At 44.5% G+C, this 144,179-nt stretch overlaps 1 protein-coding gene across 3 annotated transcripts; it reads right to left on the reverse strand.

Moving 5' to 3' along the window:
• Positions 1-42,365: 42,365 nt before the first annotated feature.
• Positions 42,366-100,225, reverse strand: LOC141110786 (uncharacterized). 3 transcript variants are annotated; one of them, XM_073602398.1, is made up of 10 exons: positions 100,078-100,225; positions 95,691-95,800; positions 92,276-92,415; positions 90,793-91,015; positions 83,512-83,634; positions 78,278-78,497; positions 77,426-77,573; positions 50,863-51,045; positions 49,445-49,587; positions 42,366-44,029 (listed from the first exon to the last, which is right to left on the reverse strand). In XM_073602398.1, the coding sequence occupies exons 3-10, from the start codon at positions 92,351-92,353 to the stop codon at positions 43,945-43,947; spliced, it is 1,203 nt and encodes a 400-aa protein (XP_073458499.1). In that variant the 5' UTR covers positions 92,354-92,415; positions 95,691-95,800; positions 100,078-100,225; the 3' UTR covers positions 42,366-43,944. The 3 variants fall into 3 exon arrangements, with proteins under 3 accessions (XP_073458499.1, XP_073458498.1, XP_073458497.1); XM_073602397.1 differs by lacking the exon at positions 100,078-100,225 and adding an exon at positions 99,577-99,719; XM_073602396.1 differs by lacking the exon at positions 100,078-100,225 and adding an exon at positions 99,573-99,799 and having other exon boundaries at positions 42,372-44,029.
• Positions 100,226-144,179: the final 43,954 nt, after the last annotated feature.

The raw sequence follows: 144,179 nt of genomic DNA on the forward strand, positions 1-144,179 counted from the left end.
TCTTCCCATCATTCTGGTACAAGTTGATCTTGGTCTCATCTGTCCATAGGATGTTGTTAAAGAAATGTGAAGGCTTTTTTAGATGTTGTTTGGCAAACTCTAATCTGGCCTTCCTGTTTTTGAGGCTCACCAATGGTTTACATCTTGTGGTGAACCCTCTGTATTCACTCTGGTGAAGTCTTCTCTTGATTGTGGACTTTGACACGCATACACCTACCTCCTGGAGAGTGTTCTTGATCTGGCCAGCTGTTGTGAAGGGTGTTTTCTTCACCAGGGAAAGAATTCTTCTGTCATCCACCACAGTTGTTTTCCGTGGTCTTCGGGGTCTTTTGGTGTTGCTGAGCTCACCGGTGCGTTCTTTCCTTTTAAGGATATTCCAAACAGTTGATTTGACCAAACCTAATGTTTTTGCTATCTCTCTGATGGGTTTGTTTTGGTTTTTTTCAGCCTAATGATGGTTTTATTCACTGATAGCGACAGCTTTTTGGATCTCCTATTGAGAGTTGACAGCAACTGATTCCAAATGCAAATAGCACACTTGAAATAAGCTCTGGACCTTTTATCTGCTCCTTGTAAATGGGATAATGAGGGAATAACACACACCTGGCCATGGAACAGCTGAGCAGCCAATTGTCCCATTACTTTTGGTCCCTTAAAAAGTGGGAGGCACATATACAAACTGTTGTAATTCCTACACCGTTCACCTGATTTGGATGTAAATACCCTCAAGGCTGAAAGTCTGCAGTTAAAGCACATCTTGTTTGTTTCATTTCAAATCCATTGTGGTGGTGTATAGAGCCAAAAAGATTAGAATTGTGTCGATGTCCCAATATTTATGGACCTGACTGTGTATGCTTATTGGGGACATAGAGTTCTGCAAATCGTTGGGAAAAGAAATTGAGTGGGCGAATTTTATATAATTTATTGTAATTTGGATGATTGCGGGGAGGGCACTGGGTGTTGTCACTGAAATGAAGAAAGAGCATTATCTCGTATCGGGACCTGGACATTATGGAAGAATAAATAGGCATGGGGTGGGTGGACCAATAGGCATGTCCTTCATTTTTTTTTGTCAGGCCCATAAACACTTTGAGCTCCTCCAGAGTCAAATCCTTCCACTCAAATGGACGGGCGTATGATGATTGGGGGTTGTTGGCAAAATGCTGTTGGGCATATAAATTGGTATGGTCCACGATGAGTTGCAGCAAAGTGTTGGGCAAAAATAAATGAAAACAATCAATTTCCGAAAAATTTTGGGTATTGGCCTGCTCACCTGGCTGTACGGTGAAAGGGGGAATTCTTGCTGATCCTAAGTCAGAAGGCAGCCATGTTGGATTGGCAAGACCATCTGGGAGATATGTAGCGGCCCTGGCTCTTGGGGGACGTGGCACTCCAGTGCTGGTAGTTGGGGGATTTGAAGTTCCTGTGTTGACATTTGGGTATGATGCTGCGGCAGTGCTGGTACTGGGCCTGGGCATTTCTTGTGGGCTTTCGCTGGCGGCAGCTCTGGTACCGGGCCTTTGGTTTTGGGGTCTATCGCTGGCAGCAGCGCTGGTACTGGGCCTGGGAATTTGATCCTGGGGTATATTAGGAGGGAACCATTCTTCCTCTGATTCATTTGCCGATCCACTACTATCGATTGGTGCAAATGCTGAATTTGATTGTAATTGGCATTTGAATCTGATGAGAACTCCCCGCTGCTCTCATCAGTCATGGAGAGGATCTGGAACGCCTCCTCACTTGTATAGAATCTTTTAGACATTTTTTCTGATGGGCTGTGCGACGGGTGACAAATGACGGTCACTGATGGGCGACAGGTGATGGGTGACAGGTGATGGTCACTGGGCGACAGGTGACGTGTGACGGTCACTGGTGGATTACAGGTGACGGGTGACAGTCACTGATGGCAGTCTCTGATGGTGACTGGTGCACTTTATGGGACTGATAGGTGACAGATGAGGGTCACTGATGGGTGACAGGTGCACCGCTGATGGCAGTCTCTGACGTTGACAGGTGCACTTTGTGGGCACTGATGGGTGACAGGTGCACTTTGTGGGCACTGATGAGTGACAGGTGCACTTTTATAAGCACTGATGTGGTGACTGATGTGACTGTTGGGTGACAGCTGTAATGGGGGGGGTTGTGACAGGTTCTCTTTTTTGTGTTGGTGCAGTAAACTACAGTACACACATAGATCGGTAATTCACTGCTCCTGGCTCTTCTCTCTTTACACTGGAAACGATGTGTGAGGAGAGAAGAGGCGGTAACAGCTAGTAACTGGTCTTTGTTTACATTTAGTGATCGGCTGTGAATGGATCACGGCCGATCACGTGGTAAACAGCTTCCAGCTATTGGCTGTTTACCGTTGTCGGGGATGAGCAGTGTTCCTGGGAACACGCCGCCACCGACATGACCGCGCTGCAAGCTCCCAATCGCTCGGATGTGCGGTCTAAAGCGGGGAATACCCATTTGTGATCAGCCGTGAGGTAATCGCGGACAATCACATGGTGAACAGCCATGCCCAATGGCTGTTCACCCCTGTCGGTGACGCGCTGTGTCCTGGGGATGCGCCTCCACCGACAGTGCAGGGCTGCGCAGCCCGCGATCGCGCGCATGTCCTGTGTGAATCAACCGCCGTTATATGACGTGGCCCAGAACAAGAACCGCACCGCTCCGCCGTCACATGATGGTGGGCGGGCGGCAACAGGTTAAGGTAACCAGGATTTAGAGGCTTTCTTAGATATTTGTGAAGCCAACATTAAAGCAGTTGTAAAACGTTAGGTGCTTCCCCCCCCCAGACCTGCAAGGTAAAGCCATAATATGCTAGCACATTATGTGAAACATACCTGTAAATGAAGGCCGCTTTCATCTTCACCCGTCTTCCTTCTGGGTTCACGGACTCACGACTGTGTGACTGGCCGGAGCAGCGATGACCTCACTCCCACACATGTGCATGGGAGCTGCCATTTACAGCACAGGATTCTGAAGGAACAGCCCGGGTGGCCGTTCCTTCAGAGCACATGCGCCAATGATGTCATTGGCTGCATATATAGTAAATAGCTCCTAAACTGTGCACGTTTTAGGGAGATGTTTACAGTACCTATAGGTAAGCCTTATTATAGGCTTTACCTATAGGTACAAGATTGAGGTTTACAACCACTTTAATAAGGAAATATGCAATTTCCCATCAGTGGATTATAGGCTGCTAACTTCAGATGATAGAACACTGTCAAAAGCTTTGCTGGGACCGCCCCCATGTAGCCATTTAACCAATTCCCACTCCAGGAGGCTCCAGTTTTTTGCTCGTGTCTGTTAGTTGACAGTCTTTTGAACCGCTCTTATTTATTTTTCTTCACTACTTCAACTGACACATCTGGCAGTATTCAACTATTTGTTGCCTCAGTGCTCACTAGCAGTTTCTGGAATGGCCGGCAAGTAATGTTTGCTTCAGGCACTGGTCCCTGTGTTCGCTCACATTGGCACATGGTGGAACAAGTACAGTGGTGCTCATAAGTTTATATACCCTGGCAGAATTTTTGATTTCTTGGCCATTTTTCAGAGAATATAAATGATAACACAAAATTTTCTTTCACTCACGGTTAGTGTTTGGCTGAAGCCATTTATTATCAATCAACTGTATTTACTCCTTTTAAATCATAATCACAACAGAAACTATCCAAATGACCCTGATCAAAAGTTTACATACCCCAGTTCTTAATACTGTATTTTCTCCCCTCTAACATCAATGACAGCTTGAAGTATTGGTGGATGAGGTTCTTTATCCTCTAAGATGGTAAAGCTGCCCATTCATCCTTGGCAAAAAGCCTCCAGTTCCTGTAAATTCATGGGCTGTCTTGCATGAACTGCCCATTTGAGATCTCCCCAGAGTGGCTCAATGATATTGAGGTCAGGAGACTGAGATGGCCACTCCAGAACTTTCACTTTATTCTGCTGTAGCCAATGACAGGTCGCCTTAGCCTTGTGTTTTGGATCATTGTCATGTTGGAATGTCCAAGTACGTCCCATGCGCAGCTTCCTGGCTGATGAATGCAAATGTTGCTCCAGTATTTTTTGATAACATACTGCATTAATCTTGCCAAAAATTTTGATCAAATTTCCTGTGCCTTTTGTAGCTCATACATCCCCAAAACATCAGCAATCCACCTCTCTGTACCTTTCATCAAAGGCCTTGTTGACTCCTCTCCAAATGTAGTGTTTATGGTTGTGGCCAAAAAGCTCAATATCTTTATCATACATCATGGGACACAGAGCCATAGTAGTAACTATATGATTATATAGGCACCTTTAGGTGATGGACATTGGCACACCCTAGACAGGAAGTTTAGCTCCCTATATAACCCCTCCCCCTACTGGGAGTACCTCCAGTTTTTTTCACCAGTGTCTTAGGTGTTGGTCACGAGTAAAGATGTGCTGTGCTGAGCTCCGCTGGAGGAATCTTTGCTGGGGCAAGCTATGCAACCGAATCCATTCAAAGTGTCTTTTCCAGGCCGAATTGAATGGTACCCGGGCCTCGTGTCAGAAGAAATGAGGTTCTGCCTGTAACGCTTCTCTTTTTAGAGAGCTGGACCCCTGGATCCAGTGTTTGGTTTTTTCAGTCATGTTTCCTGGCAGGTTGCTTTACAGGCCCAGGAGTATGGATCCCCCGATTAAAAAGGGGCCCTGTTTCCTGAAGGTTTTTTTAACGGAGCCCACCATGAGTGGTGAAGATTGGGTCTGTTTGGTTTACCACAGAACCCTGCAGCCGGATAAGGTAAGGTAGATTCCTAAGGAATTTTTCTAATTCTTGTGGGTTTTCTACTTTAAGTAAAGGTCATGCCTAAAGTTGCCACTGGGGGCTGTCAAGAGCACATACCTGATTCCATGCTTGTCAGTCTCGCTCTGTGTCACAAGTAGGGATGAGCTGAACACCCCCCTGTTCGGTTCGCACCAGAACATGCGAACAGGCAAAAAATTTGTTCGAACACGCGAACACCGTTAAAGTCTATGGGACACGAACATGAATAAACAAAAGTGCTAATTTTAAAGGCTTATATGCAAGTTATTGTCATAAAAAGTGTTTGGGGACCTGGGTCCTGCCCCAGGGGACATGGATCAATGCAAAAAAAAGTTTTAAAAACAGCCGTTTTTTCGGGAACAGTGATTTTAATAATGCTTAAAGTGAAACAATAAAAGTGTAATATCCCTTTAAATTTCGTACCTGGGGGGTGTCTATAGTATGCCTGTAAAGGGGCGCATGTTTCCCATGTTTAGAACAGTCTGACAGCAAAATGACATTTCAAAGGAAAAAAAGTCATTTAAAACTACTCGCGGCTGATAATGCATTGCCGGTCCAACAATACACATAGAAGTTCATTGATAAAAACGTCATGGGAATTCCCCACAGGGGAACCCCGAACCAAAATAAAAAAAAAAAAAAATGACATGGGGGTCCCCCTAAATTCCATACCAGGCCCTTCAGGTTTGGTATGGATTTTAAGGGGAACCCCGCGCCAAAAAAAAAAAAAAAAACGGCGTGGGGTCCCCCCAAAAATCCATACCAGACCCTTATCCGAGCACGCAACCTGGCAGGCCGCAGGAAAAGAGGTGGGGACGAAAGAGTGCCCCCCCTCCTGAACCGTACCAGGCCACATGCCCTCAAAATTGGGAGGGTGCTTTGGGGTACTATTGTACCCCCTTACTATTTCGCACAGGGGGGAGGGCCGGGATCTGGCGGTCCCCTTGTTAAAGGAGGCTTCCAGATTCCGATAAGCCCCCCGCCCGCAGACCCTCACAACCACTGGCCAGGGTTGTGGGGATGAGGCCCTTGTCCTCATCAACATGGGGACAAGGTGTTTTGGGGGGCTACCCCAAAGCACCCTCCCAATGTTGAGGGCATGTGGCCTGGTACGGTTCAGGAGTGGGGGCACTCTTTCGTCCCCCCCCTCTTTTCCTGCGGCCTGCCAGGTTGCGTGCTCAGATAAGGGTCTGGTATGGATTTTTGGGGGGACCCAACGCCGTTTTTTTTTACATTTTTGGAAGAGTCTGGGAGAGTGAAGATCAATCCCCCTCAGGGGACTGGGAAGAGACTGATGACTCCTCTTCTGAGGAATCAAGTGGGGAAGGACCCTCTTCAGCTTCACAGGCTGAGAAATTGCTGGTGCATTCTCTTACTGAAATGGTCCTCTCCACATTTAAGTTACCTGTAACTGAGTCAGTTGAAAAGCCCACTTCTTGTTTGGGTTAACTGAAGCCTCTTCAAGCTGTGCATGCTTTTCCTGTCCATTAATTGCTGGAAAAGCTTATATATTCTGAGTGGGATCACCCAGATAAGCATTTTTTCCCTCCCAAAAAGTTTTCAACACTTTATCCTATGGAGGAAAAATTTTACAAAGATGTGGGGTATACCAGCAATTGATGCTGCTATATCCTCTGTAAATAAAAGTTTGACTTGTCCTGTTGACAACGCTCAAATCCTTAGGGATCCAACCGATAAAAAGTTGTAATTCCTCTTAAAAAAACATTTTTTCTTTGGCAGGTTCAGTAGCTCAGCCTGCAGTGGCAGCAATTGGAGTGTGTCAGTCCTTGAGAGACCACTTGAAACAGGTGCTCAAGGTTTTCCCTGAACAGCAGGCCCAGGATTTAGCCGAGCTGCCAGCGGCTTTGTGTTTTGCCATTGACTATTGTGAATTCATGAAGGAATACATTTTATATTTACTGGCAAAAATATGAAAGTTTCTTAGGCCTCAAAAAGTAGATGAACCATGGTTATTGCAGTTATTGAACTGTTGCCCTTTTGGAGACCTTTAGGACAAAATAGACGTTCTCATGTTTTCCCAAGTTTTTCTACTACATCAAATATTGAAGACTTTTACAAGCATGTATTGTGAGGAAAACTCGGTGGAACAATGGCTGTTCTCGTCACAAAACAAGGAGATATTTACATGGTATTAGTGAATAAACGAAAACTACCCTTACAGCCATAGGAAAACAAGGTTATACAGACTATTCTCACATAGAAATAACCTCACCTGGCCTAAACCTATTGTGTTCAAGTGAGGGACTGTTTAAATAGCTAACACCTTGGCTAACAAAACCCATTGTGTGAATTTTAGGAACTGTTTAGACAAACAAGTCATCTCTAAACATCCAGTGGGAAAGATTTGAAGTTGGTGCAAGTCAAAAATATTTTAAAAGTATCTATAAGGTTATTATAAGTCATTTCAAACTATCTATGACATTGTAGGTCACAGAGACATATTATAATTTTGACATCTGCGGACCCAACAACTTTGGTATGAAGAAAATATATATGAAAGTGTGATTTTATAAGTAGAAATGTTTTAACCACTTGCCGACCGCCTCACGTCTATATACGTGAGCAGAATGGCACGGGCAGGCAAAATCACGTACCTGATACGTGATGCCTTCCCGCGGGCGGGGGGTCTGATCAGACCCCCCCCCGGTGCCATAGGCGGTCGGCTCTTGTTCGCGGGCGATGAGAGGTCAGGGGGAGGCCATCCATTGATGGCCACCCCCTCCCGATCGCTCCCAGCGAATCAAATGCTTCCTCTCCCTCTGTAATGTAAACAGAGGGAGAGGAAGTGATGTCATCTCTCCTCGAGCCGGTCTTTTTGATCCGGCGCCGAGGAGAGAAGACATCCAAGTAAGTTGCACCAACACTACACTTCCAGTAGAACACGCAGGCACACTTTTCACCCCCCGATCACCCCCCTGTACCCCCTGTCACACTGACACCAATAGCAGTTTTTTTTTTTTTTGCATTGGTGTCAGTTTGTGACAGTTATAAGTGTTAGGGCAGTTAGGGTTAGCCTCCTTTAGGTCTGGGGTACCCCCCTTTAGGTCCAGGGTACCCCCCTAACCCCCCCTAATAAAGGTTAACCCCGTGATCACCCCCCGTCACCAGTGTCACTAAGCGATCGTTTTTCTGATCGCTGTATTAGTGACACAGGTGACGCTAGTTAGGGAGGTAAGTATATAGGTTCGCTGTCAGTGTTTTAGAGCGACAGGGACCCCCATATACTACCTGCTAAAGGTTTTAACCCCCTTATTGCCCCCTAGTTAACCCTTTCACCAGCGATCACCGTATAACTGTTACGGGTGACGCTGGTTAGTTAGTTTATTTTTTTATAGTTTATTATAGTTTTAGGGCACCCGCCGTTTATTACTTAATAAAGGTTTAACCCCCTAATTGCCCGGCGGTGATATAAGTTACGTTTTTAGGGTCAGATAAGGTCTGCGTCGCCCCAGGCAGCGTCAGGTTAGCGCCAGTACCGCTAAAACCCACACACGCAGCATACACCTCCCTTAGTGCTATAGTATCTGAGCGGATCGATATCTGATCCGATCAGATCTATACTCCCCAGCAGTTTAGGGTTCCCTGAAACGCAGTGTTAGCGGGATCAGCCCAGATACCTGCTAGCACCTGCGTTTTGCTCCTCGGCCCAGCCCAGCCCACCCAAGTGCAGTATCGATCGATAACTGTCACTTACAAAACACTAAGCACACATAACTGCAGCGTTCGCAGAGTCAGGCCTGATCCCTGCGATCGCTAACAGTTTTTTGGTAGCGTTTTGAATCAGTCGCTAACAGTCAGGAGCTTTTTTGCCTGTGAGTCTCACTAGTGTACCCCTAAATTTAGAGCCCAAAATGGCAAATCGAAGGTACACTAGTGAAGAGGCCTACACGTTTCTGAGCATGACAGATAATGAAGAGGAAGTCACTCATCTGTCAGATTCAGGCTCAGAATACGATCCTGTAGAGGACAGCGGCTCCATGACAGATAGCTCTGATGACGGAGTTGTGGTCCCTGCTAAGGTCAGGCGTACCAGACCCCGAACTTCTTCTGTCCTTGAAGTGCAAGAACCGCAGGGCTCTCGTATGGAGAAGAGAAGTACTAGTGCCAATATTCCTTCTGGTGAACTGGCAAGCACCAGCGGCCTAGTACACCTTGGTCGTACATCCAGCACTGCAGTAACACTTGGTGACGTGGCGAGTCCCATAAGTGCAGTTCAAGCTGGTGAGGTGGCAAGCACAAGTAGTGTCCCGCTGCCACCAAGAAGACGAACACAGGCCGTTGTGCCCATAGTGCCCTTCCTGCTGCATTCGCCAATCCGAATTGGGTACCCACCACTTCTGCAGCACCCGTACTCCCCCCTTTCACTGGCCAACCCGGAATTCAGGTGGAAACAGTTGACTTTATGCCACTGGATTTTTATTCGCTGTTTTTCACCGAAGATCTCTATAGATCTATTGTGGACCAAAGCAATTTATACGCTGGTCAACACATCGCCACTAATCCCCAGTCCTCCCTTGCCAGAGATTGGAAACCAATTACGGTTTCCGAATTTAAGATCTTTCTGGGCCTTTCTCTCCTCATGGGCTTGAATAAAAAGAGTGAGTTGCGGTCATATTGGTCCACTGACCCAATTTACCATTCGCCCTTGTTCTCTGCTTCCATGGCCAGGGCACGATACGAGCAGATTTTGCGGTTCATGCACTTCAACGACAATGAACTCTGTCGTCCTCGTGGAGACCCTGGATACGATCGGCTCTACAAAATTCGGCCCCTCGTAAACCACTTCAACCAACGTTTTGCAGACTTGTTTACTCCCCATCAAGTTGTCTGCGTTGATGAGTCCCTGGTTAAGTTTTCTGGCCCTTGTCATTCAAACAGTACCTTCCCAGCAAGCGTGCCAGATACGGGGTCAAGATGTATAAGCTCTGTGACAGGGCCACAGGCTATACATGTAGTTTTATGGTTTACGAGGGCAAAGATAGTCACGTAGAGCCGACAAACTGCCCTGACTACATAGGAAGCGCTGGCAAGATAGTGTGGGACTTGGTGTCACCCTTATTCGGAAAGGGGTACCACTTGTACGTGGACAATTATTACACGAGCGTGCCACTTTTTAGTCACCTTTTTGATCATCAGATTGGAGCATGTGGCACCGTGCGACCTAATCGCCGGGGCTTTCCCCAGCGGCTTGTAGATTTCCGTCTTAGGCTGGGGGAGAGAGCCTGCTTGCAGTGTAATAACTTGCTCGCTATGAAGCGGAGGGACAATAAGAATGTTTTCGTTCTTACCTCCCTTCATGCAGACACGACGGTCCAAGTTCCTACGGCGACTGGTGTTGTGGAGAAACCCCTCTGTGTCCACGAATATAACCTTAATATGGGAGGGGTGGACCTCAATGACCAGTTGTTGGCGCCGTACCTAATTGCCCGTAAGGCCAGACGCTGGTACAAAAAAGTGTCTGTTTATTTCAATTGGCTCTGCTGAACGCTCATGTGCTATACAGAGCTTCAGGACAGACTGGATCCTTCCTTAAATTCCAGGAAGAGATCGTCAGAGCCCTTCTGTTTCCAGACGGTGCTCCACCTCACCTTCCCCAACCAAATGCAGTAAGCCGGCTGCATGAGAGGCATTTTCTTTATGCCCTCCCGAGTACCCCTACCCAACGAACCCCCCAAAAAAGATGTCGTGTCTGCAGCAAGCGCGGATTTAGGCGTGACACCCGGTATTATTGTCCCCTCTGTCCTGGCAATCCTGGTCTTTGCATTGGTGAATGTTTTGAACGCTACCATACATTAGTGGAGTATTAGCGTAGGGTACAGCACTGCACAGACTAGGACACACTTTCACAGGGTCTCCCAAGATGCTGTCGCATTTTGAGAGACCCAAACCTGGTACCAGTTAAAAAAGTTAAAGTTACAAAAAAAAGTGTAAAAAAAACAAAAAAAAGTAAAAAAAAAGAAAAAAACACAAAAAAAATATAAAATAAAAAAAACAAAAATAGTTGTTGTTTTATTGTTCTCTCTCTATTCTCTCTCTATTGTTCTGCATTCTATACTGCAATGTTTTATTGTTATGTTTTTATCATGTTTGCTTTATAGGTATGCAATTTTTTTATACTTTGTTTTTTTATTGTTAACCACTTTTTTGTTTTCAGGTACGCCATTCAGCTGCAGAGCGGATTTATTTATCTTGACAGCAACAGCGTTTGCTCCCACGATACATAAAGCCGTGACTCCAGCGCTGTCGGAGGTAATTTCACCACCACAGTTACATACTTCAGCATATATGCTGAAGCGTGGGGGCAGCAGTGGGTGGAGGAGCGATTTGCTCCTGCCTTTTGCGGGAGGATGCCCCCATGCTTCGGCATATATATATTTTAGGTAGGCACAGGTTGCGTTAAATGTTTTATTTTTTACTATGTTTTTTTTTGTATTTTGCTTTGCAGGTATGGTAAGTATTACTGTTATACTGTAATGTTACTTTGTTTTTTTGTTAACCATCATTTGCTTAGCAGGTATGCCATTCAGTTGCAGCACGGATTTATTTATCTTGACAGCAACAGCGTTTGCTCCCACGATACATAAAGCCATGACTCCAGCGCTGTCGGAGGTGATTTCACCACCACAGTTACATACTTCAGCATATATGCCGAAGCGTGGGGGCAGCAGTGGGTGGAGGAGCGATTTGCTCCTGCCTTTTGCGGGAGGATGCCCCCATGCTTCGGCATATATATACGGTGCATGTATGCCCATCATTAGAAGTGGGTGGATGAAGGGAGGTATTCTAATGGTGGGCATACCCACCGATCAATATCTTTTTTTCGTTCAGCCCACAGGCTGCATGAAAAAAAAGTTTACAATGTATGCCCAACAAGGACCAGCAACGTACTGGTATGTTGCTGGACTTTGAGTGGTTATACCAGAATGATGCCTGCAGGTTTAGGTATCATCTTGGTATCATTCTTTTCAGCCAGCGGTCGGCTTTTATGTAAAAGCAATCCTAGCGGCTAATTAGCCTCTAGACTGCTTTTACAAGCAGTGGGAGGGAATGCCTCCCCCCCACAGTCTTCCATGTTTTTCTCTGGCTCTCCTGTCCCAACAGGGAACCTGAGAATGCAGCCGGTGATTCAGCCAGCTGACCATAGAGCTGATCAGAAACCAGAATGGCTCCAAACATCTCTATGGCCTAAGAAACTGGAAGCTACGAGCATTTCATGACTTAGATTTCGCCGGATGTAAACAGCGCCATTGGGAAATTGGGAAAGCATTTTATCACACCGATCTTGGTGTGGTCAGATGCTTTGAGGGCATAGGGGATATTTACATTCCCTGAGATAACAATAAAAATGATTAAAAAAAAATAAAAACGAAAGGAACAGTTTAAAAATAAGATAAAAAAGCAAAAAAATAATAAAGAAAAAAAAAAAAATCACCACTGTCCCCCCCTGCTCTCGCACAAAGGCGAACGCAAGCGTCGGTCTGGCGTCAAATGTAAACAGCAATTGCACCATGCATGTGAGGTATCACCGCGAAGGTCAGATCGAGGGCAGTAATTTTAGCAGTAGACCTCCTCTGTAAATCTAAAGTGGTAACCTGTAAAGGCTTTTAAAGGCTTTTAAAAATGTATTTAGTTTGTCGCCACTGCACGTTTGTGCGCAATTTTAAAGCATGTCATGTTTGGTGTCCATGTACTCGGCCTAAGATCATCTTTCTTATTTCATCAAACATTTGGGCAATATAGTGTGTTTTAGTGTATTAAAATTTAAAAAAGTGTTTTTTTTCCCCAAAAAATGCGTTTGAAAAATCACTGCGCAAATACTGTGTGAAAAAAAAAAAATGAAACACCCACCATTTTAATCTGTAGGGCATTTGCTTTAAAAAAATATATAATGTTTGGGGGTTCAAAGTAATTTTTTTGCAAAAAAAAAAATTTTTTCATGTGCACAAAAAGTGTCAGAAAGGGCTTTGTCTTCAAGTGGTTAGAAGAGTGGGTGATGTGTGACATAAGCTTCTAAATGTTGTGCATAAAATGCCAGGACAGTTCAAAACCCCCCCAAATGACCCCATTTTGGAAAGTAGACACCCCAAGCTATTTGCTGAGAGGCATGTCGAGTCCATGGAATATTTTATATTGTGACACAAGTTGCAGGAAAAAGACACTTTTTTTTTTTTTTTGCACAAAGTTGTCACTAAATGATATATTGCTCAAACATGCCATGGGAATATGTGAAATTACACCCCAAAATACATTCTGTTGCTTCTCCTGAGTACGGGGATACCACATGTGTGAGACTTTTTGGGAGCCTAGCCGCGTACAGGACCCCGAAAACCAAGCACCGCCTTCAGGCTTTCTAAGGGCGTAAATTTTTGATTTCACTCTTCACTGCCTATCACAGTTTCGGAGGCCATGGAATGCCCAGATGGCACAACCCCCCCCCCCCCCAAATGACCCCATTTTGGAAAATAGACACCCAAAGCTATTTGCTGAGAGGTATTGTGAGTATTTTGCAGACCTCACTTTTTGTCACAAACTTTTGAAAATTGAAAAAAGAAAAAAAAAAAAAATACGTTTTTCTTGTCTTTCTTCATTTTCAAAAACAAATGGGAGCTGCAAAATACTCACCATGCCTCTCAGCAAATAGCTTGGGGTGTCTACTTTCCAAAATGGGGTCATTTTGGGGGGTTTTGTGCTATCTTGGCATTTTATGGCCTTCGAAACTGTGATGGGTAGTGAGGAGTGAAATCAAAAATTTACGCCCTTAGAAATCCTGAAGGCGGTGATTGGATTTCGGGGCCCGTATGAAGCTAGGCTCCCAAAAAGTGCCACTCATGTGGTATCCCCGTACTCAGGAGAAGCAGCAGAATGTATTTTGGGGTGTAATTCCACATATGCCCATGGCATGTTTGAGCAATATATCATTTAGTGACAACTTTGTGCAAAAAAAAATAAAAAAAATAAAAAAATTGTCACTTTCCCGCAACTTGTATCAAAATATAAAATATTCCATGGACTCAACATGCCTCTCAGCAAATAGCTTGGGGTATCTACTTTCCAAAATGGGGTCATTTGGGGGGGGGGTTGTGCCATCTGGGCATTTTATGGCCTTCAAAAATGTGATAGGTAGTGAGGAGTGAAATCACAACTTTACGCCCTTAGAAATCCTGAAGGCGGTGCTGGGTTTTCGGGGCCCCGTACGCGGCTAGGCTCCCAAAAAGTCCCAAACATGTGGTATCCCCGTACTCAGGAGAATCAGCAGAATGTATTTTGGGGTGCAATTCCACATATGCCCATGGCCTGTGTGAGCAATATATCATTTAGTGACAACTTTGTGCAAAAAAAAAAAAAATTGTCACTTTCCCGCAACTTGTGTCAAAAAATAAAATATTCCATGGACTCAACATGCCTCTCAGCAAATAGCTTGGGGTGTCTACTTTCCAAAATGGGGTCATTTGGGGGGGGTTTGTGCCATCTTGGCATTTTATGGCCTTCAAAACTGTGATAGGTAGTGAGGAGTGAAATCAAAAATGTATGCCCTTAGAAATCCTGAAGGCGGTGCTTGGTTTTCGGGGCCCCGTACGCGGCTAGGCTCCCAAAAAGTTCCACACATGTGGTATCCCCATACTCAGGAGAAGCAGCTGAATGTATTTTGGGGTGCAATTCCACATATGCCCATGGCCTGTGTGAGCAATATATCATTTAGTGACAACTTTTTGTAAATTTTTTTATTTTTTTTATTTTTTTAATTTTTTTGTCATTATTCAATCACTTGGGACAAAAAAAATAAATATTCAATGGGTTCAACATGCCTCTCAGCGATTTCCTTGGGATGTCTACTTTCCAAAATGGGGTCATTTGGGGGGGTTTTGTACTGCCCTGCCATTTTAGCACCTCAAGAAATGACATAGGCAGTCATAAACTAAAAGCTGTGTAAATTCCAGAAAATTTACCTTAGTTTGTAGACGCTATAACTTTTGCGCAAACCAATAAATATACGCTTATTGACATTTTTTTTACCAAAGACATGTGGCCGAATACATTTTGTCCTAAATGTATGACTAAAATTGAGTTTATTGGATTTTTTTTATAACAAAAAGTAGAAAATATCATTTTTTTTCAAAATTTTTGGTCTTTTTCCGTTTATAGGATCAAATACCAAATATCAAAAGAAAGCTCTATTTGTGGGAAGAAAAGGACGCTAATTTTGTTTGGGTACAGCATTGCATGACCGCGCAATTAGCAGTTAAAGCGACGCAGTGCCAAATTGTAAAAAGTGCTCTGGTCAGGAAGGGGGTAAATCCTTCCGGGGCTGAAGTGGTTAAGAAACTAATTAGATTATGAAAAACATATAATTATGATTATAACTATATAAGACTAGCCTATGCTTAGATAAACAAATATTCATTGGAGATACCAGAAGTTATACAGGTATCCATATAGATAATCATTTTTATGTAGTATTGATGAATATATATAACAACATGTGTCTTTCATAGATAGACCAGTTTTTATAGACATACATTTATAGAGACACAGATATGTAACCAGTTTATGTAATAGTGATTAATCAAGATTATACGGAGTGTATTTTACATTAGACCGATTACCAGAATATTTAAAGGTATATACTCTTATCACCATTATACACATTATGAAAATAGAACGTATTAACTTAAAAAGATAAACTCAGAACACATGTGAGACACCTGGTGGTTGAAGGTGGTATTATTTGAACTCACTAAATTTACGAGAAAAGTAAATGATTACGTTTATAACCAATAGGAAAGAAGGCCACGTCCTTTTGGGCAGAGCCATTATAATTTTTATGGTCTTATTATCTGAAATGGTATTTAGAGGCAAGTAAGATGCCAGGAAATGGGGAGAGAAGGAAGAAAGAGAGGGAGAAAAAGATGGAGAGGAAGTGAGCTCAGGGGGAGAGCTCAGAAGGAAGCTCAGGGATCCATCCTGAGGGGGGACTGGGAGATACACACACTCCCAGACTGACACTCATGCACCATGCATGAATACATATCTTTACATTCATGAAGATTCCTCAACACCTAATACTTAGAACTCGGAGGTCACAAGAAGTAAATCCTCTTTAAGAGTATCCATTTTGAAACTACGGCAGCCATCTTAACTCTGGTAACCAGCCAATAGGAACAGTAGCCATCCTGGAATGGGTAATTATGTCATGTTGATTTTATCTTATATGTTCTCTCAAATATTGATATGTTCTCTCAAATATTGGTGTATTGAATATTATACAATTGATAATCATTCTCCCGAATCAATAACCGCCATGTAGATTTTTCTCTAAAGATTCAAATTTTTCATTATATTTTTCATTTTGAATAGTTGCCACATTTATTGACAAAACAAACGTCTAATTTATTTCACATTTTTGACCACTTACTTACCTGCAGTATAGTAACGGTTGTACGTGTGAAATACAGACGTTCTGTTTCATTGTCAAGTTCACAATGTTATTGATTCTACCGAGAAGTTATCATGGTGGTATTATGTCAAAGGGATGGTACGCCCATTTTTGCAAGTGTTTTTATTGATTTTCAAGACGTTCATGTAACGCAATCGGTATCTTAATTTCATGTGATTATTTGTTTTTGTCTACCAATAAATGACTGTTTCGTATGCTCACACGTCTCCGTGAATAAGTTTCACATGCATAGACTGTGTCATATAGATTGATTTTGTATCTTAAAAATATCCTCGTTAAAAATTACTCAATAATAATTATTGTGCGGATAACCTGTCCTTAAAAAGGCACATACTTATTATTACTTATTATTCACTACATGACGCAATCAGAGATTCTATCCTTCAGACCTCTCGCCTTACGCTTGGGTTGGTACATATGCGTAGAATCTTATGGTTGAAAAATTGGTCAGCCGAAGCGCCATGCAAAAAGCTCCTGGCTGGTTTTCCTTTCCGCGGTGAAAGGCTGTTTGGGGATGATTTGGACAATTATATCCAAAAGATATCAAGTGGGAAAAGTACCCTTTTGCCAGTTAAGAAAAGGAGTAAACGTCCCTCAATTAAACTAAATTTCTCCAGTGCCAGGGGCATCAGCCTCCAGGCAGTCGCGATGGCCTCTACCGTCAGGTTCAAGAGGTAAAACTCAGAGTCAACCTCAGGGACAAAAGAAGTCCTGGGGAGGAAACCTATAAGACAGACCGCTAAAGCCTCTTTATGAAGCGGTGCCCCCACTCGTTCGAGTGGACGGAAGACTGCTACAGTTCTCCAGGGTCTGGCAGGAGGATTTTCAGGACAGATGGGTGATCTCCACAATAACGCTAGGTTACAAACTAGGGTTCCGAGAATTACCGTCTCCTCATTTCCTCAGATCAAATGTTCCCAAAGATCCAGAGAAAAGGTCGTCTCTCTTTCAAGCATTAGACCGACTTATGTCGCTAAAAGTGAACATGGTGGTTCCCATGGAAGAGCAGGGGTTGGGGTTTTAGTCAAATCTTTTCATGGTGCCAAAACCAAATGGAGATGTCAGACCCATTCTAGATCTCAAAGATCTAAACTGGTTCCTGAAAATTCGATCTTTTTGCATGGAATCAATCCGATCGGTAGTCTCCATCCTACAAGGAGGAGAACTTCTGGCATCAATTGACATCAAGAATGCATACCTGCATGTACCTATTTTCCCCGCTCATCAGAGCGGGGAAAATGTGTTTCGAAGTGGAAAAACTTCATTTTCAGTTTGTAGCTCTACCTTTCGGTCTAGCTACTGTACCTCGGGTGTTTACAAAGGTCCTGGCCCCTCCTCTGGCCAGATTGAGGGCCCAGGGTATAACGATTATAGCCTACCTAGATGACCTGCTCTTTATAGACCGGTCGAAAGCCTGCTTAGACCAAAGCTTGGTCACCACAGTCAACTACCTGGAATACCTGGGTTGGGTCCTCAACCTAGAGAAGTCCTCTTTAAAGCCAGTAAGAAGACTAGAGTACTTGGATCTGGTTATAGATACAACCCAGAAGAGAATGTTTTTACCCCAGGCAAAGATCAGCGCCATAAAGGAGCTGGTTCAGGTGGTCAGGGCAAAGAAGGGTCCTTCTATTCGCCTTTGCATGAGGTTGTTGGGAAAGATGGTGGCTTCATTTGAAGCAGTTCCCTATGCTCAGTTTCATTCGAGACTGCTGCAAAACAGTATCCTGTCTGCCTGGAACAAGAAAGTCCAGGCGCTAGATTTTCCGATGCATTTGTTGCCAATAGTGCGTCAGAGCCTCAGGTGGTGGTTGAGACCCGAGAATCTGCGGAAAGGGAAATCCTTCTTACCAGTTACCTGGAAGGTGGTAACAACAAATGCCAGCCTTTCGGGTTGGGGAGCAGTCCTGGAAGAGACGACTGTCCAAGGGAAATGGTCCAGAACCGAAAGGACCTTACCCATCAACATTCGAGAGATTCGGGCAGTGTACCTAGCCCTAAAGGCCTGGACATTCAGGTTGCGGGGTTGTCCTATCAGGATCCAATCAGACAATGGCACAGCAGTGGCTTATATCAATCACCAAGGGGGCACCAGAAGTCATGCAGCCCAGGGAGAGGTAAAACAGATCCTAACCTGAGCAGAAAAGCATGGGCCGGGCATATCAGTAATCTTCATTCCAGGGGTAGAGAACTGGCAGGCGAACTACTTAAGTCGCCAGCAGTTGTTCCCGGGGTAATGGTCCCTTCACCCCAACATCTTCCTGGCTATATACCAAAGATAGGGGATCCCGGACGTAGATCTGTTTGCGTCCAGGTTCAACAGCAAGGTCGACAACTTTGTGTCAAGAACAAGGGATCCACTCGCATGCAGAACAAATGCGTTGGTGATCCTGTGGGATCAGTTCTCACTGATTTATGCATTCCCTCCTATTCTGATGCTACCACGATTTCTTCGCAGGATCAAGCAGGAAAAGAAGTTGATGGTTCTCGTGGCCACAGCGTGGCCCAGAAGATCTTGGTATGCAGAAATAGTAAAGATGGCGGTAGGGGCCCCATGGACCCTACCACCACGTCCAGACCTGCTATCGCAGGGACCAGTGTTCCATCCTACCTTACAAAAGCTAAATTTAAGGGTTTGGCTATTGAAACCCACATTCTGAAGAATCGCAGGCTTTCAGGCTCAGTGATATCTACCTTGATTAATGCAAGGAAGCCAGCTTCCAGAGTCATTTATTATGGAGTCTGGAAGGCATAAGTTTCCTGGTGTGAATCCAGGGGTTGGCATCCCAGAAAGTATGTCATAGGTAGAATCCTTGCCTTTCTGCAAATGGGTTAGAGATGAAGCTGGCCTTGAGTAATATGAGGGGCCAGGTCTCGGCCTTATCGGTATTGTTTCAACGTCCGCTTGCTTCGCATTCTTTGGTCCAAAGCTTTATACAGGGGGTAACGCGGCTTAATCCACCGGTTAGAGCACCCCTGAACCCCTTGGGACTAGAATTTAATTCTGTCGGCATTACAGAAACAGCCTTTTGAGCCGATACGACATATTCCCTTGGTCCTTTTGACAAGGAAACTAGTTTTTCTGGTAGCCATTTCTTCTGCCAGAAGGGTATCAGAATTGGCGGCTCTTTCTTGTAAAGAGCCATATTTAATCATTCACAAGGATAGAGTAGTATTGTGTCCTCATCCTAGCTTTCTACCGAAGGTGGTTTCGGGTTTTCATCTAAACCAGGATATTGTTCTGCCTTCATTTTTTCCAGTACCCTGTTCTACAGAAGAAAAGTCACTGCATTCTCTGGATGTAGTGAGAGCGGTCAAAATCTATTTGGAGGTGATTGCTCAGATTCAGAAAACTGATGTTTTGTTTGTGTTGCCTGAAGATCCTAGAAAGGGACAGGCAGACAGGTCCCAAATTCTTCCCATTGACATTTTTCCTCCCCCCGAAACAATCCTATCCCTACCATTATCAAGAGTGTCTAAGATCAAATATCTAGGGGTGGAGGTCACCAGGTCACTAGCAGACTACACACCCCTGAATATAACACCAATATTTGAACTGATTAAGTCTAAAACTCAGACATGGTCCAGGCTGCCTCTAGAGGTGATGGGACGCATAAATATAATAAAAATGATTTTGCTACCTAAAAATGCATTACATAGTATGACATGCCCCCCTATACATCCCCTTAAAAATATTTAAGCAAATGGAAGCCATTCTAAACTCATTCATCTGGGGGAATGGCAGACACAAAATGGCATGGCACATTCTAAAGAACCCTACAGACATCTCCCTTCCTGACTTGCAAGATTATTACTTAGCAGCTAAGCTCTCCCATATGTACCATTTCAATTCATCTGAAATGCAGCGTTATAGGTCCTTAGTCTGCAACAAACCTCCACACCCGGCATACACCCCCCTCCAAGCTATCCTGCGAGGGAAGCAAACTATTAAAAACACATCGCGATACAACATGGGAATGCTACTACATCGTCAGAGCGTGTGGGAAATCGCTCTGAAAAAACAGAACACAAGGAAAATACACTCTCACACTGCGTTATGGATTAATAGCCAATTGCACAAAATAGAATTAATTCCAGACCCGACAGTGTGGGCCATGCACAGAATACTATATTTCCATCAAGTACTCTCTAACTCCAGACTTAATCATTTCAAACACTTAAAGAGGAATTCACGCTTCCAAACCACCTAGTGTTTAAATACCTACAGCTTCGCCATACCATCTTGAGATGGTGATGGACTACCCCCCAGTACTGAGTATAGTTATGGGTGAGCACCCCTCCAAACTTATATCAAACCTGTATTATGCTCTTAGACACCAGAAAACGATAGCAATTACACAGAAGATGAAAACAGCATGGGAGCAAGATACAGGACCAATTGCAGATGAGGACTGGGATGAAATATTGGAAGGAACCAAGGCAGTATTCCCCAAAATATCAGATAGACTGACACAACAATATATATCCTACATAAAGCATACATAACACCGCTGAAAATGGCAAAATTTCAACACACATATAACCCAATATGCCTTCTATGTCGGGCTGCTCCTGGTACGTTCTACCATTTAATCTGGAGTTGTCCGAACATACAGACATTCTGGACTTACATGACAATATGGGATCCACCCGTAGTACTGGACCACAAATTATGTCTGTTGGGACTGTTGCCTGACGTAGAAATAGACAAATATCAAACTACATTTATACACGAGACTCTGTTTACAGCGCGCAAAGTAATAGCCAAGGTTTGAATGCAGACCCAGCTCCCCACGAAACAGCAATGGAAAAAAGATGTCAATGATACATTACCATTAAAAAAGCTGATATACACTCACAGGGGATGTGCTCACAAATATTCTAAAGTATGGAACAGATGGCTGGAAGACGGTGAAACTTGTGTATGAAAAACCCCAAACGATACAGACTACCTACATCAAACCCTTAAATGGGACAACTACCACCCCAATAATTAAGAAGTATAGAACCCTGTACAATAATCCAATAGCATCAAGATCTTAAAAGCATTAATGTAAATGACAACTGCACCGATTGTTAAATGGTGTCATGGAATATATGTATAATGAAAAAAAGACAGTAAACAACGTGGATAAATATCTTTATTAACTAATGTAACTGAATGCATTGTAAACTGTGCGTTATCTAAATAAAGTCGTTTTTTTTCCAAGTAAAAAAGAAAGGGACAGGCAGCGTCTAAATCTACTATTGCTAAGTGGATTCTGCAAGTAATTATTCAAGCTTATGGTTTGAAGAGGAAAGTTCCACCTTTTCAAATCAAAGCGCACTCCACCAGGGCTATTAGTACTTCATGGGCAGTGCATCACCAAGCCTCCATGGCTCAAATTTACAAGGCTGCAACTTGGTCTTCAGTCCATACATTCACCAGATTCTATCAGGTGGATGTAAGAAGGCATGAGGATATTGCCTTTGGGCACAGTGTGCTGCAGGCAGCAGTATAGGTCCTCAGGTCTGATGACACCCTACTTTTGTTTGTGTCCCCCTCCCCTCAGATAGCATTGCTCTGGGACATCCCATATAGTTACTACTATGGCTCTGTGTCCCGTGATGTACAATAAAGAAAATAGGATTTTTATAACAGCTTACCTGTAAAATCCTTTTCTTGGAGTACATCACGGAACACAGAGGTCCCTCCCCTCTTCTAATACACGTATATTGCTTTTCTACAAAACTGAGGTACTCCCAGTAAGGGGAGGGGTTATATACGGAGCTAAACTTCCTGTCTAGGGTGTGCCAGTGTCCATCACCTAAAGGTGCCTATATAACCCATATAGTTACTACTATGGCTCTGTGTTCCGTGATGTACTCCAAGAAAAGGATTTTACAGGTAAGCTGTTATAAAAATCCTATTTTTGGTCTCATCACTCCAAATGACTTTGTGCCAGAAGGTTTGGGGTTTGTCTCTGTGCTGTTTGGTGTATTGTGAGCGGGATATCTTGTATCATTTGTGTAGTAATGGCTTTCTTCTGGCCATTCGACCATGCAGCCCATCTTTCTTCAAGTGCCTCCTTATTGTGCATCTTGAAACAGCCACACTACATGTTTTCAGAGTCCTGTATTTCACCTGAAGTTATTTGTGGGTTTTTCTTTGCATCCCGAACAATTTTCCTGGCAGTGCTGAAATTTTAGTTGGTCTACTTGACCATGGTTTGGTGTCAACAGAACCCCTCATTTTCCACTTCTTGATTAGAGTTTGAACACTGCTGATTGGTATTCCCAATTCCTTGGATATCTTTTTATATCCCTTTCCTGTTATATACAGTTCAACTACCTTCTCCTGCAGATCCTTTGACATTTCTTTTGCTTTCCCCATGACTCAGAATCCAGAAACATCAGTGCAGCCCTGGATGAAAGATGTAAGGATCTGAGTCCAGAAACTCATTGACCTTTTATACACACACAATAATTACAAGCAAACAGATCACAGGTGAGGATGGTTACCTTTTAATAGCCATTATAACCCCTTTGTGTCAACTTATGTGCATGTTATCATTCCAAAATCACCAGGGGTATGTAAACTTTTGATTAGGGTCATTTGGGTAGTTTCTGTTGTGATTATGATTTAAAAAGAGTAAACACAGTTGATTGATAATACATGATTTCAGCCAGACAATGACCACGAGTGAAAGAAATGTTTTTGTGTTATCATTCATATTCTCTGAAAAATGGCCAAGAAATCATAAATTCTGCCAGAGTATGTAAACTTATGAGCACAACTGTATACTTAGATAAAGCACTGAATGTCATTTGTCAGTGACATCTGCCGGGTTCCTCTGTTATCCTTATGAGTCACTTCTGACAGCTTTTTCCAACAAGAGCTAAAAAGGTGACGGAGGGAGCTTCAGCACTCATGATTCATATTCACAGCTGTGCATGTTTTTTGTACTGTACTTGTGGGGAGATCCCATCCCATCCCATCAGGGTACAGACCTGCCACCTCTCTGAAGACTTCAGATCCCTGCCCCTAGATGAAAGAAGAAATTCTGTTTTTAGAATGATTTACAGAAGAAATGGTTGCAGATACACAGCTACAAAGTATGTAACAGGATTTGTTCAATCTGTGCATCACCTAAAGCTTAGTCACTTCACTGGTTTTATATAATGGTTTTCAACCACCTTAATCAAGCCAGTTGGGGTTCATATGATAATTGGCCTAATGCTGAGAGGTTATTCACTATTTCCGAGATATTTGCTGCCTTGTACTCGATGGAAGAGGATTTTAAAGAAGATGGACTGCTCTCACTGTGGACTAAGCCATTCTTGCACTAAATGATCAATCAACTGTTTCTATTTGGTGTTTTTTCCACTTTTAAGGATTCAGTTGATAGGCAGTTGGAGGCCATTTGAGGTTTTTCCATTGCTCTGGCGGGTCCAGCCTTACAGTTGGTTATTGCCACTCTGTTGCCCAGACTATGGCAAACTGCAATGGAGAGCTCAACAGTGAACTTTTTCCTGATATAGATAATCATATTCCTTCTGCAAGTTTACAGCTCTTGCCCACAGCACTACTATTCTGAGTAGATAACACGAAGAATGTGATACATCAAATTACCAGAATGTCCTTTTTTTATGCACTATTATATGGCTTAGAACTTGATCTACCAGCCCTGCTCGGAAAAGTTGCCTTTTGAAGGTGGGCTCCTCTTTGGAATCCCTCAAGTAATACATAGAGGGGGTTCCTACCCCACCATCACACCTCCCTCTATTTGTTCTCCTCTACCTTACATATATTATCTGTTTGCTACATTCAGATGTGATCTGAGGAGGGGGAGATGGATCTCCTATCACAAGTTGGATTAGCAGCAAGGATCGGAAGTGTTATCATAATGGGGGATTTTAATTATCCAGACATAGACGGGGGAGGAAGAAACCACGCATGTGTCTAAGGCTCGCCAGTTCCTAAATGTCTGGCAGGACAATTTCATGGTTCAGATGGTAGACGCACCAACTATAAATAAAGCATTACTGAATCTACTGATTACCAACAATACAGACCTGATCACGGATGTGGAAATACGGGTCAATTTAGGAAACAGCGATCACAGGTCAATTGGCTTCAGTATAAATCACACAAATAGAGAACAAAAGGGGAATACAAAGACGCTGAATTTCAAAAGAGCCAACTTCCCTAAACTACAAACCTTGCTAGAAAGCATGAATTGGGATAATATCTTAGGAACAAAGAACACGGAGGAGAAATAGGTTTGCTTTAAGAGTATATTAAATAAGGGCATTAGCCAATGCATCCCATTGGGTAATAAATTTAAAAGAGCGAACAAAAGTCCTGGATGGCTTAACTCCAATGTAAAAATGAATATAAAAGCAAAAGATTAAGCCTTTAAAAAATAAAGGTTGAGGGATCATCATCAGCAATCAGACTTTATAAAGAATGCAACAAGAAATGTAAGGGTGCAATTAGGGTCGCTAAGATAGAACACGAAAGACACATAGCGGAGGAGAGCAAAAAAAATCCCAAGAAATTCTTTAAGTATGTAAACAGTAAAAAAGGGAGGACAGACGATATTGGCCCATAAAGAATGAGGAAGGACATCTGGTTACAAAGGATGGGGGGATGGCGAAGGTATTGAATTTATTCTTCTCAGTCTTCAAGTGGGAATCGGGGGGGTGGGGGGGGGGCTTCAGTAACCAAAACTGCAGTGTTTATCCTTATGACACATCACAGGAAGCACCTCCATGGTTAACAGAGGACAGAATTAAAATTAGACTTGGGAAACAACATTAATAAATCACCGGGACCAGATGGCTTACATACGAGGATACTTGGGGAACTCAGTCAAGTAATTGCCAGACCATTGTTCCTAATTTTTATTGACAGTCTACTGACTGGAATGGTACCAGCTGATTGGAGAAAAGCCAATGTAGCACCAATATTTAAAAAGGGCCCAAAATACATCCATGGGATTTAGACCAGTTAGCCTAACATCAATAGTATGCAAGCTCTTGGAGGGAATGATAAGGGACTATATACAAGATTTTAGTAAAAAGAACGGTATCATTAGCAGTAATCAGCATGGATTCATGAAGAATCGTTCTTGCCAAACCAATCTATTAACCTTGCTATCTAGATAAAGGAAATCCCGTAGACGTGGTGTATCTGGATTTTGCAAAAGCATTTGACACAGTTCCCCATAAACGTTTACTGTACAAAATAAGGTCTGTTGGCATGGACCATAGGGTGAGTACATGGATTGAAAGCTGGCTACAAGGGCGAGTTCAGAGGGTGGTGATAAATGGGGAGTACTTGGAATGGTCAGAGGTGGGTAGCGGGGTCCCCCAGGGTTCTGTGCTGGGACCAATCCTATGTATTTTGTTCATAAACGACCTGGAGGATGGGGTAAACAGTTCAATATCTGTATTTGTGGACGATCCTAAGCTAAGAAGGGCAATAACTTCTCCTCAGGATGTGGAAACCTGGCAAAAAGATCTGAACAAATTAATGAGGTGGGCAACTACATGGCAAATGAGATTTAATGTAGAAAAATGTAAAATAATGCATTTGGGTGGCAAAAATATGAAGGCAATCTATATACTGGGGGGAGAACCTCTGAGGGAATCTAGGATTGGTGGACACAAGGCTGCATTGGTGTACACATAGCTGCATGGTGGGCACAAGGCTGCATTGGTGGACACACAACTGCATGGTGGGCACACAACTGCATTAGTGGGCACACAAAGATGCATTGGTGGACACAAGGCTGCATTGGTGGACACACGGCTGCATGGTGGGCACACAGCTGCATTGGTGGACACAAGGCTGCATAGTGGGCACATGGTTGCATTGGTGGGCACAGGGCTGCATTGGTGGACACAGGCTGCATTGATGGGCACAGATAAAGTTGTTGTTAATATTTATAACTTAATTCTGCATAAAACAAGTCATTTCATGAGAATTTATGAGGGCGTGTTTAGGGGTGGAATTAGGGGCGGGCTGGGGCAACAGTTTGCACAGCACTTTACAACATGAGGGGCAGACAGTACAGTTACAATACAATTCAATACAGGAAGAATCAGAGGGCCCTGCATGTTAGAGCTTCCAATCTAGAAGGGAGGGTCAAGTGAAACAAAAGGTAATAACTGTGGGGGGGTGAACTGATGGAGAAAATGAAATTGAAGTTTTTAGGTGGGGGTAGGATAGGCTTCTCTGAAGAGGGGGGGGTTTTCAGGGATCGTCTAAAAGCTAATAGAGTAGAAGAGAAAGGGACAGGTTGGGGTAAGGCGTTCCAGAGGATTGGAGAGGTTCTGCAAAAGGCCTGGAGGCGAGCATGGGTGGAGGTGATGAGGGAGCTAGAGAGCAGGAGGTCTTGAGAGAAACGAAGACAACGATTAGGCTGGTATTTTGAGACTAGGCAAGTGATGTAGCTAAGTCGTGGATGGCTTTGTACATTGTTAGTATTTTGATTTTCATTTGTTGGGTGAGTGGAAGGATTGACAGAGGAGAAGCAGACACAGAGTGATTGGTAAGGTGGATGAGTCTGGCAGCAACATTCCTGATGGATCGAAGAGGGGATAGTCTATGTAGAGGTAAGCCCATCAGAAGGGAGTTGCAGCAGTTGAGCTCCCTGGTCATTCACTCATTGCAGAGATGACCAGTGAATGAATTAAGAGCTTTGTTGTGTCATTGGTTAGAAAGTATTTTGGAGACGTTACAGAGGTTGAGGCAGCAAGATTTGGACAGTGATTGTACGTGGGGCTTAAAGAAGAGTTCACAGTCCAGGACTACACCTAGGACCTTGCCATGTGGGGATGGGCTGATAGTTGTGCCATGGATTTTAACAGAGAGATCAGGGAAAGGGACAAGTGGTGGAGGAAAAATTATAAATTTGCTTTTGGATAGATTGAGTTTGAGAAAGTGATGTGACATCCAGACTGATATATCTGTTAGTAAATTAGTGATACGTGAGGAGACGGAGGGAGTGAGCTGAGGGGTAGAGAAATAGATTTGGGTGTCATCAGCGTAGAGATACAATTGGAAGCCATGGGAGGCTGACCCAGGGAGGAGGTGTAGTTTGAAAATAGGAGAGGTCCAACAACAGAACCTTGGGGGACCCCAACAGAGAAAGGAAGAGAAGAGGAGGAAGTAGAATTGTAAGTAGCGTTAAAGGTGCGGTTGGATAAGTAGGAAGAGAACCAGCGAAGAGTACAGTCACGGAGACCAAAGGCGTGGAGTATTTTGAGGAGGAGGGGGTGGTCAACAGTATCAAAGGCAACAGAAAGGTCCTAGGATTAAGAGTACAGAATAGTGTCCATTGGTCATTAGTAGATCGTTAGTTTTAAGAGAACAGTTTCAGTGGAGTGCTGAGGACGAAATGCAGACTGAAGGGGTCAAGAAGGCTATTCTAGGGAAGATGGTCACTCAGTCGGTGCATATATATGACTGGTAATGTAATACCATCAAAGGACCCTCCAATATGTGTATATAATATAGTGGTACACCAATTTCATTGTGGAAATAGGCATCTGCTACTTTCCATATCTGCAGTATTCACCCCAACGCTAACAGATTCACTTCCCCAATGGTATAATCTTATTTATGCATGTATCATACCACAAGTTGCCATACAGGCTCACACAAATGTACGTTTACGCCAGTGGACATCCATGAAGCATATGAGCGTGTTTGTGTGTGCATATATGCAAGAAACAGACACAGTACACCACTCTCTGGATATACTATAAAGCATTGTTATCATTTCAACCACCTTATGATCATTTGTTTTCCATGCAAAATATTCATGTGTTTTTTCCCATTTACATTTATGACCATATGTATCATATCCTTCTAATTTGCGGTATTCCTTTTATTCTGGCTATGGCTCAGCTGCAGCGAGCATTCTACTGTTACTGGATGATCTGACAGTCCTTATCAGTACCGCCCAGCCCCTGCTCATTTCTCCGCCTCAGCTCACATAAAAACTCCCTCCCCTCTGCATCACACATTTGGTTATGAACAAGGAGCGACTGGGCATTCTCCAAAACGCGTCACCACCCACTTTACCATAATTTCTTTAACCACTTGAGCCCCGGACCATTATGCTGCCTAAGGACCAGAGGTCTTTTTCCAATTTGGCACTGCGTCGCTTTAACTGCTAATTGCGCGGTCATGCAATGCTGTACCCAAACGAAATTTGCGTCCTTTTCTTCCCACAAATAGAGCTTTCTTTTGATGGTATTTGATCACCTCTGCAGTTTTTATTTTTTGTGCTATAAACGGAAAAAGACCGAAAATTTTGAAAAAAAATGATATTTTCTACTTTTTGTTATAAAAAAAATCCAATAAACTAAATTTTAGTCATACATTTAGGCCAAAATGTATTCGGCCACATGTCTTTGGTAAAAAAAATGTCAATAAGCGTATATTTATTGGTTTGCGCAAAAGTTATAGCGTCTACAAACTAGGGTACATTTTCTGGAATTTACACAGCTTTTAGTTTATGACTGCCTATGTCATTTCTTGAGGTGCTAAAATGGCAGGGCAGTACAAAACCCTCCCAAATTACCCCATTTTGGAAAGTAGACACCCCAAGGAAATTGCTAAGAGGCATGTTGAACCCATTGAATATTTATTTTTTTTGTCCCAAGTGATTGAATAATGACAAAAAAAAAAAAAATATTTACAAAAAGTTGTTACTAAATGATATATTGCTCACACAGGCCATGGGCCTATGTGGAATTGCACCCCAAAATACATTCAGCTGCTTCTCCTGAGTATGGGGATACCACATGTGTGGGACTTTTTGGGAGCTTAGCCGCGTACGGGGCCCCGAAAACCAAGCACCGCCTTCAGGATTTCTAAGGGTGTAAATTTTTGATTTCACTCTTCACTGCCTATCACAGTTTCGGAGGCCATGGAATGCCCAGGTGGCACAACCCCCCCCCAAATGACCCCATTTTGGAAAGTAGACACCCCAAGCTATTTGCTGAGAGGCATGGTGAGTATTTTGCAGCTCTCATTTGTTTTTGAAAATGAAGAAAGACAAGAAAAAAATTTTTTTTTTTTCTTTTTTCAATTTTCAAAACTTTGTGACAAAAAGTGAGGTCTGCAAAATACTCACTATACAGCAAATAGCTTTGGGTGTCTACTTTCCAAAATGGGGTCATTTGGGGGGGTTTTGTGCCACCTGGGCTTTCCATGGCCTCCGAAACGGTGATAGGCAGTGAAGAGTGAAATCAAAAATTCACGCCCTTAGAAAGCCTGAAGACGGTGCTTGGTTTTCGGGGTCCCGTACGCGGCTAGGCTCCCAAAAAGTCTCACACATGTGGTATCCCCGTACTCAGGAGAAGCAGCAGAATGTATTTTGGGGTGTAATTTCATATATTCCCATGGCATGTTTGAGCAATATATCATTTAGTGACAACTTTGTGCAAAAAAAAAAAAAAAAAATTTGTCTCTTTCCCGCAACTTGTGTCGCAATATAAAATATTCCATGGACTCGACATGCCTCTCAGCAAATAGCTTGGGGTGTCTACTTTCCAAAATGGGGTCATTTGGGGGGTTTTGAACTGTCCTGGCATTTTATGCACAACATTTAGAAGCTTATGTCACACATCACTCACTCTTCTAACCACTTGAAGACAAAGCCCTAACTGACACTCATTGTTTACATGAAAAAGTTATTTTTTTTTGCAAAAAAATTACTTTGAACCCCCAAACATTATATATTTTTTTAAAGCAAATGCCCTACAAATTAAAATGGTGGGTGTTTCATTTTTTTTTTTCACACAGTATTTGCGCAGCGATTTTTCAAACGCATTTTTTGGGGAAAAAACACACTTTTTTAAATTTTAATGCACTAAAACACACTATATTGCCCAAATGTTTGATGAAATAAAAAAGATGATCTTAGGCCGAGTACATGGATACCATGGATACGTTTGACGACAGACCGCCGCTTGCGTTCGCCTTAGCGCGAGAGCAGGGGGCGACAGGGGTGCTTTTTTTTTTTCTTTATTATTTTTTTGCTTTTTTTCTTATTTTTAAACTGTTCCTTTCATTTTTTTTTTTTTAATCATTTTTATCATTTTTATTGTTATCTCGGGGAATGTAAATATCCCCTATGATAGCAATAGGTAGTGACAGGTACTCTTTTTTTGAAAAAATTGGGGTCTATTAGACCCTAGATCTCTCCTCTGCCCTCAAAGCATCTGACGACACCAAGATCGGTGTGATAAAATGCTTCCCCAATTTCCCAATGGCGCTATTTACATCCGGCGAAATCTAAGTCATAAAATGCTCGTAGCTTCCGGGTTTCTTAGGCCATAGAGATGTTTGGAGCCACTCTGGTCTCTGATCAGCTCTATGGTCAGCTGGCTGAATCACCGGCTGCATTCTCAGGTTTCCTGTTGAGACAGGAGAGCCAGAGAAAAACACGGAAGACGGTGGGGGGGGGGGCATTCCCTCCCACGGCTTGTAACAGCAGTCTAGAGGCTAATTAGCCGCTAGGATTGCTTTTACATGAAAGCCGACCGCTGGCTGAAAAGAATGATACCAAGATGATACCTAAACCTGCAGGCATCATTCTGGTATAACCATTCAAAGTCGTGAATGGCGTACCTGAAGACAAAAAAATGGTTAACAATAAAGCACAGTAAACAGTAAAGTATAAAAAATTGCATACCTGAAAAGCAAACATGATAAAACATAATAACAATAAAACATTGCAGAATAGAATACAGTAAAAAAGAGCAGAACAATAGAGAGAGAGAGAACAATGAAACAACAACTATTTTGTTTTATTTTATATATTTTTTTTTTTTTACACTTTTTTTGTAACTAACTTTTATAACGGTAACCGGTTCCAGGTTCGGGTCTCTCAAAATGCGATGGCATCTTGGGAGACCCTGTGAAAGTGTGCCTAGTCTGTGCAATGCTGTACCCTACGCTAATACTCAACTAGTGAATGGTAGCGTTCAAAACATTCACCAATGCAAAGACCAGGATTGTCAGGACAGGAGGGACAATAATAGCGGGTGTCACACCTATATCCGCGCTTGCTGCAGACACAACATCTTTTTTGGGGGGGTTTGTTGGGTAGGGGTACGCGGGAGGACATAAAGAAAATGCCTCTCATGCAGCCGACTGCATTTGGTTGGGGATGTGAATGGGGGAAGTACGGGCGCTGCAGAAGCGGTGGGTTCCCAATTAGGATTGGCGAATGCAGCAGGAAGGGCATTATGGGCACGACGGGCCTGTGTTTGTCTTCTTGGTGGCAGCGCGACACTACTTGTGCTTGCCACCTCACCAGCTTGAACTGCACTTATGGGACTCGCCACGTCACCAAGTGTTACTGCAGTGCTGGTTTGACTACGACCGGGGTGTACTAGGCCGCTGGCGCTTGCCAGTTCAATAAAAAGCTACCAAAAAAACTGTTAGCGATCGCAGGGATCAGGCCTGACTCTGCGAACGCTGCAGTTATGGGTTAAGTGTTTTGTAAGTGACAGTGATCGATCGATACTGCACTTGGGTGGGCTGGGCCGGGCGGAGGGGCAAAATGCAGGTGCTAGCAGGTATCTGGGCTGATCCCGCTAACCATGCGTTTTTGGGAACCCTAAACTGCTGGGGACGCCAGTATAGATCTGATCGGATCAGATATTGATCCGTTCAGATACTATACCACTAAGGGAGGCGTATGCTGCGTGCGTGGGTGTTAGCGGTACTGGCGCTAATCTGACGCTGCTTGGGGCTGGTGCTTGCCAGTTCACCAAAATACTACCAAAAAACTGTTAGCGATCGCAGGGATCAGGCCTGACTCTGTGAACGCTGCAGTTATGCATTTAGTGTTTTGTAAATGTCAGTGATCGATTGATACTGCACTTGGGTGGGCTGGGCTGGGCCGGGCGGAGGGGCAAAACGCAGGTGCTAGCAGGTATCTGGGCTGATCCCGCTAACACTGCGTTTTTGGGAACCCCAAACTGCTGGGGACGCTAATATAGATCTGATCGGACCAGATATTGATCCGTTCAGATACTATACCACTAAGGGAGGTGTACGGTGCGTGCGTGGGTGTTAGCGCTACTGGCGCTAACCTGACGCTGCCTGGGGCTGGTGCTTGCCAGTTCACCAAAATGCTACCAAAAAAACTGTTAGCGATCGCAGGGATCAGGCCTGACTCTGCGAACGCTGCAGTTATGCGCTTAGTGTTTTGTAAGTGACAGTGATCGATCGATACTGCACTTGGGTGGGCTGGGCGGAGGGGCAAAACGCAGGTGCTAGCAGGTATCTGGGCTGATCCCGCTAACACTGCGTTTTTGGGAACCCTAAACTGCTGGGGACGCTAGTATAGATCTGATCAGATATTGATCCGATCAGATACTATACCACTAAGGGAGGCGTATGCTGCGTGCGTGGGTGTTAGCGGTACTGGCGCTAATCTGACGCTGCCTGGGGCGACGCATATCACCGCCGGGCGATCAGGGGGCTAAACCTTTATTCGGTAATAAACGGCGGGTGCCCTGACACTATAAAAAATAAACAAATTAACCAGCGTCACCCGTAACAGTTATACGGTGATCAGTGGTGAAAGGGTTAACTAGGGGGCCATCAAGGGGTTAAAACATTTATTCAGTAGTATATGGGGGTCCCTGTCGCTATAAAACGCTGACGGCGAACCTAAATATTTAGGTCCCTAACTAGTGTCACCAGCGACACTAATACAGCGATCAGAAAAATTATCGCTTAGCGACACTGGTGACAGGGGGTGATCAAGGGGTTAAAACTTTATTAGGGGGGTATCCTAGACCTACAGGGGGCTAATACTAACTGTCCCAACACTGTAACTGTCACAAACTGACACCAATGCAGTAATCAGAAAAAAAAAAAACTGCTGGTGTCAGTTTGTGACAGGGGGGGGGGTGATTGGGGGGGGGGGTCGGGGGGCGATCGGGGGGGGGGGATCGGGGTGTTTTGTGTGCCTGGCATGTTCTACTGTGTGTGTGTAGTGTTGTGCACTCACATACCTGTCTTCTTTCCTCGGGCGGGAACGGAAATTACCGAGCCGAGGAGAGATGACATCATTTCCTTTGCTGCTGTTTAGCATACAGCAGCAAAGGAATGATTCGATTGGCCGGCGGCGATCGCGAGGGGGGGGCCATGAACGGATGGCCTCCCCCTCACCTCCGATCGCCGTGGGACAAAAGACGACCGCCTCGGGCACCGGGGGGGGTCCAATCGGACCCCCCACCCGCGGAAGGCAAATCACGTACATGTACGTGATTTTGCCTGTCCGTGCCACCTTGCCGACGTACATCGGCGTGAGGCGGTCGTCAAGTAGTTAATCGTACATCACGGGACACAGAGCCATAGCAATTACTATGTGGGTTATAGGCCACCTTCAGGTGATGGACACTGGCACACCCTAAACAGGAAGTTGCCTCCCTATATAACCCCTCCCATACCGGGAGTACCTCAGTTTTTTCGACAGTGTCTAAGGTGTTGGTCACGAGTAAAGATGTGCTGTGCTGAGCTCCACTGGAGCAATCCTTGCTGGGGTTAGCTATGCAGCCGGATCCATTCAAAGTGTCTTTTCAGGCTGAATTGAATGGTACCTGGGCCTCGTGTCTGAAGAAACGAGGTTTTGCCTGTAACGCTTTTCTTTTTAGAGAGCTGGACCCCGGGATCCAGAGATTTGTTTTTTTCAGCCATAAAGTTTTTTCTGGCAGGGTGCTTTATGGGTCCAGGAGTGTGGGTTCCCAGAGGGTCCCCGTTCCTGAAGGTTTGGTAACGGAACCCAACGTGAGGGGTGAAGATTGGGTCTGTTGGTTTTTTCCACAGAAAACCCTGCGGTGGGAAAGGTAAGTGGAGTTTTTCTAAGGAATTTTAAACTTTCTTATGAAATGTCTCCTTTAAGAAAAAAGTAAATGTTGTCATGCCTAAGAGTCACCACTGGGGGCTGTATGGAGCACGTACCTTATCATGCTTTCCTCATCACGCTGTGTCAGCAGAAGCTTTTTCTCCAGCTAGCAGCTCAGACCTCCGGTAGGTTTGGGGGGGGGATTTTCCTCCACAGACACCCTCCACCTGGACTAAAGCTCTCCCTGGAAAGGGGGAAGCTAAAACGATTAGCGATGCCGCTCCATTTGTCTGCCACCTCTGCACGGCGGCTTCTCTCAGGTCTCCTCCTCGCCATCCCTTCCTCACACACATGCCGATCCTGTGGGATCGGAGGCCTGCGCTGGCGCGGGGAAACTTTCTTTTGAAAGAGAACAGAGGGGGGGCGCGATGCGATGGAGGGGGTGGGGCTTAGTGTGGCATTGGCGTCCTCCAACGTCCAGCGCGGGAGTCTCTTTAAAAGCTCTATTTTTGCTGGCTGCAGATGCCGGGAGGACACAAGAGCAAAAAGGGGCATGGAAGAGGTTTGGTGACACAGGCATTCCTATTGACACATTTACTATTAGCATCAGGCTGAGCATTAATAGCAGCGGCAGTGGCTGGACTATTGCTCAAGCAGTGGATGCGATTTCTTCTGGTAGTACCTCTGCAGTTATGCATCAGGCTATGGTCAGAAGAGGAGGTAGAAAAACCCCAAAAAAGGGCTAATAGGGTCTCCCTCAAGCTTTGAAAACCTAAAAACATCTCTGCAATGGCATCCTCCTTTGAGAGGGGGTGGCTGGTTAGAGTGAGCCATCAGGGGCCATGAAATGTTTGCAACTGTTAACAACACTGCAGCCCCTGTCTATATTACTTAAAAAAAAAAAAAAAAAAGGGCTTTTTTCCCCAGGTTAGCGGCTTTAATTGCATCCCAGAATGGGACCCTCAAACTGAGGATCTGAGGGCGGGAGAAGATGTTTACTCTCAGGGGACCATGAAGAGGCTGATGACTCCTCTTTTGAGGGGTCAAATGTGGAAGGATCATCTTTACAATCTGAGATTGTGGGTGCAATTTCTTACTGAATTGGTCCGCTCCACATTTATGCTTCTTGTTTGGGTTCACTAAAGCCTCCTTAAGCTGACTTTCCCATCCATTCATTCCTGGAAAGACTTATGTATTCTGAGTGGGATCACCCAGATAAGCATTTTTTTCCCTCCTAAAAAGTGTTTCACACTTTATCCTATGGAGAAAAAAATTTACTAAAGGTGGGAGATACCAGCAATCGATGCTGCTATATCTTCTGAATAAAAGTTTGACTTGTCCAGCAGACAATGCTCAAATTCTTAGAGATCCAACGGATAAAAAGTTGGAATTCCTATTAAAAAAGAACATATTGTTTTTCTGGCAGGTTGTGCTGACAGTAATTGGTATATGTCAATCCTTGAGAGACCAGTTTTAATAGGTGCTCAAGGTTATCCCTGTTCAGCAGGCCCAGGATCTGGCAAGCTCCTAGTAGCTTTATGTTTGCAATAGACGCTATGAGAGATTCTATCTTCAGACCCTCATGCCTTTCGCTGGGCCGGTACATATGTATAGAATACTATGGTTGAAAAATTGGTCAGCCGAAGCGTCATGCAAAAAACTCCTGGCTAAGCTGCAGTTCTTAAGGGTCTGGCAGAAAGAGTGTCCTGATAGATGGATGGCTTCTTTAATAACTCTAGGGTACAAACTGGAGTTCCAAAAGTTCCCGTCTCCTCGTTTTCTCAGATCAGACGTTCCTAAAGATCCAGAGAAAAGAAGTCTCTCTTTCTAGCATTGGACCATCTTTTGTCAAAAAAAGGGTCATGATGGTCCCCATGAAAGAGCAGGGGTTGGGGTTTTATTCAAACCCTTTTTAACGGCAAAACCGAATGTAGATGTCAAACCCATTCCGGATCTCAAGAATCTAAACTGGTTCCTGAATATCCGCTCTTTTTCGCATGGAGTCAATCCAATCAGTTGTCTCCATCCTACAAGGAGGAGAACTTTTGAAGTCAATCGACATAAAGGGTGCATACCTCCATGGGCCTATTTCCCCGCTCACTAGAAATATTTACTTTTTAAGGTAGAAAATCTTCATTTTCAGTTTGTAGCTCTGCTTTTCGATCTAGCTACCTGGGATACCTAGGTTGGGTTTGCAACCTAGAGAAAGATCAGCGCCATAAAGGAACTGATTCAGTTGGTCAAGCAAAAAAGAATCCTTTGATTCAGCTTTGCATGAGGTTGTTGGGAAAGATGGTGGCTTCAATCGAGGCCGTTCCTTATGCTCAGTTTCATTCGAGGCTGCTGCAAAACAGTATCCTATTGGCTTGGAACAAGAAGGTCCAAGCTTTAGATTTCCCAATGTGTCTGGCTCCAAAGGTGGGCCGGAGCCTCAGTTTGTGGTTGATAACCAAAAATCCACAAAAGGGAAAATCCTTCCTACCAGTTACCTGGAAAGTGGTAACAACATACGCCAACCTTTTTTAGGTTGGGGAGCAGTCTTGGAAGAGGCAACTGTCCAAGAAAAGTGGTAAAGATCAGAAATGACCTTGCTCATTAACATTCTAGAGTTTCGGGCAGAGCGCTTGGCCCTGAGGGCCTGGACGTTTAGCTTACAGAGCTGTCCTGTCAGGATCCAATCCAACAATGCCACAGCAGTGGCCTATATCAATCACCAAGGGGGCACAAGAAGTTGTGCAGCCCAGAGAGAGGTGAATCATATCATATCTTGGGCAGAAAACAATATACCTTGCCTATCGGCAGTTTTTCATTCTAGGAATAGAAAATTGGCAGGCGGTCTATTTGAGTCACCAGCAGTTGTTCCCGGGAGAATGGTTCCTTCACCCCGATATCTTTCTGACAATAGGTTAAAGATGGGGGATCTCAGACGTAGACCTGTTTGCGTCCAGGTTCAACAAAGAGATTGACAACTTTGTGTTAAGAACAAAGGATCCACTAGCATGCGGAACAGGTGCCTTGGTGTTCCTGTGGAATCAGTTTTACTGATTTATGCATTCCCTCCTTTGTGCCTGCATCCGCGACTTCTTTGCAGGATCAGGCAGGAAGGGAAGTCGGTGATTCTTGTGGCCCAGGAGATCTTGGTATGCAGAGATCATAAGGATGGCGGTAGGGGTTCCATGGACCCTACCACCACGTCCAGACCTTCTCTCACAAGGTCCGGTATTCCATCTTACCTTTTAAACGCTAAATTTAATGGTTTGGCTATTTAATGGTTTGGCTACACATTCTGAAGAAGCGTGGGCTGTCAGGTTCAGTGGTATCTACCTTGGTTAATGCAAGGAAGCCGGCCTCTGTAATCCATATATTATGGAGTCTGGAAAGCATATGTTTCCTGGTATGAAACCAGGGGTTGGCACCCCAGGAAGTAGGTCATAAGTAAAATCCTTGACCTCCTACAGATGGGGTTAGAAATAAAGGTGGCCTTGAGTACTTCAAAGGACAGGTCTCGGCCTTATCGGTATTATTTAAATGACCACTTGCTTCACATTCTCTGGTTCATAGCTTTATTCAGGGGGTAACGCGGCTTAGTCCTCCGGTTAGGTCACCCCTGAACTCTTGGGACTTGAATTTAGTTCTAGCGGCATTACAAAAACAGCCTTTTGAGCCAATATGACATATTCCCTTGGTCCTTTTTGACAAGGAAACTGATTTTTCTGGTAACCATATCTTCTGCAAGAAGGGTATCAGAGTTGGCTGCTCTTTCTTGTAAAGAGCCATATTACTATTATTCAAGGATAAAGTAGTTTTGCATCCTCATCCTAACCTTTTACCGAAAGTAGTATCAGGTTTTTTCTAAACCCGGATATTGTTCTACCTTCATCTTTTTACAGGACCCTGTTCTATGGAAGAAAAATCACTACATTCTCTTGATGTGGTGAGAGCAGTCAAGGTCTACTTAAAGGCGACTGCTCAGATTCAGAAAATGGATGTTTTGATTCATGTTGCCTGAAGGTCCTAAAAGAGGACAGGCAGCATAGAAATCTACTATTTCTAAATGGATTCGACAAGGAATCGTTCAAGCTTATGGTTTAAAGGGGTAGGTTCCATCCTCTCAAATCAAAGGGCACTCCTCTAGGGCTGTTAGTGCTTCGTGGGCAGTGCATCACCAAGCCTTCATGGCTCAAATCTGCAAGGCCGCAACTTGGTCTTCAATCCATACATTTACTAGATTCTGTCAGGTGGATGTAAAAAAAAATGAGGATGTCACCTTTGGGCGCAGTGTACTGCAGGCAGCAGTATAAGTCCTCTGATCTCATGGTGCCCTACTTTTGTTGTGTCTCCCTCCCCTCAGTTTGCATTGCTATGGGACATTCCATATAGTAATTACTATAGCTCTGTGTCCCGTGGTGTACGATGAAAGAAAATAGGATTTTTATAACCGCTTACCTGTAAAATCCTTTTCTTTTGAAGTACATCACAGGACACAGAGGTCCCGCCCCTCTTTCTAGTATATACCTGTATTGCTTTGCTACAAAGCTCTACTCCTGGTATAGGAGGGGTTATATAGGGAGGCAACTTCCTGTTTAGGGCGTGCCAGTGTCCAGCACCTGAAGGTGGCCTATAACCCACATAGTAATTACTATGGCTCTGTGTCCCGTGCTCCAGACAAGTATGTAATGTAGTCGGCTAAAATGCGAGATCTACTGAAGTCAAGTGCCAAAATGGCCGCAGTGCAGCCCTGTTCATGCACAGTAAGCCCATGCTATTTATAATGGCAGGACTACCCAGAGCTGTCTGCAGTGGTGCCTGAGCTATATCCTCAGTCCCTTTCTTGGTTTCAAAAGTGAGACATCAGGAGTCTGTTTAGACCCCTGATATTTCACAAGAGCCCCCAAACAGTTTTAAAAAAATAGGCAATTCACATGTGCTTTCCTAATCCGACCAGATGTGCTACCGGCGCAAAACTAAAAATTTACTAGTTTGCTGCAATCACGTAAGCCTACACAAAAATGGTAGAGTATCAATATAATATAAAAGTTGATTGCGCTAACTTCTGTGTATGATACCACTGTTGAAATATGCAAAAATAGGATATCTATCCTATGTAGCGTGCTTTTCTGTGTCAATTAATATTGTGTCAAAAATATACTGTCCACATAGTGTTACAAAATAATATTCCAAAAAACTACCAAAAAACTGTTTAAAGTGCTAAAAAAATAAAATATGACAAAATATTAAAAAATGTGCAATGTGCCAATATTACTTAGTGACCATCACATATCACCATGCATATATACTACATGCTGCAAAAAATGTCCTCAACATATGCATAAACACTACAGCCCACTAGATGTCCTCAGTGGGTGATTACTTCTGTGCAATGATGTTAGGTGCTACCAAAAGCTATTTCAAGTGCTAGTGTTACAAAATATCAAAAAAATATTAATACTAAGAAATGTGCCAATATTACTAACAAAATATCACATATCAACATGCATATGTACTTCATAGTGCAAAAAAATAAATAAATGTCCTTGACATAAGCAAAAACACCACAGTACACTGGATGTCTTCAGTGAGTGATCACTTCTGTGCAATGAAGTTCCTTTTCAGTATATTGTGCTCCTAATTCACCACTTGCCTTTGGTTCATTAAGGATAACCAATCCGTATGTGAGGGGTCCAATAGCAGCCTTTCCAAGCAATGTATTAGTATCTCTTACTCTGTTCAGTGCTCATAAAGACATATGGATATAGCCATCATTGTATAGTATGTAATTTCATTTTATTAAAAAAGTTAAAAATGTGGTTAAACTCACATGTTATGGTGCCCTTGAGCCGGCACCAAGCAAATCCAGCAGTGTATATGGAGAGCGGTGTCTCAGTTTGTTTCCCCTCTGTCACTGTGTCTCCTCACAGCGGCATGCGTTCCAGGCCTCACTCTCGTTCAACCGGAAGTGATGAGAACGTTATCAGCAGCCTCTACGCATTTCGCAATGTAATTTGTGTCATCAGGAAGCTGCTGAGTCTATGCCTCTGAAGAGCAGTCAGTATTTGGATCACTTTCCAGAGAGCATTTGACAGGCGGTGAGGAGGTACATTGCCTCCTCATCGCCTGCTTCAACCCTGCACTAGCATGCCGCAACCATGTGCTTTGAACATGGTTGCAGGGCGATTTCAGAGCAGAGCTATTTACTTGAATGAGTCTTGATCAATGGGGGATATATTTTCTGCTATGGCTGTGAAGCATAATATCGCAGCCGTGGAATGTGTACACCCCTAGCCAATGCCTCTGTTGCCAAAGGGGGGTAGCAGTTCGTGCGTAGTAAAAGCGCATCTAAACCATGTAGTTTTACCTCCCCCAACCTCATATGGGCATAAGCCCTAAGAACTCATTCACACAGTTACTCAGGCCGTGTAAACTGATGGATTGTTCATGTGGCATGAGCTGCCTGTTAGTTTAAGGGGTCATAGTGGCTGTAAGAACACAGGTCCTAATTTGAGTTGTGCAGGGGTGAGTGGCCCAGAATCCACATGGACTGTGTACAGGGCCATACACCTGTGCCCACACGCCTGTCAAATTATGACCTATTAGCCATGTTTGTACAGCTGCTGCACCCCCATAGCGTAACAAATGCTGACTGCACATTGCGCAGATACATCGTGAATAAAAGGTGCCAATGCCTGAGCTTCCATCCTTGGGTGAGTGAGTCTACCATCCACTATTTGTGACTGAAGTCCCCCCCATTTCTCCTGCCACCAAGCAAATGAATACACCAAGGGATGGAGGGCTCAAATGTAAGGAGCGCTTTGGGAACCCTGATTAATGGGGGAATGCTGGGGAAGCGTGCAATAAACGCATTTGCGGTGTGGTTATCTGCAAAAACGGGGTTAAAACAGGTGGTGAGGAGGCGTTTCATCCCCTGAACTCTGCACATAACACACTCCTGGTATTTATTGTCCCTTTAAGATTGTTATGTTAGTGCAATTTGGCTACACCCACTGTTCAATGCAGTTCGGTGGTGGTGGGGGTGTGTGTGTGGTTGAGTCTCTGAGAAAAAAAAGATACATTTATATAATTAACCATCTTAGTACCACACCATAGCCAAAAAACAGCCATCCATGGACCTCTCTCACGTGCCCCCTGGAGCATGCTCTATGACCACTGTGTCCTTCAGACACAGCTGATCACAGATCGAGGAAAAGGGCCAATCACATCTGCCATTTACCATGTGATCAGCTGTGTCCAATCACAGCTGATCACATGTAAACAAATTTGCTGGTTATCGCTGTGACAGACCTAGCCGTGACAGAGACTTTTGGAGAGGACTGAATGCTAGCCTCTTGCCTTGTGATTATGGGCCCTGGCATTTGGGGGAATGGTGCTCTTTGTGAGCTGTATGCCTGGGGACCCCTGAGGTGGTGTTACTTTGGATTCAGGTCCATGTCCCCCAAGACACACAGACTCTGGGAACCTTGTATATGCCATATTAGAAATAGTGGCTGATTCATAATACTGGGACAAATACTGTTAGGAGTTGCTGATGTCAACTCCAGCCACCTGTCTATCTGTTGTCTGCTATAATGTAAATTAGTCTAGTATGGCTTGTCACAGCTTCTAAGAGTCTTTCACCCATCGTTGTTTGTGCTAATTAACCCTGCAATTGTATGAAGGAGTTCCGTGTTGAGATGTATGATAATGTGAATTGTAGTTAGGGAGTCACATCAGCTGCTTTAAGGGATTAGTTAATATGCTCATGTTAATTTATGTTTCTGGTTACAGGTGTATTGTTAGAGTAATATGAGCAGGAGGTAGGAACCTCCTCTCTAACTGTATATAAGACTTGCATTCTTGTTCTAATAAACTGTCTGATGTTTTACCCTACTTTGAGCTACGACTAGTGAATGGGAAAGCTAAGGGGTCTTGGATTGTGTGGTACCGGACAGAGAAGCGATACGGCGGACAGACTAATCTTGAGTACGGGGGGGTCCGTCACAATCGGCATTCCTTTTCTCACGTCACTGTGTGAGGAAAGGAGAGCTGATAACCGGCATCAGTGTCCTCATTATCAGTGCAGTCCCATCAGTGAAGAAGATACATTTTCGGTCTTTTTTTGTTTGTTTATCAAAGAATAAAAAAAAACAGTGATGAATAAATACCATCAAAAGAAAGCTCAATATGTCTTAAATTTTTTATTTTTATTTAATATGGGTACAGCGTTGCATGTACGCAGCAATTGTCATTCAAGTTGCGACAGCTCTAAAAGCTGAAAATTGGCCTGGGCAGGAAGGGGGTGAAAGTACCCGGTATTGAAGTGGTTAAACAAAAAACAATCCACACAGTCAATCACCTATTTAATGTGGGTTGCAAGCAATGCAGAAAACATGATTTCACACCACCTAGGAAATAGTGTAATGAATGAAATAGTGTAGCACTACCCATACAAATAAATCATGTGCTCAAATCAAAATTACTATGACAAAACACATACATGTGACTTTTAGAAATCTTTAATTAGTCAGACTCTCCCCATATGAGGTAGATGTTTGTCTTACAGATACAACCAGCCCTTTAATGGCAACTGTACTGATTTTGAGGTTGACATCTCTGATATGGTGGAAAGTTAATCCGTTTCAAGGCAAAATTCACAGGGCTCTCTTTGCCATTCTGAAGTTTCCCTCCAACCACTTTGCATATTATTTTATATATACTGTGATTCTGTACTTGCCAGATATGCTGCAGAAATCTCCCTCCACTGAGTCTGTCTGCAACCATTTTAACTGTGGGCAGTTGAGGCTGCTGCCTGTTCACTTTCTGGATTTACACAGACACACACACACCTCCAGCTCTGCAGCTCTCATTGGCCCTCTTATGACTCATCCCCCGCCCTTCCTGGCAAACTCTCACAAGAGTGAGAGAGAGCTGTGCATGATGTCATAAGCCTAGGCTTTTTACCAGACAAGAAACAGGAAGTGGGCTGTATAAGGTATTTACTGGCAGAAAAAGAATGTTTTACTATCCAAAATTAAAACAACAAGGGCAGAAGATTTAATAGATGGAAAGATGAAAAAAATGACTGAAGTTCAGCTTGAAGTCATTGTTTATTGGCCTCAATATAATTGGTTTAAATACTGTCATCTTGTGGTCATTTTGATTATTGCATATTTTTCTGTGTTCCCTCCCATTTTATGATCTATTTCCCTTTTCTTTACATTGTCTTTATGGCATAAAAATGTCCGCTTGTTTCATGACCACATGCTAATCTGCTCGCATGGGGGAACACGTTACCATGTTTTGACCTGCAAATACTATATTTTCAATCATCTGCCACATCCTGTTGTCTGCTATAATCTGCTACATTCAAAAAAGATCTTCGTGGATGAGAAAAGGTATTTGGTCAGTTCATCCATCTGATAAAGACTGTCTGCAGTGATTGTATCTGCTTATACAGGTTAGGCATAGAGATATAGGTCTCAGCAAGGGATAAGTCACTAATACAACAGTCGGAGTCGGAATAGTTCTAGATAGCTCTAGTGTTTTTAATGATTCAAATATAAAATGGTTAATTATAAGAAAAACAATATATTTATGAATCATTTTATTCTGGGCAATGGATCCAAAAATCAAATTGCCACAAACATTTATGGTCTTAAACCCTACTATCATTAAATTTAGACTTTAAAAAATATAGAATAGTGGTGTACAGATTATATTTCTACAGAATAAATGAAAATGACTGAAAACAAAAGTGGAAATGTTATGTAGAAGAGCAGAGAACCACTGAGCCATCAGCTGACAATCTTCTTCCATTAATGATTTTCCTTTTGCTGAGGAGAATTCTGTCTCAGCTGTTCCAGGTAAATCTGCATCCGACACTGAGGCAATTCTGGAGACCTAAATAAGACGAGAAGGATAGAAGTTACATACATTCTCAGATTTTCTTTACAAGTTGCTATGATTTTTTTTTTTTTTACAGCACAAGAAGGTGTCAATATATATAACGAAAGTGACACTAAACTCTGGTTTGAAAACTTCTATTTAAGTATGTATTGTTAACTAAAAAAATCCCCTTCTATTGCTCTCAGACAAATCTCTAAACCTCCAAATCTCTAAATTCCTTTTTCTTGCTGTTATTATCTAACTTCCTAATAGAGGGTGGCTACTGTAATGTGCATAGAGCAATGCACATGACTGCAACTAACGTGCGCTGCTCTTTCCAAATTAATGGAAGTGAGGGAGGAAAGGAAAGGCTCGAGAGCTCATAAAGGACGAAGAGGATGTGTATGGGTTATTTTTGGCTCTGTATGCCACCAGAATAGAATTAAAACAAAACAATCCAAATGAATTTGAAGTGCAGACTTTCAGCTTTAATTGAACATTAAATATCAAGTACAACATTTTAGTAAATGCAACCATTTTTATACACAGTCCCCCCATTTTTAGGGGCTCAAATGTAATTGGACAAATTAATATAAATCATAAATAAAATGTTTATTTTTAATATTTTTGTTGAGAATCCTTTACTGGCAATGACTGCCTGAAGTCTGGAACCCATGGACATTACCAAAGACTGGGTTTCCTCCTTTCTGATGCTTTGCCGGGCTCTAACTGTAGCTGTCTTCAGTTGTTCTTTGTTTGTGGGTCTTTTTGCCTTTAGTGTTGCATTCAGAAAGTGAAATGCATGCTCAATTGGGTTGAGATCAGGTGATTGACTCGGCCATAGCAGAATAATCCACTTCTTTAACCTCAAAAGCTCCTGGATTGCTTTTGCAGTGTGTTTTTGATCATTGTCCATCTGTACTGTGAAGCGCCAATCAACTTTGTTGCATTCGGCTGAATCTGGGCTGACAGTATATCTCCAAACACTGCAGAATTCATCCCGCTGCTTCTGTCTTCTGTCACATCATCAATAAACCCCAATGACCCAGTGCCACTAGAAGCCATGCATGCCCATGCCATCACACTGCCTCCACCATGTTTAACAGATGACGTTGTGTGCTTTGGATCATGAGCTGTTCCAAGCCTTCTCCACACGTTTTTCTTCCCGTCATTCTGGTACAGAATAATCTTAGTTTTATCTGTCCAAAGAATGCTTTTCCAGAACTGATGTGGCTTTTTTTTTAGTATTTTTTTGGCTAAGTCTAATCTGGCTTTTCTATACTTCAGGCTTATGAATGGTTTGCACCTTGTGGTGAACCCTCTGTATTTGCTCTTGTGAAGTCTTCTCTTGATTGTAGACTTTGACAATGATACGCCCACCTCCTGGAGAGTGTCCTTCATTTGTCTGGATGTTGTGAATTTTCTTTACCATTTTCTTTGCGATCATCCACCTCTGTTGTCTTCCATGGACGTCCAGGCCTTTTTATGTTGCTGAGCTCACCAGGGCGTTCTTTTCTCAGAATGTACCAAACTGTTGATTTGGCCACTCCTAATGTTGCTGCTCTCTCTCTAATGGATTTCATTTTTGAAGTCTTACAATGGCCTGTTTCACTTGCATGGACAGCATGGACAACTTGAACCCATGATGTAGGTTCACAGCAATAGATTCCAAGTGCAAATACCACACTTGGAATCAACTCTAGAGCTTTTACCTGCTTAATTGTTGAATGAATAACAAAAGAGTAGCCAACACCTGGCCATTAAACAGCTTTTCATTAAATTGTCCAGTTACTTTTGGTCCTTTGAAAAAGAGGGGTAGCTATTCTTAAGAGCTGTAATTCCTAAACCCGTCCTCCGATTTGGATGTACATACCCTCAAATTAAACCCGAGAGTATGCACTTTCAGCCCATATCCATTATATAACTATAGCTGGAATATGTTTTGGTAAATACCTGAAAAAAAATTTAACATTTTGCCTGTGTCCAAATATATATGGACCTAACTGTATATACTGGAATTTGTATTTATTCATTTATTGTTATACTATTTTATGGCAGTGATCAGTGACTTATGCCTAGTACACATGGCCTGAATGTCAGGAGACATTGTCCGGTTCAATAAAACCGACCAACATTCGGCTCGTGTATGTAAGCTGGTCCGACAGAACCCGGCATGCTAGAAAACCAGCACCCGACTGACTCCCGATCAGCGCTCTCAGCCATGGTTGAGAGCGCCGACCAGAGTATTCTAGCAGAGAACGCAACAATTCAGTGGGGGAGATCGCTGTACCAATGTTGTGATAATCAGTCTGACAGGAGCTGTCAGTTTACTTTTAATCAACCCAGTGGGTTGAACTAAAAAAACCTATTAGTGTGTACCAAGCTTTATAGTGGGACTGCGATAGTGCAATCCGACACTAACTGACACTGGGTGACAACTGACTAACATCACCAGTGACACTAACACAGTGATCAGTAATTATACTATACTGTCACTGTATTAATGACACTGGCTGGGAAGTGGTTACCATCTCTGGGTTATTCCTTCTCCCTGCTTTGCATAGTACTTCGCTGTGTCTATAGGAGCCTGAAGAGGTTGAACTAGAATGGTTTAAAGTGATTGTAAACCCTCACCTTGTAAGACAACCCATTCAGTTTAAAATATAAATGAAAGGCAAAACATTTGTGTATAGATATATATATATATCTATATATATATATCTATATATATATAGATATATATATATAGATATATATATATATCTATATATATATATATCTATATATATATATATATAAAAAAAATATATATAAATACCTTTTTATCCCTTTTTTGTAAGTGATCACATTTCCCACGAAGATAGCAATACAAAGAGAACAGAAAACTTTTTCGTACAAGTACATAGTACAGCAGGCATATATAAGGAATATGAAATGTTGGGTTTACATACTCATTAAGAAAAGAAACATGTAAATGCATAAAAATGAGGGTGGGAATGGTCCCTGTGGACCTATGAAAATTCAAATATCATTGTAAGGTGTGGGTATAGGATTTTGTATACAGGATTATATATAAAAAAAAATGTTCTCTTCTATTGGTTGAACTGGATGGTCTTTTTCCAACCAGACTTGACTATGTAACTATGTAAGTTAAAAAAACAAAGTCCTTTTTCTTGCTAAGATTCAATTACGATAGCAAGTCAGCATATGGTGAAGATGGCCAAAAGGAACCAAAGAGTCCTCCTTAAAGTGGTTGTAAATCCATTACAACCACTTTAACCTACAGGTAAGCCTAGATTAAGGCTTACCTGTAGGTGCAAGAAATATCTCCCAAAGCGAAAAAGTTTAGGAGATATTTGGAGGAATAGCAGTACCGATGTCTACTGTGCATGCGCCGTAGACATCGGGCGCAGGCGCACTGATCGTGCCATTTAACGGCGATCATGCCGTTAGTGGCGGCACCAGCAAGCATACACGGGATTGACGTCATTGCGGCTTTGGCCAGCCACAGCGCCGGAGCCGCAATACACGGAAGTTACTCCGGGATAGATGGCGTCGGAGGAGGCGAACGAGGGCTGATGCCGGGGGCTTCAATCTCAGGTAAGTAATTCATAATGAGCTAGTATGCTATGCATACTAGCTCATTATGCCTTTGCCTTGCAGGATGTATTTTTTTTCTTTTTTTTCTAAGAGGCTTTACTTCCTCTTTAAGGCCCCTTTCACACGGGCTTTCCGATCAAGTCCGCCTGTCAGTTTTTGTTCCACGCATCTCTATGAAGTGGTGGATGTCAGCGGTGACATGTCCATTGACATCCACCGCTATCCGATCCTGTCCGTAAAATCCAGATGGATGGAAACACTATTTTCCATCCATCTGGAGAATTGGATCGGATGAAAACGGACAGGTAGTCCGTTTTCATCCGATCTCCATAGAGGACAGCGGGGCTTTGACAGGTCCATCTCTGCATAGTGAGCGGAGACGGACCTGTCATCCACCTGCTCAGCGGGGATCAGCAGAACGATCCCTGCTAAGCAAAGCAGAGTCCGTATACGGACAAGCCCGTGTGAAAGGGGCCTAACTCAGCAATCAGAAAAACTGATGTTCCCTCTGATTGGAGAGCACTGGTTCTGACTCAGCAGAGGGTGGGTCAGACTTCTTCAAAGAGTTCCCTGCTTCCCCATGTAAACAAGGGTCGCACACTGCAGCATGCTGGTGTAGCACCCTCTAGTGTGCACCTAGTGTAGGAAAATGTATTTTGTGACTCATGGTAGTTGTATGAGTCTGTTAATTGGGTCAGGGTTCAGATCGCTGGAAACCTCTAGAAGCTAGTGGGTGGAGGTAAAGAGGCTGGGTCTCAATGTGGATGGGAATTTGGACCAATACCCAGGCAAGAGGCTTGGCAGGGTAGCTGAACCAGCCCATAAATATGGTGGAGCTTAAACAGCAGGGGAGTCAGGTGGAAGATGGAGTCATGAGGTTGCTGTCATGTGGCCTGGGAGGGGAACCCTGGGTCTGGGGGCTCTGTCATCATGCAGGAGCTGAGGAAAGGAAGGAGAGGACTCCTAAGAGAGCAATCTCCAGTACCTTTGGACATCCAGGCTGCCATGGGAAGATCTGATCAGTTGGAGGCCTGAACAGGAGTCTTTCCCAGAGCAGTGGGGAGCAAAGGATAGTGTGAGTACCTCAGCACACCCAGGGGCATAAAAGGGGAAAGACTGCCAGATGTAGCGTACTTTCCAAGGACAGCGTTGTGCTGAGTTCTGATTCCTTATCCTGGGGAGTTCTTCGGAGGGGCTTGGTGGGGTGATGGTCAAGCAGCCAGGCGGGCCGGTGGTCAAGGCAGCTGGGTGGGCTGGTAGTAACTATCTGCAAGCGTCAGAACTCTGTGAAGTTCTACAGAGGAAACAAGATACTTCTGCATACAGTTTGCAACTTTGTGCTATTTCACTAAAGGGGACTGAGAGCTCATGGTTCCTAAAGGATCTTGTCACTGATCCATAGAGATTGTGTTTATATTGTAAGGAGTACAGTCCAGGATCTTCTCTTTTGTACATAGAGAGAACTTCATTTTTGAGGTATACCAGTACCAGAAAATAACACTGTGCCAAAAACATTTAACATTTCCAACATGTCTGCACAGTGTCACCAGAATACCAGCCTGTACTCACTGTCACTTGCCACCTTGCCCACCTAGGTGATTGATAGCTATTTTGGTAGCATGACGGAGCAACTAAAGATCTCCTGTGTAGCTCTAGCCTAGCTGAACACTGGGCATTTCAGGTAGAGTTTGTCATGGTGGAGCATAAGTGATTAGTGCTATGTCAGTGTGTCCTGCTTAGAATAGAACAGTCCATTTTGGTGCTGGTAGTGTCTGGCCTGGAAATGATAGAAGGCAATACCTATGAAACTAATGAATTCTGTTATAATACCTGTAGGTCTCCTTGTGCACAGTGCAGAAGTCTCTGTCTCCAGTCAGCTCCAGGTTATCCTTTGCAGGTTTGCAATTCTTCACCAGCTCACCCTTTTTAGGTATGAATGTAGTGCCAGTTGTAGTTTCACTGTCAAGCTTCACCTGTGAATTTTAGCAGATTAGTATGTTGTCTTACATGGAAATTTCATTTTAAAAGTACATCTGTCAAGAAGGATATTTGTGAGCTGCTGTTACTGAACTCCTTTAAAAATCTGTTGACTTAGGGCTCTTTTACATTTGCCAAGCAATCTGTGGTGGATCATTTTTTAGAGAGCATTTGACAGGCAGTGATGATGCGCAGTGTTGCCTTTTCGCTGACCGTTTTAATACCTAAAAACCTGCCCACCAAACATGATGGGGAAGGGGATAATTTTTTCCCCTCCGCATGGCAAAGCATTGTGGCTGCAGCATGTGTACACCACTGCCCGCTGCCTTTGTACTTTAAGAGGGAGTGGTTGGGGTGGTAAAAATGCAGATCACCCCCCCCAAGTAATATTTCATACATGGTTACATTAGTCCAGCTTAGACCAATGTAACTATGTACAGTTTATCAGTATATACCATACCTGGCCGATGCCCCTGGAAGCTGCAAATCACTGAAGTAGTTCTGTGCTGAGTGGCTGGCCTGATACATTGTGAATACAGGAGGCTGGGTGCAATTTCTGAATGAATGCAAAAAGTGTTCTCTGATTGGACGAGGTAGAGATGCAGGGTAGTATTGTCCACCTCAACCAATTTATTTCCTGTTTTTGGTATAATATAAAAGATGAGGTTGCACCCGCATTGAGTATATAGATACCCAATATGTCAAAATGTGCACACTCCCGTGAAAGGTGACAAGCTTCAGTACCCAAAATTATTCATGGCCAATGCTTTACAATGCTTACAGGTCATTAATTTTGAATTAAGGGTGAATAATGGCCCAATAATTATTCCCCGTTTCGTGCATGTGCGCGATATATATGTGTGCAGTTGTTGTTTTCATACATAGCAGCACCCAATACATGCATTTATGTATGTATAGATGTATGTGTGTATGGGGTGGGGGGTGCTTTCAATTTTTGTTTAATTTTTTTGTATGTCATGATCATTTTGTTAAACTTTTTTTAAATCATTTTATTAATATCAAATACATTAATTTTTTATATTGTTTGTGATCTAGAAGCAACAGGAAATTCGGAGAAAATAATTTCAAAGCATGGAAAATCCTTTCTTAGACAGTTAGAACAGGTGTTCCCCTTCATTTGGTTCCGACGACAAAAAAAATATATATATATAAATAAAAGTAAAAATATACTCTAAATCAGGATATGTTTAGATCTTATGAATTGATTGGCTGTATTCTTATTTTTACATGTAACAGTTTTTTTACTATACCAGAGGTCTTAGTGAAACACCATCCATGGGATCTCCATATCGTTGTCGTGGCTGAACACCCCAATCTTTGAACACACTTCTGCTGTGAGTAGTGCCGTCAAATTTTCCATTAAGAGGCCGAAGTACTGATCGTGGACGTCTCACCGGCTCCCTGGATTGTGGCTCTGGAGGCAGGAAAGCAAGCTTTGAAAATGATAAAAAAAAAATAATCTAAGTGGAATAGATGCAGGAAAGACTAGAGGTATTCATCTTTTTTTTTTATTTACGTGGGGACCGAAGCATGGGCAGTGGTTCTTACATTAAATTAACCTTTTATTTTAGTGTTAATTTTTTCATCTCCATTTGTTTACATATAATTTGGCTCGATTAACAAAAGTTCATCCAGCAGTGATCCCCACAGGTAATCACTGGCTGTATGAACACACACCACAACCTGCCATTGAGGTGTACAGGCTCAGCAGCCGCTCACCGTTGTCACAAACCGGAGCAGGAATCTGCAGATTCCTGTTGCTGCCATTCACACTGTGGCAAAACACCCATGCGAATGTAGCCTAAGTATCTGAATTTGTCTTTATATAGGAAGCCTGTAAGTCTCTGCACAACAAAACTCAGGTAGAGGGAAGACCATCCATGACCAAGAGCCAATCAACCTTCAACATTACACATGTGCTGTGTATATAGAGTAATGATGACTTGTGCTTTTGCTCCTTCATGTGCAATCATCAATAAATACAAAAATGTGCAATTGTGCAATCATCAGGCAGTTGACATGTTCTTTACTAAGCTATGCTGATGCTGTAGTGAAGGTCCTAGCCACTACCACCATTACGACACACGCGGGCACTATGGGGCCCGCAGCCAAGTGGGGACTGGTGAGGACAGGCGGCTCTGCGGGTAAGAGCGTGGGCGGCTCGGAGGGCTGTCAGGTGGCTCAGTTGGTAAGACAGCTGGGCGGTTCATGGGTGAGCGGGCTGGCCAATCAGGGAGCAGGCAGGTGGGGGAGAATAAAGATGACATCATCTCTCACCGCCCGGCGCCCGCCCAACATCCCTGCAGTGCAGTTCCCCCCTCACTGTGCAGGCAGCCGCGGTAAGCAGAGAGATGACATTATCTCTCTGCTGCCTGACTGATAATCTGCTGCCTGACTCTGGGACACAGCAGGAAAGTGACACAGCAAGTGACAATCCGTAACGCGTGGCAGGCAACGTGGCAAGTGACAATCCGTGACGTGGCAAGTGACAATCCGTGACGTGGCAAGTGACAATCCGTAACATGTTGCAGGTGACCTGGCAAGTGACAATCCGGGACGTGGCAAGTGACAATCCGTAATGTGTGGCAAGTGACAATCCGGGATGTAGCAAGTGACAATCCGTAATGTGTGGCAGGTAACGTGGCAAGTGACAATTGTGGCAAATGACAATCCGTAATGTGTGGCAAGTGACAAGCCGTAATGTGTGGCAAGTGACAATCCGGGATGTGGCAAGTGACAATCCGTAATGTGTGGCAAGTGACAATCTGGGACGTGGCAAGAGACAATCCGTAATGTGTGGCAAGTTACAATTTGGGACGTGGTAAGTGACAATCCGTAATGTGTGGCAAGTGACAATCCGGGACGTGGCAAGTGACAATCTGTAATGTGTGGCAAGTGACAATCCGGGACGTGGCAAGTGACAATGCGGGAAGTGGCAAGTGACAATCCGTAATGTGTGCCAGGCGACGTGGCAAGTGACAATCCGTAATGTGTGGCAAGTGACAATTGTGGCAAGTGACAATCTGGGACGTGGCAAGTGACAATCTGTAATGTGTGGCAAGTGACAATCCGGGACGTGGCAAGTGACAATCCGTAATGTGTGGCAAGTGACAATCCGGGACATGGCAAGTGACAATCCGTAATGTGTGGCAAGTGACAATCCGGGACGTGGCAAGTGACAATGCGGGATGTGGCAAGTGACAATCCGTAATGTGTGCCAGGTGACGTGGCAAGTGACAGTCCGTAATGTGTGGCAAGTGACAATCTGGGACGTGGCAAGACAATCCGTAATGTGTGGCAGGTGATGTGGCAAGTGACAATCTGGGACGTGGCAAGTGACAATCCATAATGTGTGGCAGGTGACGTGTCAAGTGACAATCTGGGACGTGGCAAGTGGACAATCGGCAACATGTGGCAGGTGATGTGGCAGGTGACATTCCGCAACGTGTGACAATCTGGATCTGGTGGCAGGCGACATGGCAAGTGGCTGCATACAGTATACTGCATACTTTGTTGCTCAAAATTAATATAAGCTCTTGCCTGGGTACTGTGCCACTTGGGTGTGGTAATCTGTTGTTCATTGGCATTAGTTCATTTTTTTTGGGGGGCCCATACTAAATTTTGCTATGGGGCCCTGTGATTTCTAGTTACGCCCCTGTGCACACACACACACATATAACCAGCTAAAGAAGCTGAGGGTAAAGGTGATGGACTGGCCAAGCATGTCTCCTGTAGGAAAAAAAAAGAAGGGGAAATTGGGACTTTAAATGAACTATATGACAGCAAGTACATCCTGATGTTGGGGTTCTTTATTTCATTATGTTTATGCTTTTGCAGATACTTATTGCCTTCTTATACTCCCATTCTAGGAATATCACGTGCATGCTCCTGACGAATGGCGCACTGCCACGAAACGCGTAGAGCTTTTTGGTGCCATGTCCTTGCCCATGTATATCTTGATCATTAAGTTATCCTTTTACCCACACTTGTACAGCTTCAGTGAAGCCATAGGTCCTGCAGGCAGTACCTTGAATTTTTACATTGATATTATCCAATTGTCTATGGTGAACTACGGAATTTTATTATTTTTTACTCTACCATGAGATAAGAATGATACTATGTTCATTATTATGTTTATCAATTTTATTATTGCTACCAGTGGCTACATCATAAGATATTTTGCCAGCAATAATTGTATTGTCATTATCATGCATGTCAACTATTTTATTCTAGTATGGTTTGCTGTATTCTATCATACTAATAAAGATTTGTTGCTCGCCGAATACTCTTTTGCTGCCATATAGTTCATTTTAAGTCCCAATTTCCCCCCCCCTTTTTTTTGTTTTTCCTTAGATATTAATGGGATGGAAATATATGACCTTACCAGGCCATAATTTCATTTAAAGTCCCTAGTGATGGAAACACACAGCCTTACCAGGCAGTGGATTCCTAAAAGTCCCTACCACATAACTCCTTCCTTAAGTCAACATAATACAGGGATGGAACTATATGGCATTGCTCCACCTTAATATTCCTTTTACAATTCCTGCAACTTATGAACTAATGTCCAGCTTCCCCTGTTTGTATTGTTCTAAACCTTATATTAATACTATCCTTGGTTTACTGCCCCTTACATCCCTTATTAATTTATGGACATAATCCTTACAGTTTTTCTTCCCCAGGTGACTGGAATTGTTCTAGTGTCCTCTGGCTCTGTCTCTCTCCCGGGAGCCGTGACATGCTTTGCGGGCCTCCGCCCACCCCCGCCTCCTTGAGTCCTGGTCTGGGTGGATGCGCTGTAACTGCGCGTCAGCGCCACGCACTCCACGCACTCCACGCCATATGTGCGGCGCCTATGACGCCTTCACGGTTATGGCTCGCTGGGTTCCACACTCGTGGGCGAATGGGAGAGACGCCTGTTCCGACTGACGGCACCAGGTTTCCACCCCCTGCCTCACGGCGTGACGCTGGTGGGCTTTGCAGCGGTTGCTTTATATAGGCGCCTCCAGGGGCGGCTGTGTCACTCGAGGCTCTCTGTACACTAACTGCACATAATGCGGATCACCCTTCCGTATGTTCCGATCCCTCTTCTCCCTGAGGTAATACACACCACCCCTCCTTCTTCTCTGTTAATTTGGTGCACTTACCCTCACCCCCGTGGTATTTTGAGTTTCACTCCTTCCTGCCTCTCATCTGTTGGTCACTATTTTCTACTGGCAATGGGTGGTTGCCAGTTCTTATTCCAGCACTTATCTTCACTCGCCAGCACTCGCTCTCTGTCTCCAGCCTCACTCCTTCCTACCATCGTCACTTGGTTTGTCAATCATTTTTTCACTTTAACCCAGAAATACCTCGTGGTTCCATGCCCACCCTGGCTGGTTGCCTGTGTGTTTCGCCTCCGCTGAGATCCCCACCTCGGCTCCCAGTGAGAGATTGTTCCTGGGGGCCTGCGACACCCCATCACCATATCACATACCTATTGCAACCCCAACCAGTAAGTACATCCTGATGTTGGGGTTCTTTATTTCATTATGTTTATGCTTTTGCAGATACTTATTGCCTTCTTATACTCCCATTGTAGGAATATCACGTGCATGCTCCTGACGAGTGGCGCACTGCCACGAAACGCGTGGAGCTTTTTGGTGCCCTATCCTTGCCCATGTATATCTTGATCATCAAGTTATCCTTTTACCCACACTTGTACAGGTTCAGTGAAGCCATAGGTCCTGCAAGCAGTACCTTGAATTTTTACATCGATATCCAATTGTTTATGGTGAACTACGGAACTTTATTATTTTTTTTACTCTACCATGAGATAAGAATGATACTATGTTCATTATTATGTTTATCAATTTTATTATTGCTAACAGTGGCTACATCATAAGATATTTTCCCAGCTGGAGCGCAGTGCATTGCTGTATGATGATTGGCCAGAGCATGTACCATGACCTGCATGCTTTGGCCAATCACAGCGCCCTCAGCTAAGAGAGCCATAATTGGCCAAAAGCAGAGTGCCTTTTGCCAATCATGGCTCAGGGGGACTAAGTCCATGCCCCACACTATATAAGGCCGCCTGCACGTCGGACCCGTGTAGTGTGTCGTTGGCGTGGACGGAGAGAGAGTGTCATTTAGATTGAGCAGGCAGGCAGGTGATTCAGTTAGCTGCAGTGTATTTAATATATATATATATATATATATATATATATATATATATATATATATATATATATATACACACACATACAGATAGTCTCGTGTATGTATGTGTATATATATATATATATATATATATATATATATATATATATATATATATATATTCACTGCATACAGTTTAGCTATATCTCACTGCAGGCCATTCCTGGCATACTGTTTCTAATATACACTATACAGTGCTGTGCACCTATAGTGCAGTTGCTCATACTTTTCTGGTGGTCAATACCGTACACCCATAGTTGTTATTACACTTCTGTTGGTGTACACAGTACCGTGCACCCCTAATGCAGTTGCTACTACTTTCCTGGTGGTGTACATAATACATACAGTGCACCCATAGTTGTTATTAAACTTCTGTTGGTGTACTTGGTAGCGTGCACCCCTAGTGCAGTTGCTACTACTTTCCTGGTGGTGTACACAATACATACAGTGCACCCATAGTTGTTATTAAACTTCTGTTGGTCTACACAGTACCGTGCACTCCTAGTGCAGTTACTACTACTTTCCTGGTGGTGTACACAATACATACAGTGCACCCATAGTTGTTATTAAACTTCTGTTGGTGTACACAGTACCGTGCACCCGTAGTGCAGTTGCTAGTGCTACTACTTTTCTGGTGGTGTACACAGTACACACAATACATACAGTGCACCCATAGTTGTTATTACACTTCTGTTGGTGTACACAGTACTGTGCACCTCTAGTGCAGTTGCTACTACTTTCCTGGTGGTGTACACAGTACACAATACAGTGTAGTGTTTTTTTGCTAAACAAAATTTACAGCATGTCTGGAAGGCCACCAAGGAGAGGCAGATGCTCACAGGCCACTAAAAGAGGGCAAGCAGGCTCTGTGTCTACAGTCATTAGTGCTGGTCGTGGACACCTCAGCACGTGGCCGTGGGGCATGCTTGTCCTTTTTTCCTGCAGCTAGCCATGTTATTGAGCCACAACATGCAAAATAGTTGGTGGAATGGATAACAAAGCCCTCCTCATCCTCTGTCACCCAGGCTCAGAGTAGTTTGCCTGCCAATGCGGCTGCCAAAGCGGCCTATTCCATTGGCTCCATGTCAACAGTCACTCCTTTCCTAGCCCCACCATCATGCACTGAACTATTCGTCCACAGTGTCAGTACATGCTGCAGGAGGATGAGCAGCGATTTGAAGGCTCCGGTGATGGTACCCAGGTTGAGGAAGGGAGTAACGTCAGCCTAGAGAGAGGGGGTGCCCAAGAAGGTCAAGAAACTGGCAGTCATGTTCCCCCAGCTGCAGCTTACTGCCAAGTTTGCTCCAGTGAGGAGGAGAGAGGGGATGATGAGGTCACTGACTCAACTTGGGTGCCTGATAGAAAAGAGGAGGAGGAGGAGGCACATCTCCAATGAGGTAGGATGGCTGGGGGGCAGCTTAAGGGCAGCCACCCTATTGCATCACACCGCAGAAATAAGCAGGTGCAGGACGCTGCTGACTCCCCACATATTTTGAAAAGTTCTTTGGTGTGGGCCTTTTTTGACACGTGTGCAGCAGATCGCACCCTTGCTGTTTGCAACATATGTCTGAAGCGTATCAAGCGTGGCCAAAACAGCAGCCGCTTGGGCACCACATGCTTGACTGGACATATGACGACCTCCCATGCAGTCCGTTGGCAACAGCACTTAAAAGACCCACATCAAAGAACAAGGCAGACCTCTCCTTGCTCCTCATCAGCTGGGATCTCCAATCCTACTATACCTCTAGTCCTCTCAGAAACCTGCACTGAGAGGAATGAAGGTATAGCAATAGGTGTCCCAAGTACTTGCAGCCAATCTGCTATTAGTACACCTCCATCTGACTTTAGTAGGCAAATTTCCCTACCCCAGTTGCTAAACCGTCAAAAGAAATTCGGTCCCAGCCATCCACGTGCTCAGCATCTGAATGCCAGCTTGTCCAAATTGCTAGCACTGCAACTGCTGCCTTTTCAGCTGGTAGACTCTGCCCCCGTTCGTGAATTTGTGGAATGTGCAGTACCTCAGTGGCAGGTTCCCAAACGCCATTTCTTTTCACGGAAGGTCATTCTGGCTCTCTAACAGCATGTGGAAGGCAATGTCTTGGCCTCCTTGGACAGGGCGGTCAGCAGTAAGGTGCATATTACTGCTGACTCATGGTCCAGCAGGCATGGACAAGGACGTTACCTTTCTTTCACAGTGCACTGGGTAACTCTGCTGGCAGCTGGGAAGGATGCAGGACAGGGTTCAGTATTGTTGGAGCTTGTTCCGCCACCATGCCTCCAAAATGCTAGTGGTGATTCTGCCACAGCTCTCTCCTCCACCCCTCCTCTTCTTCTTCCTCTATGGCCTCTTCCTCTGCAGATTTCTCCTCTGAACCAGGGTGCTCCGTAGGCGTTCAAGAGGCTACGCAAGCACTAAGGCAAAAAGATGCCATGCGGTGCTTGAGTTGGTCTGCTTAGGGGACAGGAGCCACACTGGGGCAGATATTCTGTCAGCTCTGCAGGGGCAGGCTCAGAGGTGGTTGAAGCCACGCCAGCTTCAGCCAGGAATGGTTGTATGCGACAATGGCACCAACCTCCTCTCCGCCCTCTGACAGGGACACTTGACCCATGTTCCCTGTTTGGCTGACATCCTGAATTTGGTGGTGCAGCAATTCTTGAGCAGGTACCCAGGCTTACAGGATCTCCTGAGGCAGGCCAGGAAAGTCTGTTGTCATTTCCGCCGGTCATATAATGCCAGTTCTCGGTTGGCTGACATTCAAAGAGAATGCAACCTGCCCAAGAACCGCCTCATTTGTGACATGCCCACCAGGTGGAACTCAATATTGGCAATCCTGCAGCGGCTGCACACGCAGCAGAGGGCCATCAATGAGTACCTGTCTGTGTATGGCACCAGGACAGGGTCAGGTGAGCTTGGCTTTTTTTCGCCACGCCAGTGGCTACTGATCAAGGATGCATGCACTGTCCTGTCACCATTTGAGGAGGCCATGAGGATGGTGAGCAGTGACAGTGCATGCATCAGTGATACTGTCCCTCTTGTCTTCCTGTTGGAGCACATGCTTCATGGAATAATGGACAGGGCACTTGAGGCAGAACAGCGGGAGGAAGAGGAGGACTTCCTTACCTCTCAAGGCCCCCTTTATACAGATACTAGTATTCCTGCAGGCCCACCGATCACACAGGAAGAAGAAGAAGAGGAGGAGGAGGAGGATTGTGTCAGCATGGAGGTGGAGGATAACACTCAGCATCAGCAGCAGTATTCAAGGGATCGTTTTCAGTCCCCAGAAACCCATGGAGTTGTACGTGGCTGGGAGGAGGTGGTTAAGGATCATGTGATCCTTAGTGACCCGGAGGACTCAGGATCAAATGCCTCTACCAACCTACGCTGCATGGCCTCCCTGATCCTACAAAGCCTGCGAAAGGACCCTAGGATTCGTGGTATCAAGGAGAGGGATCATTACTGGCTGGCAACCCTTCTTGATCCACGTAACAAGGGTAAGGTTGCAGAACTTATCCAGCCTTTGCAGAGGGAGCAGAGGATGAAATGTCTTCGGGAGGCCTTGCGGAAAGGTTTGTGTAATGCTTTTCCAGAGCCTGGGAGGTTACAATTTCCTGGTGCTGGACAAACGTGTTGCTGAGGCTTCGTTCAGTCACAGAAAGAGCAGTGGAGAAGGTGGCCGGCTGACCGATGCCTTCAGGCAATTCTTCAGTCCTCAGCGCCCAGGTCTGATTGGTTCCAGCAACCATCGCCAGCGTCTGAATTACATGGTGCAGGAATATCTAGGGGCAAAATCAGACTTGGAGACCTTTCCACCAGAACATTCACTGGGTTACTGGGTCTTGAGGATGGACCACTGGCCAGAGCTTGCTCAATATGCAATTGAGCTACTGTCCTGTCCTGCATCCAGCGTTCTTTCAGCACATTCAGTGCTGCTGGAGGCTATGTAACCGATCACAGAGTGCGCCTGTCCACAGACTCTGTTGATTGGCTCACATTCATAAAAATCAATCAGTTTTGGATCACCAGCTACCAAGCACCTGATGCTGATGTAACCGAATGATTTTTCTATGGATGTGGGATCCCTTGAAGACTGCATATGCTGAGTGACTATCCTATTCCTCCTCAATTTTCATGATGATAGCTTCTAAGAATATTTTCGGTTCAGGGCACCAACACCACTACCTAAGACCCAATTTTTCTGCCCCTGTTTAACAGGGGCGCGTAATTACAATTTTTGATCAAATATTTAACAGCAGGGCTCGTTCCTGCGCTCAACAAGAGTATCTGTGAGGGGCTGCAGTGTTGTGGCACCACCACCACTGCCTAAGGCCCAGTTTTTTTGCCCCTGTTTAACACGGGTGCGTAATTAAAATTTTTGATCTAATATTTCACAGCAGGGCCTGTTCCTGCGCTCAACAAAAGTATCTGTGATGCTTTACAGTGTTGTGACACCACCACCACCGCCTAAGGCTCAATTTTTCTGCCCCGTTTAACAGGGGCACGTAATTACAATTTTTGATCTAATATTTCACAGCAGGGCCTGTTCCTGCGCTCAACAAAAGTATCTGTGATGCTTTACAGTGTTGTGACACCACCACCACCGCCTAAGGCTCAATTTTTCTGCCCCGTTTAACAGGGGCACGTAATTACAATTTTTGATCTAATATTTCACAGCAGGGCCTGTTCCTGCGCTCAACAAAAGTATCTGTGATGCTTTACAGTGTTGTGACACCACCACCACCGCCTAAGGCTCAATTTTTCTGCCCCGTTTAACAGGGGCACGTAATTACAATTTTTGATCTAATATTTCACAACAGGGCCTGTTCCTGCGCTCAACAAAAGCATCTGTGAGGCTTTACAGTGATGTGCCACCACCACCTAAGGCCCAATTTTCTGCAGAGTGTATAGAGCAGGCCGTATAGTATATAGGCGGTCCCCTATTTTCAAACATCCGACTTACAACAGGAAGTGAGAGGAAATCTACCCCTAGGAAGGGAAATTCTCTCCTGTAAGAGTTAACATGGGAAAAAGGTGTCTCCCCACTAAAGCTTTATCACCAATCCTTGTTTCCTTAATAAACCAAAAATTTCAAAATCCAATTGTCATTGGGACAGAAAGTGAGGTGAAATCTTCTGAACAGGGGCACAGACAACAAAACCAAATGTTACAGGGGTGATGATAACCCTTCCCTATGTTATCCAAAAAGCTTAAAAATAGATTTTTTGACTGGAGCTACACTTACAAAATGTATCTGTTCCAAATTACAAACAGATTCAACCTAAGAACAAACCTACAGTCCCTATCTTGTTTGTAACCTGGGGACCGCCTGTATACTGCTGCTGTTCAGAGTATATAGGGCCTGGGGGCCCCACGCCTTTTTTTTTAACATTGGGTGCGGGGTTCACCTTAATATCCATACCCCCTGCCCATGATAATGGGCAGGGGGGGAGAGGGGCAACATTACATTACAGCCGCAAGCAGTTTTAAATGACTTTTTCCTTTAGAAATGTCATTTTGTGCAGGGACTGTTCTAAACACAGGAAAAATGCGCCACTTTACAGGCATACTATAGACACCCCCCAGGCATGATATTTAAAGGAATATTACACTTTTATTGTTTCACTTTAAGCATTAAAATCACTGCTCCAGAAAAAACGGCCGTTTTAAAAACGTTTTTTTGCATTGATGTCCCCTGGGGCAAGACCCGGGTCCCTAAACACTTTTTATGACAATAAATTGCATATTAGCCTTTAAAATTAGCACTTTTGATTTTTCACATTCAAGTCCCATAGACTTTAACGGTAATCTCACACATTTTTGGTCTGTTCGCAAACCGAACCGGGGGGGTGTTTCGGCTCATCCCTAGTCTCCAGACCTAAACCCTATTGAGCATCTGTGGGGTATCCTCAAACAGAAGGTGGAGGAGTGCAAGGTCTCTGACATCCACCAGCTCCGTGATGTTGTCATGGTGGAGTGGAAGAGGACTCCAGTGGCAACCTGTGAAGCTCTGGTAAACTCCATGCCCAAGAGGGTTAAGGCAGTGCTGGAAAATAATACAATATAATAATAGCTACTGCACCTCAAGTGTTTACAAAGGTTCTGGCTCCCCCTTTAGCCAGATTAAGGCTCATGGTATAACGATTCTGGCTTATTTAGATGATCTACTCTTGAAAGATCAGTCGGTAGCCCGCTTAAACCAGAGTTTGGTCACCACAGTCAGCTAACTGGAATACCTAGGTTTGATTCTCAACCTAGAGAAATCCTCCTTAAAACCGTCAAGGAGATTGCAGGACTTGGGCCTGATCATAGATACAGCTCAGAAGAGGGTGTTCTTGCCCCAGGCAAAGATCAGTTCCATAAGGGAACTGATTCAGGTGGTCAAAGCAAAGAAGAATCCTTCTATTCGACTTTGCATGAGATTGTTGGGAAAGATGGTAGCTTCATTCGAGGCCATTCCTTATGCGCAGTTTCATTCGAGACTGCTGCAAAACAGTATCCTGTCAACTTGGAACGAAAAGGTCCAAGCTCTAGACTTTCCGATGCGTCTACCCCCCAGAGTGCGTCAAAGTCTCAGTTGGTGGTTAATATCCAAGAATCTTCAGAAAGGAAAGTCCTTCCTACCAGTTACCTGGAAGGTGGTGACAACAGATGCCAGCCTTCTGGGCTGGGGAGCAGTCCTGGAAGAAGCATCTGTCCAAGGAAAATGGTCCAAAATGGAAGTGACCTTGCCCATCAATATTCTAGAGATTCGGGCAGCATGTCTGACCCTGAAGGCCTGGATGCTCAGATTACGGGATTGTCCTGTCAGGATCCAATCCGACAATGCCACAACAGTGGCCTATATCATTCACCAAGGGGGCACGAGAAGTTGTGCAGCTCAGAGAGAGGTGAATCATATCCTATCCTGGGCAGAAGACAACATTCCTTGCCTATCAGCAGTCTTCATTCAGGGAATAGAGAATTGGCAGGCGGACTATTGAGTTGCCAAAAGTTGTTCCCGGGAGAATGGTCTCTTCACCCCGACATCTTTCTGTCAATATGTCAAAGATAGGGAATTCCGGACGTAGATTTGGTTGCGTCCAGGTTCAACAGAAAGATCGACAACTTTGTGTCAAGAACAAAGGATTCGCTGGCATGTGGAACAGATGGCTTGGTTTGTACGTGGGATCAGTTTTCACTGATCTATGCATTCCCTCCTGTTCTGCTTCCGTGCCTTCTTCGCAGGATCAAGCAGGAAGGGAAGGAGGTGATTCTTGTGGCCCAGGAGATCATGGTATGCAGAGATCGTAAAGATGGCGGTAGGGGACCCATGGATCCTACCACCGCGGCCAGACCTTCTCTCGCAAGGTCCAGTATTCCATCCTACCTTACAAATGCTAAATATAATGGTTTGGCTATTGAGACCCACATTCTGAAAGACCGTGGGCTGTCAGAATCAGTAGTTTCTACTTTGGTTAATGCTAGGAAGCTGGCCTCCAGAGTCATATATTATAGAGTCTGAAAGGCATATGTCTCCTGGTGTGAATCCAGGGGTTGGCACCCCAGAAAATATGTCATAGGTAGGATCCTTGAATTTCTACAGATGGGATTAGAAATGAAGCTGGCCTTGAGTACTATCAAAAGCCAGGTGTCGGCCTTATCGGTGTTTTTTCAACGACCACTTGCATCACATTCTCTGGCTCGTAGCTTTATTCGGGGGGTAACGCAGATTAATCCTCCGGTTAGGTCACCCCTGAACCCTTGAAACTTGAATTTAGTCCTGTCGGCATTACAGAAACAGCCTTTTGAGCCAATATGAGATATTCCCTTGGCCCTTTTGACAAGGAAATTCGTTTTTTTGGTTGCCATATCTTCTGCAAGAAGAGTATCAGAATCGGTTGCTCTTTCTTGTAAAGAGCCATATTTGATTATTCATAAGTATAAGGTTGTATTGCATCCTCATCCTAATTTCCTACCGAAGGTAGTGTCAGGTTTTCATTTAAACCAGGATATTGTTCAGCCTTCATTTTTTCCAGAACCTCAATCTGCGGAAGAAAGGTCACTACATTCTATTGATGTGGTGAGTGCAGTCAAGGTCTATTTGAAGGTGACCGCTCAGATTCGTAAAACAGATGTTTTGTTTGTGTTGCCAGAAGGTCCTATGAGAGGACAGGCAGCGTTGAAATCTTCTATTACTAAATGGATTGGTCAAGTGATTGTTCAAGCTTATGGTTTAAAGAGGAAAATGTTAAAGCGCACTCAGCCAGGGCTGTTAGTGCTTCCTGGGCAATGCATCACCAAGCCTACATGGCTCAAATCTGCAAGGCAGCAACTTGGTCTTCAGTCCATACATTTACCAGGTTCTATCAAATTGATGTAAAAGGTCATGAGGATCGCCTTTGGGAGCAGTGTACTGCAGGCTGCAGTATAAGTCCTCAAGTCTCTTAGTGCCCTACTTTTGTTGTGTCTCCCTTCCTTCAGTTGGCATTGCTATGGGATATCCCACATAGTGACTACTATGGCTCTGTGTTCACTGATGTACGATAAGAAAATAGGATTTTTAAAACAGCTTACCTGTAAAATCCTTTTCTTTGAAGTACATCGCGGGACACAGAGGTCCCCCTCCCTTCTTTTCGGTATACACGTTTATTGCTTTGCTACAAATCTGAGGTACTCCCAGTACTGGGTGGGGTTATATAGGGAGTGCACTTTTTGTCTTAGGGCGTGCCAGTGTCCATCACCTGAAGGTGGCCTATAACCCACATAGTAACTACTCTGGCTCTGTGTCCCGTGATGTACTTCAAAGATAATGATTCCTATTTTTAGCTGTCTGAACGGGTTGCATTTTAGCCGCCACTATAAGGGGGGCATTCTCCTCAATGACCGCCATTGTAAGGCATATATTTTCCATTGACTCCATATTGATTGTTAAGCAGGGGTTCCCTGAAATCTGAAAATAAATTTAAGGTCCCTCTGGGGTAAAAAGGAGAAAGGCTGGTCTATCGCTTTGTTGACAGATGATCAAGCATGGATTGCCTTAAAGGATAAGTTCACCTTTTAAAAAAAAAATAATAAATGCACATCTTTTTTGCAGGCAAAAAATGTGCATTTATTATTTTTTTTACTTGGAGCCTGGAAAGCTTTGTATATGCAATCTGGGGGATTCCTGCAGACTTCTCAGTGTATCTATCTGCTTGTGCCTCGTAGGACCAGGCAGATACACACTGACAGGAAGAGACAATGAACTACCAAAGCACTCAGCAGTACTATGAGAATTCATTGAAACTACAAGCCGACGGGGGGCACATGCGCGGCACGATGAGAGACAGTTGTTTCCTGTGAGAGCTCCGAAGGACAGCGAGATGAAAACGACTCCAACAGGGCTATTCATCCTATATTTCCCACCCTTTACCTCCTGCACCCCTTTGAAACTACAAGGTGCATGTCGTCCAGCAAAAAAAACGAGCAAAAGAACAAACCACAGGGGTCCCTTACCACCTATCTCCTGTGTGCCTCAGAACAGGCCAAGATGACCAAAGATGGCGCCCAATACCAGCGTGGCTCCACATCACTAGCTCCTTCTCCTACAGCTTCCAGTCAGTGTTCGGAGAACTGTGAGTACCCTACCCAGCTCACCAAGGCTGACTTGGAAGACAGCTTATCAGTGATGTATGATAAACTAGCTGAAAAATTCCAATCGCAGCTACATAAAACCACAAGCATGCTGACACAGGAAATCACAGCACTGGGCACCCGCACAGATCTTTTAGAAACGAAACACGATGAGCTGGCCCTTGCTCATACTGATCTCCGTAAAGATTTTGAATCCCTGGCAGAGAGTTCCCTGGCAGATTGTAATCGCAGGAACAACCTGCGGCTGAGGGGTATCCCTGAGTTGGTTACAGATCTCACATCTCCAACCATCAAGTTGTTTTGTTCCCTTCTCCCTGATACCCCCTCTAAAGCATTTACATGCGACAGGCTGCACAGAGCATTGCGCTCCAAACCTCCAGCAGATAAACCCCCCCCCCCCGCCATGTGATACTCTGCATGAAGGATTTCCTGACAAATGAAGAAATCCTGGAATACCAACCAAATTGAGTTGGGGTTAAAATCCAGATCTACCCTGACCTGTCCCAGTCCACTCTCAACCGTAGACGCAAAATGAAAGAAGTCACAATGGTGCTGCAAGCAGCCCATATAAGATACCGCTGGGGATTCCTGTTCAAACTCACAGTGCCTCATAATGGCACCACATACACAGTCTATACCCTCAAGGAAGGCAAAGATCTCCTGATCAAACATGGACTGCTGTACCCCACAACCCCTCTACTCCTCGGCCTAACCCTCTCTGGGCAACACCTTCCTCCCGCCGAGATCAGAGAAGATGGCGCCAACCTTTCCGGGACCTTCCAGCTGATCAGCTTGTTTTTGCCTCACCACTTTCGTGCCTTACTGATAAACTGTCTCAAGTTTCTCCATAACGATGCAGCCAGCTTTGCTGAATTGTTAAGTCACACAGCGAGACATGGCTTCCCACTGGGCCTTCCGGGGACTTCCTCCCTTTACTGACTACACCATATTATTGTCCTTCACGTGGATAGCCAGTCCGGTAACGACCCTAAAAGGAACCTTTATTGTATAACTAGAATCATTTACCTTTCGGATGACATCATCTTCAAGATATAAGGTCTCATGTGGACACTCACTGTCTGACAAGAGGTCTCCTCGCCTACATACAATGGGGACAGAAAGTATTCAGACCCCCTTACATTTTTCACTCTTTGTTATATTGCAGCCATTTACTATAATCATTTAAGTTCATTTTTTTTCCTCATTAATGTACACACAGCACCCCATATTGACAGAAAAACACAGAATTGTTGACATTTTTTCAGATTTATTAAAAAAGAAAAACTGAAATATCACATGGTCCTAAGTATTCAGACCCTTTGCTGTGACACTCATATATTTAACTCAGGTACTGTCCATTTCTTCTGATCATCCTTGAGATGGTTCTACACCTTAATTTGCATCCAGCTGTGTTTGATTATACTAATTGGATTTGATTAGGAAAGCCACACACCTGTCTATATAAGACCTTACAGCTCACAGTGCATATCAGAGCAAATGAGAATCATGAGGTCAAAAGAACGGCCTGAAGAGCTCAGAGACAGAATTGTGGCAAGGCACAGATCTTGCCAAGGTTACAAAAAAAATTTCTGCTGCACTTAAGATTCCTAAGAGCACAGTGGCCTCCATAATCCTTAAATGGAAGACGTTTGGGACGACCAGAACCTTCCTAGAGCTGGCCGTCCGGCCAAACTGAGCTATCAGGGGAGAAGAGCCTTGGTGAGAGAGGTAAAGAAGAACCCAAAGATCACTGTGGCTGAGCTCCAGAGATGCAGTCGGGAGATGGGAGAAAGTTGTAGAAAGTCAACCATCATTGCAGCCCTCCACCAGTCGGGGCTTTATGGCAGAGTGGCCCGACAGAAGCCTCCCCTCAGTGCAAGACACATGAAAGCTTGCATGGAGTTTGCTAAAAAACACCTTAATGACTCCAAGATGGTGAGAAATAAGATTCTCTGGTCTGATGAGACCAAGATAGAACTTTTTGGCCTTAATTCTAAGCTGTATGTGTGGAGAAAACCAGGCACTGCTCATCACCTGTCCAATATAGTCCCAACAGTGTAGCATGGTGGTGGCAGCACCATGCTGTGGGGGTGTTTTTCAGCTGCGGCCAAGTACAGGGATATCCTGGACGAAAACCTTCTCCAGAGTGCTCAGGACCTCAGACTGAGCCGAAGGTTTACATTCCAACAAGACAATGACCCTAAGCACACAGCTAAAATAACGAAGGAGTAGCTTCACAGCAACTCCGTGACTGTTCTTGAATGGCCCAGCCAGAGCCCTGACTTAAACTCAATTGAGCATCTCTGGAGAGACCTAAAAATGGCTGTCCACCAACGTTTACCATCCAACCTGACAGAACTGGAGAGGCTCTGCAAGGAGGAATGGCAGAGGATCCCCAAATCCAGGTGTGAAAAACTTGTTCCATCTTTCCCAAAAAGACTCATGGCTGTATTAGATCAAAAGGGTGCTTCTACTATATACTGAGCAAAGGGTCTGAATACTTAGGACAATGTGATATTTCAGTTTTTCTTTTTTAATAAATCTGCAAAAATGTCAACAATTCTGTGTTTTTCTGGCAATATGGAGTGCTGTGTGTACATTAATGAGGAAAAAAATGAACTGAAATGATTTTAGCAAATGGCTGCAATATAACAAAGAGTGAAAAATTTAAGGGGGTCTGAATACTTTCCGTCCCCACTGTAGTTATTCCTCCTACTTACTCCTTGATCCGACCCGTGATGGCGTTCAATGAAGCGTGTGATATATGGCTGCGTGGTTCGCCATCATGGATCACCTCGGTTCTGGTGGTAGGTATCGGACACCTTGATCCGAAGCATGTTATGTTTTGGTCAGTTTGGAGGTTCTCCCCTGACACCCCGTTCAATGTTGGTTTCTATTTTTTTTTATTTTATTGGTTTACATCTTATGGTTACTGAAGATTTAATTTCACAATTCAAATGTACTATATGCTCCTTCATACTGTTAGTGCATATAACAATTATTTGACACTGCTTGACAGGTATAAATGCAGGAATCTCGCTGCTTAATTGAGACTTCACACCTCGTGTATGAGAGTTCTCGCACCCACTTCCACCTATCCCTCTCCTTTGATAGCTTACTATGGCACTTAAAATAATATTCCATAATGTTCAAGGTTTTAACATTCCTTTCCTCAGAAGCGCAAAAACGCTTTTCGCCATTATAAAAGTCTGAGAGCTGATGTCCTGCTACTGCAAGAAACCCATTTCTGTGTCTCTAATCATCCCCAATATTTTGACAAGACCTTCAAACAATTTTATTGCACCACTCATACAGCTAAGTTGCGTGGAGTAGCCATATTTATAAGCAACACCCTGCTGTGTGACGTTAGCCACACCAGTCTATAATCCTCCAAGGCACGATACAGGGCCGTGCTACCACTATAGCCTCTGTTTATGCACCAAATGAGGCCCAGACGTCATTTTTCCGACGCTTCTTTGACACCCTAGATCAATATCTCTCCCCACACTTGGTCGTCAAGGGGTGATTTCAATCTTACAGCTCTCCTGGTGTTAGATAGAAGCAGAGTTGCTCCATCCTTGAAAGCCTTTCCTAAATCGCTAGTCGGTTCCCTCAGTGCTTTGCAACTGATTGACACCTGGCGAGCGCACAATGTAGGCGCTAACCCACATGATAGTTACACCCGCCTCGACTATATCTATTGCACCCGGGTTGTCCTCACCAACTCCACTGCTGCTGAGATCCATCTGTGCCCTTGGTCAGATCACCACATGGTGGCGTTCTCAACGGCTCAATAGGCCTCAAACCCTCTACACACAAGGAGACTCAACGTTTCTTTACTTACCGATACTGCAATTATGGACTGACTTACCAATCATTTAGACAACTATTTTGCTTTGAATTTATTACCTGACACATCCCCTACCACATTGTGGACAGCCCATAAGGCGGTCATGTGGGGTCACCTCATTCACCTACCATCTAAAAAGCATAGAACTAAACTGGCGGATCTACGTTCCCTTACAAAGACACTGGATCGTTTGTACAACCACTATAACCAATTGCCCACCCCCAACCTCCTTGAACACATCAAGTCAACAAAAAACGCATTAGACACATTACTTTCAGAAGATATGGAAAGGGCTTTGAGATGGTCCAAGGCTAAATTCTTGCTGTTAAGTAACTCTGCTTCTACGATGAAACTTAACCATATGATTAAACCACCTCATGTATATAAACTGCGTAACTCTTCTGGCTCTTTGGTATCTCACCCCAATGACATTCTTGGTATTTTTGTCAACTACTACTAAAAACTATTTTCAAAACCAGCGATGGCTGCTGACCCGGCCTCTGAAGCTTGGCTTGCCAAATTAACATGACCCACTCTGTCTGCCCAACAACTGGAAACCTTGAACGCTCCGTGCACTAGTTCAGAAATTGCACACATTATTAAGTCCCTTAAATCATCCACAGCCCCTGGCCCACATGGCTATACCACCACTTATTATAAAAAATTCTCCTACACACTGACCCCAAAACTAGTCACTTTCTATAATCACATTTTGGAAGGCCACCACTTTCCATCAGGAGATGCTTTTGGCCAATATGTCCCTTATCTTGAAACCTCACAAGGATCATTCCGCCCCGCAAAACTTTGGACCCATCTCAGTCATCAATAACGACTTAAAAATATTTGGCAGGTTGGTGGCAGACAGACTGGCCTCGGTGATAACCACGCTCATTTCCCCAAACCAAACTGGCTTCATACCAGGTAGACAAATTACCGATAATATTAGGTTGGTTACGAACATTATCAAAGACTCCAACATAAACTCTACGCAGGTACTACTCCTCAGCCTCGACATACACAAAGCATTCAATAGCGTGAGCTAGTCATACCTTGATCACCTACTACCTAGATTTGGTATTACAGGAGCTTTCATAGAAGTGTTTCACGCCCAATATCAAGACCCCCAAACACGTATCAGGTTACCGGGCAATAATTCCCAATTCTTTTTACTTTATAGAGGCACGAGACATGGCTGTCCTCTGTCCCCTCTTCTATTTGCCCTGGCAATATAACCTTTGTCTAGAGCCATCGCAGATAGGGCTATAGTAAGGGACCCGAAGAATTCAAACTTAGCCTTTATGCAGATGATGTTCTCCTGTTCCTGACAAACCCCCTAATTGCACTGCCAAATTTAATGTCTCTTCTAGACTCTTTCCAATCATTTTCGGGGTTTGGGGATGAATCTGTTGAAGTGCACCGCTATGCCCATCAACATATCTAACAATTTAGCAAATTTCCTGCAACAACACTTTGATTTATCCTGGTGCACTCATACATTCCGCTATTTGGGAATCCAACTCACACCCACTTTCCAAGATCTTTTCCGCCTCAATTATAGCACAATAGTTGCCCATATAAAAACTCTTTTAAAAACTTGGTCTACATACCGAATCTCCTTTTTGGGTAGAATAACAGCCATCAAAATGGCTATTTTATCCGGAAAACTATTTTTCTTTAGGACCCTTCCAATCTATGTCTCTAAGTCCTACAGTATCTCAAAAAAGTGAGTACACCCCTCACATTTTTGTAAATATTTTATTATATCTTTTCATGTGACAACACTGAAGAAATGACACTTTGCTACAATGTAAAGTAGTGAGTGTACTGCTTGTATAAAACAGTGTAAATTTGCTGTCCCCTCAAAATAACTCAACACACAGCCATTAATGTCTAAACCGCTGGCAACAAAAGTGAGTACACCCCTAAGTGAAAATTTCCGAATTGGGCCCAAAGTGTCAATATTTTTTTGTGACCACTATTATTTTCCAGCACTGCTTTAACCCTCTTGGGCATGGAGTTCACCAGAGCTTCACAGGTTGCCACTGGAGTCCTCTTCCACTCCTCCATGAGGACATCACGGAGCTGGTGGATGTTAGAGCTCCTCCACCTTTCGTTTTAGCATGCCCCACAGATGCGCAATAGGGTTTAGGTATGGAGACATGCTTGGCCAGTCCATCAACCTTACCCTTAACTTCTTTAGCAAGGCAGTGGTCGTCTTGGAGGTGTTTTTAGGTCATTATCATGTTGGAATACTGCCCTGCGGCCCAGTCTCCGAAGGCAGGGGATCATGCTCTGCTTCAGTATGTCACAATACATGTTGGCATTCATTTTTCCCTCAATGAACTGTAGCTCCCTAGTTCTGGCAGCACTCATGCAGCCCCAGACCATGACACTCCCACCATCATGCTTGACTGTAGACAAGACACACTTGTCTTTGTATTCCTCACCTGGTTGCCACTACACACGCTTGACACTGTCTGAACCAATTACGTTTCTCTTGGTCTCATCAGACCACAGGACATGGTTCCAGTAATCCATGTCCTTACTCTGCTTGTCTTCAGCAAACTGTTTGCAGGCTTTCTTGTGCATCATCTTTAGAAGAGGCTTCCTTCTGGGAATTTGATGTACTGTGTGGCGTATGGTCTGAGCACTGGCAGGCTGACCCCCCACCCCTTCTTTTTTTTTTTAAAGTGTTTTTATTGTGCACATAAGGATTAATCATACAATACATCGGATATGGATTACATCAACATTCATATCACCAGAAACACAGCATTAATATTGCAATTATCTCTGTAACCAGAATGTGGCGTTCTGGTCCCCGAGCATACCCCATGTTTTAATATACATGTGCATTTTTTATGTAGCACTGGTAGATTTACAATCTACCGCAGATTAGGTAAATTTAGTAAATTATGTATTAGGAAGGTTAAAAGTTCACCTCTGTTCCAGCTTGGCTGACGTTGTATGTACTTCCGTGCTGACCGGTGGGTGTCGCTGTTACCATTAGTCAGTGTTGGAAGGCCAACGTGTCAAAGTGTATAGATGCTCCTCTATCTCAGAGACAAGCTCGGTGGAGGTGGTCCTCCGAGTTGCATTCTGGGAAGGGGGTATTTATGGGACAGACGCCATGTTCTAAGGTCGTTTTGCAGCCACCTGCTGGCCCTCCTGGCCGACAGGTATGCGTTAAGGAGCTACCTCGTGGTCCTCCGATTGGGAGGCCCACGATGCTACGGCGCAGGGGTGGGTCCAGAGGCTTGTCTGGGGCCTACCACCACGGCCGAGGAATGGTCCTGAGCTGTCGGTCCTGTGTGAGGAAGCTGGACAACCGAGGAGATCCCAGGGGAGGACCCGTCTTGGAGAGATCACACAGCGTGCTGGTCTATAGAGGGGCCCGGTGACTCGGCTGGAGGACGTATCCAAAAGAAGGAACCATACAGCATAGTGTCGCCGGTTCGGCTTAAAGGTTCAGGCACCGTGACTGACAGTTCACTGCAGAAGATCTGATACATCCTGTGGCAGAGGATCGTGCAAATTTACCCCCCTAAGTAAGTCTGTGGCAGAGACTTTAGATTCGTGCTGCGTACTGGCTGCTAGACCAGTGAGAGAGGCCTATCCAGACGAGCAACCAGACAAAGAATTCAGAACAGGGGTAGAAAGAAGAACCCCCCCCCCCCGGGATGTCAACATTCGGCGTTCTGTCTATTTAGGATACAAGAAGGCCTAGCCTGTCTGTAGCAAAAGGAGCAGACCAAGCAACACCTGTCTGCCATGGGTTGGCAATAGCAATAGGTCTTACTTATCTAATGATCTAGGACTCCTCCTCATCCAATATACTCTCAGAGTCCACCCACCGGAACCAAACCTTCCTAAACTTCTTGGGAGCCCCCCTAGCTTCATAAGTCATTTTATACATCATCACATCTGCATTATTTTAATCCACATCCCCAACGTCAGTTGCTCATCATGTATCCAGCGTCTAGCAATGAGTTTTCGCGCTCCAAAGTATAGGATCCTAAGGAACAGTTTAGTGTGTGCATTCATCACTTCCTGATAGAAAATCCAGAGTAAACAACGTAGGGGAGAACAAATGTTTGGTAAAGTAAACTTATCCTATATAAATCCAGTCACCTGAGACCATAACGGTCTCACCCTCATGCGCTCCCACACCATATGTAAAAAAGTGCCTTCTTCCTTCCCACATTTATGGCAAGTAGCAGAATCCCTCCTATGCATTCGATGCAGTCTAGCTGGTGTATAGTACTGCTGTTGCAGATAGCGATACTGGATCACTTTATCCGTAGAGGAGATAACAGACACCAAGTATGTGTCCAATGCCTCCTGCCACAGTTCTTCTGACAACTCCGGGACAATCATCTCCCATCTCGCCCTGGCCTTTAAAGTTAAGGTCATTACCCCCGGGCCCACCGCCCCATAGCATCTAGAGATCCGCTTGGATGTATTCGGGTCAATCAAAACCTTTTCTAATTCTGTATTCTGTACCCGTATCTCAAGCCCCCCAAACTGGGCATTCGCTGTATGTCGCAGTTGTACATATCGGAAGAACCGAGTCTCGGGCACTCCAAACTGTTCCCTCAACTGGGCAAAAGTGCACAGACGGTCATCCTTACAGATGTGATGTAAATATTTAATGCCATACTTCGCCCAGGTCTTTTGTCCGTCAGAGAGTTTCGTAAACTCCCCCAAGAATCAGTTGCACCATAGAGGACCGTTTGGAGATAGCAACAAGGGTTCGTCCCTCCACCGTTGAGAGCACAAATGAAACACTTTCCCAGGTAATGCCATGACCGAACCCACCTTTCTCCCCGAGTTCCCTTTCCTATAGAGCATGTTCTGGAGGGTTTCTTCTGAGGTGGAAATTGCTGCCTCCGACAAGGTAGTGGCATTAGGTGTCTGTGGAGACATCTGCCAGTGCAGAAAAGATAGCTGTGAGGCCAAAAAATAGGAGCGTAAATCCGGAAGGGCCATCCCTCCCATTGTAACTGGTAATTTCAATATCGCCAAAAACACCCTGGGAGCTTTGGAGCCCCACAAAAAGCCTACAATAATGGAATAAATGTGCCTGAAGACCCATAGTGTCACAAAAACTGGGGAGTTTGAGAGGATATAGAGAAACTTAGGGAGGAAAATCATCTTAAACAGATTTATCCGTCCCATCAAGGTGATCGGTAAGTTCTACCATCTTTGAACCCTCTCTCGAAAATTTCCCACAATCGGTGACAAATTGGTCTCCAGGAACTTAGAAATGGGAAGCGGAATCTGAATCCCAAATACCTGAAGGAGATGGATAACGGAATGGGGCAATCCGGCGGGACTCTCACCGCGTCATCAATGGGGAAAAGGGAGGACTTTTTCCAATTTATACGGAATCCGGAGTAATCTCCAAATTCCTGAATCAATCAGAAAGTTTCCAAGAGCGAGGGCCCTGGATCCTGCAGATATAACAAAATGTCATCTGCATAGAGTGACATCCGCTCTTCGAATTCCCCTATTCTCAAACCAGTCAATTTTTGAGTGGATCTTAGTTGGACTGCTAAGGGCTCTATGGCCAGGGCAAACAGGAGTGGTGAAAATGGTCACCCCTCCCCCCACCCCTTCTACCTCTGCAGTAATGCAGGCAGCACTCATACGTCTATTCCCCAAAGACAACCTCTGGATATGACGCTGAGTACGTGCACTCAACTTCTTTGGTCGACCATGGTGAGGCCTGTTCTGAGTGGAACCTGTCCTGTTAAACCGCTGTATGGTCTTGGCCATTGTGCTGCAGCTCAGTTTCAGGGTCTTGGCAATCTTCTTATAGCCTAGACCATCTTTATGTAGAGCAAAATTTCTTTTTTAGATCTTCAGAGAGTTCCTTGCCATGAGGTGCCATGTTGAACTTCCAGTGACCAGTATGAGAGCGTGAGAGCAATAACACCAAATTTAACACACCTGCTCTCCATTCACACCTGAGACCTTGTAACACTAATGAGTCAAATGACACCGGGAAGGGAAAATGGCTAATTGGGCCCAATTTGGACATTTTCACTTAGGGGTGTACTCACTTTTGTTGCCAGTGGTTTAGACATTAATGGCTGTTTGTTAAGTTTTGAGGGGACAGCAAATTTACATTGTTATACAAGCTGTACACTCACTACTTTACATTGTAGCAGAGTGTCATTTCTTCAGTGTTGTCACATGAAAAGATATAATAAAATATTTACAAAAATGTGAGGGGTGTACTCACTTTTGTGAGATACTGTATATGGATTCCATTCAAAGGGACACCCGAGATTGAATAAATCCTTGCTGTGCAGACCCCAACCTCTTGGAGGTTTGGGCCTCCCAGATTTATGGCATTATTATTTAACGGCCAGACTCACCCAAACCTCCCAATAGCTGATATCCCATGGTTACATTTTGAAACGCACTTGGTGTTCCCATATCACCTTCCTGGTTTGTTGTGGTCTAGATCCATAAGAGCATGTAATATAGCTCCCCTTATAACAATATCATGAGCCAATCCCTTCATCTGTGGTCCCTCTAGCACGGCAAATTCAAATTAGCCTCCCCACTTGCACCCCTTTACTCCTTCATAGGCAATCCTGACTTTCACCCAGCTTTTCAACATAGGGACAGTGTGGCCAGATGGAGCTCTAAAGGCCTAACCAGGTTTGCAGCTTTCAAAGCTGGCACGCACTTTAAATTGTTTGCCCAACTCCAAACTGAACACGAAATACCTTCCTCTGAGCACTATCAATATCTCCAAATACGGCACTTTTTATCTTAGTAGAGGTACACTATCGTCCTGCACTCAGAACACTCAGTTTGAACTTATCTGCAAACATTCTTCCAGAGATGGAGGAGTAATCTCACGCATATACAAGATTCTTAACAAAGCATCTCTGGACCAAAAAACTAGCCCAATGACCAGTTGGGAGATGGAGACTAATCTCACGTTCTCACCCCCAAAGTGGGAAGAGATGTTTGGAAAACATGTATAGAACACAATATCTATGTCTATTCGTGAAACTGCAATTAAATTACATACCAGATGGTATTTGACACCTACTAAGCTTCACACCATGTTCCCAGCTGTATCTCCCCTTTGCTTTCGCAGCTGCCCTGAATCAGGTTCCCTCCTCCAAATTTTTTGGAGCAGCAAACACCTTAAACCAATTTGGCAACAGGCAGCCGCGATGGCATGCACGATAGCTGGTCACTTGCTTACATTGACAGTACAGATATGCATTTTTTTACCACCATCCCAGACGTTCCCGTTCCATGTCAGAGATTGATATACACACTTTTTGTAGCTATTCATTGGGTGACTGCCCTGAATTGGTGTTCCTCCTCTGTATCCTGGTCACAGGTTTTGGCCAGGATGGAGACAATTAAACTCTCTGAACGTATTCATCACACCCTGTATGATACTATTTACCTCTTTGACAGGAAATGGGAGCGCTGGGACGTTCCATTCTGATCCCACTTTGTATTGTGCATCTCACTGAATACAATATTCCCAGAGTTCGGTGTTGAGTTCGGTGTTAAAGACAATATTTCTGTATTGAAACTACATTTGCATCACCTGTGAAGTCTGTATATGTTTTATTTGCTTACCACTACATGTATGTCAATTAATCTTCCAATAAAAACATTTGTAGACAATAAACAACAAGCAGACAGCCGCAAAAACTATCAGGACTTGTAGTTTCCTATTCACAGAGGACTGTGAATGAATTATGTGGAATGACTTGCATTTTGGCCTCCTTGATATATGTGTACAATAATTTGGTGTTTTCTACGATGTATTTTTCTTATAAGTTTCTTATAACTATATTGGTGGCGCTACTGGTGGTAAAGTTACAGCATCAAATTTTATTTGGCCACCAGACTTGTGATGGTTACCAAAAAAGATCCTAATTTGGTAACCACATTGTTTCATTATACTCACAAGTGATTGGCTAGAAATTATACCTTTCTTAAATTGGTCCATTACAAGACTAGCATGCTACGAATTTGCAGAAGAGAACCTGGACATGAATTGGCTAAGGCTAAAATAAAAGAAGCTACTGGATATTGAAGATAAAGAAAAATGTGTGGATAAGTGTGAAACACAAACTCCAAAACCCATGTTGGAGAGATTTATTTTTACCTTTGTGACTGTATTCCCCTCTACTTGTCCTCCTCTCTCCTTATCCATGGCTGTCAATTCCTCTTTCAACTGCGCTGGCTCAGGCCTAGGGTGCAGAACAGGGTTCCAGCCAGGAAAAGCTTCCCTTTGAACCGTCTTAAAGTCAGTGCTGATAATCGTGGACAAAGAAAAAGATAGTTTACAGATACTTGTTGTGCATGCTCATGTTATCCTCCTATATTTACTGTATGCATCTCTCACTTCAGTGCGGAGAATAGTAAGTCAGTCTTTTGGCTCTTTTCAGTAAATGTTTCTTTTAAAACTGAACTCCGGTCAGCCATAAAAACAAATAGTATGTGCCCCCTTGAAGAGCAATGTTGAAATGCTTCCTTAGTCTAGGGGAAGGGCCTTCATTCCTGCACTGTATGTGAAGATACTGAAGGCATGTTCATATTTCAGGAGCAGAAGAGAGCACTGGCTGCTGATAAGTAAACCTCTCCTGTATTAAATATGCATTTAAGCATTGTTATATAGGTAGGAGGAAAAGCGGTGGGTGCTGGTAGGTCACATGCTACTAATATTTTATGGCTTAATGGAGCTCTGAGATAATCAAAGTGCTTTATTCAATAATTATGCACACTTGGTGTACCTGGAAACATAATTTCTATATTATCTGCAGAGAGTATATCACTGCCAAAGATCCAATTAAAAAGCTGCTTTCCGATTATTGCTGAAATTCTTTACAAGCAGCATCATAACACAAATGCCTGTGTGGACTGACACATATTCATGGTCCTATTGAACACAGCTTGGGCCTAAGGTGCATATATGCATCTATACATACTGTATGCCTTCACATCTCTAGTTTCTTACCTATAAAATGGGTTTACTGTCAGGTTATTGGTGGGTGGGGGTGCCAGCTTGCTTGGTTCCACGGGATAGTAGTTGGAGAAGTCACTCTGGTACTTAGTCACAGCCTCTAATGGTGGTCGCTTGATGATGCTTTTTGGCAACGGTTCCTTGGGTTCTTTAATCTTTTCCAATGGCAGAGGATGGTAAGTAGATTGATGTGTTGTCTTCATGTAATGCTCTCCTGGAAGTAAAAACAATTACTGGAACTAATAAAACAATACTAAAAGCTGAAAGTACCCTGTCCATTCAGTAATAATCGCTGTACAAATGAAGAGTTGGTCACCTTTGTTTTTTCTTTTTTTGGGATGTGACCTGCAAAAGCAGATTTTACCAGCAAGCTAACTGAATATGTCCTGCTGCTTACTAGAAGCTGTAGGTTGAGGAAGAACCTTCCATGTTACCTCACAGGGGGGCCCCAAGGGATTTACAATTTTTTTGCAATTATAGATATGAAGAGGAATTTAGATAAATGAATACCAAGACGTAGCACTAGAATGTGATTCCTGCCACTTGCTGGTCATTAAGCTATATTTGTGGAACATGGCAAGGTCTTCATCAATGCTGGTCAAATTTCTATGTGGCTCTATAAACTCTCTTATTAAATCCTAAAAGCCAGAGCAGCTGCTATTGAGAAACTTTTCTTTCATTGGCAATACACTCTTAGTAAATAATGCACTTATTTATTTAAATAGCTGTCCTTCTTATATAGTTAGTCTGGTTGAAAAAAGACACAAGTCCATCTAGTTCAACCAATAACCTTCTTCTTCAGGAAATTGTTAATTCTCTATAAATACAGTACTTTGCAGTAAGATTTTGCATTAAAAAGCATGTTTTATTCAGGAGGGCATGTGAACAAGTGGAGAGCTCATTTAACCACTTGCGGACCACCCGCCGTATAATGTATCATTATACAACGGGTGTTTGATGTCAAATACCGGGGTTATGGCAGCAGATAGCTGCCATAAACCTAGTATCTTTTTAAACAGCGGGCGGTCCGCTTTTTAGATAAAAGTTGTCTCTGCGGCGGATTCCCCACAAGATCCCTTTTATCAGGGGCGGGAGCGGCCCCCCTCCCGCCCTTTCCCGGTGGTCTCTGCCACTTACCAGAGCCGTCAGTAGCGGCAGAGACGATCAGGTCCTTTCCTCTGAGAGACCTGGAGTCGAGTGAGGGAAAGATGATCTCCACTCGGCTCTATACCATTGGATGACGGAAGCTACGCCAAATGTCAGTTCTGCCCAATGGTCTTAAAGGGGGGGGGGGAGTGTAACTGAGATCTGAGGTCTTTTTGACCTCAAAAATCTCACATTAAAAAAGGACCTGTTATGCTTTTTTACTATTACAATTGCGCGGTCGTGCGACGTGGCTCCCAAACAAAATTGACGTCCTTTTTTCCCCACAAATAGAGCTTTCTTTTGGTGGTATTTGGTCATCTCTACGCTTTTTATTTTTTGCGATATAAACAAAAAATTTAGCGTCAATTTTGAAAAAAAACGCATTATTTTTTACTTTTTGCTATGATAAATATCCCCAAAAAATATATAATAAAACATTTTTTTCCTCAGTTTAGGCCGATACGTATTCTTCTACATATTTTTGGGAAAAAGCAATAAGCGTTTGGTTTGCGCAAAAGTTATAGCGTCTACAAAATAGGGGATAGTTTTATGGGATTTTTATTTTAAGTTTTTTTTTTTTTTACTAGTAATGGCGGCGATCTGCGATTTTTTTTCTTTTTATTGGGACTGCGACATTATGGCGGGCACGTCGGACATTTTTGACACATTTTTGGGACCATAGTCATTTATACAGCAATCAGTGCTATACAAATGCATTGATTCCCGTGTAAATGACACTGGCAGTTAAGGGGTTAACCAATAGGGGGCAGTGTAGAGGTTAAGTGTGTCCTAGGGAGTGATTCTAACTGTGGCGGGGGCGTGGCTATATGTAACACGACACTGATCACCACTCCCGATTACAGGTAGCTGTGATCAGTGTCCTGTCACTAGGCAGAACGGGGAAATGCTTGTTTACATTAGCATTTCCCCGTTATTCCTCTCAGTGAGATGATCGCAGGTATCCCCGCGGACATAGAGTCCACGGGACCCGCGATCACACTCGGTCAGCAAGCAGTTAAACCATACATGTGAGGCATTGCCGCTATCGTTAGAGTGAGAGCAATAATTCTAGCAAAAGACCTTCTCTAACTCAAAACTGGTAACCTGTAGAAATTTTTTAAAGTCTCCTATTGAGATTTTTAAGGGTCAATGTTTGTCGCCATTCCACGAGCGGGCGCAATTTTGAAGCATGACATGTTGGGTATCAATTTACTCTGCGTAACATTATCTTTCACAACATTGGGCTAATTTACTGCTGTTTTTATATTTTAATTAAAAAAAGTGTTTTTTTTTTCCAAAAAGATTGCGCTTGTAAGACCGCTGTGCAAATATGGTGTGACACAAAGTATAGCAAAGACCGCCATTTTATTCTCTAGGGTGTCTGAAAAAATATATATAATGTTTGGGGGTTCTAAGTAATTTTCTAGCAAAAAAAAAAATGATTTTAACTTGAAAACAACAGATCTCAAAATCAGGCTCAGTCCTTAGGTTGTTAAAAAATTATTTAGAGTGATATACATTTGAATGACCATGTATTGTAATTAAGTGCAAATATTCTTAACTGTAGTAAAAATGTTATTCCTGCTGAGATCTTCATGGATCATAAATACAGCATGTACATGAGTTATCCTTAAAACCCCCAAAAATCACAATACTAATACTTTGGTATTGTCAGCAGAGAAAGGGAGGTAGTTATGTATAATGGCATTTTCAACATCCCTATTACATGGTTCCTTGTGCAGCAGATCATATGCCTGCTAAATCTAGTGACTAATGGGGACAAGCACAACCAATTCACATTGGAAGGATGCAAGAGAATCCAGGTTTCCTAGATGTTATATGACTAGAAGTAATCAGCACTAACATGCAAAAGTAGATTGGTAGCCACACAGGCCACATTTTTAAATGGTTGTATCAATGTAACTATTTTCACCAAATGGGCACAAAGACAGTGGATGATAATGGTCAACTGGAGAAGTAGAGATGGTAGATTCCTTTAATGGAGACACAGACAGCAATACTAAACTGACAGGTGTTCTAATCCCTCTACTCTAGCCAAAAACTACCATGCAATTTGGTGTGGTGCGGTGCGTTTTTGTTGTGTATGTGCTACTTTTTGTACGGTCTAGTGCAGGGGTCTCAAACTGGCGGCCCTCCAGCCGTTGAGAAACTACAAGTCCCATGAGGTATTGCAAGGCTGACAGTTACAAGCATGACTCCCACAGGCCGCATGATGGGACTTGTAGTTTCACAACAGCTGGAGGGCCACCAGTTTGAGACCCCTGGTCTAGTGCAAATTGCAGACCATTCAAATGAATGGGCTGCCAAATCGCATTGCAGGGGATCACACAGGAATGCGTAACGCGTTCCTGTGTGATTCTGGTGTGAACTACCCCTTAATGATTGTGTATCTGTATGTCTACTTTAATGCCGTTTCTAAAGTAGTATTAAACCCTCAGCATTTACAATCATTTACACAAAAATTAAAAGTCAATAGCTGCATATACTGTAGCTGCTTACTTTAAGGCCCCTTTCACACTAGGGTGGTGGGGGCGTCGGCGGTAAATAGCGCCGCTTTACCGTCATTTTAGCAGCGGTATTCGGCCGCTAGCAGGGCTGTTTTAACACCCATTAGCGGCCGAAAAAAGTTTTAAACCGCCCGCAAAGCGCCGCTACAGCAGCGATATGCTGGCGGTATAGCCGTGCTGCCCCATTGATTTCAATGGGCGGGAGCGGTGAAGAAGCTGTGAATACACCGCTCCTTCACCGCTCCAAAGATGCTGTTTGCAGGAGTTTTTTTCTTCTCCTGCCAGCGCACTGCTCCAGTGTGAAAGCCCTCGGGCTTTCACACTGGAGAAACAGCAGCAGCAGTTTTAGGTCGGTTTGCAGGCAGTATTTTTAGCGCAATAACGCCTGCAAACCGCCCCAGTGTGAAAGGGGCCTAAGAGACACTTACCAGTCCAGGAGTCCAGCGCTGTCATCACCCAGACCAGTTTTTCACCAGCCTTTGTGGAGCCCCAGCAAGGCCATCTTGTTTGTGGGAAGCTAGCTGTGACTTCCTGCTGTTTCACAGCTGGCTCCCCACTTTGCATGCATGAGACCCGCTCCCAGAAAGAAAACAAATTTGCAATGTTGAGAGAGGAGAAATTCTTATCCCAGCAGTTTACAACTTCCAGTGCTGCTGGCTCCTGCTCGCTCAGTGATGCTTTCCTGAATGCCTGGTCTTCATAAGAAAGAATCAGCAGTGGACAGTGCAGCCTTGAGTCAGTCTGTTCACTTAGAGAAGGGAAGGAGGAAAGAGGGAGGAGCCATCCTAGACTATAGGTCTGTGTGTTTCTATAGATGCACACAGACATTAGACATTGTAAGAGAAAGGAGCCACACTAAAACAGGAAACCTGGGGCAGTGGCCATGGTATCAGCTTTATGTGGATGTAAACCCAATGTCATCCTTTCTAAACTACTGCCATAGGGGTTATCTATAAGGATATACATGCCTCCTGCATGTAACTTTACCTGTCAAATGTCTCCCCTCTGTCTGTTATTAGAGCTGAAAAACTGCATATTCTGTGGGTGGGTCTGTTGTCTGGAGCTCGGTGGGTGGAGTCATGTCAGTAGACTACCCGCCCACCTCTACACTCCCCTTGTCAATATGCATTTTCTCTGTGTATTTCTAACTGAACTTCTGCTATGATCTCTAACATCCAGTGAAAAGACAGGAAAGTAACCACATGACTTCAGCATGCCAAATCATGCTGAGGTGTGGAACAGCCAATCCTTGCAGAGCTGCTGAAGAAAGGAGCGGGAGGGAATTAAAAAATAATGCATGTCTTAGGCTAGTGCACGAGATGTAAATCACTCACAGCAAGGGGGAGGATTTTACAAAGTTTTTCTCTGTTTGTCAAGTTTTATCTCACTGAACAATAAAAGAGGATTGCTCAGAGCTGGATTAACTCTTTGTGGCAAGACTGGGCTCAAATGATAGGAAATCTTATACTCTACATTATGACATAAAAAAAAAAAAAATGGCGGGTTAAATATAATTTTAAGGTCGTACTTGAAACTTTTGGTTGTGTCCTTTACCTTCCATGGTCAGGTGATCATGTGAAGCTTTCACTGGCTCTACTCTCTTCGTCTTTTTTTCTACAAAATGCTCTTGGGTTGTAGTTTTCATGTCACACACATCACCAGGGAAGAGAACAGCTCCTGTCAAACATGGAGAAGATGCACAGTAGTATATAGATTTCAGAAATAACATTTTTTAAGTTTCTTCTTGGACCATATTGCTTAGCTTTGGCAAAATAAGGTATAATTAAATATTTAGTGCATTGTCAAGAAATCTTGACGAGCCCTTTGTGATTGCTGCAGGATAATTGGCATGTAGCTTTAGTCTCCCTGGATTCTCCTGTTCATCGATTGCTTGTTTGTGTAGTGTTCCGTAGAATAATTCTGCAGTAATAATATACATGTTCCTGTACATTATATACAATGCAGCCTGCTTCCACAGCAGAACAATCAGGGGTTTTACACCGGCAGATACTGTACAGGGGTCTGCGTAATTAAAGTTTTATTAAATATGTGATTGGATGGCTTGGTGAATGTAAGTGTGGCATATAAAACTGCAATCCTCTCTACAGAATGATTGTTATAATATTGAAGGGTGAAGACAACATAATTATCAAGTTGCTATCTGTTCCCTGTGACATCACCAGTATTTCTCACTCCTTCCTGAAGTGACAGAAATGGTGACAAATTCATGCTTCATTCTACTCTTGTAATGTGACATTGAAATTCGAAGACTTCAAATTTGGATTTTTAGGTGTATATTTCTAGTTAATCAAATGTTAGTAGTGCTTCCCTGAAGATTTTCCAATCTACCTGGAAACTTTAACGATCGTTTCATATACAGCGTAGAGAATGCCAACTAAAATGTATATGTATTCATTACATAATTCTGGAAATAATGTGTCATACAGAATACAAACAATTGCTATTAATTCATAATTGTATAGTTCCCAACATTTAATGTACAGTATATTGCAATGGTTGATGACAAACATCAATTAATGCAGGTATGGCAGGGCCATAAACATAATAAAGTGGCCTCATGGAATTGTGAGCCCTGGCACCGGGGTTGCCACCTCATCCTTTTAAAACCAAACACTTTTTGATTACACAAGTTCTGTGGCTGAGCTGTTTAAAGTGGTAACTAAACTCACTTGGTGCCTTATCTGCATTAAATTAGCCTCAGAACCTTTGCAATTCATATGTATTTGGCTTTGAGGGATGAGGTGGCAACCCTACCTGGCACCCCTTTTTAAATTTAAATAATTGTTTAGCTGTTGATAAGGTTTTTTGGTGCAGGGCAGTTTATGGCTCTCCTTTATCTGTTTCAGGTTCTCCTTCCCTTTATCCAGGCAGATTCTAAGCTAGCAGCTGTCTAACCAAATCTGCTTGTTGCCCACCACTCTAGGATAGGTCAGTGATCTCCGAAGGGAAACTTACCTTTATAATGTCTGCCTCCTGAGATGATTTTCAGCAATTAGATCTTCAATCAAGACCAGCTGTTCCACCCGCCCTGCCCTTAGTTGTGGCTATCCTTTGTTGGGGGTATTGTCGCCCACTACTGTGGGTGGCTAGTGTGATTCAGGACTTTAATGGACTGCTACGTTCTGCTTGAGTCTTGTTGACTGAGGATTGATGTTTTTTATTTGTTTCAAATATTATCGATTTTTATTATGGTTATTTACGAGGTGGTATCAAAACGTTTCAAGACTAGTTTTATAACACGCCAACAGATGGCAGCACAAGGCTGCATGCACAGTCACAGGGAGCACCGACCTTCATAAGTCAGTGTCCCAAAAAACATTGTGCTGTGTACATCAGAAGCTGTGCAACTGGTGCTATTCTTTTTTTTTTTATAATTCCTTTATTTTCATGAAAAGTGCGTTTTCACAATCAACACATATAGCAGAGATACATGACAAGAATCAAACAAGGAGATCAAACGTGGTCATTAGATGAGGAAAACATATAGGTACTCTGGCATTGCACAGTAAGTAAGGCACATGAAAAAGAAAACCACGGTATAGGGATAATATCAATGTGCGAGGACGGGGAGGCATCCTGACAATTATTTGCTTGACCCAAAACTGGTAATAACGTATACAAAGCTATAAAACACAATGACATTTTATAGATTTTTTTTTTTTTTTTTTATTATTATTTGCTTGGGAAGCAAGGCAACCCAAGGGCCAGGTGGGCTCAAACATGGGACACATGAAATATGTAATGCACATCAGGATATTCACAGTATCTGACCAAACAGCCCATGATTGGGTAAGAGTTATGGGGAGGAGTTGAGTGCCAGGGGGGGGGGGTAAAGGGTCAGACAACTTTAAGAATGTGAAAGGGACAAGGACCCGGGAGAGAGGGGGGAAAGGCAAGGGGTAGGAAGGGGAGATGAGAGGGGGGAGCAAGGTGGAGTGCAAGAGTGGAAAGCAGGAAATAGAAGAGAAGTAAAGTAAGGTAGCGCCCCTCAGCTAGGGAGCGGAACAAGCCCAGAGGGTCAGCCAGATTGTACAACCTCTCGGAGTTAGGCGTCCATGTATATAAAATGTTGCCAGGGTCTCCAGGTCTCCCAAAAGGTCTCCTCCCTGTTATGCAAGGTGGCAGTGAGATCCTCCATGTCTCTTAATTCGTTCACTTTAGAAAACCACAGGGACTTCGCCGGCGGGTTCTCCGGTCTCCAACAGAGGGGGATGCATGCCTTGGCAGCATTCAGTAGCTGGATGGTAAGAAAGCTCTTGTATTTCTTGATGGGTCATTCTGAGAGGTGAAGCAGGCAGGCCGCGGGGTTCCCCTCCAGAGAGACATCAGTCAGGTGTTTGATCATGCGGGTCACCCCAAGCCAGAAAGGAGAGAGTCTGGGACAGGCCCAAAAGACGTGCAGCATCGTCCCCTCTGCAGTGCCACAACACCAGCAGAGGCTAGAGACCCGCAGGGAGAAGTGGTGCAGAGTGGTGGGTACTCTATACCATCTTGTCATAATTTTGTAGCAGGTCTCCTGAACTCTGGTGGCTATAGAGGATTTCTGAGCAAAGTGGAGAATCTTCTCCCTCTGGGAGTCACTGAATTGAATGTCGAGTTCTGTTTCCCACTTAGAGAGGAATGGAGGAATGAACCCTACTTCTGGTCGAGTCAAGGAGGAGTAGAGCGAGAGACAATGCCGCACTGGCTCCCCGCGATGACAGATGTGTTCTAGTTCAGTAAGTGGGTGGGAGATGCCCGGGTTCCGCAGGCATCTGCGCAGAAAGTTGCGCAGCTGTAAGCCGCTCCAGAAGTCCAGAGGGGGATCCGTAGCAGACACCCCAGCTTCAGAGGAGAGTTGGCCGTTGGGCCCCAAAAAGTCATGCAAACAGGACCTACCGCCTGCTGCCAGTTGCTTGAGGTGAGGGTTCTGAAGGTCAGGTGTAAATTCCGGGTTACCCAGAACCGGTACCATAGGGCAGGGTAGCAGGGACACCGAGGAATGCCAAAAGGCATCTCTGGCCACTGATAGTGTGCTACCTAGTGTGGGGTGGTCAGCGAGGTCCCTCGGTAGAGGTTTGATGATCCAGGGCCAGGTCTTGGCCGTATCTCCAGAATCCTCCATTTCCATGGCCACCCAGTGCTTTGCCCCTGCGTGGCAATGCCAGTCTACCAGCCTTGTGAGGTGTGCCACCCTATAATAGGCTTTCATGTCCGGGAGGCCAACCCCACCCCTACTTTTCGCAAGGTGGAGTAGTTGAAGCCTAATGCGTGGTTTGCGAAAGGACCAGACGAAATCGCGAAACATAGAATCAATTGTTTGAAGAACACCAGGGGTAGACGGATAGGAAGCACCTGCAGAATGTACAGAACCCTCGGCAATAAGGTCATCTTAAGAGCACTGCAACGACCAAACCACGTCAGCGTGGTGCACTGGGGGGTGCAAGTAAATCAAGGGCGCCCTGGGCGGGTGACAAATTTTAGGCTTAGGACTTAGATAGGTACTCCGCACCGTAACCCAGAGCACCAAGACCGAGGATCTATTTGTATGCCTGTGAAGAAGCTGCATTGAAAACAAAAAATAGCAAAACACAGTACAGTAGGGGAAACAGAGGCAATGTATGCAGCTTAGATATCACCCACTCCTATTATAAGCTATTAAGAACCACCAGGTAAGCCCCAGTCTCTGTTTATTGATCAGAGGGCATCAGCTCGGGCATGCCAGGGGGGTTGGAGGGGGACCAATGGCCTTGGAATTAACATATAAGACAGGGCCCCCTAGGAGCCAAACCAGTGGGGGGGGGTCAGTGTGACCAAGGGCCAGTAATAGCCGGCAGAGGCCAGGAGTGGTGGAGCCTGACGCCTGCCCACGAGTCTTCAAGCAGACACACCCATCTCCCATGTCGCCAACCCAAGGGCAGGTGCGCAGGGGGGAGCGGTGCACCGAACAGGGCAATAAAGCGCCACCTAAGGCCTGATGCCATAGGCAGTGAAATAATATACAAACAATAAACAAATTCCTCTAAGTGCTGTAGAGGGGGCCCCCCAGGGAACAAATGGTCCGTGGGAATTATTGTGCATTAGGGACAATCGGGGACAGGCGGAAGCACCCATCAAGGCAGTCCCAGAGGGTCAAAGTAAATAAGATCCAAATGCTTCAGGAACCAGGGGAGCTGATGAGATAGCCCAGGAAAGGGCCACCAGGACAACAATCGTTCTGTCTTAGCAGTCACCAGGGTAGAGTGAGGGATCAGGCCTCAGAGGACATCGGATGGGGTCTGGCAGACTCACGGCTAGGAGCGCAAGAGCGGGGTCGACTAACCCATTGCGGCCTAAGCAAGGGGAGGCCAAGCGCCTCCTGGGATAGCAGGTATTCAAACCAATTGAGCACACTCACGGCAGGCTTGTCCAGGAAGCTGAACAGGTCCGGGAGTTGGTCCGGTGAGCGGAGGTGGAATTCGGCACCCTGCTTCCGTACAATTAGGTGGAAAGGGTGGCCCCAGCAGTATGTGGCTTCGGCTTCACAGATCACTTCGAAGAGGGGTAGCATGAGCACTCGCATGGCTCTCGTTTGCCTGGAGATGTCAGGGTAGATCCGGATAAGGGCTCCATCAAAGTCAATCGGGCCCTTCTCCCAGGCCAGGCGAAGAATCTCTTCCTTTATAGTGAAGAAATGCACCCTGCAAAGGATATCTCGTGGGAGCAGGACCCTGCGATGATATGGGGGGTGCCCGGGGCCCCGGTAAGCGATGAACCCTGTCAAGCTCTAACTCTGAGGTCGGCGGCTTACCCAGAATCTGGTTCAGGATGGCCGCCACAGGTCCCGTGGTGGCTTCAGGGATGCCACGCAGACGCAGGTTGTTCTGCCTGCTCCTATTCTCCCCGTCTTCAAGCCTTAGTTGGACTTCCACAAGATGGGGGCAGAATGCTCGTTGCTCTGTCTCCAGGGAGGTGATGCGTGCATCGGTGGCGGAGGTGGAGGACTCCAGGACGCAGGACGGTGACCCTCTCCTCCACCGTATCTACCTGCTGGCGCAGATCACGCAGATCCCTTGAAAGAGCATTTACAATGGAGGCCGCCATTTCTTGCAGGTCTTGTTTGGTGGGCAGACCTGCCACAATGTCCCGGAGGGAGCCCTCCGCATGGTCGCCTGTTCCCCTAGCTTGGTCAGAACCAGGCTGTGAGTCTGAGCATGGGATTGCAGGAGACGGTATGGGGGAGAGCAATCTGACAGTTTGTGCAGTCAAGTTGCCGCCTGCAACAGCTCCCGCCTGTGCGCCCTTCTTACTATATGTGGCGGTGCTCGTCGGAGGGACTCGTGGCGGCGCAATTTTGGCTGGAGCAGCGGGGGAAGAAGCGGCGTGTTGCTGCAAGAAATATTGGGTGATTTCGGGACCCCTCTGTGCCCCCGTGTCTGGTGGATGCTTACGGTCCCCTGGCATGAAATATCGGCTTTCTCTGACAGTCCAACGGGTGTTTCTAAGGACTCTCCCGTACAGAGCTCCAGGACGAGCGTCCTCACACTTCTATTGCTAAGCCACGCCCCCAACTGGTGCTATTCTGAACATGTGCAATATCATATCTGCTATTTCATCATGGACAGCAAGTTAGAACAAACAGAAAGCTGCAATGAGTCACAAATTGCTCTATAAAGAATTGCATGCAATTTGAACAGGAATGCGGTGCGATTCCTGTCTATATCGCATGCCATTTCCCCCACCGCTCCTGTGTGTGTGATAGAAAGGGAAGAGTGCCATCTAGTGGGCAGTTTATTACAAATGATAGAACTCACATTAATACATAGTTGGTCAAATACAAAATCTGCATTGGTGTCCCAGTCCCACCGATGATAGAAAATCACGGCTGCTGGAGGAGAATTTCCAGGACCCCGTGGGTATAGGGCGGAAGTGAGGTCAGCTTGGGGGTGGACCACAAATACATCTCCTCCAGCCCTGCGGAGTTCTAACATTTTGAATAAACTGCCCACTAGATGGCGCTTTTTCCTTTCTATATACACACACAAACACACACGAGCGGTGAGGGAAATCGCATATGATTACGGACAGCAATTGCACCACATTCCTGTTCAAATCGTATGTGATTCTTTGCAGTGCTATTTGTGCCCATTCATATTGTATTGACGCAAATCGCACCGCAAAATATCGGTTTTGGTACCGGGAGCATTTTCACGAGTACGTGTACTTGTGAAATGCTTGGTATCAGTGCATCCTTACAATATGATTCTGTTGTCTAGTAGGGCTTTGCAAATCTCAGCAATTAATAGATATACAAATCCTTTGGCAGGTAAAACATATCATATATATATATATATATATATATATATATATATATATATATATATAATTTTTTTTTTTTTTTTTTTTTTTCAACTGTGCATTTAGCTATGTACAGGTGAGGACTTGGATGCTTTGGTCTGGTTGGCAAACACAGCCAAGGGGCCCTTTCATGATAGATTTCTGTGGACTCTAGAAAAAGTATGAACATGTTCCAGCATTAGTTTATTTAAGGTTCTCAGTATGGTCACATAAAATTTCAGAGCAACAAATGAAATCTGTTCCTTAAGATTTCTTTTATCAGGTGCTGTGATTGCAGGTCTGAATTGGAAGCAGATAACAATCAAAGAATCACTGTATGTGGGTCCTACACTGATTGTTGTCTAAATGAGGGAGTATCTCAGGGCCACCAGACCAACATATCTTAACAGTACTGGTCCAGGAGGCAACTGGCCCCAACACCCCAGCCCAGTCATCCCCTGGCTGTGTGCCTGGTGTTCAGCTTTAGATTTTTGTATAGAGGTTTATCTTATGTGGTACCTGCTAGAGTTGGTAGTTCTCCATATTGTGGTTGGCGCTCTGTCTTCCATTGTTTAAATTGATCCCTGTTTGTGGTGGTATGGTGTGAACTTGCAGGAGGTGGAGGGTGCAGGTTGTCTGGTGGACGTGTAGGCATAGTTCTTTCTGCCTCCTTTGGAGGATAGTGTAGTCCATAAACAGTCTGTTTTAACAGGGATTCCTCTGGGCTCTGGTAATACCCCTCCTGTTGATGTAGTATTGAAAGAACTGTAAACTTCATAGAATATATGCATGTCCATAGTAAAGTACCCTTTACCAGTGCCACTTTTTATATTTTTCTGAACAGATCATTGAAATTACCTACCCTTGGAAAACAAATGGTCTTCTCTATTTACCTGTAAACTCAGTATACCTGTATAGTGAAAGCTATATCAAATGTCTCCTCCAAAAGTTTGCAGTTTCATTGTTGTGGATTTGTAGTGGCGAGTCAATGGGGCTAACACAAAAAGCTGCTAATAATTTTAGATTAACAGATTAATAGTGCAGTCTAAAATCAGATTTTTGCTTTTCCTTCCCTTTCTATGTCTAAGAACTGACTTTCTACATTTACTGTATAGTATAGTATTATACAATGCTTTATGCCATGTCAAGTTTACGTTTTGTAATATGCCTTGTTTCACGTTATGTCTGACTCACTCCATCATCTTCTCTTGCTTATTAAGCCCCGGTTCACACAGGGGCGACTTGGCCGCCTGACAAGTCGCGTCCCGTTCTGTACTATGGAACCGTTCTAATAGGAGCGACGCAAGTCGCTCCGACGTAGAAAAAGGTTCCTATACTATTTTTGGGGTGACTTCAGGTGACTTGCATTGACTTCTATACAGAAGTCGTTTTGCAAGTCGGCGCTGAAGTCGTGTGCAGGTCGCCTTGGTGAGTTGGCCTGCAAGTCGTGTTGCCCCTGTGTGAACCAGTAGTTAGTAACATAACTACTCCACAAATAAAAACTACAGTATCCCCACTGAGCAAATTGCTGGAGTCACTATGCAGAAAGGAAACCGCTCAGCACAGGACCTGGAAGATATCAGAAATCACTGTAAGTAGAGGTGACTACTACAGTGATTTTCACCTTCTACAATGGTCCCTCAGGTATGAGATGCACATACTAACATTAGTCCAAGCTGGATCAATGTAACTATGCAATAAGACATCAGATTTAAGGAAGCTATCATATTTCCAAAATTTTTGGAAGCTATCATATTTCCAAAATTTTTCTATATATATTTTGCTGGCATCGATAGGTACTAATACCACAGATTCTTCACCAGCCCCACCAAGCAACCTTTCAAAAAATATTACAATAGGCTAATACCTAGAACACAGGAGAAATAAAACATTACAACCACCCACTGTTTAGGTGTTTATTTTCCTAATTACTGAATCTCTAGTCAATAACAATTCTTTAATTAATAATGAAATGGATTGATTGATTGATTGACATACTTACAGGAGGAACACATAATTTGGGTCTTGCTTCAAGTGGTCTTGGTACAAATTCTGCTCTCTGAGTAGTGGCCAAGTTCATAGGAGGCAGGTTACGGGGTACAGGGGTATGAGGTGGTCTCTTACTGCTCCTAGGGGCCACATCTGTGTTGGGAATAACAGATAATAAGTACACACAAAACCTAAAAATATTAGAATATTTTTAACTATCTTGGTGTATTTCTTTTTTTTTTTAAAGAATTTTTATTGCGCACATATCAGAATAAGCATACATTACAGTAGTTAGGATTACAAAATCCAACAGAAAATAGAAATTACATATCCATTACATCACTATCACACATATCCACCTTTTCTGTATGTGCCACATGGATTTCCATTCCCATTCTACTTTTGTAATATATGTGCATTTTTTTTAAAAAAGGAAAACAAAAACAAAAACACAAGAGGAAACTTCCCATAACATTAAAACAAGACCCATTCCCCCCTAAGATGTCCGCATTTGGTGTTCAAAGACTCTATGCTCTACCTCCGTAAGAGGAGAAAACCTCTCCTATCCTCCCGTCATCTTCGAATTGACAACAAAAGAACCCAACAGCCCTTACTGTCCAGTATTCAGTGGTTTTTCCTCCTCCAGCGTGTTTTTCGAATCCACCCATCTAAACCAAACCTTCCTAAACTTCTTGGGAGCTCCCCTAGCTTCATAGGTCATCTTGTACATCAGCACATCCGCATATACTATTTTTATCCACATTCCCAGTGTCAACTGTTCCTCATGAATCCAGCGTCTGGCAATAAGTTTCCGCACCTCAAAGTATAGGATCCTAAGGAACAATTTAGTACATGTGTTCATCTCCTCCTGGTCAAAGACCCCTAGGAGACATTGTAAGGGTGAGCAAATGTTAGGTAAAGCAAATTTATCAGAAATAAATTCGGTTACCTGTGACCACCATGGCCTCACCTTTTTGCATTCCCGTACCATGTGTAGGAAAGTGCCGTCCTCCTCCCTACATTTGTGACAGACAGCTGTTTCCTTTCTTTGCATTTTGTAAAGTCTAACAGGAGTATAATACTGCTGATGAAGATACCGAAACTGAATCATTTTGTCCGTAGATGAAATAACAGACACCAAATACGTGTCCAGTACCTCCTGCCACTGCTCCTCTGACAACTCCGGGACAACCTCTACCCACCTCTCCTTAGCCCTAGCCGTTACTATCTTTATCCCTATGTTGGTGTATTTCTTATTACTAAGTGATTTCTCTTTACTTCCTGTCCCATGGACATGTCCCTGAAGAATGACAAGTGTACCGACACAGGGGTTTACTAACCATGGTTGGTGACACCTGGTCTGGTCCCCTTTACCCTAGCACCTGATGGAACTTTAAGGGTGGATAGATCTTTTGCCAGTTATAGAGTAGTTAAGGAATGATAAACAGGGAAGGGTTAAAAGACAATATAGGCATAAGTATGTGTATAATCTGCAGTTAAAGATGGTAGCTAGCAGTTCCATATGGAGTAACTTTAAAGGGAGAGGAAAGGAAATGGAGAAAGGAAAAGAGATCTAGTACTTATAGGACTTGATGCAATAATAAATATGGATTAATGATATGTAAGTATGTGTGCATTCAATAGGAGAATAATTTGGATTATTGCAGTATGCTGGGTTCATTTAAAAAAAAAAAAAAATGTTTCTTCTTCCCTCGTTTTTTTTTTTTTTTTTTTTTACATTTTTTTATTTGTAAATTGAATTTGAATGTATTTAATTTCTTAGGAATTGTAACTGAAAAATATTGTTGACAGATAAACTTAAGATAATGTAAATAAGAACAAAGATTGTATCTTTTTTTAAAATTCTAAATATATAGCTTCAGAAAGATTATTTTCTGTGCCTCTTATTATAAGTGTCCCCCATGACGTTATTTATAGGAGTCTCTATAACAGGATAAAAACTTGGAAAATGAAGGAGTTCCTCAGGGTAGAAGGCTCCACTGAACCTATAGGACATTTATTAACCAATGCTGTTTTTTCACCAAACATTCACCGGTGGTGAATAAGTCACTGCCATTATAAACTTATGCACCAGGAAGATTCATCTGCAGAGACTGGTAAATGTAGATTGACTGCTTTCTAAATATGCCCTTAGGTGTTGTGTATGTCTGGCATGGAGAGACTTTTCTCAAAAGAATTTGCTGTCTCAGCTGGTGGTGTGCAGTATTAACTATTGATTACACACTCTATTCTAAGACTGACCAGTCTTGGAAAACAGATATTTCTTCAGTTAGAAAAGTATAGTATGTGCTGCTCAACCTAAAGCCTAACTCTAGGTTTTTGTGACTTTAATAAGTTAATTTGGACCAAGCTGGTCCAAACAAACAATGTGCTTCAAACAGATGAACCCGCTGGGAGTGCAGTATAAACTTTATGTAGCATGAACTACAAATAGTATTTAGCGCTGTGTTCTGGCAACAGTATGGGGATTTCCTGACCCATTTCTGAAACAAAATTGAATTGAGCTGTGCATTGCTTAGCCATTTACAGGAAGCCTTGTATTTTATAAATGAATACAGAGCTTCCTCTGATTGGCTGTGGTAAAGCGGCGGGTGGATGATGTCATTAACTCCACTAAAGTCAATCAGAGGAAGCCTTTTGTTCATTCATAACACTACAGCACTTCCTGTGAATGGCTGAGTAGTGCTCAGCCCAACTCATTTTTTTCCCTGGAGTTAAAGGGGTTGTAAAGGCAATTTAAAAAAAACAAAAACAAACATGTTATACTTTCCTCCACTGTGCAGCTCGTTTTGCACAGAGTGGCCCCGAACCTGGTCTTCTGGGGTCCTTCGGCGGCTGTCTCAGCTCCTCCCTGCAAGAACTGACCACCTTCATGCGAGCTCTCTCGCATGGTGGTTAGTTTGTGCTGGCGCGCTCCTGTGATACAGCCGGCGGCTATAGCCACTCACTGTATCACTCAGCCCCGCCCCCCGGCGCACCGCGTCATTGGATATGATTGACAGCAGCGCGAGCCAATGGCTGCGCTGCTTTCAATCCATCCACTCTAGCCAATCAACAGCCAGGCTGAGCGGCAAAGAGGACATCAGGGGCGAGCGCAGCAGGTGAACGGGCTCAGGTAAATAAAACGAGGAGGCTGGGGGGGCTGGTATTGTCAGATGTTTTTTCATAGGATGCATTAAGGTGAAAAAACGCGAACCTTTACAACCCCTTTAAGCTTTAATGCCAAAGTCCTCACAACATTTACAATGCAGTTAATAATTATAACGTGCAACTGAAAGATATTTACTTTAAACTGTCAGACTATTAATCCATACACTTAACATGATCAGCTACACAAACAATATAGATATAAATGCTCAGATTACATATATTTGACATCAAGTACTTTACAGAAAGTCATCACTCACGCCGTGGTGCATTAAAGGTGGCCTTATAGTGGGTGATATAACAATCTCTGTTCGTCTCTCTTCGCTGAACTCTTTGTGGTTTCTTGCAGCCTTTATGATGTTTATGTCGCCTGTAAATAGACCAATATTTTCTTCAGTAACTTTTAAAAATAATAAATGAAATTTGCAACTAACAAGCAGAAATATACACCAGATCCCATTTGGTAATAAAATGTTACTCCGAAATTTCATATTCCTGGTATGTGTCTGTGATACCATGTACTTGTGTTAAAAAAAAAAAAAAATCCTGTTCTCTTTGTATTGCTTCCTTTGTGTGAAATTCCCCGGTGAACCTGCCAGTCCTCCTGCTCTCCTGTTTGCCAGGGCATGGAAGCACATCCATCCCAGTGCGGTCAATGGTCAGTTTACTTATTGGCGCACAGCCTACATGTAATCCACAGCTCAGACTTGTGCTCAACCCCCCCCCCCCCCCCCACAGCCATTCTCTGGGAAGATCAATGTACTGTTGTTTTCTGCCTCATACTGGCATTCCCCTCTGCACAGTTCTTCAAAGTATGCTTCTGTCTGTGCAGTTTACACTGAACTGGGCTTGTGCTACATTCAAACGCCTGCTGACAGGTCTCCACCTCCTCTAGTTTCTTTCTGCCATCTTTTCAGGATTTTCTTCTACAAATGATGTCTTATTTCTTTGCTCATTGGGCAGCCAATGATGGTGTAACCCTTGCACATATGTGTATGGAAGTGACACTATCCTTGCTTCATTTGTAAGATGTTGAGAGTGAACACTACAATGTACATCCACTGTAGGAAATATGTGTACAACAAAAAACTGCTATTTTGGAAGAAGAAACATGTAAATTAGGCATATTTATAAGGCTGCATTCACACCTGTGTAATGCCTGAGCGTACAGAAAATTGCGTGATTTTGCATGCATTCACAAAATGCACAAAAGTGTATATAACATGCTTGAATCGCCATTTCATCTTAATGGCACCCCAAATGTGGCATGCAAGACATGCGGTTGAAATGAATGGGCTGCTCTTTGCACAAAGTGCAAGAAGACACAAAAGACATGCAAAAATGTGCAAATGTGCGGTGCGCAATAGCAGTGTGAGTGGGTGCATAAATGAGTACTAAAATCACATTCATTACATTAGGTATTCATAAAAGTGAAATGGAGCAAGTGTCATGTTTAGCACAACTGATAAATGGCCGAAGAGGGGAGGGGGTAATGATGTTGTTAGAGGGTTATGTCACGATATAATGGGAGTAAATATGAGCATTAAACTTTAGATTTAAGTAGTGTGAGATTGGGGTGATTAAGCTCAAGTAGCAGGTGCATTTACAATGAGCTGCGCCAGTCTAAACTGTAGTTTTAGGGCTTGGCAGCCCACTTTTATTGAGTAAAGGAAAAGTTCACTTATACGCCAATTGCCCACGCAGGGGTTTCTTCCACAAAACATGAACATAAATACTAAGCCACCTGGCTTACGTGTTGGCAGCACTGCTGCTCCTCTTACCAGTCCTTTGACTGTGTCATTCAGCTCTCTCGCACACTTGACTCTCTAGCCTTCAGTTGCAGTGCCCTGCTGCATGGCTCACCTCTGGCCTAGGGTTTGGGGTTCTCCTGACACCCCTGATAGGAGCTGACTTAAATCCTGGAAACCGAGACCTGCTGGCTTGTGGCTGGGTCCTCTGACCCCTTGATGAGACCCCTGTCCTGTGGCTTTTGGCTGGGACCCCCTTACCCCGGGTGAGACCTTCCGTCTCCAAACTGTAAGCTGTCTCCAAAAATTACAGCTTTGAGCAATTCTCAGACCTAACTATATAATGACCCTGCACACCTGTGTAGTGAGCCAGGTTGCAGGCGTCTAGCAAAACCTGGACCCAGGATGGAATGTTCCGATTCAGAACTACCGGATCTGGAGAGATGCTATTTCTGAACATTGCATTAATCCTTACTGAGACTCCTGGGTCACTTTTTCCTATAAATTTATAACGACAGAGCCTCTCTCTGTCACAATAGCTTAAAAATGAATTCTGAGTATGGATATTTTATACAGTTTGGGCCAATGTAACTATGTGTAGCAGGTGCCGCTCATCCCGCCCTCAGCCCAGCACCGCCAGCTGGCCAACGCCGGGACTGACACAAACACTGAAGGCTCCCTGAGAGAGAGAGCGTGCCTCCCGGCGCTCGCAGGGGACATAGCCGCCTGCTGTGCCCCCAGGCTGTCTCAATGGCAGAGGAGGAGGGCCAATGGAACTCTAGAACTGCTGCAGCGGGGAACTCTGGGACATGTAGTCTCCAACACAGATGGCCTCAATGTAAAAGTCCCTGAGGGCAATTAGTCCACATAGGTGAAAAAACAAGTGTTTGAATGGAATCCAAAATGTAGGGTAAGTCCTTATGGCATCAGCAAGGATCGCATAGGGATCACGTGTGTAGAAGTGATAACCACCATCAGCTTTGAGAAGGCTCACCAAAACGTGTGGACTCAGTAAAGCGTATGCACAATGAGTCGACAAGGCTTGAGGTGTATATACGTCAATAAAATGGAGCTTCCACACCACTTAATCCTGGCCACAATAGGAGATGATCGCTCCATCCCTAATAGGGCTCAATGTTGTAATAACTGGTCAGGACTGGCAGCATGTCCATGAATAAAAAGCGCTTAGAGGAGTAACGCAGTCAAAGTAACGCAATGGCATCAGCAGGGCTCGTCACAATGCGTTTTGTCTAAACAGGCATCATCTGGGGTAGCCAGATGATGTCTGTTTAGACATGGCTTAGAGGAATATTCAATGATAGTCAAAGTAATGCAATGGCATCAGCAGGGCTTGTCCCGAAGCGTTTCGTCTAAACAGACATCATCTGGGGTAGACCCCCAGCTGATCTCTGTTACACAAATGAATTTACATTTCTAGCTATTACAGTTCACCTTCACCATCACAGGGGCGAGCTCTCCGATTCAAACACCCTCACATGTGCTTTCTCTACCCTGATGCAGTAGCTCTGACCTCAGCATTTGGGTGCTTGCACGGTCTTTTAGGAACACCCTTCGCAACATACTAGGAGTTTTCCAGTCAGGCTTCATGAAGTATGTAAATGGTCTACACCTATAGTAAGGGCATTGTTCAACTTTGGTCAAAGTTGCATAGTTTTTCTTTTTCTCTCTTTATTTGCATAGGCAGTTTTTTGGTAAAGGTGCACATAAGCTGGCCATACATTATACAACTTTCTTATTCACTTTCCCTTAGATTCACCTTCAACTCCAACTCCACCTCCCTCTCCAAGGGCCTGTCTGATTGCATACAAATTGAATGTGTTTAGGTTTGACCTTTGACCTCATACTACTGTATATGGTTTTGGAAAATTTACAAGAAAGTTATATAATGTATGGCCAATGTAACCCTGTTTTAAATTATTTTACTGTGCAGACATTGTATAACAACAACAAAAAGATTTGTACATCTATCATAAAAGATATTAAATCAGGAGGAGTTGAAATACAGAAATTTTAGAAAAGGCAAAAACAACATCTACTGTATTGTCATTCTAAATAAAAAGATCTGCCATAATATGGCCAACCCCCGGGGTGGTTTAAAATAGGTATTTTATATCTATTACTTCGTTATTATCTAAGTGAATGAAAATACAACTCAACTTCACCTAATAGACAAGTAATCAAATTCATATTATAAGAAAGAACACTAAAGAATGCTGTATTCAGGATCTTATGTCATTCAATAAACTTGAATGCATTGATTGAATGTGAAGACAGAATGTTATCCTCTCCACCATTATGGTGTAAATTGTAAAGCATACAAAACAAGATATAAAAAAAAAAAAAAATCGTATGTCTTGTGTTTTCTTATCTCACCCACAGTCGCACAGCTCACAGATACAGGACACTGCTGGGGCATCCATCTTCTGAAGTCCACTTTTAGAGAACGCCCCATCCCTGTTTTGTGTTGCCATGGTCCCTTGGACTTCTCTTGTCTTCTATGTTTGGAATGTGAAAGCCGGTTTTACCAGAACTGATTGAGCCATTGTGTGTCTGGAAGCCTGTGGTTTGTGTACCTGACAACCTTTCAGCAAGTTGTGACGCAGCACAGTTGGACCAGGTTCACACACAATGAGTCAGGGAAGGAGCAGTGTTTGGCCAGCAGGGCATAGAGATGGAATCACATTCTATTATATTGCTTTGCAGGAACTAAATATTTCGAATAATGTTTGCAAAGGAATCTTAACCTGTGCGGCGCTAGTGTAATGTATAATACAGAAAAATATAAAATGCATGCTGCACTTTGCTTATTGTACCATCATAAGATCACCATACAGCGGTATTAAACCAAAAAACAAAAATGCAATATATCATAGCTTACCAATTCTTAGATGTGATGGCTGCATTTGTTTTTTAGGCTTTTCCCCTATATTTTTACTTTATTGTGTCTAGTAACACACTTTCCGTCCTCTTCACTCTATGGAGGAGTAACAGAGCCACCCTTGGACAGCAGTGTTGTCAGTCTGGAGAGAGGGGAGTGTCAGACTAGTACATTGGGATGGACTTGACTGTCAAATTTAAGCCGTATTAAACCCAAAACCAATAATGAGAGTAACACATAGGATAAAAAATAATAATGTCCCCTGTAGACATCATAGTATCAGGAAATACTTGTAAACAGTGAGTGAATAATGTAAACACACAATAGATAAAAAAAATTGTTTTATTTTTATTTTTTTAGATTTTGGGGCCAATTGAAACTCATTCTCCACCATACAGTCCTTTTTCTCCTTGGGGTCCCTTGACATCATATAACCTGCTCTATTTGTTAGACTCCATATACTCTATACTGTAAGTCCAGTATATTATGACTTTGAGAACTTTGTTAAGGGCAGCAATGTATGTTTGTTTTTTTATATTTGTATACTCACTATATCTCTGTTTTAGTGTTTTCCTGATCTGTTGTCCAAGGGCAAAATTCCCCTAAGGAAGACCATTAAGGTCGAAATGCGTTGGGCCTTTTGGAATTGTACAATCAGAAACATTGCTATATGGTGTACTCTCTTTTTTTCTTATTGCGTGTTTACATTGTTCACTTTGTTTACAAGTATTTCCTGATATTATGATGTCTACAGGGAATATTTTAAACACTTTCAAATAAAAATATAATTTTATTTTATCCTATGTGTTACTCTCCTTTGGTGTCATAAGGCTCCGGTGCTTTTTATTCCCCATTTCCCTCATGGATTTTTCTTCTGTAGATATTGTGGGGCTGACACCCACCATTGGTATGTTTTCTAGCTGCATTTAAGGACACATTTATAATAATGTAATATATTGCAGCTTACCAATCATTAGATGTGGTAGCTGCATTTGTTTTCTTTTTTAGGCTTTCTTCCCTCTGTTCTTACCTGGGGATCTGGCCAGTAATGCACCTCCTGTATTGGAGAGCCTCCACTGGACGAAGGAGCAATAGATACACCTTTGGAGAGCAGCACTGCAGTCTTTGGGGGAGGGGAGTATTAGATGGACTAGCAGATTTAAATACACTAACAAACTGAAGCCAAACTCCAACTAACATTTTATAAGCAGTTACAGCAAACTGTTTTGTTCTTTTTGGGATAAAGGATTTACCCAAATAAATAAAAAAAATGATCATTGTAAGCACCCTTGCTAGTGTTAAATGGTTTGTCTCATCCCTGTAACTGATGCGTCTGCTAGAGAGCTTGTTGTTTTGAAAAACGACAGACTGACTGGATGGCTAAAGCTTAAAAAAGAAATCCAATGCAGCCGTCACATCTAAGAATTGGTAAGCTGCAATATAATAAATATTTGCTTTTGGGTTCAATACTGCTTTAAAGCTGAGCACCAGCTAACACCTTTTAAGCAGCATCAGCTTTATTTTTCCCTTTGGAGTAAATGTTTTATACACATTAATAAAATATGATCATTGTAAGTACCCCTGTCAATGTATGTAGAACTAAAAGCAAAAAATTGCCAGCAGATAGGCTGTTTATTGCACAAGAGACAATCCCTGGAATTAATAAAGATTGGGGCACACAGATATTGTAAGAGTGTCTTGTGTGCACCAAATTCATGTACCTGTCTTGAGCTTTCACTTCAATTTGACAGAAAATGTGCCACTTTTAGAATGCATGCAAGACACTTTTACAAAACCTGACTGCAGTCCCTCTCTATACACCCAAAGAGAGTTGGTCTTAATTAGCTCCACTTTTGTAAGATGTGAACTGTCAGTGGCACATTTTAGGACTATTTGTACTTAGCGCACAAGTCGCTGTCAAAACCAAAAGTGTCGCAGATGCTTCATGAATTTGGCGCAATACATTAACAAGGATTAATGCCAGATAAGTGGCGCAGCAGCTTTATTGAATTTCCTCTGCAATAAAACAAAAACTTACCTACCTGTTCACCAGAACATATACAGTGGGGAAAATTATTATTTGATCCCCTGCAGATTCTGTAAGTTTGCCTACTTACAAAGAAATGAAGGGTCTATAATTTATTTTAAAAAAGTGCGTTTTAAATGATAGAGACAAAATATCAAATCCAGAAAAAACACATGATACAAATGTTATATATTAAGTTGCAGTTCAGGGAGTAAAACAAGTATTTGATCCCCAAACAAAACATGACTTACCAATTGGAGAAACACTTGTTGGCAAGCACAGAGGTAAGACATTTCTTGTAGTTGGTTAACGGGTTTGCACACATCTCAGGAGGAATTTTGGTTCACTCTTCATTACAGATCTTCTCTAAATCCTTAAAGTGTTTGGAACCCTAAAAAAAAAAAAAATTGAGATCAAAGCACATTAAACAGAACAATACCTGGCTGATCCTGCCACTTCCTGTGTCCCCCTCTGTGAGCTGACCATGATAATCAGAGCTGCTGAGCCCTGACCACTGCGGACAGCTTATGTCCCTCCGTCATTTGCAGCCCTCCTCTGTCCTCCTCACCCCCTCCCTCCCTGCCTGTCAGCTCCTGCGTCTGTGTCTCTGTCTCCGCCCCCCACTATTATTAGTAGAAATAAAATATTAGAAATGGTCACTGCCAGCCCCTCTATTATAGCTAACCATACCACACTGTATAAATGTTTTATTAACATGAGGCATGTAAATACCTTTTTAGGGCTATGTTCAGGCCGGTCACATGACTTGTGGCCGCTCTACACCTCCAATCGAGGGCTACAGCAGTAGGGGCTGAGCGGCCACATGACCTTCCTGGCTGATGTCAGAGGGAGATCTGGGCCCCTCCTGCAGTAGCTCTGGATCAGAGGTGTAGTGCGGCCACGAGTCACGTGACCGGCCTGAAGATTGCTCTTATACAGTGTGGTATGCCTAGCTATAATAGAGGGGCTGGCAATGATTTACAGGTAACAACCACTTTAAGGTTTCTTGGCTGTCACTTGGCAACTCAAAGTTTTAGCTCCCTCCATAAATTGTCAATAGGTTTAAGGTCTGGAGACTGGCTAGACCACTCCATGACCTTAATGTGCTTCCCCTCAATACGGCAAAGTCAGCCTGTACCTTTAGCAGAGAAACAGCCCCAAAGCATAATGTTTCCACCTCCATGTTTGACTGTAGGGATGGTGTTCTTAGGGTCAAAGTCAGCATTTTTCTTCCTCCAAACATGACGAGTCGAATTAATGCTAAAAAGCTCAATTTTGGTCCCATCTGGCCACAGCACTTTCTCCCAATCCTTCTTTGAATCATTTAAGTGGGCAAACTTCAGATGGGCCTGTACATGTGCCTTCTTGAGGAGAGAGGACCTTGCGGGCGCTGCAGGATTTTAATCCAAGGTGGCGTATTGTTACCAATGGTTTGTTTGGTGACTGTGGTCTCAACTGCCTTGAGATCATTCACAAGCTCCTCCTGTGTAGTTCTGGGCTGATCCCTAAGTTTTCTCATGATCATCCTTACCCCATGAGGCGAAATCTTGCATGGAGCTCCAGACCAAGGGTGATTGATGGTTATTATGTATTTCTTCCATTTGCGAATAATTGCTCCAACAGTTGTCTCTTTCTCACCAAGCATCTTACTGATGGTCTTGTAGTACATTCCAGCCTTGTGCAGGTCTACAATTTTGTCCCTGATGTCATTTGACAGCTCTTTGGTCTTGCCCATGATGGTGGGTTTGAATGGAAGAGATTCTGTGGACAGGTGTCTTTTATACACATAACGAGTTGTCATTAGGAGCACCTTCTTAAATTGACAGGACTACTCTGTGTACCACATGAGCACATACTGGAACCAGTCTGTGGGAGCCAGAATTATTGTTGGTTGGTAGGGGATCAAATACGTATTTTACTCACTGAAATGCAACTCAATTTATAACATTTGTATCGTGTGTTTTTTCTGGATTTTTGGTTGATATTCCGTCTCTATCATTTAAAATACACCTATGATAAAAATGATAGACCCTTCATTTCTGCGTAAGTGGGCAAACTTACAAAATCTGCAGGGGATTAAATAATTATTTTCTCCGCTGTATATCTTTCGAAATGCATTAAAACTGTGGAATTTCTGCACTTTAACCACTTGCCGACCGCCTAACGCAGATATACTGCGGCAGAATGGCACGGGCAGACAAAATCACGTACCTGGTATGTGATCTGCTTCCCGCTGGCGGGGGGGGGGGGCGCTTCGCACCCCCCGGTGCCCGAGGCGGTAGGCTTCGTTAGGGGAGCGATCCAGGCTGAGGGGGAGACCACTCATTCGTGGCCACCCCCTCGTGATCGCTCCCAACGAATGAAAATCTTCCTCTGCTGCTGTAAACAGCAGCAGAGGAAGTGATGTCATCTCTCCTCGGGTCGGTATTTTCAGTTCCGGCGCCGAGGAGAGAAGACATCTGAGTAATTGCACAAACACTACACACACAGTAAAACACACTAGGCAAACATTTCACCCCCATCACCCCCCGATTACCCCCTGATCACCCCCCCGTCACAGTGACACCAATAGCATTTTTTTTTTCTGATTATTGCATTGGTGTCAGTTTGTGACAGTTATAAGTGGTAGGGAATAAGAATATATAAAACACAAAGCGCTGTGATGCTAAATAGCTGATAATTACACAGAAAACCAAGTGAGGCTGCTATCAAAAAAGAGTGTTTTCAGAGTCACTTAAAAAGAATAAATAATGATATTTGAAGCGCTTCACAATGTGCATAAAAATGAATATATATGAATAAATATAAATACTCAAATAAACCCAGCGGTGAGTAAAAATTCCTAAAAAATCCAGCAATCAAAATAGTGTAAAATTATAAAAAATTAGTGACACCAAATGTGTAAAAAAATCCACATAAAAAATCCACATAAAAATAAATATATAGGGATGTATTCAGAAGGTTCAATTATACAAGTGTAGAATCCGATTGGTATAGAGCTTTGATCCAGTCCCACTAGCAAAGCTGTTTAAAAACACTTGCTTAATTAAGGTGCTCATTGACCTTTATAGTAACAATGTTTCTTTTGCTTCTGTTCACAACCAATGTGAGAATCATAAAACAGATCTCATTTGACAGGCAGATAAGAGAAAAAACCAATCATTGTGCAATAGTTAGGATACCAAGGTACACAGGCAAACTTCAATTCACTCACGTGTGCCTTATAATGATAAGGCATATGCAGGTTTTACTATAGCAGTCAGCCGCCTTAGACAGGAGCAGATTCACTGCAGTACACTGAGTGATACTGCTGATCTGCACAGAGCGTCCTTGGCTCCTCCCACGCGTTACATCACAGTCACGTGACTTTTTCAAGGATCATTGAAAAAGTCACTTGACTGTGATGTAACGCGTGGGAGGAGCCAAGGACGCTCTGTGCAGATCAGCAGTATCACTCAGTGTACTGCAGTGAATCTGCTCCTGTCTAAGGCGGCTGACTGCTATAGTAAAACCTGCATATGCCTTATCATTATAAGGCACACGTGAGTGAATTGAAGTTTGCCTGTGTACCTTGGTATCCTAACTATTGCACAATGATTGTTTTTTTCTCTTATCTGCCTGTCAAATGAGATCTGTTTTATGATTCTCACATTGGTTGTGAACAGAAGCAAAAGAAACATTGTTACTATAAAGGTCAATGAGCACCTTAATTAAGCAAGTGTTTTTAAACAGCTTTGCTAGTGGGACTGGATCAAAGCTCTATACCAATCGGATTCTACACTTGTATAATTGAACCTTCTGAATACATCCCTATATATTTATTTTTATGTGGATTTTTTATATGGATTTTTTTACACATTTGGTGTCACTAATTTTTTATAATTTTACACTATTTTGATTGCTGGATTTTTTAGGAATTTTTACTCACCGCTGGGTTTATTTGAGTATTTATATTTATTCATATATATTCATTTTTATGCACATTGTGAAGCGCTTCAAATATCATTATTTATAAGTGGTAGGGCAGTTAGTGTTAGCCCCCTTTAGGTCTGGGGTACCCCCCTAACCCCCCCAATAAAGTTTTAACCCCTTGATCACCCCCCGTCGCCAGTGTCACTAAGCAATCGTTTTTCTGATCGCTGTATTAGTGTCACTGGTGACGCTAGTTAGGGAGGTAAATATATAGGTTCGCCGTCAGCATTTTATAGCGTCAGGGACCCCCATATACTACCTAATAAAGGTTTTAAACCCTTGATTGCCCCCTAGTTAACCCTTTCACCAGTGATCACCGTATAACTGTTACGGGTGACTCTGGTTAGTTAGTTTATTTTTTATAGTGTCAGGGCACCCGCCGTTTATTACCTAATAAAGGTTTAACCTCCTGATCGCCTGGCGGTGATATAAGTTAAGTTTTAGGGTCAGATAGGGTCTGCGTCGCCCCAGGCAGTGTCAGGTTAGTGCCAGTAGCGCTAACACCCACGCACGCAGCATACACCTCCCTTAGTGGTATAGTATCTGAACGTATCAATATCTGATCCGATCAGATCTATACTAGCGTCCCCAGGAGTTTAGGGTTCCCAAAAACGCAGTGTTAGCAGGATCAGCCCAGATACCTGCTAGCACCTGCGTTTTGCCCCTCCGCCCGGTCCAGCCCACCCAAGTGCAGTATCGATCGATCACTGTCACTTACAAAACACTAAACGCATAACTGCAGCGTTCGCAGAGTCAGGCCTGATCCCTGCGATCGCTAACAGTTTTTTGGTAGCGTTTTGGTGAACTGGCAAGCACCAGCCCCAGGCAGCGTCAGGTTAATGCCAGTACTGCTAACACCCACGCACGCACCATACACCTCCCTTAGTGGTATAGTATCTGAACGGATCAATATCTGATCCGATCAGATCTATACTAGCGTCCCCAGCAGTTTAGGGTTCCCAAAAACGCAGTGTTAGCGGGATCAGCCCAGATACCTGCTAGCACCTGCTTTTTGCCCCTCCGCCCAGCCCAGCCCAGCCCACCCAAGTGCAGTATCGATCGATCACTGTCACTTACAAAACACTAAACACATAACTGCAGTGTTCGCAGAGTCAGGCCTGATCCCTGCGATCGCTAACAGTTTTTTCGGTAGCGTTTTGGGGAACTGGCAAGCACCAGCGGCCTAGTACACCCCGGTCGTAGTCAAACCAGCACTGCAGTAACACTTGGTGACGTGGCGAGTCCCATAAGATCAGTTCGAGCTGGTGAGGTGGTAAGCACAAGTAGTGTCCTGCTGCCACCAAGAAGAAGACAAACACAGGCCCGTCATGCCCATAATGGAAATATAGAGGGCCTTCGTGCTACTAAGATGTATTGGTGAACTAAATTTTAATACAAAATCGTATCATACGTGATCAAATCTCAAAGTGCGTGTAGTGCATTAAGTGTAATCAAATAAATCAACAATAGCTGCCTGCAGCAGAATCTTCAGTGTATCACAATCCACTCTCAATACATTGTAATTTTAAAGTGATCCCGCGCTACAGTGTGAGATAAAAAAAAAAAACTTTTCACTAAATAAAGTAAATCAATAAAGTGTCAAGCGAATTAAATGGTCATAAACAGTGCAGGTGTACACAGTAATAAATTCATATATTAGTAGAAGAATCCCAGGGCAAATGATTTAAAATGATGATAGTCTCTTAACCATGTCATCTAAAAAAATGTCCAAAAAGGAAAGAAAACGTGCAAAAAAAGAGGAGTTCCAATACAAGACTCAGTGGACAAGGAGAAGTTTAAATCCCACGAAATAAGCTCACAGAGCCCTCACCTTCATAACCTGATAGATCAGCATGTAGTGATGAATTGAGGTCGGCTGCGTTGCTCCAACTTCTACCACCAGGGGGTCCTCCGTCCCATTACATGTAAGACTTTCCTCGCCTGAAGTGCCAGCATATAGCCATATATAGGAGTTTGTTCCGCTATACTAATCTCTACCACCAGGGGGTCCTCTACTTCACCAAATAGATCTCCCGAATGTGGCTCCACATCCACGTCATCTCATAGCCTCGTATCCCATTGCCGTCTTCTTCCGTTGGGAATAGAACTGTACGAGTGGCGGATCTTGATCCAAGTCTGGAAGCAAGTATACTTTGCAACCTGTTGATTGGCTATGTATAAAGTAATGTAATCAGCTCCGAATCCTCCACTGGAAATAAAACACCCGTAAGTAATGCTCAGTAAATACAGTATATGACCAGATATATTTTGTCCTACCAGATATCTATTAAATGTTCTGTGAGTACATGATTAGTACAATTAAATCTACTGTAATTTTGTCGCTTTGATGCTGAAGACACGGTAAAGGGGGTTTTTTTAGTCTCCAAGTGCATAACCTTATTTGTCACACAGTTGCCCATTCAAACACTACATCACGGTTTGCTTGTAAGTTGGAGACATTCTGTAATGACGTTATTTCATTACATAGTTTGGTGCCATATCACCATGCTTCTCGAGACCATGAGGCTAAGAGGCCCATAATGCCCTTCCTGCTTCATTCGTCAATCCTAATTGGGAACCCACCACTTCTGCAGCGCCCGTACTTCCCCCAATCACATCCCCAACCAAATGCAGTCGGCTGCATGAGAGGCATTTTCCTTATGTCCTCCCGAGTACCCCTACCCAACGAACCCCCCCAAAAAAGATGTCGTGTCTGCAGCAAGCGCGGATATAGGCGTGACACCCTCTATTATTGTCCCTCCTGTCCTGACAATCCTGGTCTTTGCATTGGTGAATGTTTTGAACGCTACCATTCACTAGTTGAGTATTAGCGTAGGGTACAGCATTGCACAGACTAGGCACACTTTCACAGGGTCTCCCAAGATGCCATCGCATTTTGAGAGACCCAAACCTGGAACCGGGGCAGATGCCCCCATGCTTCGGCATATATAAATGGTGCATGTATGCATACCCACCAATCAATCTCTTTTTTTCGTTCAGCCCAGAGGCTGCATGAAAAAAAAGATTACAATATATGCCCAACAAGGACCAGTAACATACTGGTATGTTGCTGGACTTTGAGTGGTTATACCAGAATGATGGCTGCAGGTTTAGGTATCATCTTGGTATCATTCTTTTCAGCCAGCGGTCGGCTTTCATGTAAAAGCAATCCTAGTGGCTAATTAGCCTATAGACTGCTTTTACAAGCAGTGGGAGTGAATGTCCCCCCCCCCCACCATCTTCCATGTTTTTCTCTGGCTCTCCTGTCCCAACAGGGAACCTGAGAATGCAGCCGGTGATTCGGCCAGCTGACCATAGAGCTGATCAGAGACCAGAATGGCTCCAATCATCTCTATGGCCTAAGAAACCAGAAGCTACGAGCATTTTATGACTTAGATTTTGCCAGATGTAAACAGCGCCATTGGGAAATTGGGAAAGCATTTTATCACACTGATCTTGGTGTGGTCAGATGCTTTGAGGGCAGAGGAGAGATCTAGGATCTAATAGACCCCATTTAAAAAAAAAAAAAAAAAAAAAAAAAAGAGTACCTGTCACTACCTATTGCTATCATTGGGGATATTTACATTCCCTGACATAACAATAAAAATGATAAAAAAAAATAAAAATGAAAGGAACAGTTTAAAAATAAGATAAAAAAGCAAAACAACAATAAAGAAAGAAAAAAAAAAAAGCACCCCTGTCCCCCTCTGCTCTCGCGCAAAGGCGAACGCAAGCGTTGGTCTGGCGTCAATTGTAAACAGCAATTGCACCATGCATGTGAGGTATCACCGCGAAGGTCAGATCAAGGGCAGTAATTTTAGCAGTAGACTTCCTCTGTAAATCTAAAGTGGTAACCTGTAAAGGCTTTTAAAGGCTTTTAAAAATGTATGTAGTTTGTCGCCACTGCACTGCAATTTTAAAGCATGTCATGTTTGGTATCCATGTACTCGTCCTAATCAAAATTAATATTCAGTGGGCTCAACAAGCCTGTCAGCAATTTCCTTGGGGTGCCTACTTTTCAAAATGACCCCATTTGGGGGGGGTTGTACTGCCCTGCCATTTTAGCACCTCAAGAAATGACATGGGCAGTCATAAACTAAAAGCTGTGTAAATTCCAGAAAATGTACCCTAGTTTGTAGACGCTATAACTTTTGCGCAAACCAATAAATATATGCTTATTGACATTTTTTTTACCAAAGACATGTGGCTGAATACATTTTGGACTAAATGCATGACTAAAATTGAGTTTCTTGGATTTTTTTTTATAACAAAAAGTAGAAAATATCATTTTTTTTTCAAAATTTTCAGTCTTTTTCCATTTATAGCACAAAAAATAAAAACCGCAGAGGTGATCAAATACCATCAAAAGAAAGCTCTATTTGTGGGAAGAAAAGGACACAAATTTAGTTTGGGTACAGCATTGCAAGACCGTGCAATTAGCAGTTAAATCGACGCAGTGCCAAATTGTAAAAAGTGCTCTGGTCAGGAAGGGGGTAAATCCTTCCGGGGCTGAAGTGGTTAAAGGAGGAATAAAAGATTATGCTGGATATGCACCAGGAAATGAGAGGAAACAAAGTACAGCAAATTCCCCTCTTTGACAATTGTCGACAGAACAGGTATTCACGTTTCCCTTATGAGACAACCTCTATTTTTTGGACTTCCAATCACAGTCTATGCAATAAAAATAAAAAGCAGTTTTTGACTAAACATACACTTTAAAATATAACTGGAGGCAATGTCCCCTGGTGTAGATACATCATCAATCATTATGCCCATTGCCGACTCAAAAACTGAGAAAAAAAAAAGCACCGCTAGTGCTGAAGGCTCCCGCCGTCTGCTTGCTCCACCGTGTGACAGTTCTCAAATAGCTAAGGCGACATCACCTAGTGGCACCGCCCCCCTGTGATGTCACCGACCGTTGCATGGTGGGTCCCTATCAACATGAGCACAAGGTGCTTTGGGGTGGGGCAGTACATATATATAATATATACACAACATGCTTGTAATTTTAGCCTCTACAATCACTTTTATTAAAGGAAGTTGATGTGACTAAACCTGTAGGGATTTTTTTTTTAAGCTAAACTTCATTTTAATTTTCCTTAAAAAAATGCTAATCACCCCCATTATACACAATGATTTGAATCCCTCTCAGCTGCTAAACTGTTCCTAGCAAACTTGCATGGAGAATGTCTAATCTTCTGCTCAGGCTTGTCAGACTAGCTCCCTAAAAAAGTTGTTATTTGTATTTAAAATAGTTTGCACAGAATCATTGATTAAGTCATAATTCAAAAGCTAAAAAAAAAAAAAAACACATTTTGTTTTCACCAAATGGAACCAGTGTTGACACTTTTCACAGTCAGTAATCACTTTCCCTGCCAAAAAGCAATTATACTTGGCTGCAGAGATTTGGTTTTGTATAACCATATAGCGAAAACATTTTATGAATCCCAGAATAGACGCAAGCCGCTTCTGCTGTATGTTCTGCTGCCGAAGTTCATGTTTTCAGTGTTACTATGACAACGCGACACAAATTCCTTTTACTTGGGGCTGACATTTTTATTATGTTCATTACAAAAAGGTTTCGGTGTCTTTTTCTGATGAAACTACTATACATGAGCTGGCATACAAACTTTGTTATCTGTTCTGAGCCAGAAAGATGTTGCATCGATTCCGTTGACTTATAAATATGAAACATCCAAAGCTTCATCACCGCGTTTATTTTTGTGTTAATAACTGATGGATTATTCATTCGCACCGCACAATATTTGTATGGTTTGACAATTTCTTGGCAGATAGATAATCATATGTTTAGCAGAACATCTCACCTTTAGCCTAAAATTGGAACCTAGCCAGTCTCTCCCAAACAAATGTGCTGCTTCTTAAACCTGTCTTGAGAATAATAACTGTTCTGTTCAATAATAAGTCCTTTCTTCCAGAGAATAAGCTGTCCTTTCTCCTGCCATGTACACATCAGTCGTTCATACAGAGGTGGTAAAGGCGGGCAGCGGGTGAGCATCACTTATTCAAGTGAACAGGTCAGTGTTCTGATTCCACTCCGAACCTCCATTTTGTTTTTAAAGTGATATTAAACCCTCTATTTTTAAAAGGGTTCTAAAGGATGAAGGTTTTTTTTTTTTTTACGTATACATTTTACGCAGGGAGGTAAACAGACCTTCTATATGCAGCCCTCCTAGCCCCCCATTATACTTACCTGAGCTCGATCCAGCCTTGTGCACAAGAGCAGCTGGTCTCCTGGCTTTCTTCCTCCTCATTGGTTCAGACACAGAAGCAGGAGCCAGGGGCTCCCGCTGTTGTCACTCACAGCCAGTAAGGAGGGAGTGGGGCTGAGTCCCATTCTGTGTATTAATGGACACACAGAGCAGCGGGGGGACCTGAAAAGAGTAAGATCGGGACTGTTCTGTACAAAACCATTGCACAGAGCAGGTGAGTATAACATGTTTGTTTTTTATTTTTTTTTTCCTTTAGTATCACTTTAAGCATTTTCAACACTGATTCAATCACTTACTGAGCATGCAGCTTCTTTATCTTTGAATCTCCTGTTTAGGTTGGTGACATGACCAATGCTTCTCAACTCCAGTCCTCAAGGCGCACCAACAGGTTATGTTTTCAGGATTTCCCTCAGATGAAACAGCTGTGGTAATTACTAAGGCAGTGAAACTAATTAAATCCCCTGTGCAAAATAATGGAGAGCCTGAAAACATGACCTGTTGGGGCGCCTTGAAGACTGGAGTTGAGAAACACTGCTCTAGGTTTCTGGTTTCACAGTGGCTCTTTTCTCTTACGTACCTCCCAGCTTTTGAACTTCAGAATGAGGGACACTTTAAGGAGGAAGTGACCTGTGGTGCGCTATAGCAAAACGTGGGTGTGGCCAAACTCTTAGCAGTGGGAGGGGCTTAATGGTGAGGGGTGCGCTGTGTATGAACTGCAGGGTTGAAGAGTGCACTATGTACAGCATGCAGAGTTGAAGAGTAGAGATGGGCTCAGCCCCATTGAAGTCTATGAAAGCCGAACAGTAAAAAAATCAAAAGTTCCCATTTTGATGGCTTATATGCAAGTCATTGGCCATAAAAGGGGTATGGGGGTCCCGGTACAGCCCTGGCGGACATGAATCAATGCAAACTTATTTTTTTTTTAAAAAACAATCGTTTTGTCAGGAGCAGTGATTTTAATGATGCTTGAAGTGCAACAATAAAAATGAAAAAGTTATTTAAAATATAGTGCCTGGGGGGGTTCCCTAGTCTGCCGGTAAAGTGGCGCATCTGTAGCATGCATAGAACATGCTGCAGCAAAAATTACATTTCTAAAGAAAGACTCTTTTAGGGGCTGGTATGGATTTTAAGGGGATCCCCATGTCAAAATGTAAAAAAAAGCTGCATGGGGTCCCCCCTAAAATCCATATCAGACCCTTATATGAGCAAGCAACCTGGCCGATCAGAAAAGAGTGGGCGAGCGAGCGAGCCCCCCTCTTGAACCATACCAGGCCACAGCATTGAGGAGGGGGGGGGGGCAGAGATTGCCAGAAAGGTCTTCTGCCAGAAATCCTCACTTGGTGCTGTGTGCGAGAGTACATATTGCACCCATTGGGTATACCATTACTGAGTGGAGCCAAGTGTTAAAACTTGTCCGGCACTGGGCTCTGGGACTCCAGACCAGATCCACAGGACCTCAGACTTACTTGAATTCTCGGGACGGTCCTGTGGAATCCGAGACAGTTGGGAGGTAAGCTCTTACAGTGTCCTATGGAGTCACCCTGAAACCAGGTACTAGAGTTGCGTTTCCCTACATTGTGTGCATCAATAGAAACACACAACCAGGTACCCTAGGATGGCAAAGCACTCCCCTGCTCCTCCCTCCTTCAAGCTAACATGTAGGCAGTCCAACCATGCCTAAAGCACCAGCTCACTCTCCATCAGGACCTACCTAAAACAGGGCTGACTCAGGCTTAGAGCACAGGCCCGCGCAGAACTCCGCTTATGCCACACACATGCCTGTATAGTGTGTGCTAGACATGGTGTGCCCTTGACGCATAACTAACCATACTCCTTGTAACCCATAGCAATGACTCTCCTCTGGCTAAGGACACTCCTTGTGCAGGCCCCTGTGTCTTCTCCATGGTTGCAGGACAAGGCAAGGCACAGACAGTCTGCCTATAACCTGAGACACCTGGGACATGGGGGCTCAGGTCATTTACTGTGTGCTGCTTGGAGAGAGTCAGCTCCTCACCAGCAAGAGGGGGGACATCTTACCCTGTCCACCACCTGCCCCACCTCAACCAGCTGTGCACTAGAGTTGTTCCACTGGGTGTTTCTTCATCAAATTCAGCAGTCTAGCGTTCAGCCTAACAGGGGTGCTATCTCACTTTACATCACCAATGGTAACAGGAATCCATTTCAGTCACTTCAAGCAGACACAGGTTCGATACAACTCAATTTTTTTGAGGTAATCCATAGTTATAGTTCAAAAAGTATATTTTCTTCCTCTTTGTGTGGCAGTGTACCTCTCTAATCCCAGTAGCAGGGGTGACCATCCTGGCATTAGCAGAAAAGACTGACAGTCTTCAAGCCATCTCACAGGCCAGTCTCTGTCTTTCCCATAAGCTCACTGCAACAGCCCTCTGATAGGCCCCACACATAGTTTATAAAGAAACCTGCCAGGAAGGATGTGAAGTCACCTCACCTCACTTCATGGAAAATTTTAAAAGAAGAAATCCTCGCTAAAGGGACAATAAGTTAACCCCTGCCTACACACACACACACACACTAAATGGAGGCTGCACTGTCCACTGTTTCCTGTAAAGACCTGAAGTTCAGGGAAGCAGCACAAAGAGCCAGAACCAGCAGCACTGAAAGTTGTAAAGTGCTTGGGTGAGACGTTTAATAAATGGTTTACTATGTTTATTTTATTGTGCTCATTGTGTTCAACTAAAAAAATGTTGAGGGTTTATTACTACTTTAAAGTTACACCCTGGTTAAATTAGATGTAAACACTAACTGAATAACATTAAGTTTGTAAAAGCAATGCCATGTTTCATATACTTATTTTCACCTTTGTTGTATATAAATGCTCCTGATCACCTGAAGCCTCTTTACAACCATTTCCTGTCCACTTGCATGCACTGCAGCTATGGCTACATATCATTATTCAGGACAGGTTTTCTGATGTTTACAATAGCGCACCATTGCTTTGTATAGAAATAATAATTTGTAGGTTCCATTACATGACAGGGCAACACAGGAGTACAATTGGAAAACAGGGACAAAATGTTGTACACCTATAACACAAAGTGCCTCAACGAGGACCTTTATGGAAGGATCACCAGATATTATTCTAATGAAATCTGTAGATTTAGGAATATATTGAAAAATCACTTATGAAATTCCATTAAATTTGTAAAGCTTATATATGGCCAAATGTTTGTGACAGCAAACAAACACTCTTGTGCATTAGTGTGATGACCGGGTGATCTATGGACTCAAGGGATAGGGTCTCGGACCTTGCTGCCCTCCAGGATAGGGGATATCCTAATAGTCACAAAAAAAGATAAAAAGAAGATAAAAAAAAAACAAAAACGCTTCAGCCAGCAGTGGTCCTGATGTCTTTCTCCTTGCTATCTGGAGACTGTGGGTTCCAGGACTGATTGCCAGAAACAGGTGGCTTTTACAAGCAATCATTTTCCATGTTTGTGAGTAGTTGTTTTTTTTTTTTTATTAATAAATTATCTTGGGATCAGTGGCGTAACTACCGCCATAGCGACCCGCGCATGCGCTATGGGGCCCGCAGCTGTGTAGGGCCCGGCAGAGGCGGCTCCCTAATAAGGTAATTAGGCTAGTTGAAGAGCTGCCTCTGCTAAAAAACGTCACCACGGGCACGGCGTGACCAGCAGCGGGTTGCCTGTGAGCTCCAAGCACGACCAAGCAGTGGAGAGAGGGGTCGGAGCATAGCCGTCTTGGATGGAGGCGGGGCCAGTGCTGTGTTGTCTTCAGGAGGAGAGGGGGAGGAGATTCCAGCAGCCTAAGCAGTGAGCACAATTCCCTCTGCTCGGGAGACACAGATCGCGCCCCCCCCCCAGCCATCACCCCCCCCCCACCATCACTGGAGTGCTCAGCGGTGCGGCGGTTTCCGCACACCCCGGAGGAGGCATCTGGCTGACCAGGAGAGGAAGGCACCGCGGAGGAGGCCTCACGAGCGCTGTATGAAGCCGATCCAACAGAAGGGAAGGTAGGAGAGGAGAAGTGTCTGGGCTGCCCCTCTCTGGGGCTGTCAATCAGTGTGTGTGTGTGTGTGGGGGGGGGGATCAGGGGCTCCAGCTGCAGGGAGAGGCAAAGCTACCACCATGCCACAACCTTTTCTGCAGCCAGCGACCAACAACATTTTTTTTTTATGAGAGAGAGCCACCCCCCCATCCATGTTCCTGCAGCATCCCTAAGCCACAGCCAGAGACTGGTCTTTATATCCACCCCTGCCCCATCCCCCCCACTCCATTCTTCCTGATCATGTGTCACTAACAGTAAGGACAGCTCTGTCCTGTGCCAGTGTCCCAGTGTGTCCACCTGTGATTGACAGCCCCTGACCCCTCCCTCCACCCTGCCCTTACCCCTGCCTATGCAGGGCTCCACTGAGGGGGGAGTTGGGAGGTCCCAGTCCAGGGCTGATCCTCTGCCATGGTGGGCCGGGTGCTCCGCATCCTGAGCTGGTACTGCCTGCTGATTGGCTTCTCCACTGCTACCTCCCTCACTGACACCAGCACCGAGATAGAGAGCACCGACACCAGCACCGAGATAGAGAGCACTGACACCAGCACCGAGATAGAGAGCACTGACACCAACACCGAGATAAAGAGCACTGACACCAGCACCGAGATAGAGAGCACTGACACCAGCACCGAGATAAAGAGCACTGACACCAACACCGAGATAGAGAGCACTGACACCAGCACCGAGATAAAGAGCACTGACAGCAACACCGAGATAAAGAGCACTGACACCAACACCGAGATAGAGAGCACTGACACCAGCACCGAGATAGAGAGCACTGACACCAGCACCGAGATAGAGAGCACTGACACCAGCTCTGAGATAGCACTGACACCAGCACCAGGATAGAAAGCACTGACACCAGCCCTGAGATAGAGAGCACTGACACCAACACCGAGATAGAGAGCACTGACACCAACACCGAGATAGAGAGCACTGACACCAACACCGAGATAGAGAGCACTGACACCAACACCGAGATAGAGAGCACTGACACCAACACCGAGATAGAGAGCACTGACACCAACACCGAGATAGAGAGCACTGACACCAGCACCGAGATAGAGAGCACTGACACCAGCTCTGAGATAGAGAGCACTGACACCAACACCGAGATAGAGAGCACTGACACCAACACCGAGATAGAGAGCACTGACACCAACACCGAGATAGAGAGCACTGACACCAACACCGAGATAGAGAGCACTGACACCAACACCGAGATAGAGAGCACTGACACCAGCACCGAGATAGAGAGCACTGACACCAGCTCTGAGATAGAGAGCACTGACACCAACACCGAGATAGAGAGCACTGACACCAACACCGAGATAGAGAGCACTGACACCAACACCGAGATAGAGAGCACTGACACCAGCACCGAGATAGAGAGCACTGACACCAGCACCGAGATAGAGAGCACTGACACCAGCACCGAGATAGAGAGCACTGACACCAGCTCTGAGATAGAGAGCACTGACACCAACACCGAGATAGAGAGCACTGACACCAACACCGAGATAGAGAGCACTGACACCAACACCGAGATAGAGAGCACTGACACCAACACCGAGATAGAGAGCACTGACACCAGCTCTGAGATAGAGAGCACTGACACCAGCTCTGAGATAGAGAGCACTGACACCAACACCGAGATAGAGAGCACTGACACCAGCACCAGGATAGAAAGCACTGACACCAGCAATGAGCTAGAGAGCACTGACACCAGCACTGAGATAAGGGAGCACTGACACCAGCACTGAGATAAGGGAGCACTGACACCAGCACTGAGATAAGGGAGCACTGACAGCAGCACTTTAAAGCTCTTATTATATGTGAGTGTGGTAATCTGTTTTTCAATGGCATTAATTCTTTTTTTTTTGAGGGGGGGGCATACAACATTTTGCTATGGGGCCCTGTGATTTCTAGTTACGCCCCTGCTTGGGATAATGCACAAGGCTGGTGCACCCTCTTCTTTTTATCTTTTTTGCAAATATTTGTGACACCTGACCGTCATATCTATAGGAGTCTGTAGGACATTCTGTCCCAAACCAGGGTCATGAATATGGTGCACCTCTCCTCAATCCTCTTTTGCACCTATAATAGCCTCCACATTTCTGGGAAGTCTTTTCATTACAGAACAGTTGTAAAGGGCGCATTAAAGGGGTTGTAAACCTATGTGTTTTTTCACCTTAATGCATCCTATGCATTAAGGTGAAAAAACAGCTGGCAGTCACCGCCCCCCCAGCCCCCCCGTTTTACATACCTGAGCCCTGGAACTTCAGCCGGCGGGGACACGCTGTCCCTCTGCCCAGGGTTCTTAGCTCTTGATACGATAGATTGATAGCAGCGCAGCCATTGGCTCCCGCTGCTGTCAATCAAATCCAATGATGCGGGCGCCAGGGGGCGAGGCCGAGTCATACATTCAGTGGCTATGGACACCGAATGATGAACTTGGGAGCGCGCCCCCATATAACCCCCCCCCCCCCGGGAGAACGCTTCTCCTAGGGGGTTATCTGATGCATGGAGGAACTGCAAAAGCCGCCAGGGGACCCCAGAAGATGAGGTTCGGGGCCACTCTGTGCAAAACGAGCTGCACAGTGGAAGTATGATATATTTGTTATTTAAAAAAAAAAAAAAAAAAAAAAAAAGAACCCTTACAATCACTTTAAAGGTTGGCAGGAGAATTCACAGCGACTAGCAGGGAACATGCTGTGACATCTGACCTGGTGTGCAGCTTAAACTGAACATGCATTGTTAGATCAACACATTAACTTGAATTGATTTTAATATAGATTTTAAGATTTACACATTAATGTCTACTAATTCAAGAAAAACATGCATGAAACATCAGATAGAAAAACAATTGGACTCCGTCAGACAATTCGATCGTGTGTGGGCTCCAGCGGACTTTTTTCCCCAATAGTCAGATGGACCTAGAAATAAAACATGTTTCAAATCTTTCCGACGGACTCGAGTCCGGTCGAAAAATCCGCTCGTCTGTATGCTAGTCCGGCGGACTAAAACCGATGATAGGGCAGCTGTTGGCTACTGGCTATCAACTTCCTTATTTTAGTCCCGTGTACGTCATCACGTATGAATCCGTCAGACTTTGGTGTGATCGTGTGTGTCCAATTCCGTTCGTTTGAAAGTCCGGCGGACCTACACTGCAAAGTCCGTCGGAAAGACTGTCAAACCTAGTCCTTCGAAAAGTCCGCTCGTGTGTACGAGGCATTAGAGGAAGGAAGAAACCTGCAACTGTTCCTGCAACTACTTCAGCCCTGGAAAGATTTACCCACTTCCTGACCAGGCAATTTTTGGTGATTCGGCACTGCGTTGCTTTAACTGACAATTGCATGGTCGTGCGACGCTGTACCCAAAGAAAATTGATGTCCCTTTTTTTCCCACAAATAGAGCTTTCTTTTGGGGGTACTTGATCACCTCTGCTTTTTTAATTTTTTGTGCTATAAACAAAAAAAGAGCGACAATTTTGAAAAAACGCAAGATTTTTTACTTTTTTACTAACCCAAAAAAAACAAAAATGTATTAATCAGTTTAGGCCGATATGTATTCTGCTACATATTTTTGGTAAAAAAAATCCCACTAAGCATAAATTGATTGGTTTGCACAAAAGTTATAGGGGGTCTACAAAATAGGGGATAGATTGATGACATTTTTATTATTTGTTTATTTTAGTAGTAATGGCAGCGATCAGTGATTTTTAGCAGGACTGCGACATTGCGGCGGACAGGTCGGACACCTTACTGACATTTTTATGCACTGTTATTGTACTAACAACACTGGCAGGGAAGGGGTTAACATCAGGGGCAGTCAAGGGCTTAAATGTGTTCCCTGCAGATGTTTTCTAACTGTATGGGGGACTGTGTGACTGGGAACACACAGATCCATCTTCCTGCATAGCAGAAAGACAGGATCTGTTTGATCTCCCCTGTTATGCCCTGTACACACGGTCGGATTTTCCGCCGGAAAATGTGTGCTAGGACCTTGTTGTCGGAAATTCCGACCGTGTGTAGGCTCCATCACACATTTTCCATCGGAATTTCCGACACACAAAGTTTGAGAGCAGGCTATAAAATTTTCCCACAACAAAATCCGTTGTCGGAAATTCCGATCGTGTGTACACAAATCTGACGCACAAAGTGCCACGCATGCTCAGAATAAATTAAAAAACGAAAGCTATTGGCTACTGCCCCGTTTATAGTCCCGACGTACGTGTTTTAAGTCACCGTGTTCAGAACGATCAGATTTTCCAACAACTTTGTGTGACCGTGTGTATGCAAGACAAGTTTGAGCCAACATCCGTCAGAAAAAATCCATGGATTTTGTTGTCGGAATGTCCGATCAATGTCCGACCGTGTGTACAGGGCATATGAATAGAGATCTGCCTTGTTTACACAGGCTGATCCCTGTTCTGTCACTGCAGGGAACGATCACAGACCCGCTGATTGGCTCCCCCGCTGGCTAATGGGAGCACACGCACCCACAAAAGCGAGTTCCCGAGCCGACGTACACCTACTGCGATTTGCGGGATCGTGCCACGTTGCCACAGTATGACGACGGCGGCTGGTCGGCAAGTGGTTAAAGTGGACCTTCCCCCACCCCCCTTCGCTGTCCCTATTCTATAAACATGTATACCTGGAAGAAAATAAACAATCATACTTACTTATATCCTTGTGACTTTTTCTTTATACTTACCTATTTTTGTCTTGCCTCGGTCCCCATTCCCATGCGACCATTTTAAAAATGTTTGTGATAGTGTCTATGCGTAGAGTGCACTTAATCTCGTGCATGCACCATACAACACAGACATATATTGGGGGGGGACCTTTCCTGAGATCCCATGAGATATTGGACAGACCTTTTTCTTCATGATAAAAATATTTCATACACTGTATGCACAAAATGAAGCACATGATGTTATGTGCTTAATCTTGTGCCTGCGCATCATGATAATTCTACAAGATCTCACAGTTTAGGTGTGGGATTTCCTTGAAGGCAGTGGTGATGTTGGCTTTCGGGGGGGGGGGGATCTGTGCGGCTGTGGCTGGGAAGAGAAAAGTAAAACAAAAAAAACCTGAAAATTGTAGACTCACCTTTCTGCAATTTTCCTTTCCTGGTGCATCTTAATGGCAGCATGCAATGGGTTGTGGCTCCGCCCCCACAACCTGATAGGACTGGTTAACTATAAATCAAAGACAGACCCACCTCACAGCATTCTCTGTAACTCTCATTATTTGGGTGGGAATCTGTATGCTGCCATGAAGATGCGCCAGGAAAGGAAAATTACAGAAAAGTGAGTATACAATTTTCCGTTTTCCTGGTGCATCATGGCAGCATACAATGGGAACTAACTCGCCATATGGGAGGGTGCAACAAACATTTTGTAATCAGTAGCGCAAGCATGCACCATGAATTTCCCAAATTTTACTGTCTTGAGCCGGGTTCATCTATTAAAGTGTAATGAAGGTGTCCTGGGAGGACCATATTGCTGACTTGCAAATCAGGAGACACTCAGCACTGAGCTCCCCACGAAGCTGGCACTGCCCTAGTTGAATGTGCTCTTAAGACCTCCGAAACAGGAAGGCCTTGTGAAGAGTAGGCTCTTTTAATTGTCTTAATCTAGGTGACTGTATGTGTTGACGCTGACTGACCCTGTCTTAAGCCATGCTAGAACCAAGTACAGATTTCATCTTTCCTGAATGAAAAGGTAGCTGCCAAGCAGGTTGTGAACAAGCAAGAGTTATCCGTGTGAAACCAGTCTACCAATGGTCCTGTCTATGTCCTTTGGCACCCTGACAATAAAAGTAACTATTCTACAGAAGTTCTTCCTTCCACGGTGTGCGACCAATTTTACTTTTCTTCAATGCCAAGCAGGTCACCAGAGTTAGATCAACATCCAGGGGATGTGGTTCTCTCACTCAACCAAGAAAGATGGTAAATTGACTTCCTGGTTTAAAGTGGAAGGAGAAAGATACCCCATAAAAGCAGTCTGGAGTTTTAGGGTTATTCTGTCCGGGTAGTGCAGACAAGGCTGAACTTTAAACATATTGAACCTAGACCCCTGTTCAGCCCCAGTTGTAAGAACTACAACCCCTGGCAAAAATTATGGAATCACCAGTCCCTGAGGATGTTCCTTCGGTTGTTTATTTTTGTAGAAAAAAAGCAGATCACAGACATGGCCAAAAACTAAAGGCATTTCAAATGGCAACTTTCTGGCTTTAAGAAACACTAAAAGAAATCAAGAAAAATAATTGTGGTGGCCAGTAACAGTTAGATTTATAGAACAAGCACAGGGAATAAATTATGGAATCACTCAACTCTGAGGAAAAAATTATGGAATCATGAAAAACAAACAAACAAAATAACACTCCAACACATCACTAGTACTTTGTTGCACCACCTCTGGCTTTTATAACTGCTTGCAGTCTCTGAGGCATTGACTTAATGAGTGATAAACAGTACTCTTCATCAATCTGGCTCCAGCATTCTCTGATTGCCGTTGCCAAATCATCTTTGCAGGTTGGAGCCTTGTCATGGGCCATTTTCTTTAACTTCCACCATAGATTTTTAATTGAATTGAGATCCGGACTGTTTGCAGGCCATGACATTGACCTTATGTGTCTTTCTTCAAGGAGTTTTTTCACAGTTTTTGCTCTATGGCAAGATGCATTATCATCTTGATAAATGATTTCATCATCCCCAAACATCCTTTCAATAGATGGGATAAGAAAAGTGTCCAAAATTTCAGTGTAAACCTGTGCATTTATTGAAGATTTAATGACAGCCATCTCCCCAGTGCCTTTACCTGACATGCAGCCCCATATCATAATTGACTGTGGAAATTTGCATGTTTTCTTCAGACAGTCGCCTGCATAAATCTCATTGGAATGGCACCAAACAAAAGTTCCAGCATCATCACCTTGCCCAATGCAGATTTGAGATTCATCACTGAATATGACTTTCATTCAATCATCCACAGTCCACGATTGCCTTTCCTTAGCCCATTGTAACCTTGTTTTTTTGTGTTTAGGTGTTAGAGATGGCTTTCTTTTAGCTTTTCTGTATGTAAATCCCATTTCCTTTAGGCGGTTTCTTACAGTTCGGTCACAGATGTTGACTCCAGTTTCCTCCCATTTGTTCCTCATTTGTTTTGTTGTACATTTTCTGTTTTCAAGGCATATTCCTTTAAGTTTTCTGTCTTGACGCTTTGATGTCTTCCTTGGTCTACCAGTATGCTTGCCTTTAACCACCTTCCCATGTTGTTTGTATTTGGTCCATGTTTTAGACACAGCCGACTGTGAACAACCAACATCTTGTGCAACACTGCTTGATGATTTACCCTCTTTACCTACATACTAACAAGCAGATTTAATCTGATGCAGGTGTTAGTGTTTGTAATGAAAATTTACAGGGTGATTCCATAATTTTTTCCTCAGAATTGAGTGATTCCATAATTTATTCCCTGTACTTGTTCTATAAATCTAACTGTTACTGGCCACCACAATTATTTTTCTTCATTTCTTTTAGTGTTTCTTAAAGCCAGAAAGTTGCCATTTGAAATGCCTTTAGTTTTTGGCCATGTCTGTGATCTGCTTTTTTTCTACAACAATAAACCACTGAAGGAACATCCTCAGGGACTGGTGATTCCATAATTTTTGCCAGGGGTTGTAGAACCTTGGCTGGTTTAGATGATAAAGGAATCCAGGCTTTTGCTGTGTGAGATCTGCATAATTTTCCCATATTCTTTGGTAAGTCTTATTCATGAAGACCTCTCTGGCTTGACACAAGGTAGCCACTACCTGCACTGAGCACCCTTGACTTGGTAGCCTCTGCCTCTCAACTTCCATGCCATCAAAAGTAGTCTGTTGGAGCAGGATGGCAAAACTGTCCATGATAGAGTAAATTCCGTCATCACTGGAAGAGGCAGTGGGGACCCAATGCTTAAGTGTAGGAGAGACAGACACTAGAGCCTCCTAAGCCAAAATGGTATCTTTGCAATTACTGATAGCCTAAGAATTCTGCCCTTCCACTGTTGTCTAGGTGCAGTAAAAATCCTATTCTAAAAGGAGCATGACAGAAGGGCTTTGAACACTACTCTCAGTTCAAAAGAATTCAATACTATGCCTCATAAGCTGAACATCCCATGACCTTGAGCAGCCTGCTCTTTGAAATGCGTCCCCCAACTTTTCTAGCTGGGGCCTGATGTGATGATGTTCCATTTGAAAACAATTGGCCAGTTACGAAGAACCAAGGATACTCTGGCACTGTTCTGCTGGAAGAGATTTCACTCCCAAAGCACCCTGACTTTATCAGAGGATGGATATTCCCTTGTGGAAGTTCTACTGAATTTTCCCGTCACTATTGCAGACAGTAAGACCTTGACTGATGTATAACAGATGTGTTTAACTCCCCCATAAACTATATTACCCCACTCAAACGACTTCATTAACCGAGACCACACCGTGCTCATGGGGTAACAAAGGCCGTAGCAGCCTACTTTATTTAACAAAAATAATGAGTCAAATATCAACATATAAAACGTATAAGTAGAAAAACATATCTGTTATAAACCTATGAAAATCTAACGTTGGTCTGAGCAGGAAATTAGTAAACCTCTGTGTTAATAAACCTTCTTGCACTGCAGTCCCTCTCAAATGTATTATCCCTGCCTCAAGCCGACCAGCTGGCTCAAAGACTACCCCTGACCGCAGTGCCCCATTCTCACTTCCCGGCTAACCTCCGTTAACCGGGAACCACCATCAGGACCCCTCCAACGATAGTCCCGATCTCATCCTTCTGATATCTTCTTTCCCTGCACAGACCAACGTCCGCCACCACTACGACATCCTAGCGCCATTACCTATAAGGAAAAAACAGAGAAAACACTTCCCGATCGAAAACAACCTCTATCCCTAGGGAGGGTGGGTGGGAACTTTCCCCCACGCTTTGGTGACTCATCCCAGGCGGGGGCCCCCTTATCAATATTCCTACAGCCCCTCCCCCTCGGCTCTATACTCACCACCCCTAATCAGAGAAGTTAATTCCCTGTTAACCCTGTCATGCCCGCCCTACGCTTATTTGCTTGGTTGCTATTGCTCCGGGCTTTCTTGACTGATGTATAACAGATGTGTTTAACTCCCCCATAAACTATATTACCCCACTCAAACGACTTCATTAACCGAGACCACACCATGCTCATGGGGTAACAAAGGCCGTAGCAGCCTACTTTATTTAACAAAAATAATGAGTCAAATATCAACATATAAAAGGTATAAGTAGAAAAACATATCTGTTATAAACCTATGAAAATCTAACGTTGGTCTGAGCAGGAAATTAGTAAACCTCTGTGTTAATAAACCTTCTTGCACTGCAGTCCCTCTCAAATGTATTATCCCTGCCTCAAGCCGACCAGCTGGCTCAAAGACTACCCCTGACCGCAGTGCCCCATTCTCACTTCCCGGCTAACCTCCGTTAACCGGGAACCACCATCAGGACCCCTCCAACGATAGTCCCGATCTCATCCTTCTGATATCTTCTTTCCCTGCACAGACCAACGTCCGCCACAGCATGCAAGGGTAATTCCCTTACCCTTGGATGCCCCTCCACACCCGAAGCGCTCGTTGTATACCATCCTGAAGGCCCAAAGCCCACATATCTATGCCTACCTCGTTTAAATGGACCCCATCTTTTTTCAAGTATCTCCAGGTCTCAAATTCCAGCTCTAGGTGACGTATTGCCAGCCCTCCTTTCTGTACCATGAATTTGCTAACTTCCCTATTAATCTTTCTCCTGGCTCTATTAATACCTTCCACTGATCTGGCCATTCTCCATGTCATACGCGCCACTATATCTGACCATACAACGACCATATCAGGAAATTGCTCCATCAAGCGGTCAATATCTGCTTTGATGTCCCGTGTAATGTCTAACATGGACCTAATCCCCAAATCATTGCCGCCCACATGTAATACTAACACATCAGGCGGTCTGTCCCTAGCTGCATAACGCTGCACCTCAGGAACCAACCGGCCCCATAACATTCCCGGGACTCCAAACCATTTTATGTAGGCTTCCTTTCTATCAAAACCCAACTGCCTACCCTCGTACCTCACGTCCCCTCTCCGTGCCCCTCAGCAGACATAGGAATGGCCCATGATCCAGACCATCCCGGTAGCCGAACCTGAAAATAAAGAGGAAAAAACAACATACACTATAGTACGACCATCATTTTCAAAACCATACCCGGGCAGACTGAAGAGTCCTACCCACTTGATTACCTCACAAACCTACCACTAGGTGGGGCCTAACGTAAGACCTGAACCTGTTCGACTCCCACCGCCCAATCCTTTTCACCGCCTCCATATCCATCCCTTGCCTTGCTGCTTCTGTTGCTGCTCCTATCCTGAATGAGTGGGATGAAAAGCTTTGCCATCCAAACCCAACTGCTCCAAGCATTTTCGAAATATAGCCCCAAACTGAAAACGTGACAACGGCGTTCCGTCCTCGTGTACCAAAAACGCGCCCAGCCCCGCCGGGCGAACCCTCATGAAAACCTTTACTGCTTCCATTGGGCATAAAGGCGAACCCGGAATTGGAAACACCTGAACCAGTTTCCCCTTCCCTTCTTGATCCGTTTTTGATTTTTTAAACCACAAGGACAACCTTCCCCTGCTGCACTCCACCTCCTAGCTCCCAATTCCCCCATGTATTTTCTTTGAAGGGCTGACCAGTTCCCCAATTCTAAATGCCCCAAAAAACGCCAACAAAAACGCGACTGTAAATAATTTTATCTCAAATTCCGATGAACACACCTCCCGCAACTTGGCTACTATACCCTTGAGAATCTCAAATGTCACGGGCTTCCTGGTATCCTTCCGAATCACCGATCGCCTGTAACCTTTTACGGCCTGCCTCACCCAGAAATCTTTTGTAAAATCAGGCTGCCCCTGTAGTTTGAACAAGAAGGCTAAACCTGACAGTTGCGTATTCACTACAGATGCAGACACCCCCTCCTCTATTTTCCTGGCTACGTAGTATAAAACGAGTGAACGTCCTGCTTGCCCATTCGGATCCTCACCCACCTCTTGCACGAACGCCAACCACTCTTTCCAGACCCTCGTGTAGGCTGACCACGTAGACCCACTTACCGACCGCTTTATCCATCCCGTGATGATTCCAACGCTATCTCCCACAACCATTCGGGACAAGGCACTCCTTGTTGCTCCGCGTCCGGCGCCAACTCTCGGAACCTGTCCCACTGGAAGCGAGATAATGCGTCAGCTATCACATTTTCTACTCCTGGCAGGTGGACAGCGTGAATGAAAACATTCAGCTGTAAGCATCTCAGCACCAAATGTTGAAGTAATCTAATAACCGGCGGAGAAGACGCCGTGTTCTTATTGATTACCTGCACTACCCCCAAATTGTCCCCATGGAAACGCACCTTCAGATCCCTGAAAGATGCTCCCCATAATTCCACTGCAAGCACTACTGGAAATAGTTCCAACAGCACCACATTCTTCGTGAAACCCGCCGCTATCCAGGACTGTGGCCAGGGGCCTGCACTCCATTGTCCCTGGAAGAAAGCTCCAAACCCTGAGGACCCCGCTGCGTCCGTAAAGAGCTCCAGGTCGAAATTACTGACCGGTCCTGCCATCCACAACGCTCGTCCATTGAACGACTCCAAAAAGGTATGCCATACCCTCAGGTCGTCCCTATGTGCCTTGACCAAGCGTACAAAATGTCTCGGGGACTTAATGCCACTCGTACTAGCTGCCAGACGACCACAGAACACCCTCCCCATAGGTAAAATGCGACAGGCAAAATTGAGCTTGCCTAACACCGATTGCAATACGCGCAATTGCACTTTTCGCAATCCAATCAGCCGCGCAACCTCTGTTTTCAGGTCTGCCAACTTTGCCGCCGGCAACCTACATTCCATGGCTTCTGAATCCAGGACGATGCCTAGAAACGTAATCACCGTACAAGGTCCCTCAGTTTTGTCAGGCGCCAGTGGAATGCCAAACCTGTCTGCTATGTGTTCCAGCGTAGCCAAGAGCACCGCGCAGATCCTCGACTCAGCTGGTCCTATGCATAGGAAGTCATCCAGGTAATGAATTATAGAATTCAAACCCGAAACCTCCCTTACCACCCACTCAACGAAAGAGCTGAATTGCTCAAATATCACACATGATATAGAGCAACCCATCGGAAGGCATTGGTCGACGTAGAACTCATCGTCCCATTGACATCCGAGCAACCTAAAACTTTCAGGATGCACTGGTAACAGCCTAAAAGCCGATTCAATATCAACCTTAGCCAACAGTGCCCCTTTTCCGTACCGGCGCACCCACCCTACGACTGCATCAAATGACGTATATGTCACTGAGCACGCTTCCTGATCTATGGCGTCATTAACCGACCCCCCTTTTGGAAAGGACAGGTGATGGATGAGTCTGAATTTATTGGGTTCCTTCTTCGGCACTACCCCCAGTGGTGACACCACCAGATCAGCCAAAGGTGCCGACGAGAACGGCCCCGCCATCCTCCCCATTGCAACCTCCTTACGTAGTTTTTCACTAACCACGTCCGGGTGTTGCAAAGCGGACCGGAGATTGGGTGGAACGGGAGGAACTACCGCCAGTGAACAGGGGATCCGGAAGCCTACGGAGAAACCTTCTTCCAATAATTTTGCCGCTTTCTTATCCGGATACCTACCGAGAAACAGCCGCATCCTTCCCACTCTCACCGGAGTCCTCCCTCTTGTGTCCAGTTTTCCCTGAGCGACCCTTAGCTTGTTTGAAGCATTTGGATGCCGAGTGGGCTCCATTGCACCCCGAACACTCATGCTTGAACCTACAAGAACTACCGAACTTGCATGTTCCTGAGTTATACTGCCAGCACACCCCTTTTTTGTTTCCGGCCGACTGTCCCTGTGCTGAAGGTCCGCCGGCCCCTCCCTGAAAAAACTGGTTTGGTGCCCGCGCAGAGGTCATTAAACGCATCCATAGGCTTATATCCTTGTGGTCCCAGCGTAGCTCTTTCCGCACCGCCCTCCGTTGCCGAAACTGCTCATCATACCTCAGCCACGCAGTCCCACCATAAACTCTATACGCTTCCCCAATAGAATCCTGATAACAAAACAGCGCCGAACAATGTTCGGGTTGTTTTTCCCCAATGACACTTGCCATTATGGCGAACGCCTGCAGCCAATTGGTTAATGTACGCGGGATTAACCTGTATCTCCTTTTCTCTTCGTCCTCTTTTTTGGAATCGTCAGGTTTTACTAAATTGAATTTTTCCAAAGGGAGTAAAGAAAAAATCTCCACATACTCACCTTTCCATAGCTTTTCTCTTACCTCCGGCTTCAGATGCGCTCCTAACGGCCCTTCATAACACACATATACTTCACATTTTGCTGCATCTGCAATTCTAATTATATCCTGCCTCGCCACCGTCTCACTGGCCGCAGCCGTCTTACCTACCTCCTGAGCCACTACCGTACTTTCACCTTCCTTGGCAGGCGCCGAGCCGACCCCTGCAACCTCCGGCGTTTCCGTAACCCCCCTGACCCTGCGCGTTCCCCCGATCCTGCTGCAGGTGGGACCCAAGCTGCCGCTGGCCCCACTGCTGTTTTGCCTGCCTGCTCAAACTTCCGTATTAGCTCTTTGATTCCTTCCAAAAAACCCAATAATCCTGCAGCACCCAGGGGGTTCTCCCCTGTCCCTCCCCTTGATGCCCCGGACCCAGACCCACTGCTATGCCCACTGCCCTCTTGCAAACGTGTCTCAGGTGTAATAGGTGCTGACTTACCGGGCTGCATAGGTGACGCCCCATCAGCCGATCGTCTGCTGTCCACCACTGCTGTCCTCCCCGAGCGGGGGACTGCCTCTTCTTCTGACTCCGATCGCTCCTCCGAAAGGTTCAGCACCATGTCTTCCTCCTCTTCCGAAGAAAGCCTATCAGGCCCGCTGGCTGTTGCTGCTTCCGACATCCTCTCCCTCCTCTGCGCAGCGCGTCCGTGTGGAGACTTTTGGACAGCCTTACCAGGACCGGTGTGCGGAACCTCAGTCCTGGCGGCCTCCGCTCTGCCCCTTCTCTGCTCCCTCTGCTCTGGATCAGGCCGCTGTGGATCTCCTGCCGCTGAAGGCCCGGGGATCCCGACTGCATTCCTCCTCTGCGTGTGACCCCGTTCCGTCTCTGGTAGCCTGGGGGAGGGGCCAGCGCGCGCGCGTTCGCCGGCTCTACTAGGCCTCGCTGAAGTCCTGTACTTTCCCTGTCTCGCGCTGCCCGTTCTGAGCTCCCGGTCGGTAGTTCTTACCGGGCTGCCGCTGTACGCATGCGCCGTCCGTTTTGGGGGTGGGCCCACTGCTGACACTCCTCGGCTCCCCCCCGCCTGCCGCTGAGACTCCCCTCGTTGCTCCGGCGAATACCGCTCCGGAGGTCTGGCCCTGCGGGCTCTAGTAACGCTCCTGCCCGCCAGCCCGGACGCCGCCTCTGTCCTAATGAGTGCTGTACCTAGCGCCGCCTGGAGCCACTCGGGACCCCGCACCGCTGCCTCCTCTCTGAGCTGGGCCAGAATTCTCTCCACCTCTGCCATGCTGCTACTCTCACTGAACTTTCCCCCACGCTTTGGTGACTCATCCCAGGCGGGGGCCCCCTTATCAATATTCCTACAGCCCCTCCCCCTCGGCTCTATACTCACCACCCCTAATCAGAGAAGTTAATTCCCTGTTAACCCTGTCATGCCCGCCCTACGCTTATTTGCTTGGTTGCTATTGCTCTGGGCTTTCTTTGTTAATGCCCTGGGAGAGATGTACAGACTGAAGGGGAGGCACTGAAACTGGTGGATGAATTGGGACAAGTAGGTGTCTGGTAAACCTACAGAGCATCCAGTCTCCCAGATTTATCAATAATATAATTAACTGGAGGTTTTCTATCTTGCATGACTCCAACTTCCTGTGCTTGTTGAATTTATTTTTTATTTTTTTGTTCTTCAACTTTAGCACTGGGCACAAATTACCCGATTTTGTTTTTTTTTTTTTGTTGCTAGGAACAGAGGTGAACCGAATCCTCATCTCCTCTGGGCAATTGGAACCTTCAAGATCGATTTTTTATTTAATCTGGCTACAATGTGGACCAGAATTCTTTACTTTTCCATAAACTCTGGTAGCCTGGCTGACTGGAAGAGATTGAGAGGTGGACATCCCACCTATCAAGGTTATATGATTGTTATGCTCATTGAATTATGCCCCTGTGTGAGTGAACGTTTGTCATGATGTTATACTTTTTCAATAAACATTATTGGAAAGGTGGACATCCCTTAAACTTCCACCAATGTCATGCCAATAGAACTGATACGGGCCACTGATCCTGAATAATTTCCATTCAGGTGTGTGCGCAAAGCTTCCCACAGGCACCCCTTGGATGAGTGCACCCTTAAAAGGACTTTCACTGTTCTCCCAAGACAAGTGCCATAGATTTTTAAGGCTTCAGTAATGAAGATTGAGTACTTCTCCAGTTCCTTTACTAATCTTTTCCCCAGTCCGTAGGATTTTGCCTCCTTGTAACTACTTGGGAGTTGCCGCCCGTATGCTGGGCCTTTCTGAATTTTGAGCCATAATGCCCCTCTTGCCGTGACTGCGGGGAACACCGACCTTAATAAAAAACATCAATTGGAGTCTACTGACATATCCCCCACCAATTTCAGCTCTTACAAAGTGGTTCCCACCTTGTCTCTTCACTTCTTCCAAAAGGGCTTCTTTAAAGGGTTACTCCACTTGTCAATCTGCAGGGCTGTAATTTTCTGTAAAATGCAATGCAATATTACTATCTGGAGGTGTTCTATACACAGAATGTGTATAGAACAGCCCCCTGAAACATCATTTCTTGCTTGTATGACTGGCTCACTGATTTTCCCAGAAGTATGCACCAAGATACAAGTCAGATTTTTGGCATCCACTGCAACAAAAATGTAATTTTTGGTAAGATACTCCCAATAGGAAATAACGTCTAAAGGGATGCAGACCATGCCACTTTCCCCAGAGTCCTGCAGGTGCAGCAGCTTGTTGATAATTATGAAACTACTCCCATTAGACACACTCGGCACATGGACTGGTTATTGCTGGTCTGCCGACACCTGAAAATGCTACAGTATGTAGGAACATTTCACATCTAGATCTAATTTTCGGACTAGAGCCTCCTTGAATGTGACAGCAAGGTGACATGTCTTGCCAGCTACATTAATGATGCATCCACCATTGGAGGAGACTGCAGCATGTTGACCTTTAGCTTTTTCAGGGTATACAGTTTGAACAGCCTGTTTATATAGGCATTTTTCTCTGACCCCTTCCATTCTTCCTGGATTAACTCCTCCAGTTCAGTGAAGGGAATGAGTACTTTCTAACCTTGTGGAGAGTTTCCTCCACTTCAACCCAGGCAATTGCGTCCTTAACTGCCCTTGCAAAAAGGCTCTAATGGGCAATCTTCAAAGCTTGTGACTCCTTTAACGCTTTCTTCCCATGGCAAGCTTTCCAATTTGGACACTACTGGCTCTGGTTGTAAGTGCTAGGCAATTCAGCCACCGACTGGGGAGTACAGGCTCCATGTATCAACTCCGTGGCCGATTCTTTAATCAAGGCGGCTACTTTCCAGAAATCCTTCTTTGCTCCAAGCGGACTTGACATGCTAACTTGTCAAGCAATGACTTTCCATCACAAATGCAGAAACAATTAGGGCTGGTAACCTGTGGTGTTTGTAAATGGGGAGCAATAATGGTGAGATGAGAACATTGATCAATGTTACCTGGATGTCTGTGCCTGAATGGTGACTCTTCTGGCTTTTAGAAGGCACCCTTCATCTTGAGGTCCTTGCATGGCTGTATCCTGCTTGTCCCAGGCAGATATGACATACTAGCTTGGCAGGCAATGACTTTCCACCACAAATTCCAGCACAAATTATTGCGGATAGCAATGATAATGAGGGGTGAGATGATGACCTTAATCAACTTTGCTTGGATGTCTGTTCTTAGATGGTGACTTGTCTTGACCTTCAGAAGGCTCCCTCCATCTTGTGGTGCTTACAGGACTATAGATATTGGCTCTCTTTTTCTCAATCTTCACTACTTACCTAATCCCTATACCTTTAAAGCAATGGGTGGTCTGACTTGGCAGCGTTCCCCATAGAAACAGAGCAAAGCAGCAGACTGAAATGAAAAACAGCATAAGGTTAAGTCTCCACTATTGCAACCTCAAAGTCGCATTATTTTTTCCGCAAATTTGATGCGACTTGAAGCAATGCATGTCTACTCTTGAGGTCTATGGACCTCAAGTCGCATCAAAGTGAGACCAAAGCAGTGCAGTGACAACCTTGAAGTCGCACAGATATGAACTGTACTCATTGGAAATCATGGGGGTACGACTTGTCATGCTACTTTGTAGTCCCAAGTCGCATTAGTGGAAACCAAGCCCAACACAGTGATCCCAGAGCAGGCATTGAAAAGGAGATAGGAAGAGCCTAGGTGAATGCTATAAAAAGGAAAAACATACCTGTAAACAATGACCACATAAGCATCCAGCATGCATGAGTAGAGAGCTCCACCATTTGTTGCCCAAAAATGCCATAAAACCATTTAAAACAGTCACATTTTGCCATTAGTTATGATATCAGTGCCTGAGCATGCTCAGATCGCCATCCTGGAAAGCTCTAGCTGGGAAACTGGTCACAGAGGCTGCATCACTTCCGCCTCTCATGCTCAGAGTTTACTTGCACTGCTGTCACCATCTTGCAAATGGCAAAAATAGAGAAAAGAAGAAGTAAAAAGCACATGGAAAGCAAAGGGAAACGCTGTAACTTACGTCAAAGCTTGTTTAACAGCTTTCCAACCAGCGCACGACAATGTATGTTGGTACAATGGCATGGCTACGCAAATGGGTATACCTGTACATCCCCTTTAAATCGCGGGCTAGTGGGCGCAGCGCGTGAGCGTGCCCGTGGGTCCCGCGGACTTGATGTCTGCCGGTGGCCCGCGATCATGACACGGAGAGGCATTTCCCTGTTCTGCCTAGCAACACGACAGAGATCTACTGCTCCCAGTGATCGAGAGCAGTGATCTCAGTCATGTTCTAATGAGCCCATCCCCCCCTACAGTTAGAACACAGAGAGAAAACACAGTTAACCCCTTGATCGCCCCCTAGTGTTTAACCCTTTCCCTGCCAGTGTCATTTACACAGTAATCAGTGCATTTTTATAGCACTGATGTCACTGGTCTCATAATAGTGTCAAAAGTGTCTGATGTGTCCGCCGCAATGTCGCAGTCACAATAAAAATCGCCGTCATTACTAATAAAAAAAAATTAATAATAAAAATGCCATGAATCTATCCCGAATTTTGTAGATGCTATAACTTTTAAGCAAACCAATCAATATACGCTTATTGCGTTTTTTTTACCAAAAATATGTAGAAGAATATGCATACAAACTGAGGAAAAACATTTTTTTTATATATTTTTGGAGGATATTTATTATAGCAAAAAGTAAAAAATATTGCTTTTTATAAAAAAATTGTTAAATTGTCGCTCTTTTTTTGTTTATAGCACAACAAATAAAAACCGCAGAGGTGATCAAATACCACCAAAAGAAAGCTCTATTTGTGGGGAAAAAAGGATGTCAATTTTGTTTGGGTGCAATGTCGCACGACTGCGCAATTGTCAGTTAAAACGACGCAGTGCCGAATCGCAAAACCTGCTCTGGTAAGGAAGGGGGTAAATGCTTCTGGGGCTGAAGTGGTTAAAGTGTTCTTTGACGGGCCTGCACCACCAGAATGGGGCTCCAACTATATATATATATATATATATATATATATATATATATATATATATATATATATATAAAATTTTTTTTTTTTTTAAGTATTAGGAATTTCACATTAGCATGTAGATTGTAGAGATGCATTTTGATGTGAAATTTAGGGAAAGCGAGAGGAAAGGTCCACTTTCAACTGCAGCAAAGAAAATTCTCCCAGCCTGCCAGACAGGGCTGTGCAGTGTGGTAGAGGTGTGTAAATTTCAGGACGGGATGAACATAATTACAAATTTTTTAGCGGGTCAAACGAATTCCTTGCATGCATTTCACCTCTGCGTTTAGCTTTTTGCCCGGAGTATAGATTTAAACAATGCAATAAAGGTTATATTGCTCTACTTATGTAAAAGTCTGTACTCATGTTTTAGATCCCCTTTATGGCCTGGATTCTCGCCAATTACCAGAAATCCACATATGCCAGCAGTGGATACCTCTACCTCTATACCAGCAGTAGATGAAAACATCTACTTCAAACAGGGCCTAAAGACACCTAAGAAAAAAAATTTGTAAAAGCTGTGACAAAATGTGAACAATGTCAGACCTTTTATCTTTATATGAACTTCAAAAAGAGTTTCTTGACAAGGCACATCTTGGTGACTTGATGCTCTGTTTAAAAGATAGTCATTATAAAAAGGTATTCACCACTGGCTTATATGAACTTGGAATGCAGTTTTTTTTTTTGTTAAAAGTCAGTAGCAAAAGCCTAATTTTAATCTCTAAGCACTCTACACTGACCATTACAAAAACAAATGATTGGGGTATTGCCCACATTATCGGCTGTATGCCATCACCCAATACCCAATTACCACCTTACCAAATTATAATAATTCAGCCAGACAACTTGTTTTTGGGTTAAAATGGCCATAGCAGCCTATTTTATTACACAAAAAACAAACCATAACAAAACTTTAATAAAAGAAATAACTGACTTGAAAAAACTGCATAGGATTTTTGAAGGCACCCTTGACGGCTCAGATTTCTGTATCTGGCACTACCTCGCCTATTACGGCCCCCAGCCGTGCTTTACGCCAGCTCTGGGACAAATTTAGGCAAATTCACCAGCCAATACAGCCAACTATTACTCCTGCCCTTATTAGGGCAGGTACACCCCTACCAGAGATGGGCCCAACCCATCTTTTTCCAAAGAAATTCACTATCCCCGCCTTCAAAAACACTACGACCTCTGCCAAGACGCCGGGCGTGAAACCTTATGCCTGGGCGGCCCGCCACACCCACAAAGCTCTTTGAATGCCGTCTTGTAAGCCCAGGAACCAAAGATCAATCCCTACTGCATTCAAATGAACCCCGTCCCCTCTCAAGTACAACCACGGATCCTGCTCTAATTCTCTGTGACGAATCGCCAAACCCCCGTTGCGGACAAAAAATTTTGCTACAGCCTTATTGATCTTGATCCTGGCTCTATTAATCCGCTCCACAGATACAGCCAAACGCCAGGAGGCCCTGGCCACCATGTCCGACCATACTACAATTGTGTCCGGGAACAGGGTACGCAATCTTAAGAGATCATATGTAATGTCTCTGCATAATTCCCTGGACGCCCGGAGCCCCAAATCATTTCCTCCCACATGAAGTAAAAGCACGTCAGGGGGCCTGTCAAGCCTGGCGTAATGGTGCACTTCTGGAAGAACCCTCGACCACAACATGCCCCTGACCCCGATCCACCGGATCCTGACCTGTTCTCTGGAGAATCCCAACTGACGACCATCCTGCCTAACCTCAGCCCTCTTAGCCCCCCAGAAAACGTAAGAATGGCCCAGGATCCACACCAACCATTCCGAACCTGTAAAGTAACACAAAACATAAACAACACAAATCCCCAGCACCAAAACACATGACAAGAAACCAACAATTGAACACCCACAAACATGTAAGAAAACACAAGAAACAGAAACACACGTAAAACAAGATCACCTTACACCCCCACTTAACCGTGCTTACCTACACAATCTCACAATAGATGAGGCCACACATACAGTAGAAAACGTTGTGACTCCCATCTACCAAGTTGATGCACTAGCTTGTCTTCCAGGCCCCATCGGGCCGCTTCGGTAGCCGCTCCAATTCTGAAAGAATGGGAGGAGTAATTCTGTGTCGAAAAACCCGCAGCCAGGAGACACTTCTTGAAAACGGTCCCAAACTGTAACCTAGACAACGCAAACCCATTACTATGTTGAAGGAAAGGGCCGCGGTCCGTGCCCCTGACCTCCAACCAATTGCCCGAACAGGGCACAAGGGCGAGCCCCTTACCTCCCCCAAAGTAACCCATGCACCTTTACCACCTTGGTCAGTTTTGGACCTGTGAATTAAAAGGGACACCACTTCACCCCTAAGCACCACATCAGCCCAGTCCAAACCACCACCACCCCGTGTTGACCTGCACACCAATTCTCCAATTCTGAACGCCCCAAAAAACGCCAAAATAAATGCCGTTCTAAAAAGCGCAGCCTCGCAAGGCGAGGAACAAACCTCACCCATGACACCTATGATAGCCCCTAGCATGCTGAATGAAACCGGGCGGCGGGAATCCCGTGTGTTCTTTGCCTGTAGCCCCACAAAACCCGTTTCACCAAAGCATGCTTGGTGACATCCCCAACCCCAGACAATTGAAACCAAACAGCCAAGCCCGACATTTTTTGACCCAATTTGGATGCGGAAACTCCACCTTCCACATTCCTGCCAATGAATTCTAGCACCAAGCACAAATGGTCACCTTCTCTAGCACATCCACCTACCTCCCGTTCTAGTGCAAGCCACTCCCCCCAAACCTTCTCATATGCGGTCCACGTAGCAGTGCACACAGAATCCTTGATGAGCCTTGTTACCGTTAGAATAAGATGTCCCATAAGTGGTCCGGGCAAGGCCTACCATGCTGCTCCGCTCCCGGCGCCAACATTCTGAATCTGTCCCACTGTAAGCAAGACAAAGCATCAGCCACTTTATTGGTCACACCCGGCACATGAACAGCACGAACGTAACAATTCAGACACAAACATAACAGCACTAAATGCCTCAGAAAATGCACCACCGGTGGGGAAGAAGCGTAAATTTTGTTAATAGCCTGTACAACCCCCAGATTGTCACAGTGAAACAGAACCCATTTGTTCCTAAATTCCTGCTGCCAAATTTCCACCACCATCACAATGGGAAATAGCTCCAACAGCACCAGATTGCCCAGTAAGTCCGCCTTGCGCCATGAGTCCGGCCATTCACCAGCACTCCACTGACTCCCCAAGATTGCTCCGTAACCGACTGCCCCGGCCGCATCCGTATAAAGCTCCAAGTCGCACGCAGAAACCATCTCATCCATCCACAATGACCTACCATTGAACTGTGCCAGGAACAACTGCCATACCCGCAAATCGTCTTTGTGTGCCTTAGACAAACACACAAAATGGTGTGGTGCCTTGACCCCCGACGTGGCCAAAGCCAAACGCCTGCAGAAGATCCTGCCCATGGGCATAATGCGGCATGCAAAATTCAACTTGCCCAACAAAGATTGCAATGAACGCAAGCGAATCTTGTTGCTGCCGAGGGCAAAGGACACTGCTGCCTGCATGTCCTCCACCTTATCAAAGGGGAGCCGGCACTCCATACTTACCGTGTCAATCACAATCCCCAGAAATTTCAGCGTGGTGACTGACCCTTCCGTTTTTTCTTGCGCCAAAGGTACACCGAATAACTCAAAAACGTATTGCAACATGGCCAACAGAATATGGCACCCCCTGCCCATTGAAGGGCCAATCACCAAGAAATCGTCCAGGTAGTGAATTATGGAATGCAAACCGGACACATCCCTCACCACCCATTCCAAAAAGGAGCTGAACGTTTCGAAAAGTGAACAAGATACGGCACAACCCATAGGCAGGCAGAGATCGACAAAATAATGACCCTCCCACATGCAGCCCAACAAACGGAAGCTTTCGGGATGCACCGGAAGAAGGCGGAAAACCGATTCTATATCCGTCTTCGCCAAAAGAGCCCCCTTGCCAAATTCTCTGAACCCAACTAACCGCCTTGTCAAAAGATGCGTAAGAGACCGTACAAATGGCATCATTAACCGACAAACCATGCGGATATGAAAGATGGTGGATCAACCGGAAAGAATTGGGTTCCTTCTTGGGAACCACTCCCAACGGAGAGACAACCAACTCCGCTACAGGGGGTGCTTTGAAAGGGCCTGCCATCCTACCCAAAGCCACTTCCTTAGCCAATTTCTCCGACACCACCGATTGGTGTTGTCGCGCCGACAACAAATTAGCAGGGACAGGAGGAACACCGGATAAAGTGCAAGGGATCCTATAACCTACAGAAAAACCATGTAAAAGAAGCCGTGCCGCCGTTTGATCAGGATACCTACTTAGGAATGGAGCCAGTTTTTCCACCTTCACCGGCGTCCTCCCTCTTGCAGCTTCACCAGACTTACCTTTGTTTTGTTTGAAGCATTTCGCAAGTGGATGAGATCCCCCGCAGCCTGAGCATTCATGTCGGAACCAGCATGATCCCCCGAATCTACAGTTCCCTTCATTGAACTGCCAACAGAAACCTTTCCGCTTTCCGGCCGATGGTGACACGGTTCCTGCTCCCCCACCAGCCCCCCCTGAAAAGGGGGTGTTTGTCACCCGTGCCTGGGTCATCAACTTCACCCACTCGCCCCTGCTTGTGGGTTTTCACATATTCATCCACAAGCTGATATCCTTGTGGTCCCACCTAATTGATGGCCTGAACGCCTTGCGTTACATAGTTACATAGTTACATAGTAGGTGAGGTTGAAAAAAGACACAAGTCCATCAAGTCCAACCTATGTGTGTGATTATGTGTCAGTATTACATTACATATCCCTGTATATTGCGGTCATTCAGGTGATTATCTAATAGTTTCTTGAAGCTATCAATGCTCCCCGCTGAGACCACCGCCTGTGGAAGGGAATTCCACATCCTTACCGCTCTTACAGTAAAGAACCCTCTACGTAGTTTAAGGTTAAACCTCTTTTCTTCTAATTGTAATGAGTGGCCACGAGTCTTATTAAACTCTCTTCGTTGACGGAATTGTTCATCGTAACGCAACCAGGACACTCCCCCGTACACCCTCTGCGCCTCACCAATTGCATCTGCGTAACAAAACACTGATCTGGAGACTTCTCGCCTATGACACTGGCAAGAATATTGAACGCCTGTAGCCAATTCCCAAAAGTCCTGGGAATAAGCTGGTATCGCCGCTTCTCCTCTTCCTCCTTCTTACTCTCATCCGGCTTGACTTTGTCCAGGTTAAACTTTTCTAGGGGTAACAGGGAGAATATCTCCACATACTCACCTTTCCAAATCCTATCACGCACTTCCTGTTTTAAATGAGATCCCAGCGGTCCCTCGAAGCACACATATACTTCGCATTTTGCCGCGTCCGCTAAACGCACACCTCGGTGTCCCCCGTGGACTTCTTTCCCTCCTCAGCCACCTTGACTGAGCTCTGCGACGATGCCTCTGCGGATGACGTAGCCACCACCGCCTGCCCTGCCCCCTCCTGGGGGGACGTCACCGATACCCCTCCCGCTAGCCCCCCAGGAGAGCCCTGGCTGGCCACATCCCCTGATGAACTTATCGGAGACTGCGCAGCCGTCCATGCCGACGCCGGGGAAACAACTCCAGTCGCACTTGTCCCCGTGTCGCACCTGGCTAGCACCTCACTGAAACCTGCCATGAATGCTTGTAGTAGTCCAGCCACACCAGTCATCCCGGCTGCCGTTGCCGGCACCACCGACGGCACCCCTAGCAAGGACCCAGCCCTCACAGCCGTGTCCTGTAAAGTTACCTCCTGAACAGCAGAATCTTGCCTTAGGCCCATCACAGCACCCCCCCCCCCATACGACATAACAGTAGACACATAAGACACACATGGATAATACTTACCAGGCTGCCCAGACCGCTCAGCCGTCACTCTGGATCCCTGCAGCTGATCATCCTCTCTTCTCCCTGGGCCAGCATCCGCCCCCACCTCTCCATCCTCAGATGCTGACAGTTCTCCTTCCGACCGCTCTGCCTCTTCATGTATCACGCCCGTACTTCACCCCGTTGACAGGTGCCGGCCGATGATGTCACCGGAGGCCGCTGCTCCGTTCTCCCTCGAGTTCCTCCTCCCCCGATGCGCTCTCTGCCTAGGGCTTGTGACAGAAGCTGTACGCTGGTCCCGCTGAGCTGTAGGCTCGGCGCCGGCTCCCCTCTGGTAACCTCCGCTTCTTCTGCTGACAGTCCCGGCCGTCCCAGGCATCAGGCCGGCACTGGGTGAACGCACTCTCCCCCACAGGGCTGCTCTAATGGCGGGCGTAGAGGCAGAGGCAGCCGTATGGTCCTGTAAAGCTGTAGAAGGGGGGTGGGATCGTGTGGCTGACCCACTTCTTCCCCCAGGGGGGCGCCTGTGAAGAGGATTCCTCCCAGCTCACGCTAGCCTGCTGAGAAAGCGTTCTCTTGGCTGCGGAAGCTGAAGGGTCCATTACTGGGCTCCCATCGCGGTGACACCCCATCGGAGACAATTCAGGGCTCAAACGCTCAGGAGGCCTTGACCTCCTAGCGCGTGTAATAGAAGGGGCAGGTGTAGCAATTACCTGCCCCGACTCCGGCAAAAGTCCAGACAATTGATCACGTAGCCATTGCGGTCCATTGGCAACCGCCGCCGTGCGAATCCTGGCCAGCATATTGTCAAGATCCTCCATCTTAATTCTGTTAACTGCCAGACACAGCTAAACTACTCAGAGAATCTACTCGGTTGCTGTCCAAATTCCAAGTGATACTGACAGACCAACACCCACCTAGCAACCCATTAGGACCACCCTGCCACACCCTGCCCCACCCTATTATCCTCCAATGGGTACCTCTTATCATATCTCTCCTGATACTTAACCCTCCTACCAACTGTATCACTTTCTTAACAACCCACACCTTGCTATAGCCTTATAGGGAAAACCCCATCATGCTGGCCCTACTCTTATGCTGCGCTTCAGCTCCAGGCCTATACTAGACTGTCACAGGAATGGCGGAGGTGAACATGACGTGTACGTGTAGACTGTGGTTTGTAGTCAGGCTTTACTTTATGCTATACAGAAGGAAGGATGGCAGTGATCACCAGGGCAAAACCTGGGTCTCCGGGGACAGACTGGAGCAGACTTTCTTTTCCACTGATTGTGCACTGGTAAATTGTTTATAAGTAATGGTTTCTGAAAACCTTGACAAAAGAAAGGGTGTTTTAAATGCCAAATGCTACTGCTGTGGCAAGATATTAAAAAGATTCTATATACCTGTAGATGTCTGCAGGTGGAGTTTCCATGATATCTTTGCACTGACATTTTTGGCATCAAGGCATTTGGGAAAGAAAACAAAGAAATCCCCATCACTTGTCCTCCCCATGTGCCACGTGTTTATGTGATAAATTTGATCTGGATCAGAACAACTTGCATATTGCAGAGTCTTATGGATATTTGTGGATCCATTACTTGTAATTTAACCATCAGCCATTTCTGTAATTTTTCTGAATAGCATTTTTAAAATGTAGGAAACACTGACACACAGTTCCTTCTCAAAAATACCAAAATAGCAAAACCATGTCTTGTGTCTCCATGTCTTGATGGCCACAAATGTGCAAACCTTCTATGCTGATGACTGTAATCCTTGGAAGGGTGCTGTAAGATCTGTGCACCCCCTCCTTCAGCTGATGAAGTTGCACGCATGCTCCGAACATGAGCACTCAAGCCACGCCCACTGTTTCCTCCAGCGACAGACGAACTCCTGCTGACGTGCCTGTATGTGAACCATCGGCCTCAGAGCTACAGACGCCACTGCAGCAGCCGGGGACTGTTTCATCATTACTGCTGCCCAGCCAGGAAACCGAGGGAACATCCAGCACAGCTGAGAGAAAAAACTTTTCACCCAAATGCCTGTTTAACACTGCCAGAATGTGAATGTGTTTTTTTAAGCATATTAAAGCTTTTTTAACTTATTTATTATGCTTAGAGCGGTGCTGCTCTTTCTCCCTTCTTCTCTTGTTATCATAGAGTTACTTCTGCTCTTCTGAGCCGGCTACCACTCCTACCTTCAACCCAGTGGCGGCCGGTGCTCAAAATTTTTTGGGGGGGCGCAAACAAACTGAAAAATTCAGAAAAATACTTTAGAAATAAAACATTAATTGCAGCCTCACTGTACCTATCAAATTCAGCCACTTTGCCCATCAATTGCAGCCACTGTGCTCAGCAAATGCAGCCACTGTGCCATCATATGCAGCCACTGTGCCCATCATATGTAGCCACTGTGCCCATCATATGTAGCCACTGTGCCCATCAAATGCAGCCATTGTGCCCATCATATGCAGCCACTGTGCCCATCAAATACAGCCACTGTGCCCATCACATGCAGCCACTCTGCCCATCAAATGCAGCCACTGTGCTCATCATATGCAGCCACTGTGCCCATCAAATGCAGCCACTGTGCCCATCATAGGCAGCCACTGTGCTCATCAAATGCAGCCACTGTGCCCATCAAATACAGCCACTTTGCCATCAAATGCAGCCCCTGTGCCCATCATATGCAGCCACTGCGTCCAGCATATGCAACCACTTTGCCCACCAAATACAGCCAATGTGCCCATCATGTGCAGCCTCTGTGCCCACCAAATACAGTCACTGTGCCCATCATATGCAGCCACTCTGCCCATCAAATGCAGCCACTGTGCCCATCAAATGCAGCCACTGTGCCCATCAAATAAAGCCACTTTGCCATCAAATGCAGCCCCTGTGCCCATCATATGCAGCCACTTTGCCCACCAAATACAGCCAATGTGCCCATCATGTGCAGCCACTGTGCCCACCAAATACAGTCACTGTGCCCATCACATGCAGCCAGTGTGCCCACCAAATACAGCCACTGTGCCATCATGTGCAGCCACTATGCC

Source organism: Aquarana catesbeiana, linkage group LG10 (genome assembly GCF_042186555.1).
Source record: "Aquarana catesbeiana isolate 2022-GZ linkage group LG10, ASM4218655v1, whole genome shotgun sequence".
NCBI classification, from domain to species: Eukaryota; Metazoa; Chordata; class Amphibia; order Anura; family Ranidae; genus Aquarana; species Aquarana catesbeiana.

Bases quoted from the DNA above. Each gene is read 5' to 3' on its own strand.
- LOC141110786 (XM_073602396.1), bottom strand. From the start codon at position 99,670: ATGGCAACACAAAACAGGGATGGGGCGTTCTCTAAAAGTGGACTTCAG. The intron at 91,016-92,275 runs GTAAGTATGTCA...CTACATCAACAG, and splicing joins CCAAATTATGTGTTCCTCCT to GAGGGGTATTACCAGAGCCC. The intron at 51,046-77,425 runs GTAAAAATAAAT...TCATTTTCAAAG, and splicing joins AGGGGAATACAGTCACAAAG to CTTGCTTTCCTGCCTCCAGA.